The following is a 132,439-nucleotide window of genomic DNA, read 5'->3' as shown; positions in this document are numbered from 1 at the left end:
CACTCTAAAATGGCTGCTGCCTTCCTCTCCAGACTTGTAACTCCACCCCCTGAGAGTTCCCAACATCACATGAAATGCATTCTGTTGCTGTGCTTAGGAAACAGCGGCATCTTGTGGCCAAACAGCAGAATGTCAGTCCAGATCATCTAACTTCATTTAAATAAACACAATGTTCAGACAATGAGAGCTGTTTCGCCATCCCACATGCCACCCCACTAGAGGTTGCTGTGAAGGCCGGTGTCAGCACCCGGCATACCCGGGCAAGTGCTGGGGGCTGGGGCCCACAGCTCCTGCCGGGGCCCACAGCACAGCTGCCAGAGGCCAGAAGCAATGAGCACTTCCATCAATACAGATGGAAGCGCTCATTGCTGGAGCACAGGGAGCTGGGTCCTGTCACTCACCGCTCAGCTCCCCGCGCTTCTTCCCTTCTTCAGGCGAGCCGCTCTCTGAATGGTGAAGTAGGAAGACTTCTCCCCGCTCCACCATTAAGCATGCAGGCATGGATCACGCTGCCAGCCTGTGTGGGCGGAGCCTGCACCCCGGTTATCTGCATAAGCTCTGCCCACACAGGGCTGCAGAGCGATCTGTGCCTGCAGGGAAGAGAGGACTGTGAGCTTCAGGAATGGGACAAGGTGAGTAGTTACTGAATTTTGTTGTTTTTAATAATGAGGGGTCACGGAGGACTTTATTACTATGGAGGTGGCACAGAGGACTTTATTACTATGGAGGGGGCACAGAGGACCTTATTACTACGGAGGGGGCACAGAGGTCTTTATTACTATGGAGGGGGAACAGAGGGCATTTCTACTATGGAGGGGGAACAGAGGGAATTACTAATGTGAAGGGGGCACAATGGGCATTTCTACTATGTGGGGGGCACAGAGCCAGAGGGCATTACTATAATGAAGGGGCCACAAAGCCAGAGGGAATTGCTAAAATGAAGGGGGCACAGTGAGCATTATTACTGTGAAGGGGGCACAATGGAGATTTCTACTATGAAGGGGGCACAATGGGGATTCCTACTATGAAGGGGGCACAATGGGGATTACTACTAAGAAGGGGGCACAATATGGATTATTACTATGAAGGGGGCACAATGGGGATTATTACTGTGAAGGGGGCACAATGGGCATTTCTACTATGTGGGGGGCACAGAGCCAGAGGGCATTACTATAATGAAGGGGCCACAAAGCCAGAGGGAATTGCTAAAATGAAGGGGGCACAGTGAGCATTATTACTGTGAAGGGGGCACAATGGAGATTTCTACTATGAAGGGGGCACAATGGGGATTCCTACTATGAAGGGGGCACAATGGGGATTCCTACTATGAAGGGGGCACAATGGGGATTACTACTAAGAAGGGGGCACAATATGGATTATTACTATGAAGGGGGCACAATGGGGATTATTACTGTGAAGGGGGCACAATGGGGATTATCACTAAATTGGGGGCACAGATAGGGCATTACAACTGTGAAAGGGGCACAGAGAGGGCATAACTACTGTGAGAGGGCAAAATGTGGGCATAACTACTGTGAGGGGGCACACATCTGTACAAAACTACTGTGAAGGTTGTACAATGAGGGCAATACTACTGTGAGAGGGTGCCATTTTTTTTAAGTATTGGGAGCGGGGTGCCAGAGAAAGGACCTGCCCTGGGTGCCAAACACCATAGGCACGCCACTGAAGCAGGGAACTATTTGCTCCCCACTCCACCATTGAGCCGCCAGCACTCCACAGCAGCAGCAGGATGTGCTCACACATCGTTCTTCTAATCTGTATAGGAAGAGGAGTGGTGCAGGCTGGGAATCAGCCTCTGCTCCTCCTACACAGCAGTGCAATGTGTCACAGTATCCTGCTGCTGAGGGGAGTGCAGATCATGGGAGGAGCCAGGTGATTAAGGCGAGGAGTATTTATTGTTTGTTATTTTCACTTCCTGTGAAGGGGGCACATCTGGGCATAACCACTGTAAAGGGGGCACTGGGCACATATCTTGGCATATCCACTGTAAGAGGGCATATGTCTTGGCATATCTACTGTGAAGGGGGCATACTTCTTGGCATATCAACTGTGAGGGGGCACATATTTTGGGAATTGTACTGTGAAGGGGGCACATATCTTGGTATATGTACTGTGAGGGGGCACATATCGTGGCATATCTACTGTAAAGAGGCACATATTTTGGGATATCTACTGTGAAGGGGCACATATCTTGGCATATCTACTATGAAGGGGGCACACATCTTGGCATATTAACTGAGGGGGCACATATTTTGGGAAATCTACTGTGAAGGGGCACATATCTTGGCATATGTACTGTGAGGGGGCACACTGGCTAGTATATAAAAGTAGCCACATAAGGACTGATTCACATATATCTGCTCTGTAGCATGCTCTGTGTAAGGTATTTAATCTATAATACATGCAGTTTCATTGCTTCAAGGGTTGTGCAAAATGCCACAAGGGGGCCCACTGAGACTTTATCGCCCAAGAGCCCACATGAACCTGGAGCCGGCCCTGGTTGTAGTCCTCGGCAACCCCCCCTGTACAAACTCATCCTAGGCATAACGCTGTGGGGGCACGCCAGCATTGGGCCTCGTTGAATGTCGTAGAGTGATAGGCTCAGAAGCACTGGGGACGTCAGGCACATTTAATGGGAGAGGAGCTGCTGACCGGTCAACACTTTTCTTGGGTGGCAAACGTACCATGGCTGGAGCCTCTGTGGGTACCGGGGCAGGGGCAACCCACCATTCCTCCTCATCCTCCTTCTCCTCTAAGGGGATTTCCTCTGTACTCTGAGCGGGAGAAGGCATCTCCTCCCCGCGCTCTCAGCCGGCGTCAGTTCTCTTGCACCCATGCGGTGGTATTTCTCGGTGATGGCTCCATTGGATAGGGCATGTGGAGATCTTTAATTTCCCGTCTGGCTCTCCCAAACATGAGCATATGTGGGGAGTATCCGGTGGTACTGTGTACCCTGTTGTTATAGGCCCACATCAGTTTAGCTAGGTACTTGAGCCACCGAGCCTTTTGGTGATCTTCCAGAGTATGCAGCATCTGGAGCAAGGTGCAGTTGAACCGCTCACGTGCCCCGTTTCCCTGGGCGTGATACGTGGTGGTGCGGGAACGTTCGATCCCATACAGTTGGTACAAATCATTCATTAAAGTACCCTGAAAACATACCCCCTGGTCCGAATGTATCCTCTGTGGACACCCGAACACCTGTATAAAGTGTTTGCAGACCGCTTCAGCGGCTGACTCTGCCATCTGGTCTCTGGTGGGTATAGCCACCACATACTTTGTCAAATGATCTGTCATGACTAGACAGTACGAGTGTCCCAAGGTAGAGTACCCAATCTGTACATAAGCGATCATTAGAAGCTCTAGGAGCGCTGAGGTCCAGATGGCCTGGACAGGAGCCCGCTGTTCAGTACTCTTGCTCAGCCCGCAGGGTCGACACTTAAGACATGCCTCGGCCACCATGTTTGCCAGATCTGGACAGTATACCAGCCGTTGGAGCCACTTGAACGTTTTGTCGCTCCCAAAATGGGCGCCCCTCTCATGGGCTTCGAGGGCGGCCTCCGGTCCCAATGACATGGGGATGACAATCTGTTGCCGGTACTGCAGCTCTGACTGTAAATATATGGTCCGACACAGAAGGCCCTGGGAAACAGTCAGCTTATCCCACTACCTCAACAACTTTTGGCCCTCTGGAGTCAGACAGGCCCGCTCTTCTGGCTGAGGCCAGATCTTGGTCCAGACCCATTCTTTCACTTTCCACAGGTCCGGGCAACCATTCTGGACTCTTTCCCAATCAGCCAATGTCTTTTCCAGCACCATGGACATCCTGGACGCCACCCCACTTGAATGTGCCACGTCCTGGAACATGGGTAATCGACCAAGGTGAGGAGTTTCAGTTTCCTCTAGCTCCTCATCGGCACCCTGAATCGACAACCCTACAGGGATTAGGGAGAGTGCATCGGCGTTGCCGTTCTCCATACCTGCCGGAACTTGAGGCGGTATTGGTACTTAGAAAGGCGAGCCAACCACCTCTGCTCAAGCGCAACGAGCCTGGCATTCTCCAGATGTGCTAATGGGTTGTTGTCCATCATCACGGTCACCTCTGCACCTGTCAGGTACTCCCCGAACCTTTTGGTCATGACCCACACCAGTGCCAGTAGTTCCAATTTGAAGGAGCTATAGTTGTCAGGATTGCGCTCAGACTCCCTCAGAGACCAGCTGCCATAGGCAATGACTCTCTCACGTCCATCCTGGACTTGGGATAACACGGCCCTCAGACCATGTAGACTTCCGTCAGTGTACAGCAGGAATGGGGTGTCAAACCGCTCATAAGTCAGAATGGGGGCACTGGTCAGCGCCTCCTTCACTGCGTCAAAGGCCTCTTGTTGCCAGGGTCCCCACTCAATGAGACGATTCTTCTGGCTCCCCGCAGTGCCCCTTAATAACTTGTTTAACGGGCCCACCAAATGAGCAAATTTGAGTATAAACCTCCTGTAGTAGCCGGCCAGTCCCGTGAATGCCCGCACCTCTCATAGTGTACTTGGCTGGACCCACTTTTGGACAGCCTCCACCTTGCTTGGGGCCAGCTTTACCCCCTCCTGGTTGACAAAATGTCCTAAATACTCTATCTGTTGTCGAAGAAACAGTTGGCACTTCTTGGGCTTGATCTTGAGCCCATGGTCTCGCAGCAGTCTTAGGACCTGTCATAGCTTCTGGAGGTGATCCGCAAAGGAGGCCCCAAACACTACTATGTCATCCAGGTATATCAATACCGACTCAAACTTGATCTATGTCAGACAGTGCTCCATCAACCGCTGGAATGTTCCCGGGGCATTGAAAAGGCTGAATGGCATCCGGTTGCACTCGTAGAGTCCCATAGGTAGGATGAAGACAGTCTTCGCTTTGTCCTTCTTGGCCACCGGTACCTACAAATACCCACTAACCAGGTCAAGAGTCGATAAAGAATTTCACATGATTCAGGGCGGACGACTCCTCAATCCGCGAAAGGGGGTAGGTATCCCGGACGGTCTGGGCATTCAGCTTTCTTCCGCACCAAGACTACTGGAGCAGCCCAAGGACTTTGACTCTCCTGGATCACCCGGTTTTCCAACATGCTGGCCACCATGTCCTTCACCTCCTGGTACATTTTAGGCGGGATTTGCCGGTAACCTGATCGGTGCTGCATTGCTGGTGAGGATTTCGTGCTCGATGGCAGAAGCACACCCAAAGTCCTCATTATGTCTCGAGAATGCCTCCTGAAATTCCCAAAGGGTGTCTTCCAGCAACTTCTGTTGTCCTGGAGTCAAGGTCTTGCAGTCCACCCCCATCCGGGTCATGATCACTCGACCGTTCCACTCCGCTGTTGGGGTCTCCCTTTGATGGACCTCTACAGCATAGGTCCAGGCTGATCTCCTATCTGGCTGTAGCGTGAAGCCCCTTCGTCGAGGGATGTCCCCTTTGGACATATACACTTTGGCCAGCAAGGTATTCCCAGGAACGGTTAACTCGCAGTCTTCAACGCTGAGGCAGCGTAAAGGCACACATCCATCCTTTACAATAGTGAGGGCCCGGGCTACCAGTGAGCGAGTCTGCATTTCCTCTTGGTAAGCAGGCTTGATCAGGACTTCCAGTCTATTCAGCTGTTGCCCAGCCCCCACCGGCAGCATCAATATTTGTTCTTGTCGGGGTGGGATCTTCACCGGGGTCCTCCACTGCACCTTTACGTGTCCAATGGGCAGACCGGACATGTTTCCTTTTCGTAGACTACAGCTCCTCACCATCTGCTGTAGAACCTTCTGGGTTGGCCGGTGTGTGGTGGCCCGTTGCCAATACTTTGGCACTTCTTTGGCATAGAGTTGATGGTCTAGGTCTCTCAGCACATTCAGACCTAATGTCACATTCATTCCTTTAATGTCCATTAATGTCACATGCCATGTCGGCAATCGTCCGTGTCATCTCTTGCAATTTGTCCTGTAAGAACCTCTTGGAGAGCCGCACTATGAACTGGTCTCGTAGTAGCCGGTCCACCTCCCGGAAGGCTCCCATGGCCTCTGGATCTCGCCGCTGTATTTCATTTAGCATCTCCTGTAGGGCATTGCAGTACTGCATCAGGGTCTCGCCCTTTTGCTGTGGTCGGTTGAAGAAGTGGCCCCGCAACTGCACTACTTTAGCACGCCCCCCTGGGCTCTCTCCAGCAGGTAGAATATTTTCTCTAGGGTGTCTCTCTCGTATTCGGGCCTTACCATCACTGTCCGTTTGACGTCACCCTCTAGAACCCCCAATGCAACCTCTGCCCGCAGCTCGGGGGTCAGGTTACACATTCTAACCGCACTTTGCACCCTTTCAGTCCAGTCCTGCAACATCATGTTTTTACTGTCAAATTTTAGCAGATGACACACAGGGATATACACTGATGGTGCGCGGGCATGGCGAGGGCAAGCTGTATCAGCAGTGTTGGGCAAGTTGGCCTGCACTGGCTTTGGCTTTGCACTAGTGCACCCTGAGCTCGATCCTGGACCGGTGCCCGGGGGAAGGTCTCCCGCCGCATTCCTATCCATACGCCAAGATGTAAGACGTGTACCGGGGTGGGCTCCTCGGGATACAGTAAAGTCACGAACGACAAAAGCAACCCCAACACCAGCTTTTGCCAAAACAGAATTTTACTTAAATGTGGCAATAAACACAACCACAAATGCTGAGAACATACAATAAATTTACATACACCCAGGCTGAAGGCTGAGACCTTTGTGCTGCACAGAACGGTGCCCTCCGATGGATGAAGCACGTGCCTTAATGTTCCTTCTGAGCAAAACGCCAGCCTGGCTTGAGTTTGTGGGAATTTTATCAGCTCTCCAATGTGAAATGTCACTTTAAGTTATGAAGTCCTTGCAATGAACAGTAACACTTGTGGCCTGACACAGAGACCCTAACTAACTAACTACAGGCCTGGTCTCAGTCCCTAGGCGCCAACACTGTAATGGGGTGCATGCACGACCCGGGTCTGCTCTGCATCCACTGGTGACTCTGAACAACAAGCATGCAGTACCGCGGTGTATGTAGCTTTGCTCCTTAGCTCTCATCAGCGTTCCTGGAAGCAATCCACGTTCCTACGGACAGGATCAGGGTCTTGAACACGATCTGCTTCACTTAGCTGCAGCTCTGGTCACTCTCACACCTGGATGCGGTCGGAATAACTGCTCACACAGTTCCTCAGTCTCTCTTACAGCCTCACTCTAAGATGGCTGCTGCCTTCCTCTCCAGACTTGTAACTCCACCCTCTGAGAGTTCCCAACATCACATGAAATGCAGTCTGTTGCTGTGCTTAGGAAACAGCGGCATCTTGTGGCCAAACAGCAGAATGTCAGTCCAGATCATTTAACTTCATATTAACAAACACAATGTTCAGACAATGAGAGCTGTTTCGCCATCTCACAGCTTCCCCATGGATTAGCTAGTTGAGGGCTCAGTAGAAACATTTTCAGAGGCCCTGTATTACAGCATTATGTTACTACGGTACTACTACTGTAATAGACATTGAAATCTGCAGCATGTCAATTTGTAATGCAGATTTCACCATTTGCGATGCATATGGTGAAATCGGCAGCATGTGGCCCACTTCTGAAAAGGCTTCCCTAAAAATGCATGTTTGCATTGGCCAAACTTACCAACAATGTGACCATGGCTAATGTTTTGCTGACACTGTCTTCTGCCAGTTTGGACTCACCTACAACATTGGGCCATTTTTAGTATTTTTTTTCCAGGGCCACTTTATGTTCCGATTCCGCTATTGCAGCTTGTCAGTAAGTAACTGAGAAGGCTAACATTTTCTGGGCTGAAATAATTCAGCTATGGGGGTTTTATAATAATTCAGTAAATCCCTTGTGAAATTACCCCTATCAGCTCTGAGAGGGACAAAACTAGACATCCTTTTAAAGAGACAATGAGATACAGTAACTTATGCTTAAAGTCCAAATGCAAGGAATTTCTATTATACCCTCTAATGAAAACTGGCACTGCTGAAAAGATCCCTCCCTGGTCAGGTAATACGTCTGTCTGAGAAGCTCTCCGCAAATATTTTATACTTTCATATGATCAGCATAACTAGTGAAGGTTAAAACCCATTATCTATGAAACTTACCTTAAGTAGAATGTCAGCGATCCTGCTGTATCGGTAACGTACAAATACCCCCAAGCCAATAGGCAGGAGAGTACTACAGAGGGTCAGGGTCACAGCCCCGAGTGGTAGAAATTGCACAAGTGGAGTGTTAATCCATGGACGACTGTAAATCCACAGGCAGAGCGGCATCAAGAGCAGCGCCAGGAGTGTAGAAGATGTGGTCATAATGATACTGGGAGGGCAAAAAAAACAGAATGTCATTATTAGTCTTACAGATACAAACATTTTAGAGATAGGTTAAAGGGCTTGTCTAGGATTTTGACATTGATGGCCTGTCCTCAGGACTATACGGCACCATCTACTGTGTAGTGGACAGAGCTGGTAACTGCAGTTCTGCTCCCACTGAAAAGATCTCGTAGATTGTAAGCTCTCACGGGCAGTGCCCTCTCTCCTTCTGTACCAGTTTGTAACTTTTCTTGTTCATGCTTAGGCCTCATGCACACGGCCGTGTATTACCGTGTATCATACGAGTGTATTACTGTAGTGCAGCGGCGGCATGAAGCGCACGGAATAATAGCAACCAATGACGCCGTACGCTCCTGCTGTCAGCAGGAATCCCGGCCGGGATACCACGGACCGCTCTCGGCCGTGGAACACGGCCGTGTGCATGAGGCCTTAGTGTGATTATCTGTATTATGTATGTGCACCCCTTATCATATGTACGGCGCCATGGAATGAATGGATAATGGGAGCAGCAATGCAGTTACCAGCATCATCCAATACACAATAGATGGAGGTGTGTAGTACCAGTGCAGACTTTTGGCACCAGAGTTACAATTAAACAGCTGACTGGCGAGGGTGCCAGCTATTGGATTTCTTATTCAACTGATATTGATGACCGATCCTAAGGACAGGTCGTCAATATCAAAATCCTGGACAATCCCTTTAAGGGCTCTTTCACACCTGCGTTCTTTTCTTCCGGCATAAAGTTCCGTCGTCGGGGCTCTATGCCTGAAGAATCCTGATCAGTTTTATCCTAATGCATTCTGAATGGAGAGAAATCCGTTCAGGATGCATCAGGATGTCTTCAGTTCAGGACCGGAACGTTTTTTGGCCGGAGAAAATACCGCAGCATGCTGCGCTTTTTGCTCCGGCCAAAAATCCTGAACACTTGCCGCAAGGCCGGATCCGGAATTAATGCCCATTGAAAGGCACGGAGCACGGACTGTAAGTATACTGCTCCCGCGCTCCCCACTACTACTATGGCAACCAGGACGTTAATAGCGTCCTGGCTGCCATAGTAACACTGAACGCATTTTTAAGACGGATCCGTCTTCAAATGCTTTCAGTTCACTTGTGTTTTTCCGGATCCGGCGTGTAATTCTGGCAAGTGGAGTACACGCCGGATCCGGACAACGCAAGTGTGAAAGAAGCCTTAGGCTGCTTAGAAGGAAATAAAGTGACCAAAAATAAATAAATAAAGTGACCAAAAATAAATATAAAATCTATCTTTCATCTAAAAACAAGACTTCAGACCTGAACTAGTCTCTAAAAATTGGGTTTTGGAAAATTTCTGAAAAATTTCAAGATTTGCTTCTAAACTTCTAAGCCTTGTAACATCCCCAAAAAAATAAAAAATCATTTTAAAAATGATCCAAACATGAAGTAGACATATGGGGAATGTAAAGTAATAACTATTTTTGGAGGTATTACTATGTATTATAGAAGTAGAGAAATTAAAACTTGGAAAATTGAAATTTTTTACAAATTTGTGGTAAATTTGGTATTTTTTTATAAATAAAAAATAATTTTTCTGACTTCATTTTACCAGTGTCATGAAGTACAATATGTGACGAAAAAACTATCTCAGAATGGCCTGCATAAGTAAAAGCGTTTTAAAGTTATCACCACTTAGGGTCCATTCACACGTCCGTTTTTTCTTTCCTGATCTGTTCGGTTTTTTGCGGAACAGATCTGGACCAGATCTGGACCCATTAATTTTCAATGGGTCCTGAAAAAAATCGGACAGCACAATGTGTGCTGTCCGTTTCCGTTGCTCCGTTCCGCATGTCCGAAAAAATATAAAACATGTCCTATTCTTTTCCGCAAAAATCGGATCCTGGTACAATACAAAGTCAATGGATCCGCAAAAAACGGAAGACATTCGTATGTCATTACGTATGTCATCCGTTTTATGCGGATTCCGTTCCTGGAAATTTAATCCTGCAAACAGAAACTTTTTTTTTTTTTTTCAAAGAAATCCAAACAACTTTATTTGCTTATTGAAATTTATACATGTTTCCGTTTTTTTGCGGATCCGCAAAAAAAACGGATGACATATGGATGACATACGGAAACATTTTCAGGAACAACGGATCCGCAAAAAACGGACCGAAATTCGGGATATAGAAAAATACTGACGTGTGACTGTAGCCTTAAAGTGACACTGGTCAGATTTTCAAAAAATGGCCGGGTCTTTAAGGTGAAATAGGAGTAAGGGGTTAAGGGGTTAAAGGACTGTCTACACCTTTGGGGCTTATTTTTTCTACATTTGACTCAATTTGAGCTAAAATCATATTTTCAAAAGGTCTTCGTTAAAAATGTTGAGCCCCTTTCTCTGCACAGCCTTTAGATTCTCTAGTAGGAGGCTTTGTGTTTTTATTCCATCAGGCAGCTCAACGGACTGCTTCTATCTCTGCTCTCTAAGCACTCATTATAGCTCAATACTTATCTTACTGATAAGATTGTGTCTTAAATAAGTGTTTAGATCTATTAATAATTAAGAGATAAGGGTTATTAGATGACCTGCATAAAGGAAGGTAAATCGTACAATTAACAAAGCTGAACATACAGTTACCCTATGTGACACAACGGCCAAATATTTTTAATAATGATCAATTGAAAAAAAGATTTTTAGCCCAAAATGAGTAAAATGCAATCATAAAAATTGTCCTGAAGGTGTACATAGCCTTTAAGATGGTCCCGTTATCATGTGTCATAGTCAGTCCTGCTGTACACTTATGGGGCAGACGGATGAGAGATCTCTTCAACCTTAAGTTCCTCGGTGCTACTGTGACGTCTGCCTCCTGTGGCTGCTTCACAGCCAGGGGTGCACCGCTAATGAAGCCAAGTGAGGCGACTGGCAGCACCAGGTAGCAACAAGTGGGGGGTAGCGGAGAGGCCTTAGGCAATGAGTGCTTTCATTGTGGAAGCGTTGCTCTCTGCATATTCAACTGTATCACTATATTAACCAGTTTTGTAGCACTATATTGAATTTTTTCAAGTATGCCTTTAACTGTAAGGCTGGAGGGAAGGAGTTAGGTTGAGAATTTGGCATGGGAGTTGTCATTTCAGTTTTCGCCACAGGCAGCAGAAAGGCTAGATGCACCCCTATTCACAGCCATCATTAATTTAATTTCCCCCATTTTATATCCAAAATACATCTTGTCTCATCATCGGCCGTGTCTCTTAAAATACTTAAAGGGGTTGTCTCATCATGGACAATGGGGGCATACCTGCACCTATATCGAGAACGGAGCCCCACAAGTGAAGGAGGGCGCACTGCGCATGCGCAGCCGCGCTCCATTCATTTTCTATGGGGCAGGCGAAATCAGCCGAGCCCTGGCTTGTCTATTTCCGTCGGCCCCATAGAAATGAATCGGAGCGGGGGCCGCACATGCGCAGTACGCTCCTATTCACTTCTATGGGGAGTCGGCATAGTGGTGGCCGGACCGTAGCCCTCCAGCCACCACCTTGCAGGGCTCTGTTCTCTATATAGGTGCAGGTCCCGCACCTATAAGACATTGGGGGCATATCCTAGCGATATGCCCCTATTGTCTATGATGAGACAACCCCTTTAAGGGGCATCTCAGATGTTTACACTTACAAATACTTTTTTTACGTTATCAGATTGAAAAATCTATTTTAAAGTATGTGAGATAAACGATTTCATATAACTTGAGAAGAAAAGACTGATTGGATCTGAGTATTGGGAACGTACATCGGCTGAGTTTTCCCTTCGGCTAACCATACTGATTGACAAGGATTGACCGCATGTAGAGTTCATTTCTCATCTGGGTGATGGCATCAAACTAAGTCTGGAGAGGCGGAAGAACTATCCAGTGTGAAACATATCAGATCTGTCCACTGACAGCATATAACGCATATACATTATGCACAGCAATGATCAGGCATGCTGCAGGCAACAAGGAGAGCTGGAATATGTCAGAATGAAAACTGTAGCTTCAATGAACCCGGAGACAAATGATGCTGCTCGCTGGCAGACATTCGCACTATAGGGGAAGGGCTGGAGACCTGACGTAACTTTGGAGCATGGAGTTTGCATATTCTCTCCACATTTGTGTGGGCTTCCAGGTTCACCAGCTTCCTGTCACACACACACACAAAAAACATACTTAAAAACTATGTACACCTTCGTTGGCAAATTTTTTTATGATTGCATTTTACACATTTTGGGCTAAAAATTATTTCATCAATAAGTCTATATAAAAGATATTCAGCTGTTCTGTCATAAATGGTTAAAGGGGTTGTCTGGGTTCAGAGCAGAACTCGGACATACCCAAGTTTCCAGCCCCACTAAAATGAGCATCGGAGTATTTCATGCTCCGATGCTCTCCCTCGCCCTGCCCTGGATTGCGCAGGGCATGGCCTTGTTTGTTTACCTAGGCATACTGCTAGACGGAGACTTCCACCCAGTCATGTGTTCGGTGACGTCACCGGCTCTGATGGGCCGGCTTTAGCACTGCCTTAGCCTTTTTACACTGCTGCGCGGATACCTCCGCCTGTCAGCCCTAAGGAGAGCCCGGTATGTCACCGGATCTCTTGAAAATGCCTTTGCCCTGTGCGATTCAGCACAGGGCAAAGGAGCGCATCGGAGCATGAAATGCTCTGATGCTCATCTTAGGGGGGCTGCCTGGGTGAAAATATGGGTATGTCTAGGGTCAGCTCTGAACCCGGACAACCCCTTTAACTGTTTGCCTAGCTGTGAAAATCCTGGTGCTGGTCATCTAATAAACCTTATCTCTAAATTACAAAAAGGTCATAAACACTTATTTAAACCACATTGTTATCAGTAAGATAAGAATTGAGCTCAGACATAGGGGGCCATCAGCTGAGCTGACTGATGGAACATAGTAAAAATACAGAGCCTGGTACTAGAGAATCTGGAAAAAATGATTTTTAGGTCAAAATGAGTACAATGTAATAATTAAAGACATTGCCTCCAAAGGGTCTGTAGCTTTTAACTTGATTGCTATATATAAAAAAAAATAGGCCCTAGTATGTGTCTGAATTAGGAAATTAGGTTATTGGGGACAGACACTGAAATCAATGGCAACAATCTCTGCTTTGCCCCGTGGAATATGTGCAAAGCTTACATGAAGTCCACCCATTTTTGGTCCGGGACAACCCAAATTTGTCAAGACTGTCTCTGGAAACTGCAGACAGTCTCTGGACATTCAGGGCCAGAGACAACTATCAGAATTAATGATCCTAACATTAACTCTGGCATTTGTATACATTTCTAGTTAGAGCGTGTTGATTCATGGAGTATCGTTTTCCAGTAGAGGACACTCTCGGTCTCTATTCTCTAGGTCTCTGCTTCAGTAGTGTTCCAGAGGATGTTTTCAAGGTCAATATAGTTGCTCATTACAAAATTATAGAAACATCTACCACAAAGATACTATTCTCATTAGCCATAAGCGTATATGCATAAAGACCCTACTATAGGAGCTGTGTATGGGGAAAGTGTGGTTCATGCTACAGAGGAGGGCTTAGAAAGCTGATGTGCTGGAACAGTGTGTCAGCCTCTTCAAATCTGCCTCTCCTACAGTTCCATTACTGGTCAGCCAAATTCTCTGGTATATTGCAAGCCATCAGTAAATGCAAGCAATGAAGATGATTTGGTCAGTAACAATCACATAATCTAGCAGAGAGAAGAAAGCTCTGTTATTTTCCTTTTGAAGGAGTTCTCCCACCTGGGCAGTGTTCATGTCTCCTCTAGCTGGGGGGACACTACTAGGGACTGTGGGTGCACTACTGGGGACATTAGTGGGGCATTGGGGGACACTACTGGGGGCAGTGGGGGACACTACTGGGGGCAGTGGGGGGACACTACTGGGGGCAGTGGGGAACCCTACTGGGGGCAGTGGGAGACATTACAGGGGGCAGTGGGGGACACTACTGGAGGCAGTGGGGGACACTACTGGGGGCAGTGGGGGACACTACTGGGGGCAGTGGGGGACACTACTGGGGGCAGTGGGAGACATTACAGGGGGCAGTGGGGGACACTACTGGAGGCAGAAGGGGACATTACTAGGGAAGTGAGATAAATTACCGGGAGCATTACTGGGGGATCAGGGACCAGGGGTGTAACAATCGCTGTCACAGAGGGTGCGACCGGGAGCAGTGTGGGGGGAGGGGCCTGATACAAAGTTTGCCCTGGGGCCCATAGCACTCTAGTTATGCCACTGGTGTTTGTCCATATTGCCTCCTTTGCTGGCTTGATTTATTTTTCCATGAAATTATACAGTGCTTGTTTCCATTGTTTACGACCACCCTGCAATCCAGCAGTGGTGGTCGTGCTTGCACTCAATGTGAAAAGGCTCTGGCCTATGCGCACTACCACAGTCCCAGCCACCAGAGAGGCCGGCACTTTTTCATATAGGGTGCAAGCACAACCACCACTGCTGGATTGCAGGCTGGTCGTAAACAATGGAAAGAAGCACTGTATAATTTGATGGAAAAATGAATCAAGTCAGCAAAGGAGGCAATATGGACAATACATTAGTAAGAGCCTTGTATTAACTTTCTTTACATGATAAATGCCATTTGCCAAAGTGAGACAGCCTTTTTAAGGGTACCTTGCCTGAGGTCTGGTCTGAGGGCTGTATTAAGGGTTGATTCTGGGTCTGTATTAAGGGGGTTCCAGATGGGACCTGTGTTAAAGGGAACCTGTCACCACGAAAATGCAATGTAAACTACCGGCACCATTTCATAGAGCAGGAGGAACTGAGCTGATTGAAATACAGAGATAGCTGTCAATCACTGCACACAGAAGCTGTCTATCTTTTGGGGAACCGATTTTGTGGACCAAAATCCAAAGACGACCGTGTGCATTAGGCCTTAGAGCATTTCTAAGGTGTACAAATGTTTCATTCATTCAGGCACATATGAAGCTACTGACTGCCTCACTGCCTTCAATTATCATTATTCTGATACTGTATATTCCTGTGGTCACTATCCTATGTGCACATATTCCTTACATATTTATCATGTATATGGTATGTATGAAGAATATACCTTCTGTCTCTCAAATGACAAACCTATGAGAAAGTGTATCTTTATAATAAAATATCTCTGACATTATAAATAACATTTGAACCTATGAAATTAGTAACACGGACAAAAAATCTAGAAACCACAATAAATATACTTAGTAAGTGTTTTAAATCAGGAATATATAAACGTAAATGTGGTAAAGTACAGTACAAGGGCAACACTACATATATTGATATATGGCATCTCTATCTATCTATAATATATATATATATATATATATATATATATATATATATACTCCATTATTGGGTATAGCCGGTTTTTATTTAGCTATTGTGAGAATATTTTAAAAACCTGCGCCCCTTCCAAGAAAACAGCCCTGTGTGTAAAATATAATGTGATCATCCCAATAATGAATGACCAGAATTTGATGTGTGTGTGTTTGGATAATTGGCAGTAATTGACGGAAGGCAATGGAGCACATTTATCAATACTGTAACAAGAACAGGACACTAGAAATTATGGCAATTTAAATTTGCCGCATTAAAAATGGCTCCAACATTATCAGATTAGTGCACACCATATAAAACTCACTACGCATAATTATATCTCAAGGCTGTCGTAAATTTTTACTAATAATTAGCACTTTTAGAAAACTGTAATTGCACATTGCGTAGCCATGCCTCTTGGAGGTAGCTTTTTTTTTTTTGTTTGTACATTTCACAAAACAAGATGGCTGGAGTCTTTTATGAATATGGTGCATGTCACTTACCTAATAAAAATCCCTTTTCTGGAGCAAATCATATTGTTCTCTAAGGTGACCTGGTACTTTATTTCTTTTTATATTGGGTAACTATATTTCACCCCCCTCTGACTTCAACAACCTGTGGATCCCTTCTCTTTCAAACTATTTGATGTGTAGTTCCATAATGTGTTGAGAGCCAAAGATTGGGCTACACCACCCCCAACCCCACTTATCCCCCAGACCCGAGGACATTTACCTGAGATTCATGTCTCCATTCACAAGAAGTGACATGATGTTGGAGAGGTTTCCTCCAGGGCAGCAGCCACACAGTAGAACAGCAACAGCTGCTACTTCATTGAGCTTGAAGATCAAAGCCAGGAGGAAAGCCATCAATGGCATAAGGACAAACTGACTGATGAGGGCCAGGAGGACCCCAATGGGTCTTCTCAGATGTTCTCCTATCTGACTTACTTCCACAGTGCAGCCCAAGCCTAGCATTGTCACACACAGAGCCACTCCAACAAACACACTGAGCCCATAGTTCAGTGGGCTATCCCAGAAAGGTGTAGAGGTGGCTAGTGTCTCTGGCAGAACCCCCTGAAGCATTGCAATCATGCTACTTGAATCTGTCCTGTCATCTCCAATGATGGTATATGTGTCATTAGGATTCAGGGGTGACCCTTCTGTGAAGTTTTCTCTGTAGTTCCATAGTGTAGAGTTAGACACATCCAGAGGACTGGCACTTGAGTTTTCCATCTTGTAACCCACTTTTCCTCCTTAGGTTCTGAAGAAGCTGCTACAACTGAAGGAGGAGATGGAAGGAGGAGGCAGGCGGAGGCAGGTTGTCCCTATCTCATCTTTAAGCAGCAGCCAGGCAGTAATCTGACCAGGATGAAGCTCCCTCTCCTCTATCACATCTCATGCAGGCATCCAACCTCACCCTCCCCACCACACCCCCTTACAGCATCTCATGCAGAAGAACAGCTGAAGGTCTATCCTAGTCTGACCAAGCCAATCTGCTTCCTATGCTAATGTGTCATCTTACTCTTCCCTAACAGAAATTCTGTATATTGCACCTAACAGATCCATGCCAATACATATAATTCATATGTGCCTGATTGTGCTGCAGTCCTCCACAGGGTAATAACATTACAGTCATTTGGCTTTGTGCTTGCTGCAATTTGCTGTGTGCTACACTGTCAGCACTGCAAGGGTCCTGAGACAAAGCAGAGAGTCTGGTACCCCACCTCCAGGGAAATGTTGCAAATGCAAAAATATATAAAAAGGATGGTGGGGGAGGGGTTAAGATGAAAGGAGCAGCTAAAATTGAAAAATTCTATATAATAAAGTGTTAAAATTACATTTCATTTATGAAAACGCATCACAAACTTTTTCAAATATTTTCAAAACTTAATAAACAATAATAACAATAATACAGTCAAAATAATAAAGGTAATGATACTATTAGTGCTTTAATCACCCATAGGTGCACATGTTAAAAAAGCGTATACGGCATAGCCCCTCTGTATGATTATGGCAACCTTGTATCTGTACATGTGGTACAAAAATTGAAATTCTGGAGGGTACTCCTAAAAGGTGGCTTATATAGAGAGCCTATAGGTCTGTTTAACATATGGTCCGGGAGTTTTCCCAGCTCGCACTGTGAACGTACTGTGCAGACACAGTGAGAAACGAGGCCAATAGTAAGAACAACCGCAACAGTAATGCTGATGATGATAACAGTAATAATATATGGTGCAACTCAGTGATAATAATTGTGTGTCGCCTGCTATAAATGATGATCGGGTGCTTGTCCACTTTCCTGTGGATTGGGGATGGGTTTAAATCTTGGGACAACCCCTTAAAGAGAATAACTGGACTGGAGTACCAAGGGGCCTGAGTACCTTTCTTTAAAGTACCGTAATAACATCACAAGTTTTTGGGACGAGATTTCTGGAGATGGAACGTATATGCAGGGATTTATTCTGATTGCCATATTGGAGTTGGGTAGAAATGTGTCTCCCTTAAAATGACACAACTAGCATCCGACTCATAGGGGTTTTTGCCTTCCTCTGGATCAACGCAGTAGGATTCCAGATTGGGCATAACGACCTTATCAACTATATATCAAATATTACAAGTCATGAAGGAATTCTGTTACCATGATTATCCATGAGGGAGTATGCTATTCCTGCTAATTCTTATCCTAGCAGCTGCAGAGTTTTTTTTTTTTTGAAGAGTAAGGGTTCATGCACATGAACGTAAGGGCTCCGTGTCCATGCTGCTGACCGTAAAAAGCGGTCCGCAATGCACTGGCACTGGCCGAGAGCACTCCGTGCTGCGGATGCAGGCCCAATGACTTGAAAGGGTCTGCAATCAGCAATATACAGCCAAACATAGGACATGTCTTACATTTTTCGGTGCAGAGGCACAGACCCGAAAGCCCACGGAAGCACTTTGTAGTGTTTCCATGGTCTTCCGATCCGTGCCTCCACTCCGCAAAAGATAAGACATGTCCTATCTTTTGCAGTATCCTGCGGATCACGGACTCAAGTCAATGGGTCCACATTCGCAGCACTGAGTGCACATAGCCGGTTCCTGTATATTGCGGACCCGCCATTTGCGATCCGCAATACGGGCACAGAGCCCTTACATGAATCCCTAAGGGGAAGACTTTTGATTGATATAAAATTACCACTTTTCACAAAGAAGCTCTGCCCCAGTATCTGAGGTTTATAGTAGGTAATTATGAAGCAGCTGGAACACAGAACTGTATAACACGCGCTGCAGCTGCTGAAGAGCTTCTTTTTGGAGAGAGCTTGACATGTCAGTCAATCAGTGGTTGATATAGGATAAGAAACTCTTTGCAAAAGTGATGTGTGATATATCTACTCTAAGCCACATGCAGTTTCTGAATATATTGTAACGTAAACTTATGAGTGTTGTGAATCATGTGCCTCTAGTCGCTGACAGCTCCTGTATATTTCCAGAAAGCTATGTAATCCTACAAGTCTTTTTTTCCGGCCATTGTTTGCTTTGCTATGTAGGGATACAAGACACACACATAATAATATCGGAGATACGTGAGAGGAAATATTAACAAGTGGTTCCTAAGAAAAATTGATTTATTACAAGTATTTTAAAGAAGATCCCATCCCAGAAATCTACAACAATGTATAATACAAGGGAATAGGGTGAAAATCCTAATTGTTAGGATATGTGCATACTAATCTGCAAATTGTGCAGAATGGTGAGATTAATTTGAGTCCTTGAGGGATAGGAGTGCATGGGAGTTTCTATAGGGGTTGCAGGGGTCTCAGTTGCACCTGTGCCATGGCGCCAAAGTGCTCCCAAAGGCCAAATTATATTTGTAGACTGATTCTCCACAATAAAGCCTCATTCACACGTCCGTGTCCATGCTCAAATCCATGAGAAGGTGGCGATGCATCCGTGAAGGATCCATGTTGGATCCGTGTGTCCGTTTTCTGCTGTCCATGTGTCATCCGAGTTTCACTGACACTGAACAGCTGAAAAATAATTTTCAAAGCATCTCTTCCTAATGATACGCAGCATATCAGTCAGTCTATATCCATATAAAAAACTGGGTAGATTTAACAAAGTACCCTGTTTATTATTATAGACACATTGGGTGGTTAAGATGACTTCTAGGTCCTAGGTAGAAGCAGGCCAGCCACTATCTTCTTTCCCCAGGTACCAACCTTCTTGAAGTTTTGACAGGAACCCCCATAATCAATCATCTTGAGCGACTTATTGTAGCTTGATGCTATGTGAGCATGTAATATTTGCAGATCACTATAGATCACTTGCTATTCCAGAATACGCCATGGACCTTGTTGCAGCACGGTGGTATCAGTCCCATCATTGCATCCAGATGGCGGCCGCCATGAGGTCTCTGAGGGCTCTTATCTGCCTTGTGTGTGATGTTATCAGAGTATTGTTTAGTCTGATTTGCATCCTCTCACCTGTTTGTCAGTGAGCAGGTGCTTGTAAGTGTTCCGAGCCAAACCCTTGATTCCTTCCATCCTGTAGTCTGACTCTTACATGGATGTGTTACATTAACAGGTTTTCAGTTTTACATGTTTTTTAAATCTTTTACAGAAACACGGGTAAAAATAGAAAATAATTATCCACATCCCCCTGTTGTGAACCTGATCCCCTGTTAACAAGCTCCATCTAGGACACTAATGTGATGTCAGATGTGAAGTCGCATCCATGTGGACATGTCTCTGGCTAAAAGTGGAAAATGCTGCCATTTATAAGGTCATTGCCTTCTATGGGGGCAGATGTCTCACACACAGACCAATGTGCATGAGACAGTTACTCCTTAGGGGCATTCCTCTGAGATCCTAAGAGAGGTTAGGTTTACCATGTCCTGTGTGTAATGGTGACAACGTTTACCATAGATAGATACATAGATAGGGTAATGACCTCTGATGAATCCTAAGTAGAAGGTATCTGGGGATAAAACAAGTATTTGACGGTAGCTTTGTACTGACAGGGACAATTTAGGACGACTCTGACACTTAAAGTCTGGAAAGTCGAGTTAATCTCCAGGAAAGTGTCAGCAGAAAGCAACAACCTGCTCGGTACAAAGACAACCCAGTGAAATAAATGTTCTAGCTTTGTGATGCAGCATCTGTCAGTATTTCATCCGCAGAGCCCTGCCTGTGTCATTTATCACCGATGTACGAGCACAAATAGAGGAACAGGCTTGGAAGAGTCTAATGTTTCTTGGTTGTAGTGAATGAAAAGAATGACCATGTCACCAGCTCCAAACTGATAAAATACAGCAAAAATAAATCACATTCTCTTGTGTATTAGTGGAAAAAATACAAATACTTTCATTAGTTAGTTAGATGTGGTAGAAACATGGTTTACATAGGACTGCAGGTAAACGTACTGCATCATCTTAGGCAGATAATCATTTAGCACAGGCATAAGTGATGTATTCCCAATGACTTAAATGACAAATTCAATATTCATTTACAGCAATCCGTAAAAGGTGTTCCTTCCAGGACATGAACAGATGTTACTGCTGAGGAAGGTCCTATATGGACTGAAACATCCAGGGTTTACCTGTTCAGTGATTCCAAGCTATGTACATGTTAAAGCACATTCACACGGCCGCGTCGTGTTTAGCGGTCCGCAAATTGCGGGTCCATAAAACACAGACCCATTTTATAAATGCCTATTCTTGTCTGCAATTGCGGACTAGAATAGGACCTGCTCTATATTTTTTTGTGGAACATCGGATGCGGACAGAGTACGGTGTGCTGTCCGCATCTTTTGCGGCCCCATTGAAATGAATGGGTTCGCACCCGTTCTGCAACAGTGCGAACGGATGTGGACCTATTCATACGGCCCTTACTCTGGATCATAATTCTGGATGTTGTTTATCCACAATAAAATTTACACTTTAATTCTGAACTTCTACGGAATGCTGCAAATTAATTTTGATACTGTATATGACTATTCAAACAACCCATAGAGTGCGGACCCCAATCTTTATGACTTAAATGACACATTCAGCACATCCATCAGATCCGTCCATTGTTGGTTTATTAGCAGTCTTAAGCTGGTCATACACATTACATAAATATTGGCCTTACCTGATTCTCCCCTGACAGTAGATGTCAAGGGAAACAACTCGAGCATCTTGGATTGTTAACCAGTCCTCGTTATCAATAAGACACATCTCGAGGGTTCTGGCAGAAGCATCTCCCCTCTACCCCTGGAACAAATGTAGTAGGAGTATAGCTACCTACTAACCAGAAAAGGACAACACCGAGCGCCCCTGCAATAAAGGGCACAGACCGATGTCCAACAACAATACAGGGTTTTTAAATGTTATTTAATTTAGTAGAGATTTTATTACTCGTTCACATGCTCCATCTTCAAGGGTTTCCAGGACTTGCCTAGCTTTACAACCAACTATAGAAATGTATTCAGCATGCTCCCCTAGGGGCAGCTGTAAGCACATATGATTGCTTCATTTAATTCAAATGTTCCTTCAGAAAATGACCTGCTGTTTAAATAATGTGTTTCTGTTAAAGATATTATTTTAAAAAATTTTGGTGGTTATTTTTAATTTTCCATGTCAATTTTATCCATATATATATATATATATATATATATATATATATATATATAAAAACTATAAAATCCTGCAGTTTTCACACTGGTCACTAAGCCTAATAACAGGTGCCACTTCTTGGTCTACACAGATCACTTAAATACAGTTATCGGCTTATCATCACAAACAGGATTACAACAATAGATAATATCTCTATATATAGATAAGACAGGGTACAACAATCACAGTAGGTGATATCACAGTTTATCTACTCCCTCCTGATCTCTGCACAGGTCACAGACCATACCAGGAAAACTCTCCCATAGATGTCATTGAGGTGAGTTCCTGTCCATTGTGTCCATGGCCCATGGTGGCTGCCATAAAGCATCTCTCTAAATGCTGTTACGAACAGCTTAGGCAAGATGTCAGCCCCCATAACCATGTTCAGGATATATAGAATAAAAAAAAACAGAAAATCAGAAAATAAAAACAGATTAGAAAAAAATGATATGTCTTAACTGGCAGAAAAAATTAATTGTGACACATTTCCTTTAAAGGGAGCAGCGGTGCGGTAACCAGACTTGGCCTCTACACAGTGGATGGAGCTGTATAGTTCTCGACCCTGATTGTGGCACCGGAGCTTGTAACAACAGTTGATTGTTAGGGGTGCCAGGAGTCAGACCCCTATGCTGGTCTGATAGTGATTATCTATCCAAAGGTAATGAGATTCTGTAAGTAATAAGCAATGTCTATAAACTTTTGGGATAGGCTTCATATAGGATAAGTCAGTCTAAATAGCAAGAAAAAGTAAGTGAACCCTTGGGATCTGTGGTATGTTATCTTCCTGCTGATGTCTCCTTCCTGAACTTCTGGCTAACCGCTGAAACACCATGTAATACAGGCTATTGATTAGGTCTGGCTTGGATGTGATCTAGGTGATGGGTGTCTAAGCCACAGACTCTCACCTACAGCAGGGTCTGAATAGCTATGGTTGCTGGTCACTTTGCTATCGGTAAACGCTGTGGCTTTGAATTTATGTGTAGTTCTGTATTCTTGCAGCCGCTCTGGAGTAGTGGTCTCACAGATGATCTGGATCTAATGCTAAGAACCTTGGAGCAGGAGCATTGAACATGCTTTCTCACTCTTCATTGTCCAATCTGGAACTCCCCCTCCTGCCACAAAGTTGGATCAGCCCACTCCTACCAAGAGGGCAGCAATAGGGTGGTTAGCCCCTTTCCTAATGCTAGCCAATACCAACTACACCTCAACTACTGGTGTACAGTGTAATCAGAACATGGTGAAAACATAACAAACTAAACAATTGCAGACACTCACAGGTCTGGGGCTCTGCAAATGTAGGGAGTCCTCTGTGAACCTCTGTGTTAATGACTTCTCCAAGACCTAAGGCGACTTTCATACCTGTGTTTTTAAATGCGGCATGCTGTTCCGGCAGAGGAGTAGTCTGCCAGAGTTCACTGTATTCAGAACAGCCCGATAGGGCGGTGCAACGCCAGATTCCCATTGACTACAGTGGGATCCAACGGATTTCGACCTGACAAAAACTCACCGGTTTTTGTCCGGCTGGATCCCATTCTAACAAATGGGGTCCGGTGGTAAACGATATGTCCTGCTGAATTTAAAAAAGGAAATGTGAAGTTAGTCTTACCTGCTAGGTGATTGCCTTTGACTGTGACTAGAGGAGCAATGAGATCAAATTTTAGTAAGGCTAGGGCCAGACAGCGACATGTAGCCCTATCCATGTTGGGCAGCAAGTCGCAGTGCGACACCATAGACTATCATTACAAAATATGTTGCGCGACACATGTTGCAGTGTAGTTGTACCTTTTTGGCGTGCGGCTTATTGTCGCATGACACATGTCGCAGTGTAGTTGTACCCTTTTTTATGCGGGACTCATAATACATGTTGCCGTGTAGCCCTGAATGCAGAAATGATGGCGATTCCAACGGGTTCATTTACTTATTCTTGCAGCTGTATGTGAGAATGCAGCCTGTCATTTCTTTTAGACCTTTAGCAAATCATGTTATCCAAATCAGTCGGCACTGTGTGTAATAAATCGGGGTGCTCGGTCAAAGGGTCGGACTCCCCAATGAACAAAAAAAGGTAAAAGACCAGCACTCCCAGGTTGCTGATAGTTGAAGCTTTATTGGTCACTTTTCAAACATCAGTGAAGCGTTTCGGCACGTATAATGCCTTTCTCAAACCGTGAATAAGTGCCACTTATTCACAGTTTGAGAAAGGCACTATACGTGCCAAAACGAGTCACTGATGTTTGTAAAGTGACCAATAAAGCTTCAACTATCAGCAACCTGGGAGTGCTGGTCTTTTACCTTTTTTACGTTAGCAAATCATGTCATGCCCAGTCCCTGATTAGATACTGGTCGAATTGTAATAAATGGTGAATTGTCATCTTCCACTGGGTGATAATGTAAGAGATCAGTCCTACTAATTTACTGTACTGAATGGGTATGTCAGGACAGGGACACAGCGCTCTCTGGTAGCAGCACAATCACCACGTATACGGTAATAGTCTGATTTTAGTGCCCACTTAGCATCACAGGGAAACTGGAGATCGGTGAACGCTCTTGTTATTTTGACAGGGTTACTGGCCTAATGCTAATATCTTCAGACCACATCCACACAGCATCCATCTTCTGCTGGGAGGGGATCAGACAGCCCTGACAGGTTGTTTTGATAGAAGAGAGCTTGTAAGCAGATGCCTTGTGTCAGGCTCCTCCGTACAGGATGCCTATTAAAAAGATGTCAGATCCCAGTATGATTAATGAGCATCAGGATGAAAATCTGCCGGTCCATATGCAGATCCACAGAACTGGTCCTGGTCATGTAATCATAATGTATGTGAGAAAATCCGTAGTAATTTGCAGTATGATTCATGCAGATGGGGTTTTAAAAACCCATTTACACACAGCTGAAAATATCTGTGCAGATTTGAGGGAAAACTGTGGATTTTCTAATCAACAAGATGTGAAATTTGTTGCAATCACTGTGGATGTCAATGAGGATTTCACAGCTAGCCGCACCAAAATCCACCTCTGCGTAGCAGCTAGCCCACCTGGCAGCAGATTAGCAGATTTGTAGCAAAATCTACAGCGGAAAAAGCCGGCAGAGTGTGAACTCAGCCTTGTGCGTGGGTAATCTGAGGTCAGTGTGAGTGCGGGTGAGCTGCAGATACAAATGGGGAAGACATTGTCGGGTGCAGCAAGTACGGGCTTATGTACACAAACGTATTTTTTTTCCGTTTCCGTTTTTTTTTTTTGTGTGGCCCGTATGCGGATCGATTCACTTCAATGGGTCCGGATAAAAAACTGAATTGTCCACACAGATACGCATCAAAATCTGAACGGGATCTGCAGCACAATCTACATGCATTACATTATTGCTATTAATTTACATGTATTACATGAGCCGCTGAGGTTTCCACACTGTGCATTGCAAAGAGTGAAGTCCTTGGTGGAAATCCAAGGCATAAACTAAGGGAACATTGCCTGTTCCAACATAAATGCCGGCTGTCAGCCAGACAAAAAAACACTGCATGTGCACTACCCCAGATAGGGTATCTGCAATTCTTTGTTAATGTACTCTTAAGTTGCATTTAATGTTTTTATTCACTTCTATGTAATATGACTCACTCAAAATGTTCCAGTATGAGTCAGGCATGGTCAGAGTTAAATATTCTGGCCCAGCCCTCTCTAGAGCTTAGGTTGGGGGCTGGCCCTTCAGTAGAAGATTCTAGTGTTTGAGGAGTAGGTGGTGAATGAGGAGGGGCCTGAGGGAAAGAGGGGACAGATTGTAGATGCTCCTTTCCTCTATGCATTTAGCTTCGAAGCTTCTGGAGACTAACAGATCCCTGTGTATCCTCAACAATGTAACCAGCGTAAAGCATTACAAACTTTGCTGCTGCAATGACGAAACAAGTTAAGAAAGCTAGTGCACCCCAGATTCATGGATTCAAAGGCGACAATATTTTATCCAGGAAGGTGATCAGCATACAGCTTTCTTAGGCTTCGCTGCAGTGGAGGGTAACGAGTTCAGACACCCTGTACACTTTAGATAAGATTTTGGCCAGTCGTATTATAGGAACCACACACCACTGTAAGAATTGCGGACATTGTGGCAGACTGCAGTTGTTAGCCTGAAATCCCAGGACTAGAGACTGTAGCAAGAGAAAGAGTAATCAACTACTTACTTAGCTCCTGCTTGGACATGTGTGTGGATATTGCACTGTGTACATATAAATTGCTGGATGTACTATATCTCCTATTTGATGCACAGTAAAGAGAGACTTTAGTTAAGTTCAATCTTGCCTGGTTACTGACTCTCCTAACACCACTCGCTAGCCATTGCATTACTTCAATCCCTGCATTGCACCCACATGGACATTTAACATCAAGGGCACCCCCAAAATTACCATCCGGCAGGGAGCCCATTACTACAGGGAGTACCTCGAGGGAATACAGGGTGCTTCTCCTTGACTGCACCAACCCCAGGAAGCAACAGCCTGAGGGAGCACACCGTGACACAACATCTTGTCACGAGGTAGCATCACAGGTATAAAGATAGAGCGGAAGTTCACCCCCTGAGCTGCCACCCGGTCCCATGTCCCTGCCTACTTGCACCACCCGCCCTAGGTGACGGGGCGCAACTAGGCGACAGTCCCTGACCTGAGTAAGTGCAAGCAAAGAGATAGAGACAGCAGGGAAGCGTACAGCCAATGAGAGGTAGCACTCGAGCAGACAGAGGTGGAACAAGCAAGGTACCACCAAAAACGGAAGAGCGAGGTGCGTCAACTAGCAGGGGTCAGTTCAGAAAGTCACGTCAGTACAAGAGAAGAGACAAAGCCAAAATCCAAAAGCAAGCTGAGGTCAAAATCTGAGAGGTAGCGTCAAGGTTCAGGGAGAAGGCAGAAGAGGTGTCAAGTAGCAGATCAAGGGTCAAATCCAAAGGTAAGCTAAATAACAATATTAATACACAGCCTAAGGGACCAAAATAACAGGCAACCTGTAGCCAGCAGGTTGCCTGTATTTATAGTGGGGAGTGAGGGTCATGTGACGTGTCCAGCGTCACATGACTGACAGACAGACACGTCGAGCACCGAGTGATCAGCCCGACGCTCAAGGCAGACCTAGGAGCAGGGGGCCTCCCAGCTAGCAAAGCCACCCTGGGAACGAGGCCGAACACAGATCCTCGCTCCCAAAGCTAAGCTGCAGGTCTGTGGCTGATGGGAGACCGAGTGCGCCTTTGGGGCCCTGTTACAGTACCCCCCTTTTACGAGGGGCTACCGGACCCAAGTCCTTGGGTACAAATCTCCCAGGATGCTTATCATGAAACTTCTTGATGAGCCTCGGGGCGTGGATCTTAGTGGCTGGGACCCAAGACCTCTCCTCGGGTCCATAGCCCTTCCAGTGGACCAGGTATTGAAAGGAGTTCCTAACCTTTCTAACATCGAGAATTCTAGAGATGATGAATTCCTCCTGACCTTCAACCTCCACAGATGGAGGAGGTTTTTTAACTGGAATCACTGGTGACACATATCTTTTAAGCAACAACTTATGAAACACATCATGTATACAAAAGGAGTCGGGTAGCTTAAGTCTAAAGGACACTGGGTTAACAACCTCAATAATATTGTATGGTCCAATGAAACGCGGAAAGAATTTCCTAGAACACTGTTTCAAAGCAAGATTCTTAGTCGAGAACCACACCTTATCGCCGAGTACAAAATGTACCCCCTTGGAACGTCTCTTATTGGCATGTTTACACTGGGTTTCCTGGGCCTTTTCCAGGTTTGTTTGATCCTGTGCCCAGACTGTGCACAGTCTAGAGGTAAAATAATCTGCCTGTGGGTTGAGTGAGGATACAGAGGGACTAGAACAAAAGCGAGGATGCAAACCACTGTTACAAAAAAAAGGAGACACCAACGTGGAAGAATTAACTCGATTGTTAATAGCGAATTCTGCCAACAGGAGGTATCTCACCCATAAGAGTTGATGTGATACATAGCACCTTAGAAAAAGCTCCACTCCCTGATTTAACCGTTCCGTCTGCCCATTGATCTGTGGATGGAAAGCTGACGAAAAGGATAAAGAGATGTTGCATCTTTGATAAAAAGCCCTCCAGAAACCAGAAACGAACTGAACGCCTCTATCAGAGACGTTATTCTCAGGGACACCATGCAGACGTACCACATGTTCAATGAACAAGGATGCTAAGGTCTTCGCATCAGGGAGCTTACTTAAAAGGAACGAAGTGCACCATCTTGCTAAAACGGTCAATCACTACCCACACCACTGATTTCCCCTCAGAAGGGGGCAGATCAGAAATAAAATCCATGGAAATGTGAGACCATGGCTTGCAGGGAATGGGTAGTAGTTGTAGTTCACCAGCGGGAAGTGTTCTCGGGGTCTTAGATCTGGCAAAAACATTGCAAGCCAAAACATAAGACCGTACATCCTTAGACAAAATGGGTCACCAGAAAGACCTCAGCAGCAATTCCTTAGTGGCAGCAATACCTGGATGACCAGAGAGCACGGAGTCATGACATTCACCCAATAATTGAAAACGAAAGCACTCAGGAACAAATAACTTATCTGGTGGTGTTTGTGGAGGAGCAAGTTGCTGAGCCAGTTGAATCTCAGAGGAAAGATCCGCAGAAACTGCTGCCACAAAGATGCTTGCCGGCAAGATGGGTTTCGGGGGGGTGTCAGGAGGTTGGACAGCATTAAAACTCCGGGTCAAGGCATCTGCCTTAATATTTTTACTACCTGTTCTGAAAGTAACAGAAAAATTTAAACGAGTAAAAAACAAGGCCCATCTGGCTTGTCTATGATTAAGGCGTTTGGCCGCCTCAAGAAACACTAAGTTCTTATGATCGGTGAGGACAGTAATACGGTATCTAGCCCCTTCTAAAAAATGCCTCCATTCCTCAAATGCCTATTTTATGGCCAGTAATTCGCAGTTTCCAATATCCTAATTTCTCTCCGAAGGAGAGAACTTATGAGAGAAGAAGGCACATGGCCTTAAATTAGTGAGGTTAGAAGACCCCTGAGAAAGGATGTCCCCCACACCATCCTCTGAGGCATCAACCTCCACCACAAAAGGTTCCTCGGTATCGGGCTTAACCAAGACTGGAGCCATCTGAAAACAATTTTTAAGAGTATCAAAGGCCCGACAGGCCTCCAACGACCAGTTAACCAGATCAGAACCTTTTTTAGTTAAAGGGAACCTGTCACCAGGATTTTGTGTATAGAGCTGAGGACATGGGTTGCTAGATGGCCGCTAGCACATCCGCAATATCCAGTCCCCATAGCTCTGTGTGCTTTTATTGTGTAAATAAAAACGATTTGATACATATGCAAATTAACATAAAAGAGTCATATCTTACTTGTGTGACCAGAGAAGAGTCATATTTTCAAGCTCTGACTCATCTCAGGTTAATTTGCATATGTATCAAATCGGTTTTTATACACAATAAAAGCACACAGAGCTATGGGGACTGGATATTGCGGATGTGCTAGGGGTGATCTAGCAACCCATGTCCTCAGCTCTATACCCCAAATCCCGGTGACAGGTTCCCTTTAAGTCAGTAAGGGGCTTGGCAATAACAGAAAAATTCTTTATGAATTTACAGTAAAAATTGGCGAATCCTAAAAAGCGTTGGAGTGCCTTTAAGGAGGATGGTCTTACCCAGTCTTGGATAGCCTGAACCTTACTGGGATCCATTTTAAATGAATGAGGAGTAAGAATATAGCCGAGATAAGGAATCTTTTGAACTCCAAACACACATTTCTCTAATTTAACGGACAGATGATTCTCCCTGAGGATTTTAAGAACCAATCTGATGTGAGACACATGAGAATCCCAGTCAGGTGAAAAGACAAGAATATTATCGAGATAAACAATCATAACTTTGCCGATGAGTTCTCTAAAAATGTAATTCATGAAATTCTGAAACACAGCTGGGGCATTGCAAAGACTGAATGGCATAACAAGATACTCAAAGTGTCCCTCTGGAGTATTAAAAGCAGTTTTCCACTCATCTCCCTCCTTAATACGAACTAGGTTATACGCTCCTCTCAAATCAAATTTAGAAAACCACGAAGCACGCAAAATCTGGTTAAACAAATCAGCAATCAACGGGATGGAATACTAATTCCTAATAGTGATTTTATTTTAATTTCTATAGTCAATGCAGGGCCTGAGACCACCGTCCTTTTTAACGAAAAAGAATCCTGCTCCCAGGGAGAGGTGGAGGGCCTAATATGTCCCTTCTTGAGACTCTCCTGGATATAGTCTTTCATGGCCCTGCGCTCAGGACCGGAAAGATTATAAATCCGTCCTTTAGGAAATTTGGACTCGGGTTCCAAGTCGATAACACAGTCATAAGACCTATGGGAGGGAGAGTATCTGTCTCAGTGGTGGAAAAAACATCTGAATAATCAGAAATAAAATGAGGAATAATATCTGCTTGAACTACGGTTAAGCAAGAACTACAGTTAGGCCCCCATCTCTCTAACTCGCCCAAACTCCAGTTAATGACCGGATTGTGTTGCTGAAGCCAGGGCATACCAAAGACTACTTGAACAGGAACATTCTCTAAAACAAAGAAAGAGCATTTCTCTGAGTGGCAGACCCCCACAGACAGGGTAACCTCCTGAGTACGGAGTTTTACTGTGCCCCCTAGCAGGGGGTAGAATCGATGGCGACAACCTGGATCGGGGTGGACAATTCTAGTATAGGAATTCCCATTTGTTTAACAAATTTGCAATCAATAAAACTAAAAGCTGACTCCAAAGGCAATAGAAAATGGCAACAATAATTTACTTCTTACCACCTCCGGGAGTACCTTGTCCTTGGATCCTTCAGACTTGGATGACTTTCCAGAAGGCGGAGCTTTAGGACACTGACGGATCCAGTGGTCGGGATCCCCACAATAAAAACAAGAGCCCCGACGACAGCATAGCTCTCTTCGCGTCATCCCGAGTTGCATGGGCTCGTCCGAGTGGGGCTCCATCTTGGGTTCAATGGGGGAAACCTCAGGTTGAAGAAGGGTATGAAGAGAAAACAAATGCTCTCGCTGTCTCTCTCTGATCCGTCTATCTAGTCCAGGGATCTCAAACTGGAGGGCCGCAGTTTGAGATGCCTGATCTAGTCTGATGGCTAGCGTCACGGTCTGCTCTAAAGAGTCAGGACAGGGGTAACAAACCAACATATCTTTTAACCTCTCAGGCAAGCCTGCCCTAAACTGACATTTAAGCGCTGGTTCGTTCCAGCCCGAGGGAAAGCACCACTTGCTCATCATAAAGAGCCCCTAACGCCTGGAAAAAGAGGTCAACAGAATTTAGACAAGGGGAATCCGGTGGCAAGGAAAAGGCCCACTGCTGGGGGTCCCCTTGAAGCAGAGAGATGATAATACCAACCCTCTGTGGGTCAGGACCAGAGGAGTGGGGTCATAGTCAAAAATAAAGTTTGCAGCTTTCCTTAAAAGCTAAAAAAACCTCTGGCGGTCACCCGAAAACCGATCAGGTAATTTAAGGTGTGGTTCCACCTGAACTGGGGCGGGAGCAATAATGGGGGGAGTTCGGACGGTCTCCTGAACCTGTAGTCTCTCCCCAAGTTCCTGTACTATTTGAGCAAGACCCTGCACATGTTCAGTGAGGCTCTGTAGAGGGTCCATGATAAATTAAGGCCTGTGATTCTGTCACGAGGTAGCATCACGGGTAAAAAGCTGCCACCCGGTCCCCTGTCCCTGCCTACTTGCACCACCCGCCCTAGGTGACGGGGCGTAACTGGGCGACAGTCCCTGACCTGAGTAAGTGCAAGCAGAGACTTAGAGACAGCAAGGAAGCGGACAGCCAATGAGAGGTAGCACTCGAGCGGACAGAGAGGTGGAACAAGCAAGATACCACCAAAAAACAGAAGAGCGAGGCGGGTCAACTAACCGGGGGCAGTTCAGGAAGTCACGTCAGTACAAGAGAAGAGGCAAAGCCAAAATCCAAAAGCAAGCCGAGGTCAAAATCTGAGAGGTAGCGTCAAGGTTCAGGGAGCAGGCAGAAGAGGTGTTAAGAAGCAGATCAAGGGTCAAATCCAAAGGTAAGCTAAATAACAATAATAATACACAGCCTAAGGGACCAAAATCACAGGCAACCTGTAGCCAGCAGGTTGCCTGTATTTATAGTGGGAAGTGAGGGTCATGTGACGTGGCCAGCGTCACATGACCGACAGACAGACAAGTCGAGCACCGAGTGATCAGCTCGGCGCTTAAGGCAGACCTAGGAGCAGGGAGCCTCCCAACTAGCAAAGCTGCCCTGGGAACAAGGCCAAACACAGATCCTTGCTCCCGAAGCTAAGCAGCAGGTCTGCGGCTGATGGGAGACCGAGCACGCCTTCGTGCCTAGTTACGCATCTCATCAGGGCCACTTCTGCTCCCATCCTGTGCACCGACTCCTCGTGGGCCTATAGCGACAATCTCATTGGTTTGAACCTGTGTCTAATAAAAACACTCACCTGTCCGCAATCCCACCGTTCTCACACAGCTGTCCCAATTCTGGCCGCTTCTGGTCCCTATTGAAGTGAAAGTGGCTTAATCTCATCTCCAAATGCTACAGTCTCCATTTACTGTAGCTGGTATTCCACGCATAAAACTGTCATGGTACCCGGCTTCCCCAACTTTACCCCATGGTGTCTGTCTCCAGCACCCCCACAGTCCGTCTTTTTGCTGCTGCTGCAGCTTTTACAGACAACCCTGCTCATCGCATTCAGTGGTAGTGTTACACTTCTTGAGCATATACCCTTTTGTCATTGGTGGAAGGACAGCCTGTTTATCACCTCAGTAAGACATAGATGGGTCTAAACTAAATCTGGGGGCAGTAGCTTACATACTATTGAAGTAAACTGCAACTGATATGGTGCCCTGGTTGAGAGACGGCTCTGTGATTGATGATCCTTATTCCCTACATAAATTCACAGCATTTTTCTTCAGCTGCCAGTAGGGGGAGCTCAGTGCAAAGAGATTTTTACAGCTGAAACTGAGTCCACTCTGTAAAAAAAAACAGACTACAAGATGGTAATCCATTGCCTAGAAAACTTATAAAAAAACAGGTTGCCTTTTTTTTTGCAGATATGCAAATGGTTCAAACACAGTGAAGAAATACTGATGTCCTGGAGCCAGACCCTCTGGAACAAGAGCACACTTAGGACTGTCCATTTTGCAGATGGTAAATAACTGGTAATGTTTTGCATGTTAGTTTTGCGTGGGCAAAACAGACAGGAAGTATGAATAAGTCCTAAGAGTATTTCTTGTTCCATAACAATGTATGCAAGTTGCGCTCTTGAAGAGACAGTGTGCTAATTCTCAAGACTTGTAGTGTACACGCTTGCAGTTACACAGTCATGAGTGGTCAGTAGGTAATTCGACAAAAAGTTAGCGGCCTAGCAAGCACAAGGGCCTAGGGGGTGCTTAGCAATCAGGAACAAGTGGCTGCTGCAGCCCTGAGAGGAATCCCAGAGACCACACACTGAAGGTTCAGGAAAAAGCTGCCAGACATCTTGAGAACCTGAAGACCATCTTGCAGACTAGTGCTGTGACCTGTAAGGGTCCTCTATATCTAAAGGTTCAAGACTGTTTACCTGCATAAGCTTTAAGATTTTACCAAAACCTGAACCGGTAATGAAAAGTAGAAGAAAAGAACTGGAAAATGAAATTGAGAATCTGGAATGCACATAATGAGGCAACACACCGATATTACTGTCCTGATCCCTAGAAATGATTGTATGGTCTCTTCTAGCCTGCACAACATATTGAGGAAGAACGATAATCATCTCTGAACAGAGGATTTAATATCTGCCTGGATGCAGCAGTCTCTTCTTTACAAAGATGTGTCATTAGATGAATATAAAACAGAGAATGACGTGATGTCTACTACAATGGAAGATGGACACCAATGTGCAAGGTCAGACCAACATGAAACTCCAAGAAGCTGACATCATCCGTCAAGGACATCTGCCCAGTGCAGTGGGAAATTACAAACAGATATAGAACCTGTAGTAAGTAATAATCATCTATGTGGAAAAAAATCTATAATTTCCTTCACCTTGTGACATGACACGAGTTTTTATTGGTATGGGTTTCTGAGACCATCTTTAATTCTGAAAAGGTTCATGCATCCTGATTAGAGACGAGCGAGTCGAAGTTGACGAAAAGGAATTCGATCTGAATTTCAAGAAAATTTTGATTTGTCCTGAAGTCAAATTTACTCGGGCTTGGTGGTAAAGAATTGCATTTTTTTCTAAAATGGCTGCTGCACATGTTATAACGTGAAAGTAAGAAGCCTGGGAACGAGGGATCACCCATAATGCCATGCAGACAGCCAGTCAGCAGATAGCCAGAACCTGTGATGTCACAGCCCTATAAAAAGTCTCCTCCTGCCCGGTCTCCACCATCTTACAGTGAACTTAGTTCAGTGCGAAATGTTACAGGCACTAGGGTCAGTGTTTAGGAAAGACTTTAGTAAAAAAAAAAAAAAAAAAAAACCATTGAGCTGTTCAGGGAAAGATTATTCATAGTGTAGGGAAAGGATAGGGAGGCATCATCTAAACTATAAAAGGAGAACAGGGTCTAATAGGAGAGTGTACAGCCTGGGTAATAGGAGCGATTCTATTACTCCTTGCTGCACTAATTGGGGTTACTAAAAGTGATCTATTACTAGAGATTTTAGGTCATATTAAACAGTAATTGCAGTAATCCTAGCATCTGTTATTGGGTTGAAAGTGTGCTCTGATACAACCAGTTTTGGGGTGTGTTAATTTTAAATATATAAAAGTACCCAATTTTTTGCTTTAGAAGATGCACCTGATGATAAGACGCACCCCAGGTTTAAGAGGAGGAAAATCAGAAAAATATATTTTTCATCAGATCCTCAGATCAGACCCCCATAAATATCAGGACATCAGATTAGGCCCCCATATAAGGACATCACATCTGACCCCCTTATCAGGATATCACATCAGCCCTCCATGTCAGAACCTCATCAGACCTCAGATCAGCCCACATTGTCAGACCCCCCATCAGACCTCATATCAGCCCTTAATGTTAGATCCCATCAGACCTCATATCAGCCCTCAATGTTAGACCCCATTAGACCTCAGATCAGATTAAAATAAAAACATCCTCTTACCTATCCTGCACCACGGCTCCTCTTCACCTCCGGCACAAGTTGCGCTCCCCTGTCTTCCCGACCTGCGCAGCTCTGTCACCTGACTGCGTGCAGCATCAGGTCATAGTGCGCGCTCTACGTCCTGACGCTGTACGCAGTCAGGACAGTGAAGCACCGCTCCAGCAAAGAAGACTGGGGAGGTTGAGTACTACAAGCGTTTGGTGCGCTTTGCTCCCAACTCCCAGCACCTAATTCATAATGGAAGCGCTCACTAGTATTCGCTTTATAAGACGCATGTCCATTTCCCCCCCACTATTGGGGGGGAAAAAGTGTATCTTATAAAGCGAAAAATACGGTATGTCCATTCATCCTTGACTCCTCATGCTGTTGCCACCTCACCACTCTGTCACTGGACCGCTATTGTCCCTGTTTGGCCTTGTTGACATCACCATTTATTTTACCCTTCCTCTGATCTGTCTGAAAGATGGGAAAATTAGAAACACAATGGATCCTGTCTTTGGAGCAGCTGTATGACATGGTCCCTATTATGCACCAGGATTGGATCAGGATTTGGAAGCCAAAAGCAGGAGTGGGTACAAAACACAGAAGACATGCAAATATTCCATTCACGTGTCATCTCTGTTTTGGATCCACTCCTGTTTTTTTTGGCCTTAGACCTCTTTCACACTTGCGTTGTCCGGATCCGGCGTGTACTCCACTTGCCAGAATTACACGCCAGATCCGGAAAAACGCAACTGAACTGAAAGCATTTGAAGACGGCTCCGTCTTCAAAATGCTTTCAGTGTTACTATGGCAGCCAGGATGCTATTAAAGTCCTGGTTACCATAGTAGTAGTGGGGAGCGGGGGAGCAGTATACTTACAGTCCGTGCGGCTCCCGGGGCGCTCCAGAATGACGTCAGAGCGCCCCATGCGCATGGATGACGTGCCATGTGATCACGTGATCCATGCGCTTGGGGCGCCCTGACGTCACTCTGGAGTGCCCCGGGAGCCGCACGGACGGTAAGTATGCTGCTCCCCACTACACTTTACTATGGCTGCCAGGACTTTAGCGTCCCGGCAGCCATGGTAACCATTCAGAAAAAGCTAAACGTCGGATCCGGCAATGCGCCAAAACGACGTTTAGCTTAAGGCCGGATCCGGATTAATGCCTTTGAATGGGCATTAATTTCGGATCCGGCCTTGCGGCAAGTCTTCAGGATTTTTGGCCGGAGCAAGTTATTTTCTCCGGCCAAAAAACTTTCCGGTCCGGAACTGAAGACATCCTGATGCATCCTGAACAGATTTCTCTCCCTTCAGAATGCATTAGGATAAAACTGATCAGGATTCTTCCGGCATAGAGCCCCGACGACGGAACTCTATGCCGGAAGAAAAGAACGCAAGTGTGAAAGAGCCCTTAGCAATACTGATGGATTACTGAGCAAATACTGACCATGTTATGGGGGATGCTCAAAAGATAGGATAGTTTTTTGGGGGTTGTCCTTTTGACAGATGAGAAGAAGGGCAAAATAATCAGCGATGTCAACACAAACTTACTGCTGACACCCTCTCCGCATGTAATGAACAGGGTCTGTAGAAATCTATGTGGAATCAGATGAAGACGCTGTAAAAGGAGTGCGCTCTTTCACTGTAGTAGAATCTGATGCTAACATTGACCTATGAGGCTGAGTTTTGGCCCCGTAACTGACCAAATAAGTGAAGTGTGCAGTGATTCTAAGAGCGACGCCTGTCATCTCCATGTCACTGACTCACAGTATTGTTTCACTACCACAGCAGACTCCCTATGCATGTTACTGCAAGGCTCAGTGTTCTACACCACTATAAAGGCTCTCTGCAGCCAGGAAATAGCTTTTTTTTAATGCAATTTGTCACAAATAAATTCAGATTTTTTTGGAAATTTGGCAAACCGTCCAAATCGATTTTTTTTTTTAAATTCGCTTATCTCGAATCCTAATAAGTGAAGCGTCTCTGCTTCCTATCAGCATTAGGGCTTGTGCATCTCACAGTATTACGACTCCATTTTGTTTGAGGCACACATAATTTTGTTACCATTGGGTTTTGTAAAATGTCTGATGCCCATTGCAGTACTCCAGTGGGGCACTGCAAAAGGTTAACTATTGCTGCAACACTTAACCTACTGTTATTTAGTGCAATGTTGTGATTTATGGTTAAATACTTGTTTTTCCTATGTTATGTAAGTCCCATGACAAGTGTGCAAGCAACTATTTGGTCAACCATTGTTTATAATTCAGGTTGACAGGGTGATGGACCGAGGTCCGCTCTCTGTTTAGTTAGATAGAGGAGTCTAGTCTGAGGAGAGTTGCAAGACAGACAAGTGTAATAGAAGCACTGCAGACAAGTCCTCAAGTTCCTGAGAACTGCTATCTCAGACTTCAATTTACCAAAGAACAGCTATAAGACTAAAGTCATTTTGAAAAAAGGAGAAAATACATCTTGAGAAGGTCTAGAACCTGCAAGGCCATGCATAATAACACCAGTAAAGTACAGACTGTTTATGGTGAGGGACCTTATTGCTGTGAGAGGTATTCATTGCTCAAACACCTGCCTCACTTTGATATGGACTTTATTTATTGCAATCCACTGGCCTGAATATTCCACAGTAGGTCAACCCAGCATCCACCACCCTGCCTAGCACCCTGATCAAACATCTGCCATCAAGGGCACCACAACTACCACCAAGCAGGAGCTCCATACCATGATGTGCCCCCCATGCACTGCTCAAGACCACAACTACCACTCTAATCCTCCACTCCCTTTCCTGGGCTCGTTGCACCATTAACATGCAGGGCCAGAGATAGGCAGCTCTGGTGGCGTCTAAAGAGCTCCCTCTTGTGGAGGTAATAAAAAATTCTCAACAATTTTGAAAGTTGAATCTGTGGCTTCATCAGGTTTGATGTCAATACCCTATTTGGGGCCTTAACCCTTTCAGTAGACATTTTGCATCTCTGGTAACAAGGACAATGTTCACACTTTTGACATGTACAAATAAAACTTAATTTCTACAATAATAAAAAAAAAAAACTCTCACTAAACCCCCATACCAATATATTTTCCAGGACACTGTCATTTCATGTAATTTTGTGTCCAAAGGTGTCTATAGTTGTTCTTTCTTTTAGTCTACCAGTTCAGGGAAGGTTGCTATCTTGGTCTTTAATGCCTTGACTACAAATGTGCCTCCATTCCATGAGATCAGCCCTTATCACCTGCTCTCGGGTACTAAAGCGGACACATTACTGAAATTGCCCATTATGACTTCATCACCTCTGTAACGTCACCTCCCTTATGACATTATAACATGCACTGATGCAGTCGCCACAGCTTTCTAGCATCTGCATGTTATAAACCCATTGTGACATCACTGGATCTCTGACATCACCAAACACATCAGACAATAGCCCACCATTACTCATTATGACATCATTGTGTGCGCATGTGCCTTACACATAAACTAACAGAATATATCACTGAAATGAAGGTATTGTTTCAAACCTTGGTGACAATATGTCCCCTCTATCATCCCCCACTCAATTCATAGGGACAATAACCATTGTGCACCACTGCCCACATTGCTCCCATCTGTAATGTCACCAACCATTATGAAGCCTTAAAACGTATAATGCAATGTCACTGATGTCGCCAGTTAGGATGTCATTACCCCTATGCTTTCATCACATGAACTGGTGTTGGACAGGGGACCTACCAACCTGTGTCCCTGAAAATCTCTCTGATGTCCCAAGGCATTCATGGCATCATCATCTCCCTGATGCAGCAGCCATGGCGGGCCCCGGCACTCAGGGGCCAGCAGACTCTAAGATATCAGCATCACCAGTGTACTATCAGAATGAAATCTCATTTTCCCCTTTCTTTCCCGGTTTGTTCATTGTGGTGCACTTCAAATTTGGCCATACACATTAGATAGAAGTTGGTTGATGGTTGAAAACCAGTTGAACAAACATCTAATGGACAACTATTTCGCAGACACGGCCATAGACATTTTGGTCCTAATTGGTCATTACAGTTGTTCAGACTGGTCATACACGTTGAATGAAACTGGGCGACGGACGAAAGATTGTTCTGGGGACCTTCTTCCAAAGAAAGATCTTTCATTCACGAACGATCTTTCTTTGAAGGAAAGATCTTTAGTCCTACTATCATCCAAACGGTCGACTAAAACAACTGGTCATTGTTAACCCCTTGAATACTGGAGTTTTTTCATTTTTATTTTTCTTCCCTGTTTTCCCAGAGCCATAACTTTTTTATTTTTTCATTAATATAGCTATGCGGGACAAGTTGTACTTTCTAATGCCACCGTTTTATATGGCATACAATGTTGTGAGAAGCATAAAAAAATCCAAATAAAGTGGAATTGGAAAAAAAGAAAAAATGCAATTCTACCCCAGTTTTATGGGTTTTGTCTCTACGGCATTTCCTTTGTGGTAAAACTGACCTGTGCCTTTCATTCTCCGGGTCAGTAGGATTTCAACGATACCACATTTATATAGTTTTTCTTGTGTTTCTGAAAAAAAAAAAAACACGCCATATTCTGACCCCCATAACTTTTTTATAGTTATGTCTATGGAGCCGTTTTCCATTACACCATACGCGATAAATATTTTTATATTTCAATAGTAGGGGCGTTTTGGGACATGGTGATGCCCATGATCATTATGTTTTGTTTTTGTTTTTTATTCTGGGGAAAGGCGGCTGGGGGTGATTAAATTTTTTTTAGGTCCTCCTAGGAGACTACAATATGAAACATTGTGAACTATTTCAGCTCAATAAAACTACAGTCTAACCTTCATTTGCGGTTATGCTATGGAGGCCTCCTGCAGGCCTCTATAGGAACTGCAGCTCTGATATGCTGGGTTTCTTCAGATAGACACAGCACATTAAAAAAAGAAGGAACAGCTCCCTTGATTGTAGCACGGGGAAGCCGGTCCTAACTTGTAAGGGTCCGCTTCCGATTTTTCAGGATTTAGATGCCGTGGTCACGCTCGACCATGGCATCTAAAGGTATGTGATCAGCACTATTGCCGGTCGCAGACATTAGCCTCGGGCCTCTGCTGTTTGAAACTGCAGAGACTCACCACTACGGTGCCCGCTGCGCTCGTGAGAGGGCGTCATATTTAAAACCCCTACTTTTTGTAAATTCTGTTTATTTTGATTTACAATATATATTTCAATGGCGGTGGTACTCAAGGGATTAAATTTCAACAGAAAAATATTTGTTCATTTTGATCAACTTTAGACTAATGTGCCACCATTAGTGTAGCTACTGACCAGTTTTGACAGTAAATCAGGGAACACATTACTTGTCGTTTCTTTATTTAATTGAAACTCAGCACTAGAGTGAAAAAATATAGGCGATTAAAAGAGTCCAGGGTACAGAAGGCCTGGAGATAGCGCTCCAGTGATGATCCCGACATGCATGCAAATGTGAAATATGGATCCAATTACTGCAGTATGCATGGGTCAAGGTGCTAGGGTGTACTTTTGGCACTTTGAAGTGTTTGTAAACTGATTTGTTATGGCCTCGTATCTTTCATTATGACAAGTGCCTTCAGTTGGCGCAAATTAGTCTATTTTGCCAGAATAGCGTACACTGTTACGCCATTTTATCTTCTAGAAATATTACGTTATTTTTGCCATGAGAATCAATGGAATAACATTAGAGATGATTCATTTAGAATTTCCCCAAAATTCAGCTTCCCAGCAAATCCGAAGCTTTTGCAATTCGATTCAGAGCAGGACAAGGAAGGTGAAGAAGGAGGATCGCATCACACCGGTAAGGGCCCTGGCCAGTGGGCTTGACCATAACGCCTTGCTGGCAGCCTCAGCCAGTCAGGAGGGATGATACCAACACGTGTCATAGGCACTATATAGGATCCGAGCAGGGAAGCCACGTGTATTCTGAGCTTGTCCACTGATGTGACAGAACATCTTTCAGAGAGTTAGCAAAGAAACACAATAAGCAAGTTTAGGGTCAAGCAGGAATAGTGTTCAGGATTTAATAGGAAGATAATAGATTTATTTAATTGATAGAAAGAGGTTTTAGCTAGGGACAGGGAAAGACACTACTAACGTGTGTCACTGGGCTGCAGCCATTCAATAAGACTCTGCATCAAAATGTAATGGTACAGTACAATTATTTTTTTATTAATGTGTCAAAGCCAGCTAGTAGCCCAATTAATGTAAAAAAATCATATATACTGTATTGTCATAGTGGCTCTGGACTCCCAAGTCACCGTCATGGTATATTATTGTGTCTCCAATTGTGCCTTTTTCTTCTGAACACTGTTGCAAAGTTTCTTAGAGCAAGTGAAGATCAGTCCCCCTGGAAATTTTTTCACAAAATTTCTTAAAGCCTGCTAATATGAATTAATACGATACGATTAATGAATGATTGATGTACATAGTTTATTGCTGCATTTATATTTCATTAAAAAATTTAGAGAAATATATAAAATAATAATAATCTAGGGGGGCAAGCTTCACTTGAGCCAGTTTCTTAAATGAATTAGGTTCCATTCTGTACTGTTGCAATTACTGCTGTCCCTGCACAGCTGCACAAACCTGTCTTGTTTGTCAGGTTACACAGAGTTTTATTTTTTTAATTATTTATCAGAGTATCAAACCTGTTGACACAGATTCTGAACAAGACATTGCTTCTTCTGATACCATCGCTTGTGTATAAACATGGGCTTCTGCCCCTGTTACGCTATATTTGTTAGACCACTTGTTTGGACTAAGGCCTCTTTCACACTTGCGTTGTCCGGATCCGGCGTGTACTCCACTTGCCGGAATTACACGCCGGATCCAGAAAAACGCAAGTAAACTGAAAGCATTTGAAGACGGATCCGTCTTCAAAATGCTTTCAGTGTTACTATGGCACCCAGGACGCTATTAAAGTCCTGGTTGCCATAGTAGTAGTGGGGAGCGGGGGAGCGGTATACTTACAGTCCGTGCGGCTCCCGGGGCGCTCCAGAATGACGTCAGAGCGCCCCATTCGCATGGATGACGTGCCATGTGATCACGTGATCCATGCGCTTGGGGCGCCCTGACGTCACTCTGGAGCGCCCCGGGAGCCGCACGGACGGTAAGTATACTGCTCCCCCGCTCCCCACTACACTTTACCATGGCTGCCAGGACTTTAGCGTCCCGGCAGCCATGGTAACCATTCAGAAAAAGCTAAACTCCGGATCCGGCAATGCGCCAAAACGACGTTTAGCTTAAGGCCGGATCCGGATCAATGCCTTTCAATGGGCATTAATTCCGGATCTGGCCTTGCGGCAAGTCTTCAGGATTTTTAGCTGGAGCAAAAAGTGCAGCATGCTGCGGTATTTTCTCCGGCCAAAAAACGTTCCGGAACTGAAGACATCCTGAACGGATTTCTCTCCATTCAGAATGCATTAGGATAAAACTGATCAGGATTCTTCCGGCATAGAGCCCCGACGACGGAACTCTATGCCGGAAGAAAAGAACGCAGGTGTGAAAGAGCCCTAAGCCATTGTGTCTTCTGATACTACTGTGTGTGTATAAACATAGCCAGGCATCTGCCCCTGTTCAGGCATCATTTTTAGTCCATTTGTTCAAAACAAGACATTTCACAAATTGGATCATTGTTGGACTAATTTTTCATTTCATAAAGCATAACAAATCCAACAGTGCAAAACAGGCTTTTTGTTAATACTGTTAACCATGCGTTTGCCCATGGCCACAAAAGTCTTTACAGCTTTATCCCTGACCTGTCTGGTGTGTTCCTTGGTTTTCATGATGCTGTTTGATCAATAATGTTCTCTAACAAACCTCTAAGGCCTTCACAGAGCAGCTGTAGTTATACTGAGAATAAATTACACACAGGTGGACTTCTCAAGGCAACCGGTCACACTGCATTTTAATGTGGTAACAGAGTACAGGAGGCTGAATACAAACCCAACACTTTCCACATTATTAAAATTTTTGAAACCCATGTATCATTCTCTTTTTTCTCTTTTCACTTCACTCATATGTGCTACTTTGTATTGGTCTACCTCATAAAATCCCAATAAAATACATTTACGTTTGTGGGTGTAACATGATTTTTTTTTTAGAAAAGTTCAAGGGGTACGATTACTTTTTCAAGGCACTAAGTTCCTCTGTTAAACAGCACCCAGCAGTGTTTAACAATAGCACTATGGTGGAGGATAAGAAAGGATTCCAATCGTTCATCCCCTCTTATAATGATGCCGTTTGCACCGCCCTGGATAATGCTGTTTTCACATTTGTACATCATTAATACAGAGAACTCGCCACTGCCCATACTTCTGATGACTCAGGGCTGGGTGACATAATAGGTAAAAATAGCTGCATACAGATGAAAAGCCCATAATAGGCGGAGGGCCACACACATATTACAGCTGTTTTTCCATGAAGTGGCTGAACTTGCAGGAATGTTTCAGAATTTATGTCTAAGAAATACTGATGTATCTTAGAACAATACTGCCGAGGTCAAACAAATCCACTACCATGTTCTGACAGCCACCGATACAGTTTGTGAAATTTACAGTCTAATCTTTGTCCCAAAAATCTGGTAATTACCGTATACAGTACAGTAAAGCCTTTATTGAAACATTACATAAACCAGTTGTACTCCTAAGCACTACAAGGAGCTTTCCAAGATTCATGTGAATTTCAGAAGAACCCTATGTGGTACTGCCACATAGCGCAGATTCCCTTTCTGCATTTAAATTACACACAGCAGGTCAATTTACGCTGGTACTGTATAATGCTGTGGATTGGCCACAGAATACAGTGGATATAAAAAGTCTACACACCCCTGTTAAAATGTCAGGTTTCTGTGATGTAAAAAAAATGAGACAAAGATAAATCATTTTAGAACTTTTTCCACCTTTAATGTGACCTATAAACTGTACCACTCAATTGAAAAACAAACTGAAATATTTTAGGTGGAGGGAAGAAAAACAACAACTAAAATAATATGGTTGCATAAGTGTGCAGACCCTCTTATAACTGGGATGTAGCTGTGTTCAGAATTAGGCAATGACATTCAAAATCCTGTTAAATAGGAGTCAGCATACACCTGCCATCATTTAAAGTGCCTCTGATTAACCCCAAATAAAGTTCAGCTGCTCTAGTTGGTCTATCCTGAAATTTTCTTAGTCGCATCCCACAGCAGAAGCCGTGGTCCACAGAGACCTTCCAAAGCATCAGAGGGATCTCATTGTTAAAAGGTATCAGTCAGGAGAAGGGTACAAAATAATTTTCAAGGCATTAGATATTCCATGGAACACAGTGAAGACAGATATCATCAAGTGGAGAAAATATGGCACAACAGTGACATTACCAAGTGGACGTCCCTCCAAAATCGATGAAAAGACGAGAAGGAAACTGGTCTGGGAGGCTACCAAGAGGCCTACAGCAACATTAAAGGAGCTGTAGGAATATCTAGCAAGTACTGGCTGTGTGGTACATGTGACAACAGTCTCCTGTATTCTTCATATGTCTGGGCTATGGGAAGATTGGCAAGACGAAAGCCTTTTCTTAAGAAGAAAAACATCCAAGCCAGGCTACATTTTTCACAAAACACATCTGAAGTCTCCCAAAAGCACGTGGGAAAAGGTCTGATCAAACCAAGGTCGAACTTTTTGGCCATAATTCCAAAAGATATGTTTGGCGCAAAAACAAAACTGCACATCACCAAAAGAACACCATACCCACAGTGAAGCATGGTGGTGGCAGCATCATGCCAAGGGGCTGTTTTTCTTCAGCTGGAACTGGGACCTTAGTTAAGCTAGAGGGAATTATGAACAGTTACAAATACCAGTCAATATTGGCACAAAACCTTCAGGCTTCTGCTAGAAAGCTGAACATGAAGAGGAATTTTATCTTTCAGCATGACAACGACCCAAAGCATACATCCAAATCAACAAAGGAATGGCTTCACCAGAAGAAGATTAAAGTTTTGGAAGAGGGCTGTGCACAGGAGATGCCCCCGCAATCTGACAGATTTGGAGTGTTTTTGCAAAGAAGAGTGGGCAAGTCAAAATGTGCCATGCTGATAGACTCATACCCCAAAAAGACTGAGTGCTGTAATAAAATCAAAAGGTGCTTCAAGAAAGTATTAGTTTAAGGGTGTGCACACTTATGCAACCATATTATTTTTTTATTTTTATTTTTTCTTCCCTCTACCTAAAAGATTTCAGTTTGTTTTTCAATTGAGTTGTACAGTTTATAGGTCACATTAAAGGGTTTTTGACATTTCTCTCTGCAGCCATTATGATAAAATAAGTACTTTTATAATATGCTAATGAGCCTCTAGGTGCTATGTGGGCACAAAATCAGCATCTAGAGGCTCCGTCTACTCACCCTTTATCCCACCCAGGTCCCCTGTTCTGCCCGCCCAGCTCCTCTTGATTGATGTGACGGTTTGCAGCAGCGTTGATGAAATACCGCGCCTCTGCTGTTAACTTCTGTATTTGGCGTAGGCGCAGTGAGTGATGCGCTCCTGGTGCCAGATTCCTCACTGCGCCTGCGCCGACTACGTCACAGTGAGGAAGCCGGCACCAGGTGAGCGGCCTTCACTCACTGCGCCTGCGCCGAAGACAGAAGTGAACCGTCACATCAATCAAGAGGAGCAGGGCGGGCAGAACAGAGGACCTGGGCGGGATAAAGCGTGAGTGGACGGAGCCTCTAGGTGCTGAATCTACGCCCACATAGCACCTAGAGGCTCATTAGCATATTATAAAAGTGCTTGTTTTACAAAAACGGCTGCAGGGACAAACGTCAAAAACATACTGTTATGTAGTGCTGACATTAGTGCATCGCTATATCAGTCAGCTACAGAACAGTATTTCTGGTGGTAGAAGCCCTTTAAAGGTGGAATAAGTTCTGAAATTATTTATCTTTGTCTAATTTTTTTTTACATAACAGAAACCTGACCTAACAGGGGTGTGTAGACTTTATTATCCACTGTATATGTCCCGTGTGGATGTACTCTTGCAGCTTTGGATGTTGTGGGGAAAAAAATACAAAGGAATAATTGCATGAGGTACATTGTTTACAGAGCGTGTTTTTTTGTACAGAATTGGGTTTTAGACAGATTCAAAATACTAAAATATTTTGGGCCTCAGAGAGGGCCTTTCCAAGAGTAACTGGGTTCTCAGAAATCCTCTTTAAGTGCTGTTTCACACGAGCGAGTCCATTGCGGGAGTCGCGCTCAGTGTGTGAGTGTGATCCTCCGCTCTGGACTTGCAGGAACGCACGGCATTATCATGATTTATAATGCTATGTGCCTCTGCTTGGCCTTTTTTCCACAGAATCATAGTGACATAACGCTGTCAGTATGATTCTGTAGAAATAAGGCCATGCAGAGACACATAGCATTATAAAACATGATAATGCCGTGCGCTCCTGCAAGTCCAGAGCAGAGGATCGCACTCACACACGGAGCGTAATTCCCGCAATGGACTCGCTCGTGTGAAACAGCCCTAAGGGTCCCCTCGCACACACTTTTTCTCATAGCAAAAAAAAATAAAAAATGCCTTACGTGATTAGCAGTTTTTGTATTTTTTTTCTTTTTTTCGGCTGCTTTGCACGTATAGTCTGTTTTAGCACGCCTAGCTTTTTTAAAATGTATTTATTTTTTTATAGCAAAGAATTTACCCCCTGTGTTTTTTTTGCCTTATAAAACGAGGCAAAAATACATATCAAAAACCACAAAACCCCTCAAAAACATCAGAAGAAAAGACCTGTGTGTAACAGCAGCCTAAAGCCTCATTCATACGTCAGTGTTCCACGGACGTGTTCTCCACGGACAGCACACGTCTCCATTCATTTTAATGTGTGTATTCCCAGACATCAGTGTTTTCAGCACGGATGCATGCTCTATTTTGTCCGTGTTCACGGATCCATCACGTCCATTATAGTCTATGGGTCCGTGAATACCACGGTCGCAGCACGGATGCCATACGTGTTGGATCCATGTTTCATGGATCATTAGGAAGAGATGCTTTGAAAATTATTTTTCAGCTGTTCAGTGTCAGTGAAATACTGATGCAACATGGACAGCAAAAAACGGACCCATGAATCCTTCACGGTCAGCTTCACGGATGCATCACTGACCACCACAACATACAATCGTGTTTTGGTTCCGCATCCGAGCCTCATTTTTTGTGGCTTGGGTGCTGACCCATTCACTTCAATGTGGCTGCAAAAGATGCGGACAGAACTCCATGTGCTGTCCGCATACGTTGCTCCGTTCCGTGGCCCCGCAAAAATTATAGATAATGTCCTATTCTTGTCCAATTTGCGGACAAGTATAGGCATTTCTATAATGGGCCGTCTGTTCAGTTTCACAAATTGCGTAAGGCACACGGGCGGCATCAGTCTTTTGCGGATCCGCAATTTGTGGACCACAAAACACGGCACGTTTGTGTGCAAGAGGCCTAAATCTGTTTTGCTGCACTAGAAGTTCCCAGGTCAACTGTAAGCTATTACCTTTACGTGGAACATCTAAGTGCAACAATAGCCTTTTTCACAAGGTCAGTATTTTGCATCAGTATTTATAAACCAAAACCAGAAGTAGATGCAAAACACAAAAGAGACACAATTATTTCCATTTCATTTTATTTTTTTAGGTTCCACTTCTGTGTACAAATACTGATGCAAAATACTCAAGCGAATGTGAAACATAAAAAAATTCTGCAAATCACCGTGAATTGAAACAGTACAGGTTTAAAGGGGTTTTCCGAGACTTTCTAACTTATGACCTATCCTCTGTATAGGTCATGAGTATCTGATCAATTGGGATCCGACACCCAGGACCCCCGCCGATCATCTTTTTGAGAAGGCCGCAGCTTTTCCTAGGCCATGTGACATCACGTTCATCGATCACATGGCCTAGGTGCAGTGAAGTGAAGGGAGTTGAGCGCAATACCAAGCACAGACGCTGTACCATGTACTGTGCTGTGTGCGCTGCGAGAAGGCCATCTGATCTCAAACTGCTGACCGATCAGATACTGATGACCTATTCTGGTCAACAGTTATAAAGTCTAGGAAAACCCTTTTAATTCAGCACCGCATGTCACTCTTGGATTTCGTTGCGGAAATTTTCTGCAGAGTGGGAATGAGATTTTTTTAGAAATTTCATCCATTTTGCTGTAAACGTTGCAGATTTTATGCACACAATGGCGGTGGGGAAAATCGCTTATAAAAAAAAATGTATCACCATAATTCTTTAGCAGCTGCTCTTAGACAAACTAGTCGTCTGCATTCACAAACCAACTTCTTTTATATTGGGACCTGGAGTTGTTTTCTAAAGGCTGGTTAGATATTAATTATGGGCAAGACAGACCAGTTATTCTGGTTCATTTTATAGTAGGTAAACAGAGTCGGTAATTAGTGATCTGGAGTCACAGGCTAATTATAGCTGTCATTACATTCTCAGAGCGATGATGTCTATTACGACTCCCGTGTGATCATCCCAGTTCTCCGTTTGAAGGTACTTCATGTAGAGAAGCCGACATGGCAGTAGCAGGTATCTCATACCAATAAGTATAGGGGGCACACTGCAAATGAAAAGGAGTGCACTGACGGTTCAATTATGAAACTCAGCACCCAAAAAGCCAAAAGGCCCAGAGAACCGTAATAATGTGCACATCCATAAAGTATAAAATCTATCAAACAATTTTATTCGACTACATAAACATAGACATTTTCAAATGGACTGTGTAGGTGGGTCTGAGTCAATAGAAAAACGATCCACGCGTATCGCCGGTAAAGTCCAGCTTCCTTCTCCTGAGGAAGCTGGACTTTACCGGCGATACGCGTGGGGAGCTTTTCTATTGACTCACTATCTTTTTCAGGTATCATCTCATGCAGGGCCGGCTCCAGGTTCATGTGGGCCCTTGGGTGACAAAGTCTCAGTGGGCCCCCTTGTGGCATTTTGCACGGCGCTTACAGCAATGAAACTGCATGTATTATAGATTAATTACATTACACAGAGCATGCTACAGCGCGGATATATGTGAATTAGTCCTTATGTGCCTACTTTTATTTTCTACCCAGTGTTTCAGTCCCTCAGGTCTACTCACAGATATGTGCTCCCTCACCGTAGATATGCCCCCTTCATGTGAAAGATATTGCTTTCATCCGATTGCTTTCTATTTCAGGGCTCTTTTACACTTGCGTTCTTTTCTTCCGGCATAGAGTTCCGTCGTAGGCGCTCTATGCCGGAAGAATTCTGATCAGGATTATCCCCATGCATTCTGAATGGAGAGAAATCCGTTCAGGATGCATCAGGATGTCTTCAGTTCCGGACCGGAACGTTTTTTGGCCGGAGAAAATACCGCAGCATGCTGCGCTGTTTGCTCCGGCCAAAAATCCTGAACACTTGCCGCAAGGCCGGATCCGGAATGAATGCCCATTGAAAGGCATTGATCCGGATCCGGCCTTAAGCTAAACGTCGTTTTGGCGCTTTGCCGGATCCGACGTTTAGCTTTTTCTGAATGGTTACCATGGCTGCCGGGACGCTAAAGTCCTGGCAGCCATGGTAAAGTGTAGTGGGGAGCAGGGGAGCAGTATACTTACCGTCCGTGCGGCTCCCGGGGCGCTCCAGAGTGACGTCAGGGCGCCCCACGCGCATGGATGACGTGATCGCATGGCACGTTATCCATGCGCATAGGGCGCTCTGACGTCATTCTGGAGCGCCCCGGGAGCCACACGGACTGTAAGTATACCGCTCCCCCGCTCCCCACTACTACTATGGCAACCAGGACTTTAATAGCGTCCTGGATGCCATAGTAACACTGAACGCATTTTGAAGACGGATCCGTCTTCAAATGCTTTCAGTTCACTTGCGTTTTTCCGGATCCGGCGTGTAATTCCGGCAAATGGAGTACACGCCAGATCCGGACAACGCAAGTGTGAAAGAGGCCTAAGCTTTATCATTGTGCTTGACTTCTCCTCTGGTTCGTGCCGCTAGTTAATGTATTTCTCTCCCTTATTTTCCGGGATGCTTTTAAATTTTCTTCTTTCGTTTCAGCTATGGCTTCTCCTAGAGAGTCAGACCAGCAACGGAAGTCAGCGGCCAAGAGGAAACACCTGGCCTGTTACGACTGCAACACGCCTCTGGTCGATAATTGCCCCTTTTCCAGGTGTGACAGCTGCCGTACCGCCACTGCTACATAACCTACTATGCAGGACATGTACCAGTGGGCAAAGACTTACGTAGACGACTCCGTTAAGGGGGTCGTACGTCTTCTAAATGAGAGGTTACCAATTCCCTCTCAAACTCCGATGGAGGTGGTCACCCCCACTGATAGACCAATGCCCCTTTCTGTGGGGTCATCTTCCTCTAATGAGGAAGAATCAACTTCTTGTTTCTTTCCACCAGAAAAGACACAGAAGCTACTAAAGTCCATCAGGTCGGGCGACCATGATGTTGACGTAGGAGAGTCTTCCGATCCCGCCTGCCGGACCCAGCGGGTCTTTAAGGCAGATGAGACCCTTCTCTCTGTGATGCGCACAGAGTGGAAAAAGCCGGAAAAAGGTCCAGTCCTTACCCGGAAATTTAAATTAATGTTTCCGATGGCTAAACCCTTAGTGGAATCATGGGGTTCTATTCCTAAGGTGGACATGGCGATAGCCAAACTGTCCAGACGTACTCTGGTTCCTGCAGACGATGGGTCTAGTCTGCAGGACCCTCTAGATAGGAGGGCAGAATGTACCCTAAGGAGTTATTCGGCGGCCGCAGACTCGGCCTCGACATCCATTGCAGCCACAGAGGTCTCTTCCTTTCTTAGGTCTAGATTGAACCAGATCCAGACGGATGTCGACCAAAGTGTCTCCCGGGACGATATCCTCACCGCCTTCAAAGCCGTCAATCTGGCCATGGACTTCCTATGGGAGACATCCCAGCTCCAGCTGAAGTTGGCGGCCAAAACTATGGCTCTGTGTGTTTGCCGCTAGGAGACCTCTGTGGCTAAAGCCCTGGAATGCAGACAATGCATCCAAGTACAACCTCTGTGGGCTTCCCTTTGAACCGAACCGTCTATTCGGTTCAGAATTAGACACCATCGTGGAGGGTCTCTCAGATAAAAAAGGGGAAGAGTCTCCCCCAAGAGCCCTTTCAGGGTAGGGATAGATAAGCTTGCGTGGACCGACCAGGACAGCAGGCTGGACGTAGAGACTGGGGGGGGGGGGGCGTCTAGAAAGTTTTCTAGACGCTCCCGCAAACCCACCAGGGAGGCGAAGCCCTTCTGACTATGGGCCTCCCAGAGGCTCTTGGATAAACCCTGCTACCCCTGTCGTTACGCCTCTAGATTTTCCCGTACCCTTCCCTCACCTCCCCGTAGGGGGGCGTCTTTCCTACTTCAAACACGTATGGGCCCAGGAAGTCTCAGATCCATGGGTCCAAAGTATAGTAGCTACAGGCTATCTAATAGACCTCGTTTCTCTCCCCCCAGAAAGATTCATTGCTACACGCAGTTTTTCGCCGGCCAAAAGGGTCATAGAATCCTATATCCAGGACTACCTTTCCAAGGGAGCCCTGGAGGAGGTACCGGCAGGGGAGAGGGGTCTAGGGATTTACTCTCCAGTAGGGCTGCAGCTAACGATTATTTGAATAATCGATTAGTTGCCGATTAATTTCTACGATTAATCGGCAAAAACGACAAAATTACAAAACAGAGGTTTATATGATCTTACTTGAAAAAATATGTTCAAAGGCCATATTAAAACAAATTGTGGACGACACTATTATGGGGGATCTGTGGACGACACTTATGGGGGATCTTTGGACGACACTATTATGGGGGATCTGTGGACGACACTATTATGGGGGATCTGTGGACGGCGCAGTTATGGAGAGGGGGATCTGTGGGCGGCGTAGTTATGGAGAGGGGGATCTGTGGGCGGCGCAGTTATGGAGAGGGGGATCTGTGGGCGGCGCAGTTATGGAGAGGGGGATCTGTGGGCGGCGCAGTTATGGAGAGGGGGATCTGTGGGCGGCGCAGTTATGGAGAGGGGGATCTGTGGGCGGCGCAGTTATGGAGAGGGGGATCTGTGGGGGGCGCAGTTATGGAGAGGGGGATCTGTGGGCGGCGCAGTTATGGAGAGGGGGATCTGTGGGCGGCGCAGTTATGGAGAGGGGGATCTGTGGGCGGCGCAGTTATGGAGAGGGGGATCTGTGGGCGGCGCAGTTATGGAGAGGGGGATCTGTGGGCGGCGCAGTTATGGAGAGGGGGATCTGTGGGCGGCGCAGTTATGGAGAGGGGGATCTGTGGGCGGCGCAGTTATGGAGAGGGGGATCTGTGGGTGGCGCTGTTATGGAGAGGGGGATATGTGCACTTTTATGGGCATAACAGTGCACAGATCCCTTTCCTCATAACAGTGCACAGATCCCCCTTCCCATAGCAGTGCCATACACAGACCCCCCCTCCTCCCCATAGCAGTGCTATACACAGACCCCCCCCCTCCCCATAGCAGTGCTATACACAGACCCCCCTCCCCATAACAGCCCCGGCCCCGATGCTTATAAGTCGGACTAATCACGTCTGCATCTTTATTTTACCTTTTTACAATGACGCTCCTGTAACAGCCAGGCAGAGCGGACGGCGGCGTAACGTCACTCACTCACGTGACGCACCTGCTCCGCCCACCTCATGAATGAAGGAGGCGGAGCAGGCGTGTCACGTGAGTGAGTGACGTTACGCTGCCGTCCACTCTGCCTGGCTGTTACAGGAGCGTCATTGTAAAGAGGTAAAATAAAGATGCAGCGACCGCCCGCCCGCACGCATAGCAACGAATCAGCGATTATTCGATAATTGGATTCGTCGACAACGAATCCAGTTATCGAATATAATCGATTACATCGATTAATCGTTGCAGCCCTACTCTCCAGTATTTCTGATACCCAAAAAGACAGGAGATCTTTGGATGATCATATATTTGAGATTCCTCAATCATTTCGTAAGGAGAACCAGGTTCCGCATGGAAACCATAAGGTCAGTCAGCCACCTCCTCAGTCCTAGGGATGTGATGGCCACTCTGGACCTCAAGGACGCTTACCTCCACATCCCGATCCATCCTTCCTCCCGGAAATTTCTCAGGATCGCGGTTCAGATTTCAGGAGGGCGCAGGCATTTTCAATTTGCCGCCCTTCCCTTTGGAATCTCATCTGCCCCCCTTATCTTCACCAAGGTGGTAGTATCGGTGGTGGCAGCTCTGAGACTCCAGGGTCTGACCATTGTTCCTTACCTGGACGATTGGCTTCTTCTAGCCTCTTCGGTCCCCCTACTTTCCCATCATCTTCATGTCGCAATTTCCTTTCTGCTCCGCCTAGGCTGGATTATCAACTGGCAGAAGTCGAACGTGAGCCCTTCAACTTCTATCCATTATCTAGGATTCGTAATCGACTCTCTGGAGATGTCCCTCCAGTTGACACCAGAAAGAACAGCGCGATTTCAGGACCTGGCAATGTCCCTTTACGTACCACGACGAATCTCCATACGTACCCTCATGAAGATGTTGGGGCTCATGTCAGCGGCTGCAGTCCCTTGGGCTTTATGGCACCTCCGACCTCTCCAGTCGGACACCTCCGACCTCTTCAGTCGGAGGTCTTAAACAAATGGAACGGCAGCCCTGCAGGGCTAGATTCCCTGTGCTCCCTATCCAACCAAACCTGGAATTCCCTCAGGTGGTGGTTCTATCTACCAGCAGGGAAGTCTATGACCCAACCAGTTTGGCTCATATTGACTACGGACGCGTCCCTTGTAGGCTGGGGCGCCTATTTAGACGGATCCCCAGTTCGGAGATCTTGGTCTCCTCAGGAGCGGCATCTTTCTTCGAATCTCTGCGAGATGCGTGCTATCCGGCTAGCCCTCAGATTCGGGGCAAAGCAGTGAAAGTCCAGTCAGACAACATGACTGCCATGCTCTACATAAACAAGCAGGGAGGCACAAGATCCTTACCTCTTCTTTCAGAGATTGGGGTAATTCTGCAGTGGGCAGAGCTGAACCTATGCCATCTATCTGCAACTCACATTCGAGACTCCCTCTACATCAACGCGGACCGCCTAAGTCACAACTTACCGACCATGGAGTGGTCACTGCATCCGGAGATCTTCAAACAGCTAGTCCTCAGATGGGGTATGCCAGAGGTGTATCTCATGGCAACCAGGTTCAACGCCAAGGTGCTCTGACAATACTGTGGAGGTTCAGGCTGGTGTACATCTTCCTTCCTTTTTCCATGATTCCGATGGTATTGATGAAAATCCGTCAGGATCAGGCCTCGGTAATAGCCATCATACTATTTTGGCCCAGGAGATCCTGGTTTACCCAGCTCATTCAGATGAGTCAGGGGACAATATTGAAGACTCCCCCCGGAGCAGACCCTGGTGTCGTGGGACACTCACCTCTGCCCAGATTCAACCTGACAGCCTGGAGGTTGATCAGTCCCTTCCCAGAGTGGATGGGCTCTCTGAGTCGGTCCTGGGAACTTTGTCGCATTCCCGAGCAGAGTCTACTAAGAAGGCCTACTCCCGGATCATGAGGATCTTTACCTCTTGGTGTAACACCAACCAGGTGGCGTCTGCAGATCCACCCCTCTCAGCGATCTTACAATTCCTTCAGGATGGGATAGACAGAGGTCTCAACAGGCCATATTCTCGGGACCCGCTCATCAAACGCTTCCTTAAGGGAGCGGAAAGATTGAAGCCTACAATACTGAAACCCGTTCCTCAATGGGATTTGTCAGTTGTTCTCAGGGGGTTAGCATCTCCCCCCTTTGAACCCTTGGAGGAGGTAAGCTTTAAATTTCTAACTCTCAAGGTGGTCTTTCTTCTGGCCATAACCTCGGCCAAAAGAATTTCGGAGCTGCAAGCTTTTTCCGCTCTACACCCATACACCATTTTCCTACAGGATAGGGTCCTTCTAAAATGTCTACCTTTTTTTAGACCTAAGGTTCCAACCTTTCAAAATATCAATCAGGTAATCTCTCTACTTGTATTATTCTCCACCTCCTCCTCTGATGTTCCAGTCCAACATCCACTGGATATATAGAGATGCCTCCAGATCTAGAGAATTCAGGATAGATGAGAACCTCTTCATCCTGTTTGCCAGTAAGTCTAAAGGCCGTAAAGCATCTAAAACTACTATTAGTCGCTGGATCAAGGAAGCCATTAGGGAGGCTTTCACCTCCCAATCCTTAGATCCTCCAGAGTTTGTGAGGGCCCATTCTACAAGGGCCGTAGCTACCCCTGTCGCGGAGAGAAGTCTTCTCCCCCTAGAGTTGATCTGTAAGGCAGCTTCCTGGAGCTCTGAATCAACCTTCATCTCCCATTATAGGATAGATGCTAAGGTAGCAGAGTTTTTGGCTTTTGGGCAGACAGTCCTTACTTCTGCCGAGCATGAGGACCCGCCCTAGGGGATTCTTCTTGCTATCTCCCCATCTCTGCTGCTGGTAGGACGTAAGGGAATCGTTAATTTCTAACGATAATTTGTTTTCCCTTAGTCCTAACAGCAGCACACAAATTTCCCACCCTAAAGTACTTTCTTGTTACAGACACGGTGGGCTGGGGGGCGAACCCCTCCCCTTAAGGGAGCTGGAGTTCTTCCATTGGTTATTCTTTGGGCTCATTAAAAATTCCGCCGGTCCTACCAGTCCACAGTTAACGGCAGTTAACCCCCCATCTGTGCTGCTGTTAGGACTAAGGGAAAACAAATTATCGTTAGAAATTAACAATTTTGCCGTTAAGCTCCTTATTAGAGAACAGCAAGTTGTGAAAAAAGTACTGAAATGTTGGACATGTGCATTCAAAAGTTTAGAGACGGTCACATTAAGCTCACCTGTACAGGTCAGAGTGCATTTTAGGTTCATCATGAAATTTCACCCACAAGCCAAATATCCCTAACTTTTTCGTGAGTAGTGGATTCCGATTTGAACAGAAATTCAGTAATAAATACACAATACCCATGCTAATCTAGAAGGAACATTTTGCAAGAAAGGGATTCTTGTTTTTATACCATGGCAGAAAAAGGAGATTTTTGTGAAACTCACCTGTAAAATCTTTTTCTCGTCTTTTCCATTAGGGGACACAGACCATGGGTATAGCTTAGAGGTATTACTAGGAGGGACACTATGCAAAAACGAAGCTCCTCCTCCTCCGGCTATACCCCCAGACACCTCCAGGAGGACTTCAGTCGTTGCAAAAGCAGTAGGAGAAGGAGAACTGAAAAAAACCACAATGGAAACCATCACACCAACTGTGTCCCCCAATGGAAAAGACGAGAAAAAGATTTTACAGGTGAGTTTCACAAAAATCTCCTTTTCTCGTACATTCCATTGGGGGACACAGACCATGGGACGTCCAAAAGCAGTCCATGGAGTGGGAAAAATCCAACACCTCCAGGAAAAGAAACGTCCAGCCGTCAATCGGGCACCACGGCCTGCAATACCCTGCGTCCGAGGACAGCATCAGCCAAGGCCAGCGAGTGCAACTGATAAAACTTTGTGAATGTATGCAAAGATGACCAAGTGCCTTACACAACTGGGAGGCGGAGGCGCGATTGAGTCTGGCCCAGGAAGCTCCCATTGCCCTTGGGGAGTGAGCTGTAATCCGCGATGGGGGAACCTGACCACGAGCGCGATAGGCCGCAGCAATAGCGGAACGGATCCACCGTGCCACAGTAACCTTGGAAGCCGCCAGACCCTTACGAGACCCCTCGGGAATCACAAAGAGGGAGCCCGAACGACGAAAGGAGGCGGTGGCCCCCAATACACCTTCAGGGCCCCGACGACGTCCAGGGAGTGGAGAGCACGTTCCTTGGGGTTCGCCGGAGAAGGACAAAAAGAGGGCAGGACAAGATCCTTGTTAAGGTGGAACGGAGAAACCACCTTGGGCAAAAAAGAAGGAACCGGCCGTAGCACCACCTTATCCTGGTGGAAGACCAGAAAAGGCTCCTGACAGGAAAGCGCGGCCAGCTCCGAAACCCTCCTGATGGAGGTAATGGCCACCAGAAAAACCACCTTCCAGGTGAGGAAGACTAGGGAGACCTCATTCAGAGGCTCAAAAGGAGTCTCCTGAAGGGCGCGCAGGACCAAGTTAAGATCCCAGGGGGGTAAGGGAGGAACATATGGAGGAACCGAATGCGCCACCCCCTGCAGGAAGGTTCTCACAGGTCCTAAAAAGGCAATAGACCTTTGAAAAAAGACCGCCAAGGCCGAAACCCGACCCTTCAAAGAACTGAGCGACAGCCCCACCTCAAGGCCGGACTGTAGAAAGGCCAGCACCACCGGAACAGAGAAACGAAGTGGCAGAAAACCCGACTTCTCACAAAAGGTTAGATAGGCCCTCCAGGTGCGATAATAGATCCGCGAAGAAGCCGGTTTTCGAGCTCTGATCATGGTTCTCACCACTGCATCAGAGAAGCCTCTCTTCCTCAGGATGTAGGTCTCAATAGCCACGCCGTTAAACGCAACTGACGTGAATTCTGGTGGAAGAGCAGTCCCTGAGATAGAAGATCCCCTCTGTCGGGAAGAGGCCACAGAACGTCCGCTAGCATTCGGACGACGTTGGAGAACCAGGCGCGGCGAGGCCAATCCGGAGCGATAAGAATGGCCGGTATCCCCTCCGCCTCGATCTTGCGCAGCACCTTCGGCAACAGAGGAAGTGGAGGGAAGACATAGAGGAGGCCGAATCGCTGCCAAGGAGACACCAGCGCGTCCACTCCGCACGCCCTTGGGTCTCGAGCGCGGGCCAGGAACACCGGCACCTTGTTGTTTAGCCGGGACGCCATTAAATCCACGTCCGGACGGCCCCATCGGCGGCAGATGTCCTCGAACACCTCCGGATGTAGGGACCACTCTCCCGGATCCACCTTGGTGCGGCTCAGAAAATCCGCCATCCAGTTGTTCATTCCGACGCCCGGAATGTACACCGCCGACCACACTGGAACACGAGACTCCGCCCATAGGAGGATCCTCGCCACCTCCTGCATCACTGCCCGACTGCGCGTTCCGCCCTGATGATTGACGTAGGCCACAGCCGTGGCATTGTCCGACTGAACACGCACCGGCCGAGCTGCAAGGAGGGAAGTCCAGTGGGAGAGGGAGTTGAAGATCGCCCTTAGTTCCAAAACGTTTATCGGAAGACGGGATTCCTCCGTCGACCAGACCCCCTGAACTGTGAGGTTCCGGAGAACGCCTCCCCAACCGATGAGGCTGGCATCGGTGGTGACTATCGTCCAGGAGAACGGAAGGAAGGACCTCCCTGATGAGAGATTCGGGGAGGCCTGCCACCAAGGGAGAGACAACCGAACTTGCCGGGACAGGCGGCCGGGAGCGTCCAGACCCCGAGAGGTCTTGTCCCAGAGGGCAAGAATCCACTGTTGTAACGGTCGAGTGTGGAACTGGGCATACGGAATCGCCTCGAAGGAGGCGACCATAAGGCCCAGAACCCGCATGCACTCCCGAATGGTGGGACAAGGAGCTTGTAGAAGGAGCGACACCGCCCTCCGAATCTGAGAGGACTTGGAATCCGGAAGAAACACCCGAGAACTCGAGGTGTCCAAAACCATCCCCAGGAAGGAGAGTGGGAAGGGTGCAGAGAGGATTTGGGTAGATTGATCAGCCACCCGAACCGTTCTAGAGATTGAACGGTGATTCGGACGCTGTCCTCGGCCTGTGGAAGAGACGGGGCTTTTATCAAGATGTCGTCCAGGTAGGGCAACAACGAGATGCCCCTGGTGCGAAGAAGCGCCATGAGAAGGCGCCAAAACCTTGGTGAAAACGCGAGGGGTGGTCGCCAACCCAAAAGGCAGGGCGACGAACTGGTAATGACGACCCCAGATGGCAAAACGCAGAAAGCGATGGTGAGACTTCGCAATCGGGACGTGTAAGTAGGCGTCTTGAATGTCCACAGACGCGAGAAATTCCCCTGGAAGCAGAGAAGCAATAACGGAGCGAAGGGACTCCATGTGAAACTTCCGCACCCTTAGAAACTTGTTCAGAAGCTTCAGATCCAGTATCGGGCGCACCGACCCCTCCTTCTTCGGAACGACGAACAGGTTTGAGTAAAAACCTGTTCCCTGTTCCTCCGGGGGAACGGGAAAAATGACAACCCGGTCCAGAAGAGAGGAGACCGCCAAAAGGAGGTCCGAGGCCCTGGCTGGATCCCCCGGAACGCGAGACGGGAAAAAGCGTTCCGGCGGGCTGGACGCGAACTCCAATTTGTAACCGGACGTCACAATCTCCAGAGCCCAGGCGTCCTGAACGTGAGCCCTCCAGACCTGTTGAAAGGAGAGCAAACGGCCCCCCACCACGAGGGGTGGGGGCACCCCTTCATGCGGAGGGCTGCTTGGGAGCAGGGGGACGGGTTGACTGTGCCCGTGGTCGCCAAGAGGGCTGGGGTTTGAAGAAAGGCTTCTTGCGGGATTCCTGGGATCCCCCAGCCGACGAGGACGAAGACGTCCTGGCCGTGGAGAAGTGACGAAAGGACTGGACCCGGAACCCTGAAGCCCGAGATCGAAAGGGCCGTTTGGATCTGGGTTGAGGCAGATGAGTACTCTTGCCCCCCGTTGCGGCAGAAATGAATTCGTCCAACTGGGCTCCAAAGAGTCTAGATCCTTCAAAAGGGAAGGTTAGCGAGGGAACGCTTGGAAGAAGCATCAGCATCCCACACCTTCAACCAAACCTCTCTACGCTGAATGACCGAGGGGGCCGAAATACGGGCAAATAGGGAACAGATATCCATTGAAGCTTCACAGAGATATTTAGAAGCCTGAGACATTTGGAGAATAAATTCCAAAGTGTCTGCAGGGGCGCCCTGTTCCGTCAGATCCTGGTGGTGGCGCCGCAACCACGCCGTAAGGGCTCTGGCAACCCAAGCCGACGCAAAAGCCGGTCGCAGGGAAGCGCCCGCCAGAGAGAAGATGGACTTGGAAAGTGAATCGAGGCGACTGTCCACCGCATCCTGCAGGGAGGAACCGTCTAGGACAGGAAGGGTCGTGTTCTTGGCCAACCTGGCCACCGGAGGATCTACCTTAGGGGAAGAAGTCCACTTTTCCACCGAGTCAGAGGGGAAAGGGTAAAGCGTATACATGCGCTTGGTGGACGAAAATTTCTGATTGGGTCAGTCCCAAGCCTTTGATATGACCGCTGTGAATTCCTCATGAACGGGGAACACCGCGGATTCGGGCCTTTTGGGCGGAAAGAGGGAGAACTCCCGACTAGTGGAGGGAGTGGAATCTCCTTGGATATTAAAAGTGTCACGGACAGCCTCCACCAATTCGGATACCATGGTGGAAAGCTTAGGCAGGGGTTCCCGCTCCGTGGCCTCGTCCGATCCGGACAATTCCCCTTCGGATTTGCGCTCCCCACAAGAGGGAGAGTCAACCGGGCATGCCTCAAGGCGTGGGGGAGAAGCGGAGTCATCCGACGAGGAATGCTGCCGCTCACGCTGCCTCTTAGACGTCAGACGCCCCCTGTGAGAATCACTGAGAGGAGATGGAGCGGTGGACGCTACTGGAGTAGTAGCTGCCATACGCTCCATGAAGGACATGGCTGCCTTGGAAACTAGGGCCAGATCCGCTGCCGCACTAGACATGGCGGAAGCCCAGGCGGGTACCGCCAGTTCCGCAGGGGCAGAGGGAGGACTGGGCTGAGCAAGAGAAGGAGGCTGATCCTGTCCAGGAGCAGGGCACGAGTCACAGGTGCCAGAGGCAGAAAAAGGCAGAAGGCACACCTTGCATGACCCCAAAAGAGCCTGAGAGGCGGCCTTGGCAGATTTAAGTGCCCCAGGCTTTGGCATGATGGAACCCCACAGTAAAAGATCTCCTACCAGTTGCTGCAAAGATCAGGAGCAGAGCAAGCTGTTATCCTACCACCCAGGCAACGCTAGCAGAAGTCTCCGGTGTAGAGATGAGGAGCTGCACGGTCATGAGCAAACAGTCTCCGGTGTAAGGAGAGTCAGAGCGGCATGCCGAGGCTCCGCCCCCCGAACGCTTCATCGTGGCGCGAAATAAGCGCGCGAAAATAAGCGCGCGCAATTTGAACTAACAGGGGTTAATGAGGCCATGGAGGAGCGGCCTGCCGGCGGGCGCTGTGAGAGCGCAGCAGCCAAGGCCCGACGAGAGAAGCACTGAAGCCCACAGTTATGACGGACGCCGCCCCCTGGGGTAGTTTAAGGGGGAAGAGATGCCAGTACTCCAGTGCCAAAATATCCCCAAAGGAAAGTGCCCCCATCAGGATCCTTCTTCAAGCTCACCCAGGTAGCCACAGACAAACAGACACAGAGGGAGGGGGAGGGACTGGGCAATACTTATCTGCTCAGCATGCTCCCTCGATGTCCAGACCAGCAGGGATGCACCTCTTCAGACTTCGGACTCCAATCCAGGAGAACAGTGCTCTGGAGGAGGGTAGGCAGCAGGCGTCCCAGCAGCTGGTGGGATGCCAGAGCTGACATGTTGAGCCTGGATCCACTTTTCTTCTGTGGGGGGATGGGAGGTAGCCAGGACAGGTCGAAAGACGGTGGCAGACACTCCACGGAGGCCAGGAAAGCGCAATGCTGACCTGCGTCCCCATCTGAAAACAGAAAAAAAATAAACAGGAGAAGAATAAGCGTCACCTCCTTGGACGGACACTAAGCAAAGACTGAAGTCCTCCTGGAGGTGTCTGGGGGTATAGCCCGAGGAGGAGGAGCTTCGTTTTTGCATAGTGTCCCTCCTAGTAATACCTCTAAGCTATACCCATGGTCTGTGTCCCCCAATGGAATGTACGAGAAATACTCAGTTAGGAACTCTACATATCATTCAGAGTTCATTTTGACACTCTAAGGAACCCACTTCCCCCATATTCCAGCCCAAATCATCACCCTGCCAATGTCGCATTTCTATAGGAACAGGGTGGCCGTTCACCAGCCATCCAGAACTCCAATCCACGAGGACCATCCAGTGTAGCACAACATTCATCGGTGAACATAACTGCTTGCAAATTCGTTTTTATGTATTTGAGTCCACTGCAAACACTTTTCTTTGTGAGCTTTGGTTAGCTGAATGACAGACTGTCGGGGATCCTACATCAAGAGGTTCAAGACACTCTAGAGCAGGCTTGGCCAACCTGCGGCTTTCCAGCTGGAGTAAAACTACAACTCCCACCATGCCCTGCTGTAGACTAATAGCTGTAGGTAGTCTAGGCATGCTGGGAGCTGTAGTTTTTCAACAGCTGGAGAGCCTCAGGTTGGCCATCCCTGCTCTAGAGCCACCAGCAGGTTCAAATATCTGTTTGCTGCTGATCAGTGGCAGTTTTACAGATGTCCTCTTAAGATTAATTTGTCTGATAAAGTTTCCATAGGCCCCTTTCACACAAACATATTTTCAATCCATATATGACCCGGATTTTATGTACCGGAATCCGCTGCTAATGTTAATGAATAGAGCTATTCACATAGGTGTGTAATTTCCACCAGCATTTGAAATCCGCAGTATGTCCGAGTTTTGTGCATATTTGTTTTTAAATACACACATTACAGTCTATGGGAGTACATCACAAATACAGGGAGGAAAAAATACGCATGTAAGGCCTGTTTCACACTTGCATTTTGGTTTCCAAAACGGTTCCATTTGATGTTAATACATCCAGATACATTTATTCCATTAGGTAGGATGCTGTTGTGTTACATCGAAATGGAAAAACACAGATCCGGCAACACTAAGGCCCCATTAACACGGGCGAGATTTCCGCGCGGGTGCAATGCGTGAGGTGAATGCATTGCACCCGCACTGAATCCAGCTGTGCACATGAGCGGCGATTTTCACGCATCACTTGTGCGTTGCGTGAAAATCGCAGCATGCTCCTCTTTGTGCATTTTCAAGTAACGTCCCATAGAAATGAATGGGGTTGCGTGAAAATCGCAAGCATCCGCAAGCAAGTGCGGATGAGGTGCGATTTTCACGCACGGTTGCTAGGTGATGATCGGGATGGGGACCCGATCATTATTATTTTCCCTTATAACATGGTTATAAGGGAAAATAATAGCATTCTGAATACAGAATGCATAGTAAAATAGGGCTGGAAGGGTTAAAAAAATAATTTAACTCACCTTAATCCACTTGTTCGCGCAGCCGGCATCTCTTCTGTCTTGTTTTGTGAGGAATAGGACCTTTGATGACGTCACTAAGTTCATCACATGGTCTGTCACATGATCCATCACCATGGTGATGGATCATGTGACTGACCATGTGATGAGCGTAGTGATATCAAAGGTCCTTTTCCTCACAGATGAAGACAGAAGAGATGCCGGCTGCGCGAACAAGTGGATTAAGGAGAGTAACATTTTTTTTTTACTATGCATTCTGTTTTCAGAATTCTATTATTTTCCATTATAACCATGTTATAAGGGAAAATAATACAATCTACACAACCTTGAACCCAAACCTGAACTTCTGTGAAGAAGTTCGGGTCTCGGTACCACAGTCAGTTTTTTTATCATGCACGTGCAAAACACATTGCACACACGCGATAAAAACTGAACGCAATCAAAACTGACTGCAATTGTGTACCTACTCGTGCGGGTTTGCCACAATGCATCGGGACGCATCCGGACACGCTCGTCTGCAAGGGGCCCAAGACTCCTGCAATGTTATCCGATGGGGCTGAAAATTGTCTATCCCTGCATTGTGTAAATGCTGTGTTGCAAATTTTCTGTATGAGAATCTCTCCATTCAATTCAATGGTAAAATCATTCTGAAGTGGAAAGCACTGCAGAAATATCAATGTGGATTTTTTTTACAGCGTTTTACACTGCAGAACCATTCTCTCATTGAATTGAATGGAGAGATTCCCATACAGGAAATCCGCACTATAATTTACACCAAAATAATCTGCAACCTTGTAAAAATCAAAACAAAAGGGTCCATTCACATGTCCGTAAGTGTTTTGTGGACCTGCAAACACGGAAACCGGCATTTTGCAGACAACACATGGCCAGCCCTATGATAGAAATGCCTATTCTATAGGATGTTCTCTTTTTTGCGGGGCCTTGGAACAAAACTGTGTGTGCTGTCCGCATTTTTGGCGGCCACATTGAAATAAATAGGTCCACACCCGTTCCGCAAAATTGTGGAACGGATGCGGACCCAGAACTACCGACATGCAAATGGACCAATAAACCTTCCCATTAACTAAGATCACCGGGCAATCTAATCAACAGACCTGTCTGAGATGGATACCAGACATCCACGTGCTGACATACAAATGGGCAACGGGAAAAATGGGCCGTGTATCTGCCAGATCTCCTGGTCCGACTATGCTCCCTGAACTTAACACTTTATTTTAAATCCTCATTTTACTGAAATCCTATTAATATTTCACTTAATTCTGAACACAGTGTAATAATGACATGCAACATGTATGAACAAAACATCTGCTTCCAATGCTTAAAGAGCTAGACAAGTTAACACAATGGTCCGGATTTACTAATGTCTGAACTTGGAAGCTGTCTAAAAAGTGAAGCATATCGGTGCAACAAGGGATTTTATAGCCTTTTCCGACCTGCTAGAAATGGGGTGGGGGATTCATGGGAGAGGGGCACTAAGCTGGGAATTTTGCTCCAAAATTAAATTCCGTCAAAAATTGCCTATCCCTGCACCAGATTTATCATCCAGACTAAGCCACTGTGGTAAAAGTTTATGCCATCAATAGTTTTAGTAAATCTGCCCCAACCCCAATGGAAACGTATGGAGTAAAGAACGGCACATGTATCAAATACTAGGCATACACATACTGTTAAGAATAAATCTGTATTTTTACAATTTGTACATTTTTTTATTAACACACATAGAAAAAACTTAAATAACTTTGGAAGCAGTAAGTTACACAATCTGCTTGCTTACATAAAAATTCAACTGCATTGGCACAAAAATAATCCAGATTCAAAAAGATCCTTTTTAATACGCAAACATAAATAAATCATAGGCACTATTATATCCACACTTCTTTCAACAATATAATGAAGTACAAAAAGCAAACCCACGTCCTGATTCAGAAAAGTAGAACAGGCAGGTCTCGTTTCAAGAGTCTATGAACAGAGGTACCAAATTCATGTATGAGTGTGTATGCCAGCCTAGAGGGAACTTGCACAGAACAAATACCACTACTCAAAATCAGGGGACAGCAATACCTCCACTACAGTACGGCAATGTGTTCCTCCACCCGACATCCACTTACATGGACTTGAATGTTAAAGAGGATGTCCAGCTGGAAAGATTTTGGCAAAGGATCTCACCCATCACCTGCCACTGTGATGCTTACCGACCGGTCTTCGCTTTCTGGTCCCATCTAGACACAAAGGAAATGCCAGGAAAAGCTTACTCAACCGAAGGCTCAAGCAGGTGACCGTTACAGCCTCTGATTTGATCAAAATTGTAAAAGCTCTCCCTAAAATGTCACTTTTTCTTACTGTAGATTTTGATTAATGGGTGAAGCAGGATTGACAAGATGCACAGAAGTTAGTTACCCTCCCCCTGGTGACATGTACAGATTAAACAGGGAGAGAGATATTTTTTTCCTCTGGTCTTCCAGCCTGTCAGCACTCCCCACTGCCCGACATCACAGCCAGCTCAAGGGAGGGAGGGCTACTTAAACCCTTCATATCTTGGGCTGGTAGCACCTACAAATGTGAGCTAGTCTTGTTTGAAAGCTGACAATCTAAGCTTTTAAACAAGACCAAGATCACAGGGCTAGGTGACACCTGGAGAGATACAGTTATTATGGAGTGAAAGCTACAGGTATATTCAGCTTTCACTGCAAAGCATTTCTAAAGGCTGTATCTTGCAACGTATCAGGGCTGTAGCGCAATTACAGCCTACAAAATAGCCCTTAGAAGTGGCTTCCCCTTCTGCAACCAGACAGCCCCCGAACAGCGTGGGTCCAAAATAGTATCTTTTCCTGCATGCACGAATACGGTATGATCAGTCTGGGGGGCAGGGGGTTAATGACTTTTCCTATGTGTTGAATGGAGATCAGGAAGTATGGATCTCCAGGGACCAGTTAAGGAGTTGGAATAGAAATCTAAGGGAATAGGTAAGTCAAGACTTCATTTTTTATTTTTTTTTACTCACCCTGCTTTTTGCAAAAAACATTTCCCAGATGGACAGCCCCTCTAAGATCAACATGCAACATGAATTTAGAAACAAAGTTAAAAAAAAGTTTGGACTGAAATGCTCCATATATTTAGGTGCACTCATCCTAATGGGTCACAAAAGTCTTGTGATTGTATATGGCAACCTTTGAGGTCATTTTGCATAGAAAGTTTGATAAAGTAAACTGGTAGTCATAACTTTTGTCCTAAGGTTTTATGAGTTTCAGTCATCATCATACACACCATCATTTTTCATCGCCCACCTCTCCCCCAACCCCCCCCCCCCCCAAAAAAAATATCCAAAAACTTGGAAATGGATCAGGGTGTAGATTGAAAAATGGATACATTCTGTTGTCTAATCAATTCTCCATTTCTCCTAAGTACTAAAGTTTTTTATGGGTATATATTTACTGTACAAATAATTAACGGGGAATTCAGAATCAACACCAACGATACCCCAATGCCATCCTTCCTTATATATAAGGAGCAGCTTGGTGGTACCCTCTACAGCAGATTCTGCTATTCCTCCATCTATTTGTAAAGTAATACTCAGCTCATCAGTGGTTGTCTGAGGTTCACTGAAGTCACAACTACATTTACTTGAATGGGGCTTTATACCAGGCAATACAATACTCACGACATAACCAGGAGTTAAAGTGTCCCACAAACCGACAGATGACCTGCACTGGAGATCAAGTCAAAGCTTAGAGAACGTTTCTATAGAATATTATCCCGATAAATGACCATTGGTAGATACAGCAGTGCAAACGGAATCGTAAAAAGGGCGAACACTCGATGTGCACACTGCCCACTTTCCATACTATATGACACAGGATCCAGTGCTGTACTGTTGACTGTGTAGTTTGAATGTTCATGATCCAGTGAAACAAACAGTCAACATACATGTATCATATACTATGGCTACATATAATCACATGGATGTATGTTCACTGCATGCTGATAGCAGTAAGTGAGCATACGTCCACTTCTACATTGCAAGATGTAGATGGCTATGCTGAACCCAAAACCTACATCTACTGAACCTAGAATCTTAATTTAGCACTTTCAAAACCACAGAACACAGGCAGGTCCCTCTATGTATGTAATGATTGCCATTAGCCACGCGAGAAAACAAAAAAACAACACAAACTTACCCTAAAGCAGGGATGCTCAACCTGCGGCCCTCCAGCTGTTGTAAAACTACAACTCCCACGATTCCCTTCTCTAGGATGATAGCTGTAGGCTGTCAGGGAATGATGGGAGTTGTAGTTTTGCAACAGCTGGAGGGCCGCAGGTTGAGCATGCCAGCCCTAAAGTGAAGAGGGGGAGAGTAGTTCTGTGACTTGTATAAATTTACCCCATGAGTGGTGCTGTATGAAGAACAGAGCATAAAGAGCTCGCACTGAAGCCAGTGGGTGTCCCTATAGTCTAATGACCCCAGTCAGCACCCTGCAGTTCTAAGAGGGTGCCGTCTGGTCCCGGGGGGGTAACCGCTATGTGTCTAGGCTGCACAAGCACAGTCCTCATGCTGTGCATTTCTGATAGGTGCAGATAAAAGCTATTTTCAGATCATTTGTACGGTACACACATGTGTAAAAGGCCTCCGCCGCAGATTCCATTGATTTTGACAGGAAGAATAGCCCTTCAGGACCCAGCAGATACCATTATAAGTTAATGGGGTCCAATGGTTGCCACACATTTCAATTGCAGGACAGATGTGGACAGAGTACTTGGCTTAGGAATACTGCCAAACAGATGGCGCAGAGGATACCTATTACACATGCCCTGATAAAGGGGTCATTTACATTAAAAACTCCTTTAGAAATAAACCTTAATGCAACTATAAAGGCTGAGGCCTGCCATGAATAATGACGGAGGATCTAGTTCTATTCCGCCATCCAGGTGACATGCCACCATTTACTGCATCTGCAGCTTCGGACTTCTGCTCCTCTTCGTTTTCGGAGCACAGCACGTAAAGGTACTGCGATACCATGACTCTCTAATGAAGCCTACCGTGTTTCCCCCATAGTCCTAAAGCTCTACACCTAGGACCATAGGCAATCACTTTGAAGTTATGCCTGCTTTGCCTGTGGCAGGATAAGCAAAGCGCTGCCTTACTGGTGGACACCATTTTGTCTTCCTTTCTGCTACTGGGAAGCAGCTATGCATATAAATGCGCCACTTCTAGAACAATATATAGTCTACTAGGGATCACCAATGTGAAACTCAAGACATAGGATTAGGAGGGAACTATGGGGGAAATTCACTGTTCACCCTACGCGTTTTATTGCGTAGAAAAGCCGCAAATTTCAATGTCGTTACAAATTTTCTAGTCACAACGGACATTTTACACCAACGATGCCAGTTTTGCTAAAAGGGGCGTGGTGATGGCGATGTGTGGGAGGGGCTATTATTTACACCAGATACTGGGGTAAATAACGACTGCAATCTATGGCAGCTCCCAGATGGAGTAGATTTTATTCCGGCGCACGGAGAGCCGGAGGCGGCAGGTCATTTATGACACCGGTCATGAGGAATCAGGGCCCATATCTTTTGTCAGTGGGGTAAGAATTGAATATATAAAATATCCGTGTTACATACAAAGCACACAGACATGGCTTACGATTCACTGCCATTTAGACAGCAGAAGTGGTGACCTGTCCTTATGGATAGAGCAATGGTAAATGCTGGCACAGATAATGCTAAATATGGGATAAGTAAGGCAAGAGAAATTACTACAATACTGAAACGCCAGGAGCAAATTATGTACAATTTAAATACGTCGGACGCAACGTAAAATGCAGAGGGGACAAGGGATAATGGGGGACATAAAGCTTTCTAATATTTAACCCTCCGAGTACAGAAAGGGGATGCAGCAGGACAGCGCACACAGCTATTGGGCCACTTGGCACGCAGATCACTCTACAGAGATTCTGACAGTGAAAAGGTAGGTCAGCGTGCATACCCCGTATGGAACAAGTGGATAGTTCTCTGATCATTACACATCATTGTGTATAGCCTCTTCATTTTGGGACAGGAGAGCCATCGCTATACAGATCAATACTTCAGATGCCGCAAGCCCTGTTCTTACCCCTAGGGCCCTATTAGGATGAAAGATGCCCAATTATCGGCAGCACATCTCCCTGTGTAATCAGGGATGGGCTGCCAATAATCAACAGAACTGAATGAGGGAGGAACAACTGCGGTGGTGATCATTCCTCCGCATTTACTTTGAAACAGCCTGTGTAATAGGCTGGTGTAAATGAGCACTGATGGATGTTCATCGTCTATAGGCGCTCATATTGCCCGGGCATCTGCCAGTATAATAAGGCTATAATCATACTTACCTGATCCCCTGGCTCCTTCACTCTCCCGCTGCAGATCTCCGTGTACCTGTGCCAACATTCGGTTTGATATGGGTCATGTGGCCACTGCAGCCAATGACTGGTTGCAGCAGTGAATTATTCCCTAGGTGTTACATGACCCTGTGACATGACACCACTGTGTGTGCCATTTATTGGCCACAGCCGCCATATGACCCACATCAAACAGGATGTTGACACAAGTAGACAGATTTGCAGCGAGAATGGGCCAGAAGGCAGTAGCGGAGACCAGGTAATATGAATAAAAATGATTTCCTCAGGTCTGGCCACGTTGGTGAAGAAGTGTTTTCCCTATTGGCTCCCTGTGGTGAACAAACCCTATAAACGAATGCCAATTAACATACAATATGGTCAATGGGCACTCTTTACATGGCCAGATTTGTAACTGTTAAGTACCCCAAGAGATTGTCCACACGGTTTTCTGCAAGCTCTTAAATCAAACAACCACGTCAGGTTTTCTCCCATATGCTCTGGTTTAGAGCTCCTTTAGGTGGTCATCAATGAAGAGACTGAGATAGTAAAGCTGGGTTTCCACATTCAGGTTTTCAGATACCATTTCTGAAGCCAAGGGAGAGGAAGTATAAAGTACAGATACCAGCACACCTTTTTTTTGGGACCCAGAGACTACACTGGAAAACCTGACCTTGTAAAGCCTGCCTAACTCTACCTAACCAAGGTACTGTACCATTATGTCGTGTTAAGAGAAAGCCTTTCGCTGTCAGAGGATCCCGTGCAGAGTTAATGATTGTGAAAGCCTCAGGCTATTCCATAGGATGCCACAATTTTTCTCTTTGCATAAAACTGTAAAATCAGTACCCAGTCTACCGGCTGATATATCTTTGTAGACAGTTGCAATGTTAGTGCTTAATGCATAATAAACTCTCAATATATTTGATATTTATAAAAAAAATCTTTTCAGCAGTTGTTCTTTGGCATTAACCACATTTCTTGTAAGCAAAAAAAATATGCCATTACCAGATGTTATTCCTTTACCAGTATTTACTTGAAAAGCCAAATAAGGATGCAGTGCATTTAGTTTCTGAAGGGTTAAGACTGTAGAAAGCTAAAATTAAATGATGGCCGATGTCATGATAGAGTGATTGCATGAGTAGAACATCTGATGGTCAACATCAATAAAGTGCTCTTCTTTGTAACCTCTGCCGTTTGTGCTAGATACGGACAGAGGACCCTGGGATCAGTTCGGAAAATCCCAAACTGTCCCATGAGGGCGGGTTACTCTGTAGTCACAGTGTGGATGACGTGTCCTTCGAGCAGTGAAGCTTTAGGGGTTTGTGGATCAGTAACAGCCTTCTTTCCAGCTATCGTCTTTCAAGGCGCCATGTGTTTTTGGAGCTGGTAGTGATCTGCAAAGAAGGAAAAAATAAATAAATAAATATATATATATATCTGCATGTAATTAGTGGGGAATATATAAAATGGGGAAGGACAGAATGGATTTAAAATGCATCAAAATGCAAAGTAATCTGCAGGCAGCATGTTATAGAGCAGGAGGAGCTGAGCAGATTGATGTTTTGTGTTGAAAGATTTAATAAAACTTTTTATACGTTTGCATTTCTGCTCATTCTGGGCTTTGAAGTCCAGGAGGTCCTATCAGTGATTGACAGCTCTCTCTGTATACACAGTCATAGAGGGAAGGCTGGCAATCACTGATCGGACGGCCTCCTGGACTTCAAAGCTCAGAATGAGCAGGATTTCAAATGATCGAAATACTGCTTATACTGAATCTTTTCCCGTAAATCTATATATCAATCTGCTCAGCTCTTCCTGCTCTATATCATGCTGCCTGTCGCTCAAACACCATGTTCAACGTGACAGGTTCCCCTTAATACATAAGCACAGAAACTACAGTCCTTACGAAGAGGGGCACGCTCAGGTGTAGTAGTGTGGTTTAGCTCCAGCTGATTACAGTACATGCACAGAGTGTGGGGGAAGCTGAGGCCAGCATCGCTCTCTTCACTGTGCATGCGCCTAATGTCGCCGACTTGCAAACCAGAAGTACACCAGTACTGATACCAGGACCACACACATGATTATTCATGGGTAGTGTGCATTACTTGATAATTTTTTCCTTTATGCTGAAAGTGACATTTTAGAGAATGACACCTTTACAAATGTATTACCATTCTGTAAAATACTATGGTGGTGGTTAAGGAGCTTCATATACAAAACCCGATCCTTTGCAAAATATGTCCTTAAAAGTGTTAAGGGGTAGCTCTACTTTTAGGCTATGTCCACACGTGACTGGATTGCTGTCGTGGATTGTACAGTACCAAAGCGAAGCAAAGTGGAGGAGATTTTAAGAAACTTCATCCACATGCTGCATATAAAAAAAACTCAGCATGTGCAAATTTGAAATCTGCAGCATGTCAATAATTGCTGCAGATTTCACCCAGTGCAGCAGAGTCGATGAAGTCAGTTTGCTTTTCCATGGCAAAAAAGGCCTAATTTAGCAAAACTGACATATCTCACTTTATGTGGTAATAACTTTGGAACGCCTTTACTTATCCAAGTCATTCAGAGATTGTTTTCTCGTGACACATTGTACTTCATGATAGTCATAAATTTGAGTCAATATATTTCACCTTTATTTATGAAAAAAAAAAAAAAATCGCAAATTTACCCAAAATTTTGAAAAATTCGCAATTTTCTAAATTTCAATTTCTCTGCTTTTAAAACAGAAAGTGATACCTCATAAAATATTTATTACTTAACATACCCCATATGTCTACTTTATGTTGGCATCATTTTGGAAATGTCATTTTATTTTTTTAGGACGTTAGAAGGCTTAGAAGTTTAGAAGCAATTCTTCAAATTTTTAAGAAAATTGCCAAAACCCACTTTTTAAGGTCTGAAGTCACTTTGTGGGGCTTACATAGTAGTTACCCCCATAAATGACCCCATTGTAGAAACTACACCCCTCATGTTACTTAAAACCGATTTTACAAACTTTGTTAACCCTTTAGGCGTTCCATAAGAATTAAAGGAAAATGGAGATCAAATTTTTTAATTTCACTTTTTTGGCAGATTTTCCATTTTAATCCAATTTAATCCATTTTTCTTTAACACATCGATGGTTAACAGCCAAACAAAACTCAATATTTATTACCCAGATTCTGCGGTTTACAGAAACACCCCACATGTGGTCATAAACTGCTGTATGGGCACACGGCAGGGCGCAGAAGAAAAGGAACTCCACATGATTTTTAGATTCCATGTCCCATTTGAAGCCCCCTGATGCACCCTTACAGTAGAAACTCCCAAGAAGTGATCCCATTTTGGAAACTAGGGGATAAGGTGCCAGTTTAATTGCTACTATTGTTGGGTACATATGATTTTTGGATCATTCATTATAACACTTTATGGGGCAAAGTGACCAAAAAAATGGGTTGTTTTAGCACAGTTTCTATTTATTTTTATAGCATTCACCTGAGGGGTTCAGTCAAGTGACATCTTTATAGAGCAGATTGTTACTGACGTGGCGATACCTAATATGTATACTTTTTCTTATTTCTTAAAGTTTTACACAATAGCATTTTTGAAACAAAAAAATTATGTTTTAATCTGTCCATGTTCCGAGAGCTATATTTTTTTTATTTTTTGAGAGATTTTCTTATGTAGGGGCTCATTTTTTGCGGGATGAGGTGACAGTTTTATTGGTACCATTTAGTGGGACATACGCATTTTTGATCACTTGGTGTTGCACTTTTTGTGATGTAAGGTGACAAAAATTGCTTGTTTTGACACTTTTTTTTTTATTTATTTTTTACGGTGTTCACCCGAGGGTTTAGGTCAAGTGATATTTTTATAGAGCTGGTTTTTACGGACGCGGCAATACCAAATATGTCTATTTTATTTAATTTTTTCTATTTTTAACATTTTTTTTTTCCTGACTTGGGGAATTTTTTTTTTACATGTGAAACCTTTTTTTATTTTATTTTTTCAACACTTTATTTTATTTTACACTTTTCGTCCCCCATAAGGTCATACAAGACCTCTGGGGGACATTTACTTCACTTTTTCTATTTTTTTTCACTGTTGATTTCTCCTGTAACTGGGGCTGACGATGGAGAAACGGGAGGCAGTAGGAAAAAAATAAATAAAATTGTTATCTGGACTCCTTAGGCTACTTTCACACTCGCGTTTGGTGCGGATCCATCATGTATCTGCACATATGGATCCGCACAGATAAAACAGTCGGCATCCGTTCTGAACAGATCCGTTTGTATTATCTTTAATATTGGCCAAACGGATCAGTCTTGAACAACACTGAAAGTCAATGGGGGGCAGATCAGTTTTGCATTGTGTCAGTCAAAACAGATCCGTCCCCATTGACTTACATTGTGTGTCAGGCCGGATCTGTTTGCCTCCGCATCGTCAGGCGGACACCAAAATGCTGCAAGCTGTGTTTTGGTGTCCGCCTCCAGAGCGGAATGGAGGCAAACTGATCCATTCTGAACGGATCCTTATCCATTCAGAATGCATTAGGGCAAAACTGATCCGTTTTGGACCGCTTGTGGGAGCCTTGAAACAGAACTCACAAACGGAAACCAAAACGCCATTGTGAAAGTAGCCTTATCTGCAGCACTACTCATGTATTAGTGTAGAAAGTCCAAAATTGGGGAGACAGATTCCCGTTAAGGAACAATCAAAGGAAATATACAAACACCAGAAATTAGCAGGATTACTACAGAATGTGTTATTTTCTACATAGTCCCTTGGGAAATCTTCAGACTGCTTTAGTTCCTTATATACCTACCTTCGTACAGGTTGTACAAGTTTGCTGCGAGGCACTGGTATACCACCACCTGATGGTGTGCTAGGTCTTGGCAAACCACTCTTCATTGGTATGCTAGCCCGAGCAACTGGACTTGCAGAGCCAGACTGTTGGTTGGAAGGTGGGCCTGATGTAGAGTGGTTCTGAGCAGCGGCAACTGCTTCTTGAGTAAGCTGAGAGCCAGGGTTAGATAAAGCCTTCATCGGCTGCCGTAGTGCTAAAGGAGATGTAGCTGCAGGTGACCGGAACTTGCAAGGAGACGGTACTTAAGGGAGAAATGAAAAAGTTGTGGCAGTTAATAAATTGCTCAAAATTTTTGTCAGCATCTTAGTAATGTACAGTCACTCCACTGGCATGATCTGCATGATAGGAGTTTACAGGCAGGGCACGAAGAGCAGACAATCTAGTTTTGCTTCACAAGTTTGTCAGGGATATGAAGATAGAACGGCCTTCACTTCAACATACCTGATGCTTTGTTTCCCCATAAAGGGGTTTCCAGAATTTTACAAACCTCGGGATAGGCCATCAATGTGATCAGAAGGCTGGCACCCTGCCGATCAGCTGTTCAGAATTGAATAGGTGCATCATTGCAATTACTAGTTCTGTCTACTACATAATGGGTGGCACTGTGTGGTTCTGGCACTTGAGCTACCCCAACACAGCTGATCAGCAGGGGTGTGCAGTGTTGGCCCCCTGCTGATCATCAGATATTGATTCTTATCCTGAAATAGGTAATCAAAAGTCCTAGACAACCCCTTTAAAGAAGAACACTTTTGTAAGTGTCAGGCAGCTTCACTTTACGTATTACAGTCGGGAGCTGCTGCTGACCGCTATCTAAAGTTTATGACATGTTTAGAAATAGTCAATCAGGTTTATCCAAAACTCAAAGAGAACCACCTATCACGCTTTAACAGCTTACAATCTGTTGGAAACCTGACTACCCAAAGAGTGACGTGAGCAAAGCTAGGTCTCATGCACCCGATCCGCAAACAGCAGGTCTGTAATATATGGGCACCAGACGTTTCTGCACCGCATCATGGATGTGGACCTATTCACTTGACATGTTCTATATTTTTTTTTTTGCAGTGTGGACGGATCACGGACCCATTCAAGCTGAATGGGCCTGGATCCGTCTGCGGCAGCCACACAGATGCAAATTGCGGTCCCCAATGCACAGAACGGCTAGGCAACGGCCGTGTGCATGAGGCCATATTCTTCAAATCTGATGGAATTTATGACTAGGGGCTCAGAATGGAGTCGCACAAAAAAAAAAAAAAAAAAAAAGGAACCTTACAATTACTTACGTGGTAATTCCCCAAAACATTTAATCTCTATCTATCCATCTATCTATATCTCTCAATAGGCTGACACTTCCTGTTCTATAAAGATCACTTTTCAGCACAGGCAGGATTACGGTAAAATAAAAACACCTACATAGAGAATACACAAGATTCAACATTCGCAGGTGATGGCCTCAGCTCACCTCCTAACCCTCCCTGCTCAATGACCTCATGTCACAGAGCATTCCCACAGACGCAGAAAAATAGATATGATATAGACGAGACACAGAGTGATGAGAGACATATAGAATAAAAAATAAAATAAACTAGTTCATATAAAACGATACAAGGGACTGCTAATTCAGGCACTGCAAAGGTTTGGTTTCTTCTTTAAAGGGAGTCTGTCACCACATTTTAGCATGTTAGACCGTTAAAATAGGGTTATGTGATCCAGCCAGAACATAAAAACGGTACCTTTGTGGTAGAAAACGGACTTTTCAATTTGCAGAAAACGAACTTATAAGATTATCTTCTGAGCCCTCTCAAGTGCCCAGGGCGGTCTCTCAATCCTCGGAGCCCCAGGCAGGCACCTCCTAAACGGCTGATAACTCCGCCCTCCTGTGCGCCTCTGCCCGCCCGTTTACTCCCCTCCCCTGTCCCTTTCCACTGCGGCTGTGCGGTTCAAATCGTAGCGGGCGCATGCGCAATAGGTATTGCGATGCCCTGCCAGGAGCGGGCATCGCATTGCGCATGCGCCCGCTACGATTTGTACCGCACAGCCGCAGTGGAAAGGGACAGGGGAGGGGAGTAAACGGGCGGGCAGAGGCGCACGGAGGGCGGAGTTATCAGCCGTTTAGGAGGTGCTGCCTGGGGCTCCGAGGATTGAGAGACCGCCCTTGGCACTTGAGAGGGCTCAGAAGATAATCTTATAAGTTCGTTTTCTGCAAATTGAAAAGTCCGTTTTCTACCACAACGGTACCGTTTTTATGTTCTGGCTGGATCACATAACCCTATTTTAACGGTCTAACATGCTAAAATGTGGTGACAGACTCCCTTTAATCCATGCTGACCTGACGTCTAGAATAAGCAATATCACACCACAAAAATAAGTACGGTAACTTAATTAAAGGGGTTGTCCTAGATTCATCAACAGTCCCTTTAATACTTCTATTTAACTAGTAGAAAATGGCACTAAACATATCGGAGATAATTTGACTTTGGAAAGGGGATGTTTTCCTGAACACTATACAGTACCCGTCCAGTACAATCATTTATAGTGAAGCTAAGGTTTGATTACACTGAAAAAGTTGCAAGACATCGGCAGAATTATTACTTCCTCTATATGCAGAAATGGTCCAGTTCTGTAGGCAGTTTCAAAATCCCCACTCCCTATCAAAATCATCTTCCGACAACTCATGTCATAGCAGCCTGTATTGTGTTGGTCCAATACTGGCACAGGTTGTGGCATCTGCCCTAACTATACAATGTTAAACAGTAGCTATCAAGACATCTGGGCTGATCTTCGGTACCGAGTATGCTGCACAGGCCTCTCTCTAGGTGTGCCCATCCCTGGTTTAGCAACATCATTAACTCATCATATGGTTTAGAGTGGGTTCAGGAGTAGAAAAAAAATTGTGAAATCAAAATGCTAAAAGATCTTTAAAGTCAACATGGACTTGGTCACCACAACTGGTGAGGCTCAGGCACCACTGGTAAGGCTGGGAAGCCCCAGTACAGAAAGGCAGAAAAGCCCCTGTGTGTATCTGATTAGACAGTTTGGCTATTATGCACCTTGGACCAGTCCTTTAACTTCAGTCCCATCTATATTGTGTACTGAGTGGTGGTGGCTGAAATTACCTCCTTTAGGGGCTGCAACACCCTGTTTTGTTTTCTGGGATGTACGTGGCATACTTATCTGCCTTTTTGATGCTGTTGAAACACAATGAAATATTAAATTCATCTAGAAAACTTAGGTTGGGAGGCTTAATTGTGATAACGTTATAAAATGTGGGTTACTAAATGCAACAAAAAAGGGCAAATAGATAAACAGAAAAAGATAATTCATAAGGTGGGTGAAGAAGCTGGAAAAATGGTGTGCAAAAAAGCGTGGCGAGGATTAGGTGCCAAGGGTACAGCATACCTGTCATTTCAGGTAACTTTTCAGAATATGCCGACATGTGTCTACACGAGGAGTAGCAATATTTCTGGCTATTACCGTTTATGACTTGTATCTAAGGACATTACACAGCAGAGCAGTAAAGCTGTGAATCCTGCACTGGGGTGAGAGAAAACGTTTTAGATGATGCTGTAGAAGCATCTCTGTCTGTCTCCAGATGCTCCCTCCTCCCCATTCAATCTCCATAAACCTCTATGGGTAGCAGCAGCTGTAACCAGACATCTCCGTAAGCTAATGATTAGTCTTCATCTCTGCCTAACTGAAGACAGATTTTAACATTAACCCTGGGTTCACACCTGAGCGTTTTACAGCGCGTTCAAACGCGCTGTAAAACGCTTAAGACATGAAAACCAATGCTTCCCTATGGGAAGGGTTCACACCTGGGCGTTTTAACAGCGCGTACGAACGCGCTGTAAAACGCCAGACGCTCAAACAAGTACTTGAGCTTCTTTGGGGCGTTTTGACGCGCGTTTGTGGCCATAGGACACTGCAGTCAATGACACAAACGCGCGTCAAACGCGCGTTTACTATTACAAAAAACGCGCATAAAAACGTAGGTTAGGGCTACACTGTGACATGTGTCGCGCAACATTTTTTATAATGATAGTCAATGGTGTTGCACTGTGACTTGTGACATGCTGCAAATGTTTTTTTGTGTGACTGTCGCAACGCGAATATAGTATCATCAGATACATTGTACACTTATGAAAATGCACAACAACGCACAGTGCGACACCATTGACTATCATATTAAAAAATGTCAAACACTGGTACAACTTGAATGTCTCGCGACACATGTCACCCTGTAGTTGTACCCTTTTTGTTGTGTGACTTATGGTTGACCGACATGTCGCCGTGTAGCCCTAGTCTAAATGTGAGTGAATGATCAGTCCAGGAAGTAGAGTGGAGAAAGAGGCATTTTTATGTAATTAGATCTATTACAAGGTTAATCAACTTTTGTACTACTGGCCTATGGAAGAAAAAAAATAAAATTCTTTAAAGTATATGCTTTGCTCATCTTTCTAGAATATACCTAGAAAATGTGCTCAGTGTGCGGGCACTTTCCCCTGCTTTACACTATGCACTAATTATTGCATGTATTTTTTCAAAAATATAGGTTTACATCAAGTTTGTGAATTCTACTGATGTGATGTAATTATTTTCACATGGCATTGGGTTGCTCGTTTACCTATCACATTTCCTATATTGATGTCAGTAGGGATTATAAATACATGCACTGTCACCATGTGTAGGTATGAATTATAAAAGGCACAGTCCGACATTTACTAATGCTGTCTAATCAACAGTGTACTTAGAAAAGGCAGAGTGCGCCAAATGTATAGGTCTATCAATATCTGTAATAAATGTATGAAAATTGCTTTGCACCAAAAAGAAGGCACCGCTGGGGCTGGAAATCTTAGTACAGTTGGACCAGTAAAGGAGTCCTCAACCTAACTTCTGCTTCTATTGTGTGCTGTCACCAAACCTGCACTGCACCTGAAACATTGAGAGCTGTATCTACCTGTAATTTACATAAGGCTGTCACTCAGAAGGGACACATTCCCATGATTAAAGGGGTTATCAGAGACTACAAGATGTCTCCCATATGCCCAGCCCCTTACACTGAATATACTTATCTAGCTCCTTGCCCCTGTGCGAATGAAAACACCTGGTGTCGGGGTGCAGAGACCAGGAGCGGCACGGAGAGCAAGGCAAGTATATTGTGTGTGAGGGGCCTGATATATGGGGGACATTTTTTAGTCTCGGATAACCCCTTTAGGCTACTTTCACACTAGCGTTTTTCTTTTCCGGCACCGAGTTCTGTCAAAAGGGCTCAAATCCGGAGAAGAACTGATCAGTTTTATCCCCATGCATTCTGAATGGAGAGTAATCCGTTCAGGATGCATCAGGATGTCTTCAGTTCAGTCATTTTGCCTGAATGCCGGATCCAGCATTTTTTTCCATAGGAATGTATTAGTGCCGGAATGCCAGATCAGTCCTGGTGAAAAAATAAAAAATAAATGCCGGATCCGTTTTTGCCAGATGACACCGGAAAGATGGATCCGGCATTTCAATGCATTTTTCTGAATGATCAGGCATTTTTAAGACTGATCAGGATCCTGATCAGTCTAAGGGCTCTTTCACACTTGCGTTCTTTTCTTCCGGCATAGAGTTCCGTCGTCGGGGCTCTATGCCGGAAGAATCCTGATCAGTTTTATCCTAATGCATTCTGAATGGAGAGAAATCCGTTCAGGATGCATCAGGATGTCTTCAGTTCCGGACCGGAACGTTTTTTGGCCGGAGAAAATACCGCAGCATGCTGCGCTTTTTGCTCCGGCCAAAAATCCTGAAGACTTGCCGCAAGGCCGGATCCGGAATTAATGCCCATTGAAAGGCATTGATCCGGATCCGGCTTTAAGCTAAACGTCGGTTCGGCGCATTGCCGGATCCGACGTTTAGCTTTTTCTGAATGGTTACCATGGCTGCCGGGACGCTAAAGTCCTGGCAGCCATGGTAAAGTGTAGTGGGGAGCGGGGGAGCAGTATACTTACCGTCCGTGCGGCTCCCGGGGCACTCCAGAGTGACGTCAGGGCGCCCCAAGCACATGGATCACGTGATCGCATGGTACGTCATCCATGCGCATGGGGCGCTCTGATGTCATTCTGGAGAGCCCCGAGAGCAGCTCCCCCGCTCTCCACTACTACTATGGCAAGCAGGACTTTAATAGCGTCCTGGCTGCCATAGTAACACTGAAAGCATTTTGAAGACGGATCCGTCTTCAAATGCTTTCAGTTCACTTGCGTTTTTCCGGATCCGGCGTGTAATTCCGGCAAGTGGAGTACACGCCGGATGCGGACAACGCAAGTGTGAAAGAGGCCTTACAAATGCCATCAGTTGGCATACATTTTGCCGGCGGCGGAACTGCTTGCCGGATCACTCTGCCGCAAGTTTGAAAGTAGCCTTAATATGTAGAGTGATCTCACATGCATGAATCTATTCTATATTCCTATCTGCTATTATGCACACTATTATGTACACTATTCTGTACCTTACATGAAATATTAGCCAGGAGTAGATTCAAGCATACTGTGAACTAAGCACATGCAGGGAGGCCATGCACATGAAACACAAATCAATCCGCTACGATTCAAATGTCAAAACTTCATGCATCATATATGTATACGCCATGCATTAAGAAGCTCTGTAGCAGCAAATACAAAATATGTTCACATTAAATGGGTTTCCCCACAATTGTCATTTGTTGACATCAACATTCTGCGAGAATAGGTGATAAACAGTGATGGCCAGTTCGCATGCGAACACATGCAGGCTGCCATATTTTCTCACAAGTCTGGCGAGGCGCAGGCAAGCCTTACCTGTGCTTGTGCGCAAGCCGGTCTGAAATCAAATGCGGTCACCGAGAGCAGGCAGTTCCTAGAACAGCCGCCGGGGGGCTTCATCGGGCTGTTCTTGGAACTGCCTGCTCCCGGTGACTGCATTTGATTTCAGACAATGCGAACTGGCCATCACTGGTGATAAATGTATGGTTGCTGGGTGCTCCGCTGCTGGGACTCCCTCCAATCTTTAGAATAGGGGTCCCAAGAGCTAGATCTTCCTCTCTGCATGACCGCAGTGAGGAATTTAAATGGAGCGCCACAGCACATGCTCAACTACCGCTGCATTCAGCATCTATAGGGCAGACAGGAACAGCTGAGCAGTCAAAAGATCTTCCCAAGATTAGAAAAAAGGGGTTTGCAGTTTTCTCCAGAAGAAGCACCACTCTTATCCAAAGGTTGCATTGGGCATTGCAGCTCCATTTATGGGGATGATGTGCACTAATAGACACCGACTGTACACAAGACTGGTGCTGTTTCTGGATAAAAGCAAACCCTTTTTCTAATTCCAAAGAACTCCTCTTAAAGGTGTTGTCTAATTAAGTCCCCACCGCTGGGTTCTGTCTTGCTCGGACCGGATCTTCCTCTACCTGCAGTGCTGAACTCAACATCTGTCAAAGGTGGGGGGCATCTGTGACCGCTGCAGCCAAACACGGGGTGCAGCGGTGACCAGCTCCCCTTGTGTCATCGCTGAAGCTTGTTGACTTGACCCTGCAGGGAGAGGAAGAGCAGCCCGGGAGCAACAGACACCGAACCCGGAGACCATGCAGGTATGATCACCACTACAGGTCACCACTCTGGGTGGTCTATATTAGTCTTGCATATCCTCTTTAACTTCATAGATTCCTACCCATGCAGATTAGATATTTTAACTTACTGGAAGTGCTTGGTACTCGAGATGCTCCACCATTTGGCACTTGCAAGTTTGACTCGTAGCTTCTGCTATTTTTTACAGCCTCCGTCTGTGTGCCCGATACCCTGGAGAGATTTGGAAGACTCCGTCTCAGTTTCTCTACAAGGAGACATTCAAGATGAAAAAAAAATAAAAAAGTTTACGTCTATAAGATGGTCAGTAGGTGGGTTACCTGTAAAGAATCCGTGTTTGGTCTGTGTCCATTTTTTACCCACTGTGTGTCATCCGTATTCCATGGACAATATTATGTTGAAAATTAACCCCTTCAGGACAGCCATTTTTCATCTTAAGGGCCAGGCCAAATTTTGGAAATCTGACATGTCACTTTATGTGGTAAAACCTTTGGAACACTTTCACTTATCCAAGCGATTCTAAGATTGCTTTCTCGTGACACATTGTACTTCATGAAAGTGGTAAATTTGAGTCAATATAAACGGCAACCGGCCTTTAGCAGGAGCCTGATCAGGCTTAGCTATACCATGGGAAGCCAGATGCTTTTGAAGGCGTCCTGTTGCCATGGTAATCATCGGGACGCTGCCACAGCTTGAACCTGTCAAGCATGGGGTCACTGTAACGGTACAGCAGCAGCCTGATGGGAGAGGGAGGGAGCTCACTCCCTGTTCACCCTTTCCACACTGCAGTCCCTATGGACCACGGCATGGAAGGGGTTAAACGGCCATTTCAAGCAGTGTGTCAGCTGTATGCTGAAAATGGAGGGGGGGGGGGGGGTTGGATAGATGGTGAAGTAATAAAACAATATCTATCTACATATTTAACAAGGTTCTGATCCCCACAGTCACAGACTGGGGATCAGAACCTTTAAGCCGGCATTAGGATCGTGTGATTGGCTAGTCTGTAAAGCGATCGCCGACCCAGGCCGGTTAGCGGAGATCCCTGGCTGTGTGTAACAGCCGGGGTCTCAGCGCTGTCACCAGGTCTGCAGACATGGTGACAGTTTATTGCCATGACGTGTATACTAGTCATGTACCAGTGCTCCATGATGAGTATACACATCAAATAGCACTAAGGGGTTAAATTTGTAGATCATTAACCAGCAATGATCTGTGAAACATGAACGAAACACAGATTCCATCCATGCTGTGTCCGTGTTTTTCCACTGACTCAGACTATAATGAGCATGATGGATCCGTAAACACAGACAAAAATAGGGCATGCAAATCACAGACGTGCGAATACACATATTAAAATCAATGTGTGCTGTCCATGGAGAACACACTTCAGTGATGCGCTGATGTCTGAATAAGTCTTAATACAGTATAAACAATGGGGGTCATTTATTAAGACCGGCATTTTAGATGCCGGTCTTAATAACCCCTATATCAGGCAGTGGATTCGCCGATGTTATGAAGAGGCGCCGGCCTCTACATAAATTTGGCGCCTCCACCACTGGTCTAAACGTAAGCCAGCTTCCTTGCTGGCTTAGATTTAGACCATTTTCTACGCCTAAAAAAAGGCATAGAAAACGGTAAACGAGATGGGCCTGTCAGCCGGTTTCCTTCCACTGCAGATTATTGCACAAATAACCTTTGCACTGCAATCTGCGACATATACATGCCAGAAAACTGCTGTATATCTGATAGTCAGTAAATGACCCCCAATGTTACCTGTAGTTCTGGCCAATATTAATATATACGATCCATAACATACGTTACAAATCATTATTTACCCTTTAGGATTATGACTTGCCCACACCGACTTATAATGGGTCTATTAGGATTCAGAATAATCCGCCACAGTGCTCTATTATAACATTATATCAAATATTACCAAAAAACCTGACAAAGGAACTGATGCAAGTGTGAACAGAACCTAAATTGTGTTTACCAGCAGTATACATTTCCTATAAATACTTTATTTTGATGTGTGTATGACCCGGAATACTTGATGACAATCTCCATCAATCAACACCGTTTTTGGTACAAGGCATGTCTATGACTAGTGCTCAGAAAGCTACTGAGCCATACGAGAGGTGGGGAGGGGAGGCCTTTTCCCAGCAGAAGGCATTTCCAGGGGAGTTGCCGCTAGCAGGGAGATCCTGTAACTCAAGATTACCAGAACTGTCTTGCAAAGCAGCCATAATTTTGCAGCATGATAGAAATCTTTGAAGTGAAGCTCTTCACAGAACCACTGGCTGATAATTCAACTTACTTCTATCATATTAAAACTGACTCCAAGATGCAACTTTAACTTGCATCTAAAAAACAGTCAGTGAAGCACCCACAGAACCTATCCCGACTGGTGTCTTACCTTCATTTTTGACCACGTTTGTTTGCATGTCGGTGGCATGTCCCTGAAGCGAGAGGCGAGGCTGCTGCAGACGGCTGAGCATAGGCTGGGGAGAAGCTCCTCGGTAATCCAGGCTGCGAGCTGGAGACCTAGAGCGGGGTGAATTTCTGGGAGAATGTCTAGGAGAAGGCCGAGGAGAGTGACGTGGAGAAGGGGAGAACCTGCTCGCAGACAGATGTGCAGAGGGGTGGACTGCATCCTCATCATCTTCTAAGCTGTGAGCGTCCAGTTCCTGGTCACTATAGGTCCCTCTCCTCATAGAGTGGCACGATGAGCCAGAGCTGCGGCGGGAAGCAGAAGCTGCATATTCTTGTCGTAGACCTATCCAGGTTTAGAACAGGGAAACAATGGTGTTAGTTTTTAATATACAAAACTTGATTGTGCTAAAAATGATAACAGAACAAATTTTTCAGGTTACACAATCGAAAGCGATTGAGAAAGAGAAGCAGAAGGCATAGAAAGCAACAGGTACAAACCACGGCGGCTGCACAGATCACAATGCATTCATGTCGCTTCATCCAGGTGACAAATTAACATCCTGCAGGACAAGAGCGCCCCAGTGCACCCCAGGTCGAGAGCTGCACTGCAGGTACACACAATACCTGCCAGCTCACCTTCATATATCTTTCTAAATATCACCACTTCGGGGCTATGGACAGCTTTGTACTGGAGCGTTTTACTGTTTGTTTTCTTCCTAAATGCCAAATGTCTACTTCCCAAAAGCCACAACTTTTTTTAATTCACATAGAGCTTTTTTTTTTTTTTTGGTGGACAAGTTCTTTTTAATGGCCCCATTTCTTGTATTGAAAAATGATAAAAATAAAAAAATAGAAAAAAATGTTGAAAGGTGTTTGGGGTTTTGATATTATGGTGTGCACTGCGTGCTATAAATGACATAATGTCCTTATTCTACGGATCGGTAAGATTACGTACTATACAGTCGACACCAGCCATGTAGGGTGTGAGCTCGTTCCCAAACATCCTCTTAACACTGATCATGTACAAGTAAGTGATTATGCCTTAAGAGGTTAAGTAACTTTCTAAACAGTCTGCATTGAAGGGGTTGTCCCATCATAAGAACCAATACACAGTAACTGACGGCCCTGGAGTCAATGGCGCATGTGCCGTCACGCCTTTCAAAAGGGAATCAGTAACTAGTTTTATGCTGCTAGGTTCTACCTTTTCCTGACATATGTCTATTCCCAGAAAACTTACCTTTTGATGTTGCTTATTAAGCTTACTTACTGACCATTAAACTACTTTAAAACTATCAGCTGTGTCGCTATTGTTATTATCATGTCATTCACACTGGTAGTAAGGTACTATTTTGGGTTTGAGTGGAGGCTGGCAGCCACGCGCTGGGTCCAGGCTCTTCCAGTACATTCCCCTGCTATCATTTATGTGGTATCACTTTCTGATTACAAGGCTTCACTTCTATGTTAAAACCTATTCCCACTGCCCCCGACATGTTTCGCCCCCCCAAAGTAGAGGAGTTAGGCTGTATAAGGGGAAGCAATACAGGAATAAAGCAGCGCTGATACAGGAGAGCTAGTGAATCATCAGCATCCTGGAAGCACAAATCCAGTATGTATTATTGAAGCATATCCACTTGGGAAAAGTCTGAACTTAGGAGGTGTTTGCTTTAGGGGTGCACCGAAATTTCAGCGGCCGAAAATGCACCTAATCTGTTTCTGCCGATATTTTTACATATCGGCCGGAAATAGCGGGGAGGGACTGGGAGGAGGAGCTGGGGGCCGGTGCGTTCACTGTGCTCCAGCCCCCGCCTCCAGTAGTTATAAAAAGTGTGCAATTAATACGGATTCTATTCATGAGGCCCCCTCTGCAGTATTACATTCAATACAGCCACATCCTACTCACAGGGCTGTGCTGGCCGGCCGGGCAGACGAGCGGCAGCGTCACGACTGACGTCACATGCCTGCGCCGCCTCCTTCATTCAGAAAGTAGGCCGGGCACATGACGTCAGTTGTGACGCTGCCGCTTGTCTGCCCGGCCAGCCAGCACAGCCCTGTGAGTAGGATGTGGCTGTATTGAATGTAATACTGCAGAGGGGGGCCTCATGAATAGAATCCGTATTAATTGCACACTTTTTATAACTACTGGAGCTGGGGGCCGGAGCACAGTGAACGCACCGGCCCCCAGCTCCTCCTCCCAGTCCCTCCCCGCTATTTTCTATTAATTGTACAATGGGGGGGGGGGGGGGGGGGGGGGGGGGGGTTGGGGGGGGGCTGTGGATGGCACTGTTATGGGGTGGGGGTCTGTGGATGGCACTGTTATGGGTGGGTGGGGGTCTGTGGATGGCACTGTTATGGGGTGGGTGGGGTCTGTGGATGGCACTGTTATGGGGTGGGTGGGGGTCTGTGGATGGCACTGTTATGGGGTGGGTGGGGGTCTGTGGATGGCACTGTTATGGGGTGGGTGGGGGTCTGTGGATGGCACTGTTATGGGGTGGGTGGGGGTCTGTGGATGGCACTGTTATGGGGTGGGGGGGTCTTTTAAAAGTATTTGGGCAAAAAGGCAGTTTCGGTTTCGGTCAAGGGGTATCCTGAATTTTCGGTTTCGGACCAGAATTTTCATTTCGGTGCACCCCTAGTTTGCTTATCACTCTAAATATGATTGAAGACAGGAATTTGGTGCATCTTATTTAACTCAATGTAATCTAACATTTGTAAAAAGTCAAAGGCGTCCATCTCTCCAGCTATCTCATCAGTCCCTGACCGTGATCCAGAAGAGCTTATTCGCACTATTCAGTGCGGAGCGTTTGTTAATAGAAATTTCATACTCACTTTCCTCTTGCATCCGGGCAAGTATCTGGACATCGGTGACATCATTTAGCTTGTACCCTGACCCTACAGAGTCCTCATCCATCTCAGACGTACTGAGTTCACTGTCTACAGAGGACTGTGGACTGACTGGAGGAGGGATTCTCTCCGCAGAGTTTTTATAGTGCCCTAGAGAAAGCACAATTACAGTATAATTACAGAAGAGCTTAGATATGCCAGTAAACAGCAAAACAGAAATGTAACACAAGGATCTTATCTGGTACGCAAGACACATTTTTTCACAACGGTCTATAAACTGGCCAAGGCAGAGTGGATTGTCGGTGCCCCAGGGCAAGCGCCTCACCAAGCTAGATGCCAGCCAGCTGCACCCTGCCAAGAGACACCTCTTTGTGGGAGCATTACAAATTATTCTGCCGATCCTGGAGCTTAACTCATTCACCCTGGTAGTTACAGGAGCAGAGGGGTAGCAGTTGCAAGTGTCTATACTTCTGGGAGGGCTCGGTATGCCCTGTGTACTATACAAGATTATAGCAGTGCTATATGAGGCAGTATAATGACAGCATACGCTGCACACATATTGGGAATATGAAGACTGGATTATTAGCATATGATGGAAGGAGCCGACTGAGGTGGTGGCTCCAGATACACCGTTGAAAAGTTCAAGCTACGCTTTGTTCTTTAATTTGCTTGTATGATTAATGTGTAAAACAGTGAAGAGGAAGGACGGCATCAGCTGTTGTGAATGGCCCATGCAGGGTACATAAGTCCCTAAAAACCCAGCGACCTCCCTCCCCCAGTAACACAGGGTTAAACTCAACATTATTTGTGGCTCTTGTGGCTTGACTTTGACTATAGGAAAAATAGCCAGTGATATATTACGTATGGGGAGTGCCAAGTCCAACCGTGCTTTGTATTTCAAGTAACGTGATATTCAAAAGGCATGTGCCCAGCCGAAAATATTCTCCTGGGTGGAAAATAATGCGTCTCTCAGGAAACAAAAGAGCCAGACGTCATAACAGTAAGAGGTGTAATGGCTGAGGCCTGGGGTTGGGCACTGTCCTTGATGCATGTGCCTGCAGTATGTTTGTGTGTATACATGTGTGCGCATGTCTTTGTGTGCATCTATATTGCCATCTCACTCTCTAAATATAAATATATAATACACACACACACACAAAGCACTTCACCATAATTCCTAAATAAGTATAGGTGCCAGCGTTCTTAATCCCGATCAGGTATCCAAATTAATGTCCAGGGAAAATTGCGGCGCTCCAAAGTCTTGGTTCAATGTGCAAAAAGCGTTTATTACCCGTGTCCCAGCAACATTACAGTAGAAAAAAGTTCCTGTGATAGGACTTAAACGTCACTGGGACACGGGTAAATAACAGCTTTTTGCACATTGAACCAAGAAATTGGAGTGCTGCGATTTTCCTTGGATACATACAAGGTTTTTTTTGTTTTGTTTCTTATACAAAAACCTTTGTAAAACAGGACCTCCTGAGGAGACCACCCCCTTAGCCAGACCAGATTTCCTGTGATAGATTTTCAGTTCCATCATAAGTTATGAATACTAGCCATCTTCGACCACTCCCTAGAAGACCACTTTCCAAAGAAACGTCAAGTTTTCATGGTGGATAAAGTGTACTAGTAATGTGCAGACAGAACGTAAAAAACCCCCAAACAAACAGGCCAAGCACTAATAACACCTAAATCACGGGTGTACAGTACACTGTGCTTGAGCACTATCCGCATCTGACTCCATGTAATCAAACATATGTACTAACCCATATGGGTACAACCACTATTGTAAATGGGCGAGTTTGAATATTGTTATTAGTTTTTTATACTCTGGTCTGGACAGTTATTACTATTTATTCCTGGCACTATTTGCAGCTATGTTGTTTACAGGGTACTATCCCAGTTGGTGTAGTCAAGACCATACATTATAATACACACACCTTTCCATATTTATCCCCATTTGTAAATTATGTGGTCTCTGGGGGATGCTTGTTCTGCCACCTGTCCTTGCATCGTGTGATTTTTTTAATAAAAACTTTTTTTTATGATATTTGTTTACACAATAAAGCTTTATTATATTTTCTGGGTACAGTTTTGGGCTTGTTTCCTCTTTGTAGGTTGTTAGAAATGTGTAGAGAAAACTCCAGGAAATCTATGCAGGAAGTCATTTGCAAGCCCATTACTACAGTAACTACTCTACACCAATATAACTATTAGTGAGAACCAGACTTCAACCAGCACAAGATAGTTTAAGGCCTCTTTCACACGGGCGAGTATTCCGCGCGGGTGCAATGCGTGAGGTGAACGTATTGCACCCGCACTGAATCCAGACCCATTTAATTCTATGGTGCTGAGCACACGAGCGGTGATTTTCACGCATCACTTGTGCGTTGCGTGAAGTCACAGCATGCTCTATATTGTGCGTTTTTCACGCAACGCAGGCCCCATAAAAGTAAATAGGGCTGCGTGAAAATCGCAAGCATCCGCAAGCAAGTGCGGATGGGGTGCGAATTTCACACATGGTTGCTAGGATGAAAGTCTATTCACTGTATTATTTTTATAAGGGAAAATAATAGCTTTCTTTAATACAGAATGCTTAGTAGAAGGTCAATTGAGGGTTAAAAAAATAAAAATAAAACTCACCTCCTCCAATTGATTGCGTAGCTGCTGGTCTCCTGTTCTTTCTTTAGGGCCTGTCAAAGGACCTGTGGTGACATCACTGAGCTCATCACATTATCCAGTCACCACAGGTCCTTTGACGGGCCCTAAAGAAAGAACAGGAGACCAGCAGCTACGTGATTAATTGGAGGGGGGGGGGGGCAATATGCGGCCACCGGTCGTACAATGGCCGTGTGCATGAGCCCTAAAATAAGGGAGGTTCTATGGAAGCGCTGTGTCACCTTGCATCCACTGATTCTTCCAGAATCTGCATTACTACCCATTGACTATAACTGGATACCATGCTGACTCCAGGAAGGGTCAATCAAATGTCCGGTGGATCCCACAAACTGTGTTGGTGGTTTCAGTTTGTGGGATCCACCCATCATTTATCCCGAGTTGGCCTCACTGCCATCTATGTGGCTATTATGAGGGTGGTTCCATAAATTAGTGAAGAAACCAAGTTACTGCTTTGTGCAGTGTTGGGTGGATACCCCTATATTTTAACAAAACAATTTAATAAAAGTATTTGTTATTTTGTTTTAGCGTCCTACCCCCACATATATTTATTTGTGTAAAAATACGCATACCCATTACACCAATTTTCTGTTTTTGTATTCAATCAAATGTTTACCAATCCTGGTGATATGCTATCAATGTGCGTGCTGACACAACCCCCCTTAAAGGGAACCTGTCACCAGTTTTATGGTGTCCTAACTAAGGGCAACATAAATTAGTGACTGATTCTCTTAGCAAAATGCTGGGTCACTTTCTTTAATTGACCCAGTCAGTCAATCTGCCAACATCTTTTATTGAAAAGCTCCAGCTGATAATGATGAGTCATGAATATTCATGAGCTTCTGACTCTCCCCGCCTACCTGTTGCTGATTGACAGTTTGTTTCCATATGAATCAGCAGCAGGTGGGCAGGGGAGTGGCTATAGCTGTTAAATATATGCTGGACTCAATGACATCACGCTAGACTCGAATCAGCTCATTAGCATGCGTCATCCATCTGTCACACCAGTAAGTGAATACATCTAAGGCACTTTTTAGTAGTTAATGTCTGTATATAATTAGTTAGATTATAATCAAATATCCACATGACAGGTTCCCTTTAAGAACACATCAAATCTAAGTCATCTGAAAAAGTATGAAATTCCTACTGCAGAAATACTAAATAAAATCATCCAAAACAGATACCCCATCTCAAACGTGACAGATCATTTACCTGATGAGGCCAAATTACTGAATTCTACTGAGGGTAAAACAAATAAATCACTTGGAGACTGGCTCCTGCATTGGAGACATCATCTAAAGTCCTGTTATTGAAAGGGGCTGTCTAGCTTTGGAGCAAACCACCCCTACAGTCCTAACTTGTGACCCTTTGTGATCCGCTCCTGGCTACTTCTGGTCCCCACAGGACCAGGAAGAGGTGACGTTTCAGTCAAGCCGATGTGACCACTGAGGCCTGTGACTGGCTGCAGCAGTCAAAGGACCAAGCAGCTTCCTGGTCCTGCTGGGATCAGTAGTGGTCGATAAAGAGTAAGAGACAGGTCAGTGGTGTTTTGCTTTCAAGGGGCACGTTAGGACCATAGGGGATGTTGGCTCCATGACTGGACAACCCTCTTAAGGGTTTTTCATCCTATAAAGTAAGGGCACAGGATACGCCATCACTTTATGATCTGTGTTTCTTGCATAGAAGCACCCCTACCACCTAAATGTGCAGGGAACTGCAGTCAGTCCTATTTACAGTGGGTGGCCGAGGCACTGACCTATAGCGAAAAACTGAAAAAGGGACACAGGGATAAAAGGGCCCCTTCATTAAAAAGATCATCGGGTCCCAGAGTTTGAACCATCACCGATCATCTCTTAGCAATATAACATCACTTTATCATATGGAAGTAACCCTTTAAGGAGTACAATATGTCTGTGAATCAGCAGCCGCTCTAGGCACGTGGCCCCTAAATGTACAGTTATGGCTGGCTCATACCTACCAGTCCTTTTACTCTACAAGAATAAGGAGTACAATATAAGGTTACACATTTGCAGGTCGCCAGTTGTACAAGCAGAACCATATCCAATCCAGTAAGGACTCGCTGAACTCCCCTTCGTGTGTCCTTCCGTACAAAGCAGTTTATATTTACTCACCTGTGCTGCTCGGCAGAACCAGCTGCCTCACGGTCGGGGTTCTCCCAGGAGTGGAGGAGGGGGAGCTGAAACCACTGTTATATGGGCTTCCACTAGGATTCGAGCTGTAGGAATAGCTGGAGGAGCTATAGGGAATGCTGTACATGCTCTGCCTCTTGCTGGCTGGAATAAAAAGATGTTAAACAAGAAGGTTCAGATAAGTAGTTCCGATATTCATCCGGTTATTATAAAGACGTTGGCCTTGATTTGTCAGGTCTCGATTGCAGAATTCTGGTTTCAAACTGTTTCAAAATAGAGCTTTTGCGACTTTTTGCACTTACATGCCCCAAAATGTTGCGACTTTTTGACACTCACTCCAGTTTTAAAATGTGGGTGCGATTAGATATGTTAATGAGTTTCACTTCAGATTTATTATTGAGACAGTTTTTAAAAGTCGCAATCTCACTCCAGTAGGAGGGTGGAGTAGGAAAACTGGAGTAGGTTTAGGGCTCATGCACACAACTTTGTCCGCATCCGATCCACAGTTTTTGCGGGTCGGATGCGGACCCATTCACTGCAACGGGGCCGTAAAAGATGCGGACAGCACACTGTGTGCTGTCCACATCCGTATGTCCGTTCCTATTCTTGTTTGTTTTACAGACGAGGATAGGACTGTTCTATAGAGGGTAGGACGTTACGGAAAAATGCAGAATGCACACGGCTGGTATCCATGTTTTGCGCAATTAGTGCTAAGGAGGAGTCCGTGTTTTCAGCAAGGAGTCCTAAGGATCAGACAAATTTATCAAACATGCAACATTTGATAAATGTGGCATAAAGTACTCCAACACAGATTGAAAATATTCCCCTCATGATAAATTCCCTCTATTGACCCGTCTGGTAAAACATCCAAGTTTTAGGCTACATCAGTCAAATTCACCTGGGCGCCTAAAGGGTGAAGTACGTGCTCTGGAAATAGAGAGCAGCGCTCAGAACTTCAGGACTGGTAATCGGTATCCGTAGCCCGGTCAACCCATTTAATCAGGTTTTAGTAAATCTTATTCACAAACAGCACGTCCTAAGTGTTGTGGATTTTCACCACAGATTTAATCCTTTTTCTGGGCAACCTGTGAAATCGGCCACAACTGCAACAAGATCCCCAAGTAATACAAGCAGCGGTCATTGTATTTTTTTATTCAAACCATTTTTATTGGTATTTTTGCAATTAAATTAACAGTACAAAACATACAGTACAATGACCCCCGACCCTTCCCTCCCTCCTCCGTGCAGTGTCCTCCTCTCCCTCAGCAAAATTCTACAGCTCAATCCTCTTAGGGCACTTTCACACTTGTGGCAGAGGATTCCGGCAGGATCCAGCCATCCGGACGCAAACGCATGGCATTTGTCAGACAGATCCGGATGCGGATCAGTCTGACAAATGCATTGAAATACCGGATCTGTCTCTCCTGTGTCATCCGGAAAAACGGATCCGGTATTTATTTATTTTTCACATTTTTAAAGTTCTGCGCATGGGCAGACTGTAAAACCTGATCCGTTTTGCCGGAACACTTAATGCCAGATGCGGCACTAATACATTTCAATGGAAATTAATGCCGGATCTGGCATTCCAGCAAGTGTTCAGGATTTTTGGCTGGAGAGAAAACGGCAGCATGCTGCGGTATTTTCTCCAGCCAAAAAACGTAAGAGGGACTGAACTGATGCATCCTGAACGGATTGCTCTCCATTCAGAATACATGGGGATAAAACTGATCAGTTTTTTCCGGTATTGAGCCCCTAGGATGGAACTAAATACCAGAAAACAAAAACGCTAGTGTGAAAGTAGCCTTAGAAGGTATCCCCTCTACTCTCACGCATTACACCCAACAGTCATTTACTGGTGTTCCTTCCTCTCTGAGCAGAACTAGATATTCTCATAGTATCTACCAGCCACGTTCTCATATATTCCTGGGAGGCTAAACCAGAATGAAGAACCCAAGTCTCCCATTGCTTCTGGAATTTAGTGAGTGTTCCCCTTTTCAAATAGATCCCCCTTTATAACCGGACCATCTGATTTATAACCCCTAACAGTTCCAGCTTATTCAGACCAACCGGGTTGAATCCAGTACTTTGCAAGTATTTATACATTTCTAGGTGGAATAACAGAACACCACCACAACACAGAGCTTTAAGAAAATGCTATACAAAATTATTATTTTATGGGAAATACAAGTATGAACTAAAACAGACTTGTCAGGAGAGGCGATGGGGCCACAGTTCCTGCCACTATTGTACAAGAAGCAGTTAACTAGTGAGATGTGATCCAGGGGGCCCATCCCAGCCAAAGAGCCTAATCTAGGATAATCTAGCGGTCTTCCGAAAGCAGGATCGGACTCGTGATTGCTGCCCTGTCACTAGCCGCTCGTCATACAAGACAGAGGGATTACACACAGCCGTAGTTCTTTCTCGCCTATTTCATTTCTAGTATATTCTACTGTACAAAACCACCATTGTACAATTTGGCTGAAGGGAACAAATACGAAATGTTCAAAGTGCCCCAGATTTTCTGCAAGAGAACAGATGCCGTATTCTCATAAAAACGAGAACAATTTAAAAGGGAAGACAGTAAAACTGCACCCAAGCACAAAAAACTGTTTTCGCCCTCCAGTTTATGAGGCATCCATTCATACGAAGCAGACAGGAGCAGAAGTGCTTGGCTCAGCGCGGCGCTCCTTCAGCTTTTCACACCTCTCCCTGCAGGGTAAGGCTAGTTTCATACCTGCGCTGTGAATTCCAGCACAGAACAGCCAGCCTGAATTCACCAAAGTAAGGGCTCATACACACAAATGTATTTTCTTTCTGTGTCCGTGCCGTTTTTTTTTTTTAGCGGACCTATTCATTTCAATCGGTCGGCTAAGGCTAAAAAAAAACGGAAGTTACTCCGTGTGCATTGTCCGTATTTCTCTTCTGCAAAAGAATAGAACATGTCCAATAATAGTCAGCATTACGGACAAGGAAAGGACTGTTCTATTAGCGGCCAGCTGCTGCATTCCGCAAAATACTGAATGCACACTAACGTCAACCATATTTTTTGCGGATCTGTTTTTTGCAGACTGCAAAATACATACAGTCTTGTGCTTGAGCCCTAAGGCTACATGCACACGAACATATTTATATTGCGGTCCAAAAAAATAAATAAAAATACATATAACGTCCACATGCATTCCGTATTTTGCGGAACGGAACAGCTGACACTAATAGAACATTTCTATCCTTGTCCCTTACGCGAGCGACAACAGAACTGGTTCTATATTTTTTGGCGGAATGGACATGCGGAAACAGAATGCACATGGGGTAACTTCCGTTTTATTTTTTGTAGACCCATTGAAATGAATGGTTCCGCATATGGTACGCAATAATAACGTAATAGACATTGAATGAGAATAGGTTTGTGTGCATGAGCCCCAAGTATAATGGGGCCTGGCGGAGATGCACACTGCAGTTTGTGTCTGGCCGCATGTGTAACTAGCCTTAGCGGACGACGCATAGGTTCTCTATCAGGACATCTTCAGGAGATGAGGTGGAAAAAGTAAATAAAAAACTGACTGCACCCAGAAACAAAGCAATCCGCCATAGCCTGCCTTAGGCCTCATGCACACGACCATGTGTATTATGTGCCCCGCACAATACAGACACCGCCCGTGTTGCATGTTCACTTTTTGCAGACACATTGGGCCAGATTTATCATTAGCTCAGGTCAGAATAATGGAGTGAAAAAGTCCCCCAAAAAGTCCCAAACGCTAAAACTGCGCACAAATTTGCGACTTTTTTCTGCTCTGCACTATGCTCGCCAGTTTTCTGAAAGTGGGCGTATTTTCTTATGTAAATTAATCTCTAGACAGATTTACTATTGGGACTATTTAAAAAGTCGCAAAAAAGTCGCAATTTCACTCCAGTGAGGACCATGCTTATCTTATGAGACTTTTTAATAAAACATGCGACTTTTTGATAAAAACGTGCGACTTTTTCGTAAAGATGTGAGACTTTTTCGTAAAGCCGCTTACTGACGGATAAACTGCTACCGTCAAACCACATTTATTACAGTCTTAAAGGGCCGATTATAAATCTGACTTGGCTAAAACTTACTTTAGCCATATGTGAAAGTGGAGTGAGCTGTCAGAGTCATGATAAATCTGGCCCATTGATTCAAAAGGGTCAGTGGTCCATATTTTGCAGCCAAGTATAGGACATATTTTTTCAGAGCGGACGTACGGATAGCACACAAATCATTGCGGACCACAAAACAAATATGGTCATGTGTATGAGGCCTTAACAGATGCAACCTAGGGGATGCTGAGCCAAGCCTTCAACACATGAAGGTGTTCTGAGGAGTCAGAGGAGCAGAATTTACTTCTTCAGGGGGCCAAGAAAATCGCAGTCATCTAGTAACGGCTCACTAAAATGTATATTGAGCCTATTCCTCTGTGAATCCTGGAACGAAGGGTATTGTTCCATAGGTGTGAACGCTGGTACTCACCTGACATGGTCTGGTCGAGCCTGTGGATGAGTGACTTTTTTGCACATTCAAGGTCAGGTGAGGGACTATCAAAAACCTGCCGACACCAGACCAACGGGCTAACGGATTTCTGTGAGGAGGAGGAGGACCTTTTCTTTGGTGAAGTGTACAACCTGCGTATGAAAATACAGAGATCAGTCGTCACTTACAGATAATTACGGTAGAGACGCATTAAATAGAGGAAGCAATAAAGTCACACACTATGGCATATAGGCATTATGCATGTAACCCCGAACAGAAAATCGGAGGAATTGCTCTTAGTAACCAGACATAACCTTCAGACTGTATTTCCATTAAAAAAACTGCTGCAATGTAAGAATGCAATAGACATGGCCAGCAGGGGCTGGCGTAGACTTCAGCTGGTGGAAACTATAGTAAGTCTGGGGGGCTGCAGCCCTACCCCCTTTCTGCCACTTATTATGCTGTGTGCTGTAATTTGGAGCTATTTTACGCCACAAACGCCTTGATAAGTCTGCCCGTGTGTGAAACCAGCCTAAGGCCTCACGCACATGGACGTATCGGGGCTGCACAAGATGCGAACATCACACCGTGCGCTGTCCACTTTGTGGCCCTGCAAAGAAAATAGAATGGGTCTTATTTTTTTCAGTTTTTACAGAAGTTAAAAATTAAATGGTGGCATGCACTTGGCCAAGATCGGCGATTTGCAGACTGTAAAACACTTACGGCCGTATGCATGGACACTAACACGGTGATCCGGCATACAGAAGCCTACTTAACACCCGGCCTCATTCCTCTGGTTACAAGGGATTTCTTAGGGTACTTTCACACTTGCGGCAGAGGATTCTGGTAGGCAGGTCCGTCGCCGGAACTGCCTGCCGGATCCAGCAATCCTGACACAACGGATGTCATTTGTCAGACGGATCCGGATGCGGATCCGTCTGACAAATGCATTGAAATACCGGATCTGTCTCTCCGGTGTCATCAGGAAAAACGGATTTTGCTGGGACACTTAATGCCGGATCCAGCATTAATACATTTCAATGGAAATTAATGCCGGATCCGGCATTCCGGCAAGTGTTCAGGATTTTTGGCCGGAGAGAAAACTGCAGCATAAGAGGGACTGAACTGATGCATCCTGAACTGATTGTTCTCCATTCAGAATACATGGGGATAAAACTGATCAGTTTTTTTCCGGTATAGAGCCCCTGTGACGGAACTCAATAACGGAAAAGAAAAACTGCTAGTGTGAAAGTACCCCAAGTTAGAAGGGGTATTCCCATCTATGGGAAAGGGGATAAGTGTTTGATCAGCGGGTGTCCAAACACAAACTCCCACCAATCTCATGACTGGGGGTCCTGCATTCCCCTCGTGGTTGTGCATGTCCGCTGCTTCTCCCTTCAACTCTATGGGATTCCCAGAGATAGCAGGGTACACTGCAGACAACATTGGCATCCCTTTCTCAAGGTCAGTTTGATAAATCACCCCCGCCGCCCAAGGGCAGACCCTGCCATTCATAGGGTTTACATAGAAAACCCCCTTTAAAAGTGCGGAGTCATTTATCCAGGATTCCCATACAGGCAGACCCAGTCAATACAGAGAACAAGCCACTGGTCTCAGTGAGGACGCTATAAGGCTTCACCTCGTCTACGAGGGCACTCCTAGGCGCCCGCACAGATAACATCTGATTTTTGGGGGTCGATTTGATCAACCGATGACAAAAAGGGTCCCCTGATATTAAGCCTATAAAAATTCATGTGAATGAAGAAGAGTTTGTGAAGATAGATATTTTCACAAACTCTGTATGTCTTGAACAAATGTCTTAGGACGTCATACAGTCAGTTTTGCACGGAGCGCCAGACGATACATATTTGGCCATTCCTGTGGTACAGAACCTGTGCACTGTAAATTCAGGTTAATAGTGTTGTAAGCGTTGTCCCCAACTGGATGTACAGGCTACCAGGGTGCGCCCAAAATCAGCCTCCGCCCAAACACAAGCTTTTTACTTTGTTCTCGTCTGTCCTTATTTTTAACTTTTGAACAGGATTTATGAGATCCATGCTGACATGTATATATTCCAACAGGCATGGTGCACCGGATAACGCCACTTTCACACTCGCGTTTGGTGCGGATCCGTCATGGATTTGCACAGATGGATCCATTCAGATACAACCGTCTGCATCCGTTCAGAACGGAACCGTTTGTATTATCTTTAACATATCCAAGACGGATCTTGAACACTATTGAAAGTCAATGGAGGACGGATCCGTTTTCTATTGTGCCAGATTGTGTCATAGAAAACGTTTCAGTTTTATCAGACGAAATACAGCATTTTGGTGTCCGTCTCCAAAGCGGAATGGAGACTGAACGGAGGCAAACTGATGCATTCTGAGCGGATCCTTTTCCATTCAGAATGCATTAAGGCAAAACGGATCCGTTTTGGACCGCGCGCGAGAGCCCTGAACGGATCTCACAAACGGAAAGCCAAAACGCCAGTGTGAAAGTAGCCTTATTTGGAAAGGGGCTCCTTACCCAAAACGTTGACATGATGTGGATTTCAAATCCGCAATGCTGCACCTTTTCCGCCATTTATCTGCATTTTGCCGACCACAGACAGGCCGTAGACAATTATCATAAAAATAAAAATTTGGAGCAGCAATGAAACTGGTGAGGATTTTAAATCTGCAGCATGTCAATTTACACTAAGGGTGTCCACAAGCATCCTGCCGATTATCTGGCAGAATTTTCCGCAGTGTGTGAAGTATGGTGTAGATTTTGGAACAGATTTCCTGTATGAGAATCTCTCCATTCAATGGCAAAGTTTTCTGCAGTAGAGAACATGGCGCAAAAATCCGCAACAAATCTTCACAGATTTCCTTGCAGATTTTTCCAGTGTTTTTTCACTGCAGATTCAGTTTGCCATAGGATAACATGGTGGAAGCCAATGATGCGGATTTTCATGCAGAATGTTTGAAGGCACCCTAAGGATTTCTACCATGATTTTACCCTTTGCAGTGCATACAGTGAAAACCACATGTAACGCATGCAGATTTTGCCAAATCATGTCAAAAACAGCTGTGGAAATTCCACACCGTATAGGTCATACCCTAAGAGGCTGCTGAGATGGCATTTTTTGCAGAGATTTTGAGCCAAAAAGCTGCCGAGCAGCTGCACGGAAACCGCCTCCCGCCACGGTCTATGGCTCCAATGAAGGACGTGTCAAGGCAATAAACCACAGCCACATGAATGTGCGTCAAATTCAGCCTGCAAAACATGCTGTGTGAAGAGCCCCTAAGGCACCTTTCACACGAGCGAGAATTCCGCGCGGGTGCAATGCGAACGCATTGCGCCCGCACAGAATCCGGACCCATTAATTTCAATGGGTCTGTGTACATGAGCGGTGGTTTTCACGCATCACTTTTGCGTTGCGTGAAAAATCGCAGCATGTTCTATATTCTGCGATTTTCACGCAATGCTGGCCCCATAGAAGTGAATGGGGCTGCGTGAAAAATCACATTGCATCCACAAGCAAGTTCGGTTGCTAGAAGACGTTGTTTGTAAACATTAAGTTTTTTATCACGCATGTGCAAAACGCAGTGAATTGCATTGCAGCCACGCGATAAAAACTGAACGCGATCGCCAACTAAATTGCAGTTTTCACTGAACGCATCTGGACACGCTCGTCTGCAAGGGGCCTAAGAGTACCTCCACACAAGACATCATTTGTGAAGGAATAATCAGCTGCGGCAACTTTACCGCATATCTGTCCCAGGTGGACGTACCCTTGGATAGTTTTACAAATCTGCCATATTGTAGGACGATAAAAGATCTAAATATGTATCCTGTTATAGACACCACATACCAAACTAAATAAAGTTTCTACAAGTAACGACGGTCAGCTTTTTACAGGAACGTGACGGCCAACAGGGTTCACTTGAGGGGCTCCATGCACCTCCCGATACTGCAGATAAGGAGCTCTCAGCGCAGTCAATGCAAGGCAGCGCTGTCTGTTCTCATCTGTCATGTGAAGTCACAGCCTGAAGCTTTCTGCTACCAAACTCCATAGAACACATTGTAAACCGCCCCCCCCCCCACTGTCCCCCACCTCCTCTTCAGGCCGAGTTATTCGAGATTTTACTCCCACATTACAGAATAATTCCATATAAACTAGCCAGAGGGTGAATCAGCGTCATAGTGCAGGGGATGTAGTGCCACACCGTGCTTCATATTGCTCGGGTGTGTCACGGGCAGACCCAAACTCACAGCCTCATTAATGACAAATTAATGACATTAATGCGTTTTTCCCTCACAGAGACAGGGCAGGGGTGGTTGTGTGGCTAGGGCGCCTCCCTGGGAAGGGTGTCTGTCCTATGCTGCTGTGAGTGCGGGTCACTTAACTCAATGGAAAATAACACGGACAGCAAACTGACACGTCCATTGTCTTCGGATACCACCAAATTCAGGGAGTTTGGTTAAGCCTACATGCACATGTATGTATGTGTTTTGCAAATTCGCAAAAAAAAAAAAAAAAAAAGGATGATATCCGTATGGAATTATTTTTTTTTTGCGGATCCATTGCAACAATGCCTATCCTTTTCCGCAAAACAGACAAGAACAGAACATGTTCTATTTTTTTTTTTTGCGGGGCTACGGAACGCTTTGTGGGGCAAGGAGTGCTGTCCGCCGCATCTTTTGAGGCCCCATTGAAGTCAATGGGTCCGCATCCGAGCTGCAAAAAATGCATCTCGAAAGCAGAACCAAACCACGTTCGTGTGCATGTAGGCTAAGCCTCATGCAGACGTCCATGGAACGCGGTAGAGATCATACGAGTATCACTGTACAGCAGCGGTGGCATGAAGCGCACAGCGTCATAGCAACCAATGACCCGTGCGCTCCTGCACTCAGAATGCCAGTCCAGTATCTCACGGACCGTGTTCCACAGACGTCTGCCTGAAGCCTTACATATAGAGGGGCTTAAGAAGTCATCCCACTGCCTCCAATCCAATTTGAACAGAACAGCATGGAAATGTGCGATGTGACCAGTCTCACTGACTATTATATGGCCGAGGGTGCTCAGAGTAAAGAAATCCCTTAGGAAATGAGTAGTAGGGTTAAATTAGTGTATATGTTAGCTGCCAAAAAATAACTTATCCGGTTCCTGTAAAAATATTTAAATAAAAAACAAACTATACAATGCAGCAATTTACAAAACAAACAAATGTGAATAAAAAATAAAATTTTTAAAGGGAACCTGTCACCGGGATGTTGTGTATAGAGCTGAGGACATGGGTTGCTAGATGGCCGCAATATCCAGTCCCCATAGCTCTGTGTGCTTTTATTGTGTAAAAAAATAAAATAAAAGAATAATAGATTTGATACATATGCAAATGAACCTTAGACGAGTCCTGTCCCTGAGATGAGTCCAGCGTGAAGGAACCCAGCACCCGCGCGCATTCTCCGAATCTCCTCCTTGCTCCCCGACGTCAGAAAGCTAGAGCGCCGTAATCTCGCGATGCGCGAGCTAGCGCATGCGCAGTTCGTTCCCTGAGGCTGATGCCAGCACAGGGAAGGTACACTATGACATCAGCGCCAGGGAACGAACTGCGCATGCACTAGCTCGTGCATCGCGAGATTACGGCGCTCTAGCTTTCTGACGTCGGGGAGCAAGGAGGAGATTCGGAGGATGCAGGGCGGGTGCTGGGTTCCTTCACGCTGGACTCATCTAAGGTTCATTTGCATATGTATCAAATCTGGTTTTTTTTTTTTACACAATAAAAGCACACAGAGCTATGGGGACTGGGTATTACGGATGTGCTAGCGGCCATCTAGCAGCCCGTGTCCTCAGCTCTATTCAAACTCCAGGTGACAAGTTCCCTTTAAATCTGAAACAGAGCCATCACGTGTACCTCTGGGGTAAGGTTTCTTCTGCACACGTGGAGATGCAAATTCTTAATTCATGGAGTCATCATAGCTCCCCAGCATCAAATGATAAAGCAGTAATTACAATCATGGGGAAAGGGAAGAAATATAAAAACTACAGTACTAAGAGACCGGCACACAAGTCATATACGCCGTAGGCTCCCTGCAGCTTTCATCAGGCTCTATTCACATTGCTGTTTTTCTTGATCTGCTGGGGACCTGTTGCTTTTTGATATAAAGAACAGCGCAGCCGGCAGCACGACTGATAGTCGTTAATAATATCCAAACCTGACAGAAACCGGATGGACGTCGTTATAAGTAAATGGGATCAGTCAGGATTCCTTGGGATTGCAAGTGGATCTGTCACAGCGGAGGACAAAAGCCATGACGCTAATGTGAGAAGAGTCTAATATGGATTATCATCCAGTAAATGCAAATCACTTGTTATAGAAGGCATCTTCTCCAATACTAACTAAAGAAAATACACATTTTGGGGCTGATTATGGAACAAGAACAATGAAAACATTTCACAAGACTGCTGTACATGCGGCGGCACAATAGGGTATTATCCTAATGGCAGCACAGTCCACAGCTCTGCACATGACGGAAGCAAAGAGGCACGAGGAGCCCAGAACTGTTCCATCAACTGAAGATCAGGACACATAGCTTTAGGGGACGGCAGTGAAAACCCCTAAACATGCTGCCCCCAGAATAATTCCATAGGCATCCAGCGGGATGCTTCATGACTAGGCTGTCCACATTCAGCAGACATCTATAAATGGAAAGCCTGCTCATGTGCTCGGCCAAGAGAGTTCATGCTGACGACAAAAGGATTACAATATATTCAGCTTGCTGGCCGGCGTCACTCTGGTGACAGACTGCAGATCTCTGAAAAGGCAATGCACGCAGAGGTGGAGAGCAGTTCCATGTTATTAAGTATCTAGCTAACCAAGCACGTCTCAAAGCAATGTACCCAACTGCAACGGCCACCGTAAAAGAGGAGATGCCATGGACCTACCACTAAAAACCTCTAGGACCCAACGGCTCCCCCGATACGGCCGCTCTAGTAAGCGCCCCGCTTAAAAACGACCTCATAGAAAAGCATGGGATCAGTTCGGGCAACAGTTTCTTTCTGGTGTGATACAAAAACTACCCAAATGGCTGAGTATATGGAAACCGCACTGTGGTGATAACACACAACGCCACTATACTGCCAAACTGGAGCCGGGCACAGGGTGGCAGAACACAGCAGCAGTCAGATACACAGACACTTTGCATGGTAACGTGTACCGGTACTGCTCAGGCCGGTCTATGGATGTCTACAATGGAAAGTCTTTAACTCAGAAACATAAAAAATGCTGAGTTTCTGCTGATGCAAATGACTCAACCACCTAATGTAATGTCATCCGGTAAGAATTATACTAATGGACTGCAAGGATAATTTATAGCATCTCAAGATTGTTTCAGAGCTACACCACCCACAAAATAGGAGGAGTCACCGTTACTTGGGGGCTACAACATCATCATCACAATTATCTTCTATCTATGAGGGGCATGCAAGTCACACTATACAACAAATATACCACACTACGTAACAGAAAAGAGAGGAAGACTACACAAATGGATGACTATGCAGCAGCATTTACCAGAAAAGAGCACAGCGGCAGATGTTACGCTAAGGGTCTATTCACACGTCCGCAAAATGGGTACACATCCGCACTTCCGTTCCGCAAAAAATTAGAACATGTCCTATTCTTCTCTGCAGACACAGACAAGAAAATGCATTTCTATTTAAAGTGCAGGCCATGTGCGGATCCGCAAAACACTTGCGGACATGTGAATGGACCCTAAAAGGGGTTTTCCAGGATCTATCCTCAGGAAAAATCATCAATATCCGACTCCTGGCATCTCTAGCAATCAACTATTTGAAGACGCTGCGGTCCTCTGGAGAGTGCCACGACATCTTCCAAGGCTCGTCACGTTCATCGGTCACATGGTATATGTGCAGCTCAGATCAAGAAAATAGGCCTCAGTTGCAATACCAAGCACTGCCACTATACAAGGTGCGGTGCTGTCCTTGGTGAGCTGGGAGGAGGCTGCAGCCCTCATTGGAGCTCTGCGGCCTCTTTAGAGAGATGAACAGTGGTGGTGCCGAGTGTCACACCCCCACTGAGCAGATATTGATGACTATCCTGAAGTCTGTCACCTCCAAAATCGGTTTCAGAGTGAACTACCACCATGTTAGGTAGGTGCCCCAAAACATAATCATACATTTCTTGTGAAAATCTCGTCCTCTAATCCTGAGAAATGCTTCTCTCTTATGCAGATAAGGTTATCGTTGCACCACTAGCAGAGCCGCTATTTGGAGTGTCAATGCTGCCCAGCGCCTCCCATCTTCTTCCAGTGTCAGTCCCTGCAATCTCACAGCCAGTAGCAAGACACAGGGGAAGTGGAAGTGCACCAAATGGAGCAAATCTCCAACAAAAACTATATTTGCATAAAAGATGAAAAACTGAGGATGGAGCAAATCTAATAGGACAGGGAAGAGAATTCGGAAACAATCACACCGCCAAGCATGAGAATACTGAGGACAGAAGGATGACCGCACAGAGAAATCCTGGCAGCTGCATTTCTGCTATGAAATCTGCACCAAAAAAAAAAAAAAAGCTACATTTGATGAGACTTTTTTGCCGATTTCCAGAAGTGATTTAACAAAGTACTCTTAGGGTACATTCACATGACCATATGCGTTTTGCGATTCAAAAATTGCAGATCTGCAAAACACGGATACAGATTGTGTGCATTCCGCATTTTACAAGAATAGGACATGTTCTATTTATTTTGCGGGGCTGCGGAACAGAAATAAATGAACGGGTCCGCAACTGTTCTGCAAAATTGCCGAACAGATGTGGACCCATAAATACAGTCATGTGAATGTACCCTTAGGCCGCTTTCACACGGGCGTCATGTTTTTTGCCCGGATAAGAGGCGGGTGCGTTGCGGGAAAATGCGCGATTTTTCTGCGCGAGTGCAAAACATTGTCATGCGTTTTGCACTTGCGTGAGAAAAATCGCGCATGTTTGGTACCCAGACCCGAACTTCTTCACAGAAGTTCGGGCTTGGGATTGATGTTCTGAAGATTGTATTATTTTCCCTTATAACATGGTTATAAGGGAAAATAATAGCATTCTGACTACAGAATGCTTTGTATAATAGTGCTGGAAGGGTTAAAAATAATAAAAAAGTTAACTCACCTTCTCCTCTTGTTCGCGCAGATGCCACTCTGTTCTTTAGCTGTGGACTGAATGACCTGAGGTGACGTCAGATCACATGCTCCAATCACATGGTCCATCACCATGGTGATGGACCATGTGATCTGACGTCATCAAAGGTCCTTTAGCCCACAGATAAAGAACAGACCGGCATCTGCGCTAACAAGAGGAGAAGGTGAGTTAACTTTTTTATTATTTTTAACCCCTCCAGCACTATTATACAAAGCATTCTGTATTCAGAATGCTATTATTTTCCCTTATAACCATGTTATAAGGGAAAATAATACAGTGAATAGACTGTCACCTAGAACCCATGCGTGAAAATCGCACCGCATCCGCACTTGCTTGCGGATGCATGCGATTTTCACGCAACCCCATTCATTTCTATAGGGCCTGCGTTACGTGAAAAACGCACAAAGAGGAGCATGCTGCGATTTTCACGCAACGCACAAGTGATGCGTGAAAATCACCGCTCGTGTGCACAGTCTCATAGAAATGAATGGGTCAGGATTCAGTGCGGGTGCAATGCGTTCACCGCACGCATCGCACCCGCACGGAAAACTCGCCCGTGTGAAAGGGGCCTTAGGCCGCTTTCACATCTGAAGCAAGCTGATCCGGCACAAATGCCAGACCTCATTAAAGCGAATGGGGATCCGGTGCCGGATAGCCTGCCAGAGTTGTGAACGTGGCCTAACTACCTGTGCTGCTGTGCCCTTATAACCCGGGTGAAGGGATCAGAAGGGTGCGAAGCTGTAAATGTAGGCTGCTTCATCAAATCCAAAACATCTACTGTCATATATAAGGAGAAGCTAAACCTCAAGTGATGAGTGAAGCGAGCATCAGATGCTACATCCGAAGTCGCTTCGTTCAAAACTTCAAGATAAGACTACTTTCACTCTTGCGTTCAGAGCGGATCCGTCTGGTGTCTGCACAGATGGATCCGCTCCTATAATGCAGACAATGGGATCCGTTCAGAACGGATCCGTCTGCATTATAGTTTAGAAAAAATTCTAAGTGTGAAAGTAGCTCAGACGGATCCGTCCAGACTTTACATTGAAAGTCAATGGGGGACGGATCAGTTTGAAAATTGAGCCACAGTGTGTCATCTTCAAACGGATCCGTCCCCATTGACTTACATTGTAAGTCTGGACGGATCCGTTTGCCTCTGCACGGCCAGACGGACACCCGAAGACAAACGGTGCCAGACTGAGGCATTCTGAGCGGATCCGCATCCACTCAGAATGCATTAGGGCTGTACGGATCAGTTCGGGGCCGCTTGTGAGAGCCTTCAAACGGAACTCGCAAGCGGAGCCCCGAACGCTAGTGTGAAAGTAGCCTAAGTCATCAGCATCTGATCGGTGGGGGGCCTGTTGGACCTGTGCCGATCAGGTGCTGATGACTAGAGATGAGCGAAGTGAGCTTCTGAGGCTACATCTGAAGCCACTTTAGTAAAAAAAAATTGTTGTAATGCTGTACGGAGATCCTTCTCTGTACAGCATTAGAATGTACTGCCTCCCATGAGGCGAAGTCCGTTATTCTCAAAGTCGCACGAGACTTCGGTAAATAACTTCGGTAACTGATTACTACAGTGAAAAACCAGTTTAAAACTTGGCTTCAGTTCCGAGTGGTACCATGGAATCGAAGCAGAGTCTGGTTCCAAGGTTTTTCATTGCAATAATCAATTACCGAAGTTAATCAACCAAGTCGCACGCGACTTCGCCTCATTGGAGGCAGTACATTCTAATGCTGTACAGAGAAGGATCTCCGTACAGCATAATAACAAATTTTTTAGCGAAGCAACTTCGGATGTAGCATCCAAAGTCGCTTTGCTCATCTCTACTGATGACCTATCCAAAGGATCATCAGTAAGAAAAAGGTAGAGAACCCCTTTAACAATCCCCTGCTGCTCCTGTGCTTCCCTGGTCCCAATCGCCCTTTTAATCTCCAGTGACAATGTTTCAGACTGGACACGTGACCTCAGTGGTGGCCGCTGCAGCAGAGAAACGTCATTACTGAAGGCCAGTGTACAGAGACAGGTGCGGGGACCGGGGAAGCAGGGCATGGGACTGGTTACGTATTACCTGGTTAGTCACCTTATAGCATTCTAAGCTTTGGGTAAAAATATGAAATTAATAACTACAGGTCACCACCACCTAATAAGAGACCAGATGACTACAATGACCTGACTGGTCAAAGGCTGTCCTGTCCCCTTCACCTCAATCATGTCCTCATAGAAGGTGGACAGCATCAGTTTGTTAGGAAGAACTCCAACATGGGGGGAAGCCATCGATCAAGTTATGTCAGTTCACTCAAATATGCGTGCCTTTCACATTCATTGCTGCTCTGTCTTTTCCAGAAGAGGGCTGGGACCAGCAGATTTATTAGCTTTTATGCCAGAAAATGATGCAAATACCAGTGGAAATGTATGTCTTCTCATAGCAGACAAAGACTTAACTGGAGCAAGGACAGCCCAAGATGCTTCTATTTTACTAGGAGATGAGGGCATCTAAGGCTACTTTCACACTCGCGTTTTGGGCGGATCAGTCATGGATCTGTTATTATAATTCAACCGCATGCATCCGTCATGAACTCCATTGAAAGTCAATGGGAGACGAATCAGTTTTCTATTGTGTCAGTGAAAACGTATCCATCCCCATTGACTTACAGTACAGACCAAAAGTTTGGACACACCTTCCCATTCAAAGAGTTTACTTTATTTTCATGACTATGAAAATTGTAGATTTACCCTGATGGCATCAAAACTATGAATTAACACATGTGGAATTATATACATAACAAAAAAGTGTGAAACAACTGGAAATGTCATATTCTAGGTGCTTCAAAGTAGCCACCTTTTGCTTTGATTACTGCTTTGCACACTCTTGGCATTCTCTTGATGAGCTTCTGAAACCATTCATTGCCTTAAAACAAGTACTGTATATTGTGTGCCAGGACGGATCCGTTTGGGTCAGTTTCGTCAAGCAGACAGCAAAAAGTTTTGTCAAGCCTCCAGAGCAGAATGGAGACGGAACGGAGGCAAACTGATGCATTCTGAGCGGATCCTTTTCCATTCAGAATGCATTAGGGCAAAACTGATCCGTTTTGGACCGCTTGTGAGAGCCCTGAATGGATCTCAGAAACAGAAAGCCAAAACACCAGTGTGAAAGTAGCCTTAAAGGGGTTTTCCGGTTACACACAACAAAAAAATACCACCACCATTTGACCTCAGTGCGTTATACACCAGGGGCTATTCATAGTATTCAGTATATTGGGCAGACTAGATGGGCCAAATGGTTCTTATCTGCCGACACATTCTATGAGGTTCTGAGCACATTCTGGTTCCTCCACCGTAATTGTGATCTGTGACCCGTACCCCGGCTCAAATCTCACAGGGAGTATCTGTAGCGCCCGGATCTCCACCGAACCCCATCAGGCATCCCGTTTGCGTCCGGCAGTGTCAGATCCGGACAGTTCCGTCAGGCTCTTCCCAGCCGAAATTGCTGCCGGAGATGTGAAACTAGCTTTATCCCCCTTAAAGGGATTAACCACGATTAGAAAAACATGGCTACTTTCTTCCAGAAACAGTGTCACACCTGCCCACAGGGAGTACGTGGCATTGGCGCTCCTCCTCACTCACTTAATACCAGACACAACCTACCTTCTAGAAGAAAGCAGCCATAGTTTATTAATCCTGTTCGGGCAAATTGAATTCCAACAGTCTGATCCTCGTCTTCTCCAACATCTGCCGTCAGGAGATGGCGGCAGTCACCTGGCTTCAGAAGACCACTTCCTTGGGCTGTTCCTGACTGCCTCCACTATACTGCAGATGCTGATCAGTAAGGGGATGCATCCGGCACGTGCACATATACAGGCAGCAGAATCCACTTGTTTCTGTCATCTCAACCTTGCATCCTGAAGATGTGCTGCACACTGCAGGAGGTGAATAGAAAGCCCAGGAGCCTGTCTCCTGCAGTGCGGAGCGAGAGTGCACCACATGAGCGTCTCTCTCTGAGTTCTAGTGATCAGAGGAGTCTCAGCACTCAGCCCTCCACCAATGAAAGCCAGCCGACCGCCAGGTGATCCCCCCCGCAGCAGCCAGCCGACCGCCAGGTGATCCCCCCCGCAGCAGCCAGCCGACCGCCAGGTGATCCCCCCCCGCAGCAGCCAGCCGACCGCCAGGTGATCCCCCCCCGCAGCAGCCAGCCGACCGCCAGGTGATCCCCCCCCGCAGCAGCCAGCCGACCGCCAGGTGATCCCTCCCCGCAGCAGCCAGCCGACCGCCAGGTGATCCCTCCCCGCAGCAGCCAGCCGACCGCCAGGTGATCCCCCCCCGCAGCAGCCAGCCGACCGCCAGGTGATCCCCCCCCGCAGCAGCCAGCCGACCGCCAGGTGATCCCCCCCCGCAGCAGCCAGCCGACCGCCAGGTGATCCCCCCCCGCAGCAGCCAGCCGACCGCCAGGTGATCCCCCCCCGCAGCAGCCAGCCGACCGCCAGGTGATCCCCTCCCGCAGCAGCCAGCCGACCGCCAGGTGATCCCCCCCCGCAGCAGCCAGCCGACCGCCAGGTGATCCCCCCCCGCAGCAGCCAGCCGACCGCCAGGTGATCCCCCCCCGCAGCAGCCAGCCGACCGCCAGGTGATCCCCCCCCGCAGCAGCCAGCCAGGACCGCCAGGTGATCCCCCCCCGCAGCAGCCAGCCGACCGCCAGGTGATCCCCCCCCGCAGCAGCCAGCCGACCGCCAGGTGATCCCCCCCGCAGCAGCCAGCCGACCGCCAGGTGATCCCCCCCCCGCAGCAGCCAGCCGACCGCCAGGTGATCCCCCCCCCCGCAGCAGCCAGCCGACCGCCAGGTGATCCCCCCCCGCAGCAGCCAGCCGACCGCCAGGTGATCCCCCCCCGCAGCAGCCAGCGACCGCCAGGTGATCCCCCCCCGCAGCAGCCAGCCGACCGACAGGTGATCCCCCCCGCAGCAGCCAGCACGGCATATACACCAAAAAGGCGCTGTCATAACACTGCATCCAATGTAAACAGCGCCTGTGATGTCACATGATTTATTAAAAAGGATGCGTCACCTAATGTAATGACTACGACAATGAGCAGCAGACAAACTCCTGTAGACTTTACCAGTCTGACCACTTCAGGCGCAGATCAGGAACCCGCCCCAGAGGTTACGTGCCAGCAGCTGTGGGTGCAGCAGGCACACATGCCACCCCAGGTGAAGTACAAGACCAGGTGCCCAACAGGACACATCCAGGGCAGACCAATGGCTGCCATTCGGGGGCACGATTCTGGGGGCTGCGGCTGAGATGTCTGAATGAGTTTGGGCCATTGCCTGTACCCCAGAAGTGACAGGGTGTCAGGTCACTTCATAGGAACCCTGGTTGTCACACAGAAGAGGGAGGGGCCTGGGTGACAACTTATGCCCCTGTGACAGGTAGGTGACAGCAGGCCGGTACTTACCAGCTCTCCTCCTCCTCGAAGTCCACCATCCCCTCCAGCTCCTCCGGCCGGAGCGGCACCACCTGGTCCAGCAGGAGCCCGCTCTCCGCCTCCCTTCTCCTCTCCTCGGCAACCGCTTCCATGAACTCTTCCCAGGCGGCCCCGTCTCCTCGCCCTCCAGCGGGCCCGGGACTCAGGCTGCGGCCGCCGGTGCCCACAAGCAGCATGGAGGCGGGGGCGGTGTGCGGAGAGGGCTGCGGCCGCGGAGCCGGGGGCAGTGCGGCTGTTCTGGGCGAGTTCGGGGCAAGAGTGGAGCGGGAGCGGAGCTGCTCGTTCTGCTTCTCCAGCTTCTTCACCAACTCCTGCAGCTTCCGCACCTCCAGGTCTGCGTTCATGTTGGAGTTGCCGTCCTCCATGATTAGCCGGTGTGGTCCGTCAGTCACCCCGTACAGGCTCAGCCCCGGCTGGAGCCCATAGCTCGCTTACTTCCACCAACTGCCACTCTATGCCAGCAAACCACGCCCCGACGCGGCCGAGCCAGGGACACCACCAGCACAAGCCACACCCCCAGAGGCCTATTCCACCAACCAGCAGGCAGAACTGGAGTACTTGCTGACGTCATCACGTACCGATGGAACGTGGCACAGGCTGCTAGCCACACCCTCTGTTTTTAATTGGTTTCAAGTTCCGGAAGTGGTGGGTAGCCATGTTTAAGACTGGCAGCTGACGTGATTCGCCAAAACGCCTGTACTTTTAGTGACGTCATAAGAACTTAGGACTTGAGAGAAGTTCTGCACGCAGCAAGGAGGACTAGTTACCTCCTGGGCACAGCTTTCAGCATATGGACTGGCAGTTTTTCTAGTACTTAAATAGGGTATTCTCACTTCAGCAAATAGCATTGATCATGTAGAGAAAGTTAATACAAGGCACTTACTAACGAATTGTGATTGTCCATATTGCCTCCTTAAAGGGGTTGTCCGGGTTCAGAGCTGAACCCGGACATACCGTTATTTTCACCCCGGCAGCCCTCCTGAGCCTGGCATCGGAGCATCTCATGCTCCGATGCGCTCCCGTGCCCTGCGCTAGATCGCGCAGGGCACAGGCTCTTGTGTTTACAATAACACACTGCCGGGCGGTAACTTCCGCCCAGCAGTGTGTTCGGTGACGTCACCGGCTCTGAGGGGCGGGCTTTAGCTCTGCCCTAGCCGTTTTACTGGCTAGGGCAGAGCCAAATCCCGCCCATCAGTGCCGGTGACGTCACCGGGGTTCCTGTCAGCCCCATAGAGAGCCCGGTACGTCACCGGAACTCAGAAAAATGCCTTTGCCCTGCGCGATTTAGCGCAGGGCAAAGGAGAGAATCGGAGCATGAACTGCTCCGATGCTCATGTCAGGGGGGCTGCCGGGGTGAAAATGGAGGGATGTCCAGGTTCAGCTCTGAACCTGGACAACCCCTTTAACTGTCTGGATTCATTTTTCTATCACATTAGACACTGCTCGTTTCCATGGTTATGACCACCCTACATTCCATCAGTGGTGGCCGTGCTTGCACACTATAGGAAAAAGCACCAGCCTATGTGCGCTCACATGTTTATGGCCACTATGCTTTTTCCTATGTTGTGCAAGCACGACCACCACAGATGGATTACATGGTGGTCGTAACCATGGAAAGGAGCACAGTATAATGTGATGGAAAAATGAATCCAGCCAGCAAATGAAGCAATATGGATAATCACAATACATTAGTAAGTGCCTTGTAATAACTTTCTCTACATGATAAATGCTACTTGCTGAAGTGAGACAACCCCTTTAACTTTTCCAAGTACCCCTTAGTGACAAACTGAGTACCTCAAGGAAGCAAACAGTGATAAATGTTAGCAAAAGGCTATTCTCACACCAGAATCATAGGCTCTGTTCTAAGCCTCTGTCATTACAATTACATTCCATGCTACCAAACATACAGGTGAATACAGCACCACATACATCTTACAGCCAGTAATGTCTCCACTGATAGATATATGCCTTCTTGTTCCTCATCTTCTCCATTCGGACAACACCACCAGGATTTCTTTGAGCCACATGTCGGCTCTGCAAAGTTTGTCTCCCAGACTTCTTAGTGTCACGGTGCGGTTCACTGTGACAGTTGTGGTGCCGTGCAGGCAGTGGCTGCATTCTGTCTCGCAGGATGACACCTGTGTATGTGGGTTGCTTGGGGCTGCGTGCTGGCTGCTGATGTTGTGAGTGAACTGTTGCCGATGTTTGTGTCTCCCCATATCTCTGTGGCTCCTGTCACCGGTGCCGTGCAGGCTGGCTGCATACGCTTTGTGTACTGGCTGTGGCGTTTCTACGTATACTGGTTCTGTGATGCATGCTGGCTGCTGCCTTGAGTGTGTACAGAGTCTGAGTATAGATTGGTTTCACTTGACCGTTTGAGTTTCACACCAATAGTATATTAGTAAAATACATATAAAATATCATATCTCACCACATGTGGGAATTTATATTTAGCACGTGTTGCGCACCATGCGATACTATATTGTATATTAGCTATGGTACATGCTACGCTCTTATATCCTAAAAACATATACTGGGAGGAGGAAGCTGAGGCGAAATGTACGTCGGGGTTGCTTACTCACCCCTCACACTCCGGGTCTGTATTCCATCTTACTTTTCCACCATTTGATGTCTCTTTTTAATGTATACTTAAAATGTATGCTTATATAACACTATAACACCAACAACTAATGGTAATAATAGGGTGGAAATTGTGGTATGGCGGTATTATAGGTATGACGAGCCTGTAATCATTTGTGCATACTATTATTAGCACACTAGAGCATATAGCTATCGTGCTCAATACTACTGATGATTGCCTACCACTTTACCACTCATTATGATTGAGATTGGGTGGTTTTAACTAGACCTGGACTCTGGGAGGTGGGGGTTTGGATCTTTACTGCAATATATGCAATACTTTATCAAGTTGTGAAATACCTTTTAAAATAAAATAAAGCATGTATTCAGAATTTATGTGTGGTTTTCTATTTTTGGTCAGTTTCGAACTTTACCAACTCTCCTCTCCCACACTCTGACCACGAACTTCTCTCCTTCACTGTCATAAGTCCTCATCCATCTCAGCACACTCCTACTTATCACACATTCAGGTATCTACATGTCATTGACACTAAGAAACTTACAGACTCTGTCCCCAACCTCCTCCCTCTCCTATCCAGAACTGGATGAAATAGCGCCCACCACACTCAAAAAACAAAAAAACAAAGACGAAGACAACCCAGGTACTTTTCACCTCAGTCCAAAAATGAAGATGACTTGTAGAGACCTCCTTGCTAGAGATCTGGCCACCTACTTCAAAGAGTAAATTGAAAATATCCAACAGGAAATCAGCTCCCAGACTCTAAGTGTCATTGATCACCTTCCCCCGCATCTCCTATGGCTTTCTCTCCACATTTGACCCAGTCACAAAAGAAGAAGTCTCCGGCTCCTCTCTTCTACTCGTCCTACCACATGCACTACTGACCTCTCGAGCTGTACCAGTTCTCTGGAATTTCTTATCGCAAGCAATTAGGCTAATTTATAAGATCCACAGTTTTAGTGGCTCCATAAAAACACATCTTTATAGGTTAGCCTACCACATCCCCTGATCTAAAGGTCTTACATTCATCCCCCCCTCCTTCAGTAGTCTTCTTAACCTGATCCATCAGTATCCACCACACCCCATGCTCTCAGAAGCCTTACATCAGTCAGAAGTACTATCGGCTGGTGACTGGCTCATGCAGCCTTATATCTACTACCCCATTGTGTTAAAGGGGTTGTCCCATGAAAAATATTGTACAGTTTTCAAACCAGCACCTGGATCTGAATACATTTGTAATTGCATGTAATTAAAAATTTAGTATGGCCACTGAGTTATTCAATAAAATGTATCTATATAGCGCCACTTAATTTCTTATTTCTTTGTCCTGCTCATTAAGAAGGCCGCACATGCTCAGTTTCATCCTTCAACTGCCTCCTGAGCTGTGATAGGGAGAGCTCAGATACGCCTCTTGAGCTTTGATAGGGAGAGCTCAGACACACCTCCTGAGCTGTGATAGGGAGAGCTCAGACACGCCTCCTGAGCTTTGATAGGGAGAGCTCAGACACGCCTCCTGAGCTGTGATAGGGAGAGCCAAGACACACCTCCTGAGCTGTGATAGGGAGAGCTCAGACACGCCTCCTGAGCTGTGATAGGGAGAGCTCAGACACGCCTCCTGAGCTGTGATAGGGAGAGCTCAGACACGCCTCCTGAGCTGTGATAGGGAGAGCTCAGACACGCCTCCTGAGCTGTGATAGGGAGAGCTCAGATACACCTCCTGAGCTTTGATAGGGAGAGCTCAGACATGCCTCCTGAGCTGTGATAGGGAGAGCTCAGACACGCCTCCTGAGCTGTGATAGGGAGAGCTCAGACACGCCTCCTGAGCTGCAGCAGAAAAGTCACTCCCCTTGAGCTGTCAGCTTGATATAAATGTAGCAAAGCTAGGAATGGGGAGATCTCTGGACCCATGTGAGTTACCGGGCTGGTTGTAACTTTATTAGAAATAGATTGTCATTTACTATATGATGCCTGATTTTCATTACTTTACATTATTCGTGGGATAACCCCTTTAAGAAGCCCGGAGCATTGTACAAAACAAGCAGTTGTTATCTTCTGTGTCACCCCTATCTCCTCATAGATTGTAAGCTCTTGTGATCAGGACCCTCATTCCTCTTGTTTTAAATGGTGAACTGTTTAATACTATGTTATTTATGACTCTGTACTTCAACCTCCTAAATGTAAACGCTGCAGAATATGTTGAGGATATATAAATAAAGATTATTATTATATTGTTATTATCATATATTGGGCACATCCTTGGCAGAGCAGGAAATATCAAGATTGGCACAGATATTGTTGTATAGAAACAAGAAAAAAGTCAGCTCACCAAAACCAGACCAAGCAGGATCCCAGGTCATCAGAGGAGATAGCAAATGTCCAAACAGCGAGGGAGAGAAAAGAAAAGAAAGGTTGGGCATTTGGCTCAACAAACACCTCCAGCCTATTGTTATTAAAATGCAAAGTTTTGTTAAGGACTCTTGAGATGTTTTACTAGCTTTCAATAAGTTTCAATGGCAACCTTCAAATATATGGCTTACTTGTGGCATCACTTCGCTGTATATTGCTATTCCCCATGAGCTGGGCTTAGTTGCTCTCAGAGATATGCTCAGCAGATATACACTACTCTCAAAAAGTTAGGGATAACTGGCTTTCAGGTGAAATGTATGGAAAACGTAAAAGGTTCACATTACAGTGATATAATATCATGAAAGTAGGGCATTTAAGTAGAAGCATGCAATGGTGATTTCCTCATCTCAAACAATTTATTGAAACAAAAGCCAACACCAGTGGTGGGTGTACCCCCACAAAAATGTTAACGTCTCAATAACTTGTCATGTGGCCTTGAGCATCAATTACAGCTTGACAACGACGTCTCATACTGTTCACAAGTCGACTTTGTCTACTGAGGCATGGCATCCCACTCTTCTTTAGGCTTATTGCACACGAACGCCCCATGGCCGTATTGCAGACCACATTTATGGATCTGCAATACACGGGCACCGTTCCGTGTGCATTCCGCATCACGGATGCGGACCCATTCACTTCAATGGGTCCGCAAATCCACAGATGGGGAATGGTGCGGAACGGAAGCACGGAACGGAACCCTACGGAAGCACAACGGAGTACTTCCGTGGGGTTTCGTCCCGTACTTCCATTCCGCAAAAAGATAGAACATGTCCTATCTTTTTGTGGAACATCCGGATTGCGGACCCAATTAAGTGAATGGGTCCGCGATCCACTGCGGCTGCCCCACAGGCAGCACAGCCACGGGGCGCACACGTTCGTGTGCAAGAGGCCTTAGGGGCGCCCCCTCAGGTCATTGAGGTTCTGGGTTACAGAGTTACGAGCCTCTACACGGAGACTCAGCAGATCCCATAGGTTTTCAATGGGATTCAGATCTGGAGAAAGTGCAGGCCACTCCATTTGAAGTACCCCAGTCTCCAGCAGCCGTTCCCTAATGATGTGACCTCGATGAGCTGGCGCATTGTCGTCCACGAAGATTAAATTAGGCCTGTGTTGTTCATGCAGAGGCACAATGACTGGATTAATGATGTTATTCAAGTCATATGGGCTTGTCACTGTACCATTTTACAAAGTGTAGGACAGTTCTTTATTGACTAGACACCCGTGCCCACACTGTAACATTACCACCACTAAAAGGCAAACAGTGGCTGATGCATCGCACTCTCCTTGACGTCTCCAACATTGTTGGCGGCCATCATTTCTGCTCATCATGAATCGGTTCTCAGTGTAGAGCACTGAGGACAACTGGTCTCTCATCCAGTGTAGATGCTCCCTGGCCAATGCAAGACGATAAAGCCTTGCAGGTAGTCTAGCACGCAAACCACGTTGATGTAAATAGTTTAGAATGGTCTGATATGACACTTGGGTACCTCTCACCATCCTTACATATGTCTGGAGTTGTGTGGCATTCAACATCCGGTTCCGCAGTGCATTAAAGCATTCATCCGTGTGGGATGTGGCCATAGGACGTCCACTTATATGCCTTTCTGTGACTCCTCCAGTCTCTCTGTATCTCTGCTGATGACACTGTGTGACACTCTAAGCTCAGTTACCACTTCCATCTGAGAACATTCTGCTTGAAGCCTCGCAATGGCTAGATACTGTTGATCAATTATTAGGTGTCGTCTTGGTCTCATGATGTCAAAATGTGAACAGAATGATGAGGAGGACTGTTTAAATACCAATTCTAATTGAACCAGAACATTTATTTGGCAATTCATGGATCAAACAGCTGTTGTGAATTTTGCCGTTAAGCTCCTTGTTAGAGAACAGCAAGTTGTGCAAAAAGTACTGAAACATTGAACATTTGGACATGAGCATTCAAAAGTTTAGAGAAGGTCACATTAAGCTTACCTATAAAGGTTAGAGTTAGGGATGAGCGAATAAAATATATATGAAATATATAAAATAGCCTTAGGTACGTTGCCTTTCTTTCGGTGCGTCGCGAATTCCAGTAGTGAAGTGGGCAATGTTCACATCTATAGACACGTTTTCTTTAAAAGGACCACGCTGCACCCGGACAGAGATAAAAAATCCTCTTTTCCAGATCTCACAGGAATTTCTTGAATATGGGTAAGCGATCAGCTCACTTAAGTACACCTCTCCTCCAGGTAACCTTATGAGAAATCAAGGTGCCACCAATAGTGAAGTACATTCACACGAGGCTCCAACTGCAAGGTTTTTATTATACTTACAAGAAGGATAAAATCACATGCGGTGTATACAAATCAATTCACCCGACCCGGGTTTCGCTTTGTGAAGCTTCTTCAGGGGTATCTACTATGCCTACCAAGAGGCGGTCTTTATATACCTGCCACTGATAGGCTACACCTTTTTAAAATCATCAAAGCTCAAAGGGCTCAATACAAACATTAAAACATCCAAAAAAGACATCAAATACATTCATTATACAAATATCACATATAGACCTCCTTTGGGTCACCAAATTATTGGTTATAATGTGAATTATAAATTACCAACATATCTGAACTGCTTCAGACTGATCACATGACATTAAACATAATACCAGTAAAAAAAAAAAAAATATATAGTATCAAAACACTATACATGATCGCATGTTTAACACAGAGACAAATAAATCTAAACCAGTTTAAAACCAGCATTCCTATGAATAGCAAAGAAATACATACGCTCACACAGAATAGCTGGGTAACTTGATGTTAACAAACTCAGCCATGGCACTCCCAGGGTTAATGGACAAAGAACCCACATACACATCTCTGTGCATGCGGCACTCCCAGGGTTAATAGACATGGCACTCCCAGGGTTAATGGACAAAGTAACCACATACACATCTCTGTGCATGCGGCACTCCCAGGGTTAATAGACATGGCACTCCCAGGGTTAATGGACAAAGTAACCACATACACATCTCTGTGCATGCGGCACTCCCAGGGTTAATGGACAGAATCCCACATACCCATGTCTGGATTAGTTATATCCTATTTGTATAGCCTTCTCCTAATCGCTACTATCCACCTATTACGGAAGCATATTGCCTTATTCAATAAACCTTAGGGGCTAAGCCCTCATTCACGGACAGCCGAAACGTCACCACCCCCTTAGTCAATCATAACCCCTGATCAGTCATACCTGATACCGCCCTCCTCCATGCATCACTAACCCAGAGGTCTCACATAGTATAGTCCCACCAGTGAAGATGTCAGGAGACACGTGGTTCTTCCCAGCCTATAACAAAATGACACGTCATAGGGACGCCCCCCAGGTGTCATGGGACCGCCCTTACTCTTGAGTTGTAAATTTGCTTGTAGAAGGCTCATTGGAGCCGAAACGTTGCACCACTTGGGTGAATAAAGTGTTCACTTGCTTTTATCCATTGGAGTGCCGCTCTTTTTTCCGGATCCATTGATTGGGGCTACAAGTCTATTCCCCTGGAGACGTGCACCCGTATTTCTTTTCTTTAGCCAGTGCCGCCATTTTTCTTTATATACAATTGGCTTATTGGCAGAGCACGGCGCAACTTTTTGTACTTTTTGCTTTTTTGCAGCTTATTGTTTCTACCATGTCTACATCCGAACCCGATTCATCCGGTGGTTGTATGTACACAACAGAAGACGCGGAACGCATTCTACGTGACATAGGGGGAGATGCCACCTTCTTGAACACCCCCTCTACCAAGGAACTAAAACGCAAGTATGAAAATCTCTCCAAACGTGTATTGTCTCTTCGTCTACATATGATGACACTTGGCGAGTATCACAGGACAGAGAAGATTCCTAGAGGGATGCGATCTAATATTCGACCTAACCTTTTTTTGGGCAATACCATGTTTTGCAAGAAGTTTGAGGCTCTGTCCAACCAATATTCCCTGGACTTTATCTTGCTCAATATTGAGTATCTGCAACAGGAATTGTCTATCCTTCAGTGTGAAATAGGTGACATTGAAGCCAGTTTGCAGTCTCTTTTACCCTCTGAGGACTATACCAAGAACATGGAGGACTTGTCCTCTCAGATAAAGCATTTTCAATCAGAATCAGAGGAGAATAAAAGAGTTAAATGGTGCAGGGATACAGACGATTACAAAAAGGGTAATATCTACAATTGGCAGACCGACAGACAGTACAACACGCAACAAAGGGACAACAGAAGACGGAGGAAGACGGCCCAGGCATCCCCCACTGTTGAGCAGTCTTTTTTAGACCAGGGTCCACAGAGGCCGGAGAGACGCGGTGACGCATCAGGAGAGGTGGTCACGGACACAGGAGGGCCAAGCAGAGTACGCAGCAATCAGACCCGGTCAATGGCAACTAAGATAACTGCAGGAAGGAAGAAGTGACTGTTGTCAACTTGTCCTCCAAAGAATTGACTCCAGCTCAAGTGAGTGTTCTTTCCAAGGGGTTCTCATTTTGCCCCAGTGCACCAGTGAATTTGTTTGAATTAGAGTCCAGTTTATTTTCTTTTTTTCGCCGTATTAAGCTGAAAATATGGTTTCACAAGAAGAGCATTGTTGCGAGACCCCAGACGAGTGATTTCACTCTGGGATCTCTCAACCTACTGCAAAAGAGCAATTTTGTACCCATGGTGCAACACGCCAGACCTGCAGGGTATGACGAAGTGAGGTCACAGTTATGGGCAATCGAGGGTACTCACTATATTTGAAGAACCCTGGGCAGGCGCGTGGCAGTGAAGGAGAGGTAGACACAGTTCCTCTGGGGCACGCTCTGTAGATAGGGACCAGGCCTGATGGTAGTTGAGGTGCCCTGGATGTTACAGGTATTTTGTGTGCCTGGGGCAAGGTCCCTGTGGTATTCGTGACGCCAGTGCCTTTGGACGGTGGCACGCCGGTTGGTGGTTGGAATGATGAAGGTACACAAGTATATAGTGAACCAAAACGTAACTTTACTGAACAATCCAACTTTGTACAGCAGGTGTAGCACAGTCTTTAGATTACAGTTCCACAAAGGGGCTTATTCACAATATGGCAGGCAATAGTCATGCAAGATACGCAGAGGGTAACTTCACAAGCACTCAGCAGCAGGTTGTACCTTTCCCAGAATCAATGTACACTGTCCTTTATACAACTCCTGCTCTGGCTTTATATCTCTCAAGGCCCGGATGCCTAAATGGGTGGCTTAAATCCTTGGTTACTTCCTTCCTCAGGTATTATACTCCTTGCTATGATTCCTAAAATCCTCTGCCCATCAGGGTCACTTTGCTTACCCTGGGTCGCCTCCTCCTATCAGGTGGATAACTGTAGGTTTCTCCCAGGAGGTTGAATCCTGCAACTGGGTAGTGATGTCCGGATCATGAACGAATCGTTCTTTTGAACCGATTCAGTTCACTGATCCGGAAGAGTCGGTTCCTCTGACTGAGCCGATCCGAATGAAACGGCTCAGTCAGATCAACATACAGGCAGCAGCAGCCAGTGTAATAGCCCCGCCCTCCAACCAATCAGAGGCAGCCAGTGGACGCTAGCCCCGCCCCCTCCCCGGCCTCCAACCAATCAGAGGCTACCAGCACAGGGGGAGTCGCAGGGACTCAGAGAATCGTCTGAGTCTATTAGTTAAAAGAATCGAATGAGTCAGAGACTCATTCGATTCTTTTGAGTTAAAAGAACCGTGAGTCACCGAGTCCCTGCCAGGCTCCCTGCTCTGCGGCTCCCTGTAAGTCCGTCCGGGGGGGAAGGGGGGCATTAATCTAGCATGTAGCAGAGCTGTGTGTGTACAGGGTACATGCAGCAGTGTAGCATCATGGTACACTGCTACATGCACCCTGTACACACACAGCTCTGCTACATGCTGTAGCAGAGCAGGAAGTCTGGTAGGGACTCGGTGACAATTCTTTTAACTAAAACTCTCAATTATCACAGTCTGCTCCACTGCAGCAGAGCTGTGTTTGCCACAAGCCAGTCCCTCCTGACCTTCGGTTCACTTGAGAGCCGACTCAGCAAGTGAACCGAAGATTCGATGAGCTGAGCATGCGCATTGATCTTCAGTTCACTTGCTTCTGCCGGCTCAGGAAGTGAACCGAAGATCCGATTCATGAATCGGTTCATTTGAAAGATCCGATTCATTTGAAAGATCCGAACTTCCCATCACTACAACTGGGGTATCTCTTCAGAGCTAACTTAGGCTCTCTTGTTCTCAGGCAGGCTGGAGCTTCTCAACAGCCTCCTGGACATCACTAGCAGCCAGGGCTATCCAGCTGCATGTCAGGAGCAGGCTTCTTAACCTCTGTCTTCTCAGACTCCTGACTCTGCACTAACTCTCCCTGTCTGGGCCTGGACATTTATACTAGGGGCTCCCTATCTCCCTCTAGTGTCTGGGATGTCTAACTACACCCAACTAGGCCTGCTGTTGCATCATACAGGGGTACATTGCATGTAACAACACATTAAAACATACATTAAATGCAGAATTAAATATGACATTTCTGTTCCTTGTGAGTAGGAGTAACGCGCACACCAATTGACCCTTGTGTAGTGCCCACCCATACCTAGTGGGACACTACAATGGTTAATGAACCCTCAGTTGAAGCCTATATCAGTGCTGTCAGACAGGGGATTTCTGAGCTCCGATCCTCCTTCCAGGGAGACTGTGACTTCAGACACCCCAATCTGACCACCACTGAGATTGAAGCTTTGGAGTCCCTTAGATCCGACCCCACCCTCACTCTGAAACCAGCAGATAAGGGGGGTGCGGTCGTGGTTATGGATACCACCAAATATGTACAGGAAATTATGCGGCAACTAGGTGACCCTCAGGTTTACAGGATTTTGGATTCTGACCCTAAATTTATGATAGCTGACATCATCTGCAGATGCCTCAGGGAGGCTATGACCGCTGGTATTATCGATGGGGGTCTTTGTGAATTTCTTGAGGTAGCACATCCGGTCACTCCGGTGATTTATGTGCTGCCCAAGATCCACAAGACCCTCACCGACCCTCCGGGACGACCCATTGTCTCGGGCTCAGACTCCATCTTCAGCAGCATAGCTATCTTTTTAGATAAAGTCTTACGAGATTTTTCCACTGGGGGATCTTCGTATATACAAGATACATCAGTCTTTTTAGTCAAACTTCAGGATGTTGATTTGACACAGGTCTCTTCGGTTGTACTTGCATCCTTTGATGTGATTTCATTATACACATCTATTGTACATGAAAGGGGTATCAGGGCAGTTGAGCAGATGCTGATGACATCTACCCATACTCCTCAGGCCGCTGAATTTATAATTGATTTGCTCAGGATTGTGTTACAATATAATTACTTTCTTTTCAGAGATGTTTTTTATCTGCAAGAGCGTGGTGTGGCCATGGGGTCTCACGTGGCCCCCACCTATGCAAATATTTTCATGCGGTGCTATGAGGAAGATGTCGTCTATCTGTCCTACCACTTCAGCCATGTGCTGAGGTGGTGGCGATACATTGACGACATCTTCCTTATATGGACAGGTTCAGAGACCGACTTGGTGGATTTCCACGGCTTTTTGAATAGCCATGATCCGAACCTACAATTCACCCTCATTTATTCCAGAACTGAGATCCAGTTTCTGGACACCCGAGTTATGTATAATGAGGGCAGGCTCCATACTGAATTATTCACAAAACCCACCGATACCAACACCTTTCTGCGTTATAATAGCTCCTATCCCAGGAGAATGATTCAATCATTGCCTTTCTCCCAATTTCTCCGGGTCAGATGCATTGTGTCGGATGAGGCCAAATTAGACGCGACCCTAGACTCCATGGCCACTAAGTTCCAAGGGAGGGGTTACCCCAAACGATTATTGAGGGAACACATGCACAGGGTTCGCACTCTGGATAGGACCGAATTGTTGACGAAGCGGAGAACTGTCCACAACAACAATAGGATCCTCAACAAATATTGGGGTCTGCTTAATACGTGTTTCAAAGATATTCCCGAGTTGTCAAGTCCACCTCTATCTTCTTACCGCAGATCCAGAAACCTGCGGGACCAGTTGGTAAAAGCCGACATTGGCTCTAAGGCACGGGTGTCAAACACAAGGCCCGCGGGCCGAATCCAGCCCGCCAGACCTTGTCATGTGGCCCGCCGCCGGCCGCCGGCCTTCACCTTTTATTATCACTTCCTGCAGGCGGCCCCTGCAGGAAGTGATAATAAAACTACAAGCGCTCGCCGAGACTGAGAGGAGGGAGGAGGGAGGAGGCAGGCTGGGCGCTGGCAGTGTGAGTCATACGTCACGCGCCTGCGCCGCCCACTTTATGAATGAAGCAGGTGGCGTGGGCGCATGACGTATGACTCAAGCTGCCAGCGCCTGTCCTCCCGGCCTGCCTCCTGCCTCCTCCCTCCTCTCAGTCTCGGCGAGCGCTTGTAGTTGTAAGTACCCACAGATCCCCCCATAAGTGTCACCACAGATCCCCCCATAAGTGTCACCACAGATCCCCCCATAAGTGTCACCACAGATCCCCCCATAAGTGTCACCACAGATCCCCCCATAAGTGTCACCACAGATCCCCCCATAAGTGTCACCACAGATCCCCCCATAAGTGTCACCACAGATCCCCCCATAAGTGTCACCACAGATCCCCCCATAAGTGTCACCACAGATCCCCCCATAAGTGTCACCACAGATCCCCTCATAAGTGTCCCCACAGATCCCCCCATAAGTGTCCCCACAGATCCCCCCATAAGTGTCCCCACAGATCCCCCCCATAAGTGTCACCACAGATCCCCCCCATAAGTGTCACCACAGATCCCCCCCATAAGTGTCACCACAGATCCCCCCCATAAGTGTCACCACAGATCCCCCCCATAAGTGTCACCACAGATCCCCCCCCAGTCACCACAGATCCCCCCCATAAGTGTCACCACAGATCCCCCCCATAAGTGTCACCACAGATCCCCCCCATAAGTGTCACCACAGATCCCCCCCCCATAAGTGTCACCACAGATCCCCCCCCATAAGTGTCACCACAGATCCCCCCCATAAGTGTCACCACAGATCCCCCCATAAGTGTCACCACAGATCCCCCCCCATAAGTGTCACCACAGATCCCCCCCCATAAGTGTCACCACAGATCCCCCCCCATAAGTGTCACCACAGATCCCCCCCCCCATAAGTGTCACCACAGATCCCCCCCCATAAGTGTCACCACAGATCCCCCCCATAAGTGTCACCACAGATCCCCCCCATAAGTGTCACCACAGATCCCCCCCCATAAGTGTCACCACAGATCCCCCCCATAAGTGTCACCACAGATTCCCCCCCATAAGTCCGATACAACCGGCCCTTTGACGGTGACCAAACTGCTGATGCGGCCCCCGATGAATTTGAGTTTGACACCCCTGCTCTAAGGGATCACTGAGACAAACTAAGTTGACGCAGTCTGGCCAGGGTTGTTTTCCCTGCCTTAACTGCGTCAACTGCAAATACATTCGGAAAGGGAGGAATTTTGTACATCCCAACACTGGTGCAACATACAGTATCTCTTTTCATCTGACCTGTGATTCTAACCATGTCATCTATGTACTATCCTGCCCATGTAATTTGCTTTATGTGGGAGAGACGACAACTGAACTTAAAACTCGCCTCAATAATCATCGTCTCAGCATACGTAAAAAACGGCTGGATCTGCCGGTATCGAAGCACTTTACTGAGGCCAAGCACAAAGAAGGTGATTTGAGGTGTTGGATCCTGGACCATATACCTCAACCCAGACGAGGTGGGGACAGGTCCAGGATACTGAAGCGGAGAGAACTCAGCTGGATCCATAAATTGGACATCTTGAAACCCATGGGTTTAAATGTTGAATACAACTTTGGGGATGTTCTATGAGGGTTGGTTTGCCCTTGATGTCTTGCTGGATGTTGGTCCGCTATTTGTGTACACACATAGAGAGTTATACAGCTCAATTTATTCTTGCTCTAATAATTTTTTCTTTCTCCTTTTTTTAGATCACTCACACTCAACACGATGGGGGAAGGAATATATGGATGGTGTGCACGCCGTATACCGCAGGAGGGGGCCACTTCATTATACTATGTATTTTTTTATGGCATTGCTCATCCTTGTTTTTGCCAGGCTTGACAGGCACCGCGTTTTTTTTTTTTTTTTTTCGATATAGCAGCCCTTTTGTTTCTTTATGTTTATTTATCTCCATTTATCTCTTCAGTACTGTATTGATTTATTTATACTCTGTGGCATCTGAGCACCTTGATGAGGAGATCCCTCTCGGGTTATAAGGTGGCTTGGTACCTTTGGCATGAATCCTGTAGTGACTGCGGATTCCGTAGTTGCGGTGGATCTCTGCCCAGATTGGGTATGTAGGCACCCTGTTTCTATGGGAGCTTAGTGCCCTTTTTCCAGCCACGGATGTCCCGATCTGTTCTAGGGTGGATGCGCTACACAGAGCGATGACTTAAGGGTCAGCTTCCAATTACCAAGATGGCGCTTCTTAGCCAGATCTCTCACTGGGCATGCGCGGCGTTGTGGCTGACTAGAGTGACGTCGACGTGACGTCTGAATGCCAGCCTGCCTTGATGATGCATTGCGTCTCCTCTGAGCCAACTGCCTGCTATTGGTGCTTTGCCACGCCTGCGCAATAGGATGTTCACAACGCCGAGATGACAACATTGAATGAGCCTCCCTGCTGGTTCGGTATGTTCGCGGCATCACTACCTTGCTCCTCCCCCTGTATTATGTACACTTATATATGTCTAGTGCAGATACTGTATTAGATCAAGTTTATTATATTTGACATGCACATAATGTTTTTTGATGTATTTAGCATGCATGGTCATGCTTCTTAATTCATGATTTTTCATTTTATGCACTATGGGATTCCGTATTTATTTATTACACTGTTGTTGAGAATTGTAACACACCCATTGGGTGATATATGATCACATGACCTGTATGTTGATTGATTTCCCTATATAATTTCTATCACTTGAGTTGTAAATTTGCTTGTAGAAGGCTCATTGGAGCCGAAACGTTGCACCACTTGGGTGAATAAAGGGTTCACTTGCTTTTATCCATTGGAGTGCCGCTCTTTTTTCCGGATCCATTGATTGGGGCTACAAGTCTATTCCCCTGGAGACGTGCACCCGTATTTCTTTTCTTTAGCCAGTGCCGCCATTTTTCTTTTTATATATATATATATATATATATATATTTTTTTTTTTTACTGGTATTATGTTTAATGTCATGTGATCAGTCTGAAGCAGTTCAGATATGTTGGTAATTTATAATTCACATTATAACCAATAATTTGGTGACCCAAAGGAGGTCTATATGTGATATTTGTATAATGAATGTATTTGATGTATTTTTTGGATGTTTTAATGTTTGTATTGAGCCCTTTGAGCTTTGATGATTTTAAAAAGGTGTAGCCTATCAGTGGCAGGTATATAAAGACCGCCTCTTGGTAGGCATAGTAGATACCCCTGACGAAGCTTCACAAAGCGAAACCCGGGTCGGGTGAATTGATTTGTATACACCGCATGTGATTTTATCCATCTTGTAAGTATAATAAAAACCTTGCAGTTGGAGCCTCGTGTGAATGTACTTCACTATTGGTGGCACCTTGATTTCTCATAAGGTTACCTGGAGGAGAGGTGTACTTAAGTGAGCTGATCGCTTACCCATATTCAAGAAATTCCTGTGAGATCTGGAAAAGAGGATTTTTTATCTCTGTCCGGGTGCAGCGCGGTCCTTTTAGGGATGAGCGAATTGACTTTGGATGAAACATCCGAAGTTGATTCACATAAAACTTCGCTCTAATACTGTACGGAGCAGGAGCGCTGTACAGTATTGGAGTGTATTGGCTCCGATGAGCCAAAGTTATTGCTTCGCGAAGTCTCATAAATTAAATTGTACTGTAAAAAAAAAATCCCGAACTCGGGTTCGGTTCAAAGTGGTACCTTGGAACCGAACCATAGTTCGGGAAATGTTTTTTACAGTAGAAATCAATTTATGAAGTTATTACGTGAATAATAATAACTTCGGCTCATCGGAGCCAATATATTCTAATCCTGTACAGCGCTCCTGCTCCGTACAGTATTAGAGCATAAAAGTTTTATGCGAATTGACTTCGGCTGTTTAATCCAAAGTCAATTTGCTCATCCCTAGTTACAGTGCATTTTAGGTTCATCCTGAAATTTCACCCACAAGCCAAATATCTCTTACATTTTGTGAGTGGTGTATTTTACACTCTGAGGTTCTGCGTGAGTAAATTTTTGTCGCTATTTTTTTTACTCAACTATAATGTTTTCACATATAATAATTAATTCTTTTTACAATTACAAGGACGTCCCAAGGGGAGCTTGTTATTCCCCATCTTTAGCAAACCTTGTTGTTTTTTTGGTAGGAACATAGTTTTTTTTTTCTCTCTCCAGAGAATAACCTATTTGTCATGGCTATTCAATGGTACGGACATTATATTGATGACGTGCTCCTCGTATAACCGACCTGGTTGTATATATGAACAATAATTCCTGTTATTCTATGTCAAGTCACTTTTAGTACTGGTTATAGCATTGAATACCACAAGGTGGTTAGTATTATTAAACAGGTTGTCTCATCATGGACAATGGGGGCATATCGCTAGGATATGCCCCCATTATCTTATAGGTGCTGGGACCCGCACCTATATCAAGAACGGAGCCCCACAAGTGAAGGAGGGCACACTGCGCATGCGCAGCCGCCCTCCATTCATTTTCTATGGGGCCGGCGAAAATAGCCGGGCGCTGGCTCGGCTATTTCCATCGGCCCCATAGAAATGAATGGGAGCGGGGGCCGCGCATGCGGGGTACGTTTCCATTCACTTCTATGGGAAGCCGGCTTTGTGGTGGCCGGACCAGAGTCCTCCAGCCACCACCTTGCGGGGCTCCGTTCTCCATATAGGTGCGGGTCCCAGCGATATGCCCCCATTGTCCATGATGAGACAACCCCTTTAAGAAGTATTTACCAGTACTATACAGTATAAAGATGAGTTCCTCTACAAGATTCTACACACAGGTGTGTGTTTTGTTGCAAAGAGGCCCCGTACTATTGGTAACAGGATATCCCCTAGTTAGACTTCATGCACGCGGCAGCTGTTTTTTGCGTCTGCAAATTGTGTGTCCGCCCCAAAAAATGGATGCAGCATTAGTTTTTTTGGGAGGATCCGTTTTTTTCCACAGATCCCTTGTAATAAATGCCTATCCTTGTCTGCAAGTGTGAAAAAAGTAGGACATGCACAATTTTTTTTGCTGAAGGGAAACACGGACAACAAACACGGAACACAAACGGATGAACTATCAGCATTTTTTTGCTGACCCATTGAAATAAATAGGTCCCCATCCTATCCGCAAAAAAACGGAACGGAGGCCGAGAAAAACAACTGTCGAGTGCATGAGGCCTTAGTATGTATAATGTGAACAGGCATCTAACTAAATCATATACATGGTTACGTTGAGAAGGATCATTTAAATGTAATAGATGTGGATTATGCAAGTTTATGACCACAACTGATCCGATAGTGTTTTATTCCACAGGACATCAGGTTAAAATGAACTCATTTATCAATTGTAGCACTGATCATGTTATATGCCATAGCTTGCGTTTCTTGTAGAGTCCAATACATATGTTGTATGACCGGGCCTCTCAAGAAATGCATAGCTGAACATGTTACACATATTGTTACTCCATCTAACTGCACTCTATATGCGCCATCTACCCATTTCCATCAGTTACATCAAGGGAATACTGATAACGTGACGGTCATAGGTCTGGAAAAGGTAATGAAACCTAAGGCCCCTTTCACACGAGCGTGACGGATTAGGTCAGGGTGCGTTCAGTGAAACTCGCACCATTTTGCAAGCAAGTTCAGTCAGTTTTGTCTGTGATTGCGTTCAGTTGTTCCGTTTTTCCACCCGGGTGCGATGCGTTTTTCACTGATGGTCGCTAAGGGATGTTGTTTGTAAACCTTCAGGTTTTTTTATCATGCGTGTGAAAAAGACATCAAAACGCATTGCGCCGGCGCGGAAAAACTGAACGCAATTGCAGACAAAACTGACTGAACTTGCTTGCAAAATGGTGCGAGTTTCCCTGAACGCATCCGGACCCAATCCGTCACTCGTGTAAAAGAGGCCTATGGGGCCAGGGCTGCGTGAGGTATCACGTCACGCATTGCACCCACGGTGAAAACTCACTCGTGTGAAAGGGGCCTCAGAGAAGGATACTGGATCCTGACTTTAGATACCAGTCACCCCATTGGAATGAATGAACGTACAGATTTAACATGTTTTCATTGATTTTGTATTGTGCTGCAGTTCTTTTCTCCAGTTTTTTCATTCTTTTCTTCTTTTTTTGTTATAACTTTTTCAAATTGCTACTAATGAGCTAATCGTTAAAGCCAATTAATTATCACCTGAGGTGTTGACTGACGTATTGGTATAACTACATGGATTTTATTGTTCGAAACATGTGAGCGTCTGTATCGAACATTTTCGATATGTTGTTTAACTTGTGACAATAAAGGCTTGATTTTTATTTAACCACTTAAGGACCACAGGTTTATACCCCCCTAGTGACCAGGCCCTTTTTTACAAATTGGCACTTCACAATTTTAACAGTTTATTGCTCGGTCATGGAACTTGACACCCAAATGAATTTTACCTCCTTTTCTTCTCACAAATACAGCTTTCTTTTGGTGGTTTTTGCTGCTGACATTTTTCGTTTTTCTGTTATTAATCAAAATAGACCGCAATTTTCAAAAAAAAAAGTGTATTTTTAACTTTTTCTGGTAAAATTGTTCAAATATAATTACATTTCTATACAAGTTTGTGTCAGAATTTATTGTGCTACATGTCTTTGATAAAAAAAAATCCAATAAGTGTATATTTATTGGTTTGCGCAAAAGTTATAGTATTTACAAACTATGGTGCAAAAATGTGAATTTCTGCATTTTGAAGCAGCTCTGACTTTCTGAGCACCTGTCATGTTTCCTGAGGTGCTAGAATGCCAGGATAGTATAAATACCCCCCAAATAACCCAATTTTAGAAAGAAGACATCCCAAAGTATTCGCGGAGGGGCATGGTGAGTTCATGTATGATAAAAAAAAAATTCACAAGTTAGCGGAAAATGACACTTTCTGAGGAAAAAAAAATATATATAAAGTTTCCAATTCTGCTAACTTCTGGCAAAAAAATAAAAAATCTCCCACAGACTCACTATGCCCCTCAGTGAATACCTTGGGGTGTCTACCTTCCGAAATGGGGTCATTTGTGGGGTGTGTTTACTGCTCTGGCATTTTGGGCGGGGCTAAATTGTGAGCAAATCTGTAACCCTGGGTTCACACCTGAGCGTTTTACCCTGGGTTCACACCTGAGCGTTCCTCAAACGCGCGTTTTACGCGCGTTTTTGTCGCGCGTTTTTTGTAATAGTAAACGCGCGTTTGACGCGCGTTTGTGTCATTGACTGCAGTGTCCTATGGCCACAAACGCGCGTCAAAACGCCCCAAAGAAGCTCAAGTACTTGTTTGAGCGTCGGGCGTTTTACAGCGCGTTCGTACGCGCTGTAAAACGCCCAGGTGTGAACCATTCCCATAGGGAAGCATTGGATTTCATGTCTTGAGCGTTTTACAGCGCGTTTGAACGCGCTGTAAAACGCTCA

General features: G+C 45.8%; 2 protein-coding genes across 3 annotated transcripts in view; both read right to left on the bottom strand.

Moving 5' to 3' along the window:
- Positions 1–16,940, bottom strand: part of SLC10A4 (solute carrier family 10 member 4) — a 23,710-nt gene extending 6,770 nt beyond the window's left edge. The window contains exons 1-2 of the mRNA XM_044293733.1: positions 16,435–16,940; positions 8,156–8,366 (exon numbers count right to left, since the gene is read on the bottom strand). Coding sequence (XP_044149668.1) covers positions 8,156–8,366; positions 16,435–16,934 — 711 coding nt within the window. The 5' untranslated portion in view covers positions 16,935–16,940. The remainder of the gene's footprint in view (positions 1–8,155; positions 8,367–16,434) is intronic.
- Positions 16,941–65,281: 48,341 nt separating this feature from the next.
- On the bottom strand, positions 65,282–112,505 carry SLAIN2 (SLAIN motif family member 2). 2 transcript variants are annotated; one of them, XM_044298874.1, is made up of 9 exons: positions 111,668–112,505; positions 97,022–97,173; positions 92,512–92,673; positions 87,689–87,853; positions 84,846–85,205; positions 82,542–82,676; positions 77,951–78,022; positions 74,796–75,078; positions 65,282–71,382 (listed from the first exon to the last, which is right to left on the bottom strand). In XM_044298874.1, the coding sequence occupies exons 1-9, from the start codon at positions 112,060–112,062 to the stop codon at positions 71,316–71,318; spliced, it is 1,791 nt and encodes a 596-aa protein (XP_044154809.1). In that variant the 5' UTR covers positions 112,063–112,505; the 3' UTR covers positions 65,282–71,315. The 2 variants fall into 2 exon arrangements, with proteins under 2 accessions (XP_044154809.1, XP_044154818.1); XM_044298883.1 differs by lacking the exon at positions 77,951–78,022 and having other exon boundaries at positions 111,668–112,223.
- Between the last annotated feature and the right edge of the window lie 19,934 nt (positions 112,506–132,439).

This window comes from Bufo gargarizans, chromosome 1 (genome assembly GCF_014858855.1).
Source record: "Bufo gargarizans isolate SCDJY-AF-19 chromosome 1, ASM1485885v1, whole genome shotgun sequence".
Lineage (NCBI taxonomy): Eukaryota > Metazoa > Chordata > Amphibia > Anura > Bufonidae > Bufo > Bufo gargarizans.
The sequence above is the reverse complement of the archived record's forward strand: the minus strand, read 5'-3'. Positions and strand labels throughout refer to the sequence as shown.

Bases quoted from the DNA above. Each gene is read 5' to 3' on its own strand.
- SLAIN2 (XM_044298874.1), bottom strand. From the start codon at position 112,062: ATGGAGGACGGCAACTCCAACATGAACGCAGACCTGGAGGTGCGGAAG. The intron at 97,174-111,667 runs GTAAGTACCGGC...TTTCATACGCAG, and splicing joins TTCGAGGAGGAGGAGAGCTG to GTTGTACACTTCACCAAAGA. The intron at 78,023-82,541 runs GTAAGTTAAAAT...GTGTTTCAACAG, and splicing joins TCGAGTACCAAGCACTTCCA to CATCAAAAAGGCAGATAAGT.